Here is a 144,179-nt window from a genome sequence, read left to right as displayed (position 1 = left end):
AAGTTAAGACAACCACATTTTTAAGAGTAGGCAAAAGTCCTGAAAAAGTATTTCATAGAAGATAGTATCCAAAAGCCAATAAATATATGAGAAATTAACTCATTAGGGAAAGTAAAGCCTTGAAGCAATACCACTACAAATCCAACAAAAATGCTACGAACAACCACAAAACTAACTATTTCTAATGGGGATGCAGAGAAACTAACACTCATACTCTGCTAATGGGTGTGTCAATTGATAAAACTATGGAAAACTATTTGGAAATATCTACTATATCTGACAACTTCAATATCCTATTACACAACAGGTCTATTCCTAGGTACATATATCAAGAGAAACACATATCTATTTTTGTGCACAAAAGATATGCACAAAACATATTTACAACTGGATTATTCATAATAGTCCCAAACTTGGGGGGAAAACTAAACTAAGCAAAACAAAGAACAAAAAAATTACTACTACTACATTCAATAACTGAAAGAAAACTCAAAAATAAGCTATTGAGCAAAAGAAGCCAATTACAAGACAGTACCTGACAATTTCATTCATATAAATTTCAAAAACAACCAAAAACAAAATCAGTAATGGAAATCATTAATCTGGTTATCTTTTAGAGAAATGGTAAATATGCTAAGACAAAGTCTTCTGGATCACTCATGATGGTCTGTTCTTTGGTATGGATGGTACGTGCGTGTGTGTGTGTGTGTGTGTGTGTGTGTGTGTGTGTGTCTGTGTGTGTATTTAAACAGTTGTCCTTGTGTACTTTGGCCAGTTTTTATATATGGCCAGTTTTTATCCTGTGCTGGCATTTAATTTTTAAAAAATTTCTTCCAAAAAAAGAAAAATAAGAAAACACAATGAGGGTTAGACGAAGATACAATAACTCTAACTATGCTTCGGATATTACTTTGTGCAAGGACATTGCAAAAGTTAAAAAAATAAAATCCTAAAATTAAAGACATGATTGAATATGTAATACAATGCTATACATTTTATTGTTATCTTTGCTCATTTCATAAGTGAAACCATTGAACTATCTTTTCTTACGTCAACATGAATGTTCTCCTTTCTGCTCACCCTCACCATCATGAAATTCCCTTCAAATTCATTTCAAACTTCCCAGATACTTAAATTCTTCAGTAAACGCCTCACACTTTTACATTCACTGAAACATAATAAACACCTGCTTGCCTTGTAACTTTTCCTAAAATTCATTTTGGTGACTGGAAGAATTGCTATTCTAGTCCCTATTGGTCCTTCCAGAATATAGTAGTTTTCCATTGCTGATGTACTAACTTATAATATTTTTTTTAGCTTAGAACAACATACATTTATCATCATTTAATTCGAGAGGTCAGCAGTTTCACTGAGGTAGAATCAAGGTGTCAGCAAGATAGTATTCCATCTAAAGGTTGTAGTAGAAAATCTGTTTCCTTACCTTTTCCATCTTCTCAGGCAGCCTGCATTCCTTGGCTCATGGCCACTTCCTTCATCCTCAAGGCAACAGTGCATTTTCACATCTTACTCTAACTCTGACACTCCTAGCTTCTTCTTAAAAGAACCCTTCTGACTTCACTAGGCCCACTTGCATGACTCAGAATAATCTTCCCATCTCAAGATCCTTAACATGTGTAAAGTTCTTTTGCCAATTGACATATTCATTTCTTTGCCATCTCTGGCTTGACCTAATGCAAAAATATCTTAACTAGATTTCCTGTCTCTAGTATTGTCCTCCTCACTCTCAAATCTATTATTTATTATATTGCAAATACTTCATGATAGTCTCTATTTTTTTTTAAAAAACAAACACTTTGTGTTACTCTCTAACTCAACCTAGTTCAATGATTAATTGTTTACTAGAAAATAAAGTATTTTTCAAGGGTTACATGGATCTCTAAGCTGCTGATTCAAGCTACCTTTCATTCTCGCAGACAATCTGTTTAAATTGTTATCTCTTAGCTCCAAGTCTCCCTTTCTACACTACACATTTGATTCTAGGACTAAGATCTTGCAACACCATGAAATCTACTGAAGATAACTATTCTTTTTGTGAAACACTACCCTGTCTTGTTTTTAAGCCCTGACAGGGACTGAATACCTGACACATAACACCAAGTGACAAAGGGATATCAGTAGCCTATCATGAAGTGTGTGTTTTTTTTTATTTTTTTTACATTTATTTATTTTTGAGAAACAGAGTGAGACAAAGCATGAGCGGGGGAGGGGCAGAGAGGGAAGGAGACACAGAATCTGAAGCAGGCTCCAGGCTCTGAGCAAGCGGTCAGCACAGAGCCTGATGCGGGGCTTGAACCCACAAACTGTGAGATCATGACCTGAGCCGAAGTCAGACGCTCAACCGACTGAGCCACCCAGGTGCCCCATGAAGTGTGTCTTATCTGACTCAGTAAGCCAAAAAGTTGGGCATTAATGACAACAGTCTATCAAGTACAAATAAGATTCCAGAAACTGGGCTTCAACAGATCCGGAAGCACAAGAAAGTTACACCAACAGGGTACTGAGACTCCTGCCATATTTACTCCTAGAGTTATATCCTCTCCTCTCCCTTAATCCACACCTACAACCTGAAAGTATACAATCACCACTGGCTGATTAAAAATAAAAAATTTTTCTTGTTTAACATTTGTTTTCATCCTATACTAGTACCAACCAGAACTAGATACCTGCAACACCACAATCTCAATCAAGAACTTCCCTAAAACACAAGAGTGAAGGGAAATATTACTAATAGGCAGAACCTGGAAAAGTATACTTTAAGTTATCTACTTTATAATAAGAAGTGCCTAGAAATATGGATCTTCACAAATTAATTGGTGCTTGCTAATAGTTTGGCCTTATTATCAGGAAATGGAAAGAATTAGATGGAAGACCTAAAGATTAGAAGACAAGTAAGTATAAATTTTTAGAAAAGGACAAAGGATGTTACAGTGTTTGCTTTCATCTGAAATCTTATCCATGTGTAAGCAGGTGGATAAAATATATATTCTGCAGACATCAGTAAGCCTCTTTCCCAGTCATTCTGGTGCCTCTTTAATGAACACAAATATGCTATGGTCATGGTAACAGAGATTGAGTCTATATATGGGCTCAACAAAAGTCAACTTTCCTCACCAAGTCTGAACTGGCTGCCATCACTGCTGAGCAACTTATCTGCCAACAGCAAAGACAAATGCTGTCCTGACATACAAATCTCTAGAGGGACCAGCCAGTTCCTGGTGGCAGATCTATTATACTGAATCCCTTTCAATATGGAGATATCAACTAATTTGCATCACTAAAATAAACATGTAGTACTTTCCATGAACATGCCTTTCATGTCCACAACTCTTCCCTCAGTATCAAAATCCATGAAATTAGGGAATGACTTACTTATGTTTTATTATTCTACCCAAAGTTTCTTTTGCCAAGAAATTCATTTCATATCAAAAGAAGTGTTAGAATTGGCTTCTGACTATGGAATTCACTAGTCTTACTATATCACTTAGAAGGTGCTGGCATGAGAGAATGGCAGAATAGCGTAATAGGCTGCTGAAGAGTCAATTACAGCACCAGTTGAGAGAGAAGAAGCTGAAAAGTATGTGTTTCTGTCTTTCAGGATGAAGTCTATACTCTGAATAATCATGTTATATGCTGCAGTTTAGCCCAAGCTCAAATAAATGAGTCCAAGAATCAAAGGCTAGTAGCAGAATTTGTTCCTGTCACTATTACACATAATAATCTACTCATACAGGTTTGGCTTTCTTTCCTCACAATTTTGGCGACTACTAATTTGAAGGTCTTTGTCTCCATGGCAGGTGACAATGGCTGTGTAACCTGACCAGATAAGGAAACTAGACCAATTAAAGTGCTAGTTAGGTGACACTTAACCAAGAGATTGGTGGCTGAAGAAGGAAGCTACCTCAATTAATCACAGCCTCTTAACCTGTTATACAAACAGGGGCTAATTCAGTTTTGTACATTTTCTTCCTTTTGTATTTTGTGTATACACATAAAAATACATATATTATCACACACAGTTTAGTTTATATTAACTATTCTTATTTATATTAACTATTCTCCTGTCCTTTACTCTTATCATTTTATGTAAGAATTCCTGGTGGGTAGTTGGCTTTTTAACTTAATCTCCTAAATTATAGAATATTCTGTAGTCATTATGACTGAATGAGAGGAGTAATTTGCATTGCTCACAGATGGATACTGGGACTGGTGCCCAAAGATCACACTGTGTCTGCTGGGATTTTGTTTCTCACACTTTTGTAGAAACAGTAAAGTGTCTTCCTTGGTACAAAAGATTATTACATGTTGTTGCATGGAAACATAAATATATTGGTATGGCATGAAAGTCTGAATACTGACTGACCAAGGAAGTCGACCAGAATGGTAATTATTTTAGTCCATTCCAAATTGTGCCTCCCTAGTTGGGATGCTAAAACTGGAGACATAAAAATATCCTTTTAGCTTTCTCACTGACTTCTTGTCAGTCTCTATAAAAAGGCACTAAGAATTTAAAACAGAAAACAGGGAGAACCAATGTCCTGCTTTTCTCCTTCCAGCTTCTTTAGTTCACCAAAACTAACTTACCATGCACTCTCAAAGGTATCAGCACCAGCTGAGCAGCAATTTCCCCTCAGAGATCAGAGCCCCGACTTCACAGGTACCCTCTTCTAAGTTTCTCTATCCTTATAACATTGATTCCATTTGTTGCTTTAGTCCAACAGTTAGTACCTGTTTTTAATGTCATTATCTCATTTTATCTTGAATTTGTTTTTCTAGCCCTCTAACACCTGTATCTAATTCCCTATATTACATCCCCGCTGTTGAAAGCTCTATGGGAATTTCTGTATTATTAATTCAGATTGATTGATAAGCCATTGCTCGCAACCAGCACCATATTCTATAACTGTTCTGACATCTTGAAACTCCTTGAATATTCTAAATTCTCTCATAAATTGATGATTTTGCACAGCTATACCCCCACCTGGAATGCCTTACACTGACAAATTTTGTTCACGATTCAGATGGAGAATCACTCCAACTCCAAAACAATCCTTTCTTTCCTTGCTCAATGCACAATCCATCCTATGGAATGTTTCTTCTTACCAAAGCTATAATCTTATATATCATTCTTTTAACATACACCAAAATTCGCCAAACAGGTTTGGTGATGAATCTTTCTCATTAAAATATAAGAGATTTGAAGGCAGAAATCCTATCTGATTTTTAATGTTCATCATCGAACACAGTGCATGCCATATAAGAGAACATAAATGAACGATTTAAGACATTCAGTCCTTCTTTCTCTCCCATTCTAAATTGCAGGCAATGTATTTAATGCTTACAAATTGCTGTACTTGTTTACTGTAAAGATTATGACAAGAGTTATTTTTAACACCGTTTATTACATTTTTATTGAAGTATAATTAACACAGCGTTATTTCTAGTTTCAGCTGTTCAATGTTATAATTCAACAATTCTATACATTACCTAGTGCTCATCATGATAAATATACTCTTGATCGCCTTCACCTATTTCACTCACACCCACCCCCACCCACCTCCCCTCTGGCAACCACCAGTTTGCTCTCTGTATTTAAGAGTCTGTTTTTGTTTCCATATTAATTATACTTCAATTAATACAAATAATAAAAAAAAAAGGAAAGGAAAAGTCCAGGTAGCATTGTAAAGACAGATTAAATTATTTCCCAATCCCTCTTTCTTTGCCTAAGTATGCAAATATGAAAAGAAAAATAGTGACATTTAATTTTTCTAACATATTTTCTCAATTCAATAAAATATAGTTTAATAAACAAATACAAAAAAAAAAGAGTGAAGATGGAATCTTACCCACAGAAATGAATGAGGACCAAAGCCAGCAACAGAAGACATCCAAATAAAGGCCTGAACCTCAACCATGGTGGGAGGTTCGGAACCAAGAGGACTTACCACCATGATCTGAAGCCACCAAGGAGACGACAGAGTCCAATGAATTCTTGTAGGTATCTCACTTGATTCTGAGGCAACGCCAGAGATGGAGGTATGACACTTTGGATCCTGCTGACTGTGCCAAGTAACGTCTATAAGAAGAGGCTGTAAAACAAAGCATTTTGGGGGGTATCTTAGAGGTTGCAATTTTGTACACTTATCAAGACAAGCACTGAATACAGAATTGTTAAATCATTATATTCTACACTTGAAACTAATGTAACATTGTGAGTTAATTATACTTCAATAAAAATAGAAAAAATGTAACAGTTTATTACAAAATGTCCTAAGTTCTGCTCATCTCTTAGTTTTGAAAGGTCTTTTTTCCCAATTATATATACAACTCAGCCACAGTGGAAATATTTTAAGTACTCAATATGCACATCTGATTAATGGCTGCCACTTTAGACAGATTAAACATGGAACATTCAATCATGGCAGAAAATTCTATTTGTCAGAGCTGTCCTACAGCACATCCTCAGAATTTTTCACCACACATTACACCTGAATTTATACATATTTAACACAAATAGCCTAAAGACATAATTACCCTCTTTTTAAAATATCAGAAATCTATTTATAAACTGATATATACGATGTTGAAAGTTGAAAGACATATACATTTTGTACTTTGTGCATCCTTAATAAGAACTGTGACAATTTGAACGACAGATATTAAAAGGTTTCACCAGAATCTGAATGTTAGCTGAATGGTACTAGCAATACAGTAAACTTGACCTCAAACTTCATAGAACAACCAAGGCTTTCTATTCATTGGTCAAATAATGTTTGATTGAATTAATTTCACTTCTTATGAATTTCTTTAGGCAGTGTGCAGAATGGTATTTCTCCAAAGTTCCCACCAAGTAACTTCTGACTAAGGAGAATGATCTATAACCCTGGAGGTCTGATGGAATAAACTGAAGTGATCCTTTTATTTATGCCAATTGCTGACATACCCTAAGAAATGTTTCTTTTTAATCCATGCTATTGCTTTTAGTATAAAAGCATTATTTCTAAAAAACTCATTCAGAAAAATAACTCCCCAAGAGCATTTGCCACACATGTAGTTTTCCATACCCCTTGGACTATCACTAACTCTAAGAAAATACATACCACAATCTGAGAAACATTAATGTGGACACTGGAGAAATATAAAATAGTAAACTTACTTTCTCCAAACAGAATAAAAACATGAACATATTAAGTTGAATGATAATGCAACCTTTAATCACTGGGGGTAAAATTAGCTTTAGAACCTGTGTTTCCTTCATCTAAGAGCATTTTTATTTACACAATAGGATAATGCTTAAAAGCTTTTCAAAATATGTAAAGTCTGTTGCTATTCTTTCTTATTTACTAAGTCAGGAAAAACTTGCATTTAATTACACTTTGTTGATTGTGTTACCACATATCTTGCAAATAATGTTACCTTCCATATTGTACCTATACCATAGTAGCATGTTTTATTCATTCATAGTCAAAGTGCAGTATATAAGTGCAATATTGTATAAGTACTATGAATATATTTAAATATTGAAATTAATGTTTGAGATTTTCAACCATAAAATAAAATTTAAATAATTTCAAAACATATTAAATGAGTTTAAAATGAAATCTAGATGAGGATGTTAATAAGAGCTTAAAGTATTCTAATTATCTGTTGAGAGTATTCGTATAGTAACTTTTACATTCCTGTAAATGTATTTCAGAGTCTGGCTCAAGTTCAAAATTTACTTGCTTAAAAATTTGATTTGGTCAGTGTCACAGATTAACAAATTATGAAATGCTAACTCATTCTAAAAAATCTTCATGTGGGACTACTGTTTAAAACAGAAGACAATTTATCAATGTCTAATGAGAATATAAAGGTTTACAGGAATGCATACACACATCTTCTGGTTAATACATTCTGCCAAAATGAAAGATACATAGATATAAAATTATGCTTAGAATATAGCTTGGCATGGATGGCATCAGAAACAAGAAAATTGACAACAGTTGGAAGTTTAAATTGCAATGCACTGTTTACTTTGAAGTGTTTATTTATCCTTTCATTTAATGGAATTAAAGGCCTTAAATGTGTGAGTCACTGGGTAAGGTACAGAAATTCACTAAGTTACTGCAACAAACTCCAGTCTTATACTCTAGTAATGTGTCAAAATTATGGAAATCTGTATTAATTCTAACCTGTTACCAAGGGAAGAAAAATGTACAGCACTGTGTGGGAGTACATTATAGTTAAGTCTACAAAAGTAAATCAGGAAACACTAGTCGAGCAGGTGGCAATATGTTATTACCTATGGAAAAGTCCTATTACTGAAACCACACAGGTTTAGGTGCAGGCCTGAATGCAGCATTTTCATCTGAATCGTGCTTAGATGGGCACCAATTCACCTCTTCTGTATTACTTTTTTCTTCTGTACCTCTATGCTGACTGATCCTTCTTTTGGTTGATTATGTCTTTATATTTGTTAACGTATTCAATAAAGTATTAGTCAAGTTTTATCGTCTTAAAGCCGTTGTTGTGTGATATTGTATACCTATTTGTAGATATAATACGAGCCAATTTCATGACTTAACAGGTAATTATGTCAATTTTCAAAAACTCAAAAGGGGAATTTTACTTTGAAACTGAAATATCATCTATTTACATCCTTTTCTAACTTGAAAAAAAATTTATAATTGAGACCTAAGAGTATTGAAAACTATAAGAAACGCAACATATCTTAAATAGGGTGTCTGGTTTCAATAACTTATTTTGTATGAAAAGACATAAAATAACCAAAACAGTATGGTACTATATGATAAATCTAAATGAATAATCATTTAGATAAAACGAATCATGTTTTAGTGATGTATCTTAAAACACAGTTTTAATGTTTTAAGGGTAAAGGTTAAATTTTGAGATTAAAAACTTGGAATGAAATATTCATTGAGGAATGAGTATTTTATTATTTTGAGTAATTTGTCTTATAAAGCATTGTATTTACTAGCTAGATATCTTCAAAAATATTTATTGTAATCTTATAGAAATGAATTATTTTGCAAAAAAACCCACAATTATATAGTATTACTTTATTATTATTAAAAATGGAATTGTAATGTTAATACAAACAATAATATTTTCTATTTAAATTTGTCTCAAGATTTTCAAATAAGATTCAAAGTAGAATTCCTGATATAAAAATATTTCAAATAATTAAAATGAGACATTTTAAAACATTCAAAATGACTATGCACCAAATTATATCCAAATAGACTAATTCATCACAGCTTATACATTCTCAACATATTACAAAATATTTTTCTCTGTTATTCTGAAATATTTTAGGATAAAAAGTCCTGATTAAGAAGTAAATAGTTTTTCTCTAAAATCAAGAACATGAAGATGAAGAATTGTCAAAAATACTTGGTATGTAACTTTGTGGAAAATAAATTGATTATTCATTAGGCAATAGACCTCCATTTACAAGAACAAAAGTTATTATTTTTATTATTTTTAAACAAGGATGCTTGACATTTCTATCATTAATTTTTAATCCATTAAAATAAATAATTTATGATATTTTATAAAATTCTCAAAATAAATAACAATTAAAAATACCATCACTTGTGGATATACATTATATTCTCATTATTTTTATAATCTAAATAAGTTCAGCATTTTTTTAACCAGGGTTTCAATTACTTTTCATAAAGGTGAAATCATAACATAAATAGGAACATTTATACAGTAAAGTTTTCTCCCAGGTGAATGATCCAAGAGCTAAGGTAAGGAGAAAGCTATATGCCTTTTATATCCTTATTTTAGAAGTGACACCATTGTTTCTACCACATTCTATTTATTGGAAATAAGTCACAAAGTACAGCCCACCCACAAGTCACCTTTTGAAAGAGAGAAGTATCAAAAAATGTGTGGACATGTTTTAAAACCACAATCAATCAACTCTCTGGTCATAAATTATTTACATCCGCCCACATACAAAATACAGGTACATTTATCCCCTTCCTAGCTATACCTCATTCCCATTACAGCATCTGCTCTAAGTCAGAATCTTGTCATGTAAGTCATATATATGCACGGAAGAAGTTCTTCAGCTATAATTCCTTGAGTATAGCTTCTTGATTATAGTTTTCTTAAACTATGAAACTAAAGACATAAGTGATCTTCTCCACCTACATGCAGCATATAACAACAAGATACACTTAGGACAACTGCAATAGACATTTCTATTCAAAAAGAATATTTGGAAGAGCAAAGGACTTCACAGCAATTTTGAAATTCGGCCTAGTACACATTAAAAGTTTGTTGGTTAGAACTTGGGGACTGGAATAATTTTTCATGGCTCATTGCTCTGACCTCTCCATCACCATTCTTTTTTAATGAAAGGTAGCATGTGTTTGCAGGTAAGTAGATCTCTCAACCTGTTCTATGCTTATCGAAATTTGGTGTTCCAAAGTTCTCAATCCATTTTGTATTTTCTCTCTTTTATGATCTACTCTGGTGGTGTTTCTATAAATATAATATCCTTATTAATTAACTAATTAATTAATAAGACTGTGTGGTCTTTCAGTAAATTTTACTGAAATTCATTCCAGTAGATAAAAGCTTCCCATAAATAACTTTCAGACAGTACTTACCTTCAGCTTCTACTGAAGGAAAGTGCACATAAGCTTATTAGAATCTCTATTATTTGGTTAACAAAATGACTGAGGAGCATCCTTGAAATCTAGAGTGTCTTTTGTCTGACTGCATGCCCTCTGAGGCACCACGATTGATCTTTCTGGGGTCGTCTTACCAAATGATTTTATAGTAACAACCGCAGTTTCATATACAGAGCAAGTTTTCTAAAAGTGTCCTGGATTTGATCATTCCTTGAAAGTAATTTCTTTCTTTTCCCTCCAGTTTTTTTGAGGTATAATTGAATAATGTGATTTGATATTTGTATATATTGTGAAATGATTACCACAGTCAGGTTAATTAAAATATTCATCACTTCACATCGCTACTGTTTGTATGTCTGTATGTTGTAAGAACACTCAGGATCTACTCTAATTTTAGCATTAGTTGCTATCTGAAGAGGCTAAGATTTTCAAAATCATAAGTTTAGGCTCATGTTTTGTTAATAATCTTTTTATTGCCTCACCCTTCCCTTCTGGAATCTTCATGCAAATATCAAGACAGGCGACACCTTCTTCTTGAAAGTGAAAGGAAAGAAAGGAAAGGAAAGGAAAGGAAAGGAAAGGAAAGGAAAGGAAAGGAAAGGAAAGGAAAGGAAAGGATTTCCTTCTTGAAAGGAAATCTCCTTAGCTATATCACGAAGTTCATGAAAAACTTTCCTACTGCCTATATTACCACAGGCAGCAGAGTTGCTACACTCTGGGCCACGACAGACATAACATATCCTTCCTTCCAGTTTCCGGAAGGTTTTTCTCACTTCTCTTTAAGCCCTCACTCGTAGCCTCTTCAAAAGCCATCATCATGCCTTTACAAATATTTATTTGAACAACCTTTAAGCTCTTAATAACACTTTCCTCAAAGTTCTTCCAGATTATTCCCAGTATCTAGTTCCACGGACACTCAAATTCCCATTCATATAAATACAATTTCCCTCTCTCTAAGGTAACACTTCTGGTACCTAAATCGATCTTAGTTATCTACTGCTACTAATACATTAGCCTAAAACCTAGTGCCTTAAAATAACATTAATATTTATTATCTCACAGTTTCCATATTTCAGGAATCTGGGGACATTTTAGCTGAGCTTAGCTGAGTAATTACAGCTCAGAGTCTTCTAAAGATTCCAATTAAATGGTCAGTTAAGGCTATAGTCATCTGAAGGCTTCACAGAAACTGGAGGATCCAATTCCAACTTGAATGTTGGCAGAAGACCTCCTCCATTCCTTTACCATGTGGATCTCTTTATAAGGGTTGCTGGCGTGTCTTCACATTATAACAAGTGCCTCTCTACAAAGCTAGGTTCTAAGAGGAAGGAGCAACATATAAGACATAATGAATTTAATGACCTAGCCTCAGAAATCATTTACCATCACATCTGCTAGTTCCATTGGTCACAAAAACCAAACCCTATATATAATGTAGGAGAGTAGTACACAAGGGCATGAATACCAAGAGGTGGTAACTATCGGGGACCATCTTGGAAGCTGGCTACCATATCTGGCAATTAAATGGAAAACTGAAGAGGGCAAATAGCACAATATATGTTAAATATAGACTGTTTCTTAAGATATTTGTTTTTTAAAAAGTTGAATAATATATTCAGGAACCATTGCATATTCACAGATAGTCAGAATCCAAAACCTATTTAAACGGCGCTGTATGTCACTTCCATATTCAAATTCTTTGTTTCCCATTCATACAAATACAATTTCTTATGGGCATTATACTATGTGTACTCAGAGTTCATTGATACTATGCTCACACTATGTATGAGTGTAGATGAACCAACAGCCTATAAACCAACAGCCTATCTGGAAGTTACTCTGAATTTAAAAGATAATTATATTCACTTTATTGTAAATAATATGGAATAGTGACTGTCTTATTTTTCCCAGGATGAAGGAAATAATTAAGCAGTTAAAATGCTAATTTGATTCATACTACTAGTGATAGTGTGATTTCAATAAGGGGTTGTGATTTATATTTGTAAAGGGGGTCTCAACTATGTTGTTAACATTACTAATATTGATTTTAAAACAACAGGACACATATGGAAGACACAGGAATAGATTTTATATTTGTCTATAATCACAGAAGATTACATCTCATTTGCTGTAAACATCTTGAAAAATACAGAGAAGAAAATGTCAAGACTCTTTGTGTGCAAATTTCTTTTTCTTAATCTCATTTTAAACAAAACAAAATAAGTCCTGGCTGATAAAAGAATCTTCATCATTACATTTGACCACTCTGTTTACCAAGATACACACACACACACACACACACACACACACACACACACACAAGCAATGCCAGAAAAAAAGACATACAATTCTTATTTTTAAAAAAAAGCAATAAAAATAATCTGTCCTTTTTTTCATAATCATGAAATTCTATGTGGTTTTCCTTGAATAGAGATGATATCTTTTATTTTCACATGGAATTGGCTAATTCTTAAACTGGTCTATAGGATTCCAAATATCAATTGAAGACTGAGTGACTGAAACATACATTTAAAAATATTTTGATTCTTAGTTTCTCCTGTTAGAAAATTTTGAATATAGTAGATTTAGATGTAAAGATAATGACTATTTGGGGGGTTTTTGTTGTTTTTTTTTTGTTTTTTTGCCTTTAAGAATGCCAATCTCCAACTCAGAGACAATTATAATTACCTAACCATCTTCACATCATACAATATGGTTTTTAAAAATATCCTACTCTTCTATATATAACCAAGTTGTCATGTTCAAGAGATCACAAAAAATGATTCAAAAATAGCTTTTAAGTATTTTGACATACACAAAATCAAATTTAAACACAAGAAAATATAGATTATTAGATGTATGTGACAGTGTCTTTGGCAGAACACTTGTTAAAATGTGTAGTTTAAACTGTCTTATAATAAATGGTCAATTTAACAATTTCCAGGTGTAGTTTATTAGGTATTTCAGTGGTCTGTTCTCCTGAGAGGTTGATTTTGTTTTTGGTAGATATGTCAGAAAAAGAATTAGACAAAATAAATACTGATAAATGGAGAATTGCCTAAACATAAAGAAATCTTTGTTGCAGGAAATCATATAGGAAAATTGATCAGAAAAACCAATAAAGCTCTACACATAAATTTTAATAAATAGATGCCACATTCAGAATGTTTTAGTTGAATGGCAATATACTATTCTTGAGTTATTTATTAAGGATCATTTTCTTGATTCTCCTACAATTTGAAGTTTCTAATCACTTTAGGAGTCTTCAAATAATACTGCCAAAGGAAGAATCGTTGGAACATTTCATTGTTGTTATTGACTTTTTATTCTGAAATAATTATAGATTCAAAGGAAGATTCAAAAGAAAAAAAAATTTGTCTGGTCTCATGCTACTCTCCACTCAGTATACCAAAATAGTAACAATCTACATAACTGTAATATCATATTGAAGACATGAAATTATTACTGGTACCATCCACTGAGCTTATTCAGATTTTATTAGTTCTACGTGCATGTGTGTGCATTTAAAAGAGGCTATTTCCCGGCACCTGGGTGGCCCAGTCGGTTAAGCGGCCAACTTTGGCTCAGATCATGATCTCGCGGTCCGTGAGTTCAAGCCCCACGTTGGGCTCTGTGCTGACAGCTCAGAGCCTGGAGCCTGTTTCAGATTCTGTGTCTCCCTCTCTCTCTGACCCTCCCCGCCGTTCATGCTCTGTCTCTCTCTGTCTCAAAATAAATAAATGTTAAAAAAAATTAAAAAAAATAAAAGAGTCTATTTCCATTCAGAGTTGATTACAATTACCAAGTATCATCTGCCATATTATTCAACTATATTTTTAAAAATATATATCCTGGGGAGCCTGGATGGTTCAGTCAGTTGAATGCCTGACTCTTGATTTTGGCTCAGGTCATGATCTCATGGTTCATGGGTTCAAGCCCCACATCAGCCTCTGCACTGACAGCATGGAGCCTTCTTGGGATTCTCTGTCTCCTTCTCTCTCTGCTGACTTCCACTCATTCTCTCAAAAATAAATAAAATTAAAAAAATAAAAATATAAATATGTATCCTATCTTACATGAAACCAAGTTGCCATGTTCAAGACATCAAAATCATAAACTAATTCAAAAATAATTTTTAAATGTTTTGTGTGTGCATAGTTCTATGCAATTGATAGAAAGTATAGTAATCACATAAATAAATGCAGAGAGAGTTGACATCTTTATTATGTTGAATCTTCCAATGCATGAACATTGTAGTTTATCCTTTTACTTAGGTTTTCTTTTATTGTTTTCATCATCATTTTGTAATTTTCAACATATAGATTCATACATTTTTAAGTGTATAGTTATATATTTCATTTTATTAGAAGTGAATATAATGATATTGTGTTTGTTTACATATGCTTATTATTAATAGATAAAAATGTGATTATTCTCATGTTTTCATATCAAATCTTTAAACTTGCTGGACTTACCAGTTCATAGGTTTTTGTTTTTGTTTGTTTTTAATTCGTCGAGATTTTTCTATGTCAACATCATATAGTCTACATACAGGGACAGCTTTGTTTCTTCCTTTCTGATCTGTATGCCTTTATTTCTTTAACTTCACTTACTGCACTGTCTAAAGCTCCCTGTACTATGTTCAACAACGGTGGCGAGAATGAATATCCTTTTCTTGTTCTTGGTCTTAGGGGTGAAACATTCAGTATTTTACTTTTTATGTAATGTTAGCAGCAGGGTTTTTTGTGAATCAAGTTGTGAATCAAGGGTTTTTTTCTTACCAAGTTGAAATGATTCTATTCTCTCCCTAATTCACTGAGAGTTTTTATTACATATGAATGTTGGATTTAGTCAAATATCTGTTTCTATAACGTAAAAAAAACCCACACATCTTCGTTTTTGTTGTTGTTGTTCTTGTCGTTGTTAGTATTGATAATGGTAGATCAGACTTTTATTTTTAATTTTTTTAACATTTATTCATTTTTGAGAGACTGACTGAGTGTGAGCAGGGGAGGGGCAGAGAGAGAGGGGGACACAGAATTTGAAGCAGGCTCCAGGCTCTGAGCTGTCAGTACAAAGCCCGACAGGGGGCTCAAACCCACAAATCCTGAGATCTGACCTGAACCAAATTGGATGCTCAACTGACTGAGCCACCCAGGGACCCCACACTGGTTTTAAAATGATGAGCACCTCTTGCATATCTGATAAATTCCACTTGGTTTGGGGTGTACACTTATTTTTATACATTACTGAGAGATTGGTCTGTGATTTTATTATTATTTTCTTCCTATTTGTCTGATTTGAGTAGCAGCTTAATTCTGGTCTCATAAAATGAGTTTAGAAGTGTATCTCCTCTTTTATTTTCTAGAAGAGATTATATAAAATTGTTGTTCACTCTAAGTGGTGGGTATAAATCTCCAGTGAAATCTCTGGACAAGGAGAATTCTTTGGGGGGAGATTAAATATGAATTAAATTCATTTAATTTTTATAAGGATATTCATAATATCTATTTCAACTCAGTTGATTTTTGATAGTTTGTAGTTTTAATTTGTAATTATCTTCATCCAACTTGTCCAATTTGTAAATGTCAACTTGTTCATATTATTTCCTTTTTTGTGTGTGTAATTGTAAGATAAGGACCAATGCCCTTATTTCAATCTTGTTATTGCTGATTGGTTTTTTTGTCTCTTATTTTTATCTATACTGCTAGACTTTTGTCAATCACATTGATTTGGTTTTTGAAGAACCATATTTTGTTTTGTTGATTTTCTGTATCCTTTTACTTTCAATTTCTTGATTTCTGCTCTTACATTTACTATTTCCATTCTTCTGCTTGTTTTGGTTTCTTTTCTCATACTTTTCTGTTTCCTGGAGTGTGGTGTGGAACTTAGGTTAATGAATTAAAACTTATCATTTCTAATGTGAGCTTTTAGTGATATACATTTCCCTTTTGGTATCACTTTCACTGCATCCCAAATGCTTTTATATGTGTGTTCATTTTCATTACTTCTATATTATTATTTTGTTTCCTGTGAGACCTCCTCCTCAACCCTTAAATTATCTAAAAATGTGTTAATTTCCATGTATTTAGAAGTTTTTCCCATTTTCTTTCTGTTATTTCTTTCTGGTTTAATTCTAATACAATCAGAGAACACACACTGTATAATTTCACTTCTTTTCAATTTGTTAAGGCATGTTTTATGGTCCAGGATATTGACTATCTTGGTAAATGTTCCTTGGGCACTTGATAAACAATGTGCAGTGTTCTATATATGTCAATTAGAATGTGTTAGTTGTTTGTGCTTGTCAGATCTATGTTCTTGTGCTTATCAGCTTCTGTGTTCATGTTGATTTTCTTTCTAAGCAGTTATTATTAGTTCCTGAGTGGGGGCATTAAAGTTCTCAACTCTAACTGTGAGTTCATCTATTTCTCCTTTCAGCTCTCTCAAATTTTGTTTCATGCATTTTAAGGCTCTGATTTTTGGTGCATACACATTTATAACTGTATGTCTTCTGATGGAATGGTACTTTTATCAATATATAATGTTCTTCTCTGTCTTTAGTAGTTTTCTTTTTCTTCTCTCTAAAATCTACTCTATCAAGTATATGGTCACTTCTGCTTTGTTTTTATCTTTTTCTTTCTTTCTTTCTTTCTTTCTTTCTTTCTTTCTTTCTTTCTTTCACTTCTGAGAGAGAGAGCATGAGTGAGCTAGGGGCAGAGAGGGAGAGAGAGAAAATCCCATGAGGAGCAAAAGAGAGAAGGAGAGAGGGAGAGAGTGTGGAGCCCAAAGCGGGGTTCGAGCTCACCTTAAGCAGGGCTTGTGCTCACCCAAAGCAGGGTTCAAACTCAGGAACCATGAGATCATAACCTAAACTGAAGTTGAAAGCTTACCCGACTGAGCCACCCAGGCACCCCTGCTTTGTTTTTCTTAATTAGGATTTGGTATATCTTTTCTGTCATTTTACTTTTAAACTTATCTATGTGTTTTTTTGAAATGAGCTTCTTAAAAGCATATAGTTGTCTCATGTTTTGTACCCATTCTACCAATCTCTGTCATTTAATTGTTATATTTAAGCTATTTACATTAAAGTAATTATTGAAAGGTTAGGACTTATTTTTTCCATTTTCCTTCTGTTTGTTCCTTCTTTTTCTTGTTCCTCTTTCTCTTTACTTGTATTCCTATGTATACTTGGACATTTTTAGAATAACATTTTGTTTTATATATAGTGGTTTTTAGAATATTGCTTTGTAAAGTTTTCTTAGTTTTTGTTATAAGTATTACTATATATATAGTTAACTTAGCACAGTACATGGCATTCACTATTTCAAGTGAAGTGTGGTACTTGTATTCCTATGTATACTTGGACATTTTTAGAATAACATTTTGTTTTATATATAGTCGTTTTTAGAATATTGCTTCGTAAAGTTTTCTTAGTTTTTGTTATAAGTATTACTATATATATAGTTAACTTAGCACAGTATATGGCATTCACTATTTCAAGTGAAGTGTGGAAATCACATGTCCATGAAGTCCCTTTATCATTCCCAATTATCATTTCTAATTGTTTAGGAATTCCCTCCAAATACGTTGAACATCATATCAGATGTTATTATAATTTTTCCTCAGTCATCTAATATGATTTTATATCATACCCTATTTATGAATATGTGTATATACAGGTGCTAACAAACACATATTTCCTGTTCTGTCACTTGCAAAGGCCTAGAAGAAATACATTCAAGTGGCAGCAGACACGTTTGGCACATAGATCTTGGTTTCTAGTGCCATTCTTCAATAAAAGGATCCAGGACTTCTTGAACATATGGGGTATTCTGGAGCCAGGGCATCTATAAGACGAGCATGGAGCATTTTACAGTTCTAGAAAGTAAAAGAGTACTAATACACACACACACTGGTGGGGGTACGTCATAGGGACACAGGAGCTAACTGAAAGGTAAACAGCAATTTATTATAACCTAATATGTAACAAACACACACATCTATATTGATATAAATAAATAACTGAATAAATGAATAAGTGGGATAAACAATCACCCTTGCAGAAGGATTCCAAATAATTTATGTAATTATTCCAATTCAAACTGAAACTCTTACAAATTTAATAGCCAAGAGAAGGCTAGGGAAACCGAAGAAATAAATGTAACATTGTTTCTGGATTGTATTCTGGATCAGAAAACTGACATCATGATAAAAGTAGGAAATCTAAATAAACTTTGGACTTTAGATAATAATAATGTATCAAGATTGACATTACTTGTTATAAATGTACCATACTAATATAAGATGTTAACAACAGTGGAAATTAGGTGTCTTTGTACTATCTTCATGATTTTTCTGTAACCTAAAACTCTTCCAAAAGTAAGGCCTATCTAAAAATAAAATAATAACAAAATCACAGCTCATAATATTCTTGTACTGTGTTCCACTTTAAAAAAAAAAAGAAATGGTTTTCTGGTTCTTCACATAAATTCTATTCTGTCCATATCAAAATCCATGATATTATACTTTAAATATCTGAACTTGTTTGTTCATTATTAGATTATGCATATAAAATCAGCATAAAATTTTACCTGACTATAATTACTTACAAATTTCTCACTCTTACTGCATTATTAATATGTAGCATTAGTTCTCTCTATTCTTATCCTCAGTTCTGACAACACTGTGAAATAAAGCTTTTCAATTACTATTTTGTGTCAATGGTTCACAAAAGAAAGGATTCCACCATCCATAGCAACTGCTCTGAAATAAATGTCAGGCATTCTTCCCACCCACTTTCAAGGTGATCACTGAATGAGGAGGGCGTATTTGTTCTCATTTTATTTTTCACTCAAATTCCACGTCTCTTGGAGGAAAGTGATTTTGATCATGTGGCTGAATGAGCAGAGAATGGAATTTATAAGAATCTTGGGGAAGTAGCTGAAATATAAAAGATGGTATACTAGTGCTTTACAGCAAAACTCATAGGAGCTTAAATTTTCTAATTACAAATGTCCTCTCATAAAGAAGAACTTAAAATTAAAAAAAAAAACTTCTAGAGTTAGAAGGAAATGTTATTGATAACAATGACATCACTGATTTTCTTAATTTAACCCCCAAAATATTAATGATGATAATACATAATTTCCAATACCACTGTAAAGATTTCATGAAAAATTTACATGAGAATATTTAGTACACTGTGACATACTATTGTAACAGGTGCTAAGTAGGACTTTTGCTCTTCCCCATAATTTGTTGGTAGGACCTACAGCTGAGAAGAAAAAAGAAAGAACACTCTGAGGTCTCCTCAACTCAGCCAAACGCAGAGCACACTGAATAGATTTCAGTGAAAGATGGAAAATAATACACAAACATATTTACAGTGCCATTTTACCATTCACCAAAGTAAGCTAAGGCTTAGATAAAATAAAAAAAGTAGGAATCAATGGGATTGGGGGGGGGTTGTGAAAAACATGGTGTTAAGAAAAGAGCTTTTTCTCTCTCTGCAATGTGGGAAGAAGTGAAAGTTGTCCCTTGAAAAACTGAGCATTCTAAATGTCACATATAAAGATCTACAGTTTGTATACATAGAGGATGATAAAACCTTGCTCCACCATTAGAATTGTATTGAGCTCTCGAACCTCTAAGCCAAGGTTTTTTAACCTTCACACTACTGATATTGTTAACTAGATAATTTTTGTTATAGGGGGGTTCTTCTGTTCACTGCACAGACTTACTTTTTCTGTGCAAGTGGCTGGGGTTGGAAAATCAAGACACAGAATGGATGTCTCATAGCAACACCATCACCAGGAGATAATATCTCTGTTATTTATGGATTTCAAAAAAAAATGTGCTATAAAAACACATAGTGTAAGCTGACTTGCTCTTAATCAGACCCTTTTGTCCAAAGTATTTCTGCCTAGACTGTCTAAAGAAATGTTGAAGTGAAAACTTGAAAGCACAGAAAGAACAATGTGATTTGTGATCCCACGTTACAATAGTCATCCTTTCTTGTGTGTTTGAATGAATGTGCTTCTTGCCAAAACTTTGGTTTGTCATACCGAAGATGTGTAAATACAACTAAATAGAGGCTGTTGAAACACAAAATCACACTGAGAGTTTCCACGCTAGAACGAGTACTTTGGGCTTTTTCCAGAATTGAGTGGAGAATGTACTCAATAAAAATAAAAAGGTAATAGCTAAAAGAATTAAGTGATTTATGTTTGTGGACATTATTAAATTATATGTAACCTGTGATTTCCATGTAACAACTCATAGGTCTAGGAAGACACACTTAATATAATATTAGGCTTTGTGAACTATGAATAAAATGCTTCCACATTCATTGCTCCTAAAAACAGGTTTTCACAATATTGAATATTTCATAGAATTTTTTATACTGCAAAGGTCTTTTCCATTATGATAACCTCCAGAACAACAGATGAACCCACTACCTTTTGGTAAAAAATAGCAATGTTAATTAAGGTTTTCTTCTATATCCACTAAAGTTTTTCAGTCTGATAACAAAAGACCAATCTTTCATTTTATAAATAAAACTAAATAGACTATTGACAGAATGAAGTCCAACCATAAAGCAAAGTTCTGTCAAAATGCATAACCATTTTATTGGGCCAAGAAGCTATTTCATGAAGAATTTAGAGTTTTAACCACTTTATGTCAAATAGTGTCAGTTACTGCATTCTGGGCTAGACAAGGAATAACTTTAGTCTGAATATTTTGAATGTACTATTAATATCCAAATCTTATCATTTAACCAATTGTTTATTTCAGATTTAGTAGCAAAAGTAAAATGTGAAATTATGAAATTACTTATCCAGTTGAAAACATATCCCAATTTCTACTTGGAACAAATAAATAAGAACGCTCTTACACCCAATTAATTCTCATTAACATTCAATCTTTGTCAATAAACTATTTAAATAATTGATTAAAGTGATTCATCTTATAAATTTAGGACTTATAAAATTATCTTCTTAGATACTACCGCTTAACATTCATTATGAGGATTTCTTTTCATAGTGTTGAATTAGGCTTTAAAGGATTTTCTGTTCTGAAAATTAAATGAGATATCCTGTGTTATTGTTCAATACACTTTCTGGTTCCACTGATTTCTAGTAGGTTTCTAAAATCTAATTTAATTCCTTTACCTTCAGTCCTATGATAAATAAATCATTGCAGACATAGCTTAATGTTAGTATCTTAAAATGTCTTCATGATTATGGAACCGTTATTAAAAGTATAAATATATTTTTAAGTTAAGATTTTGGATTACATTAATATTATGGCTTTCTTTCACTATGCTACAACAAAAGTTGACAGCATTTAAGGGATAAAAATATAATCCACTCTCCATACAATTTGACACGTTATCATCTAAAATGTCTGGCAGAAAATTAAAAGAATTATAAGCTATGAGAAAAGGCCAGAAAATACAATCTAAAATCAAGGGAAGAAAGATGCCAAGATAAGCCAAATGCTGAGGTCAGCAGATAAGGACTTTATAACAGTTATTAGAAATACAGTCAAGAAGTTCAAATAAAATATGAAACAATATTAAAGATTAAATTCTTAGGAGACATATAGATACTATAACAACAACAACAACAACCAAATGTAAACCCTAGAATTGAAAACTATAGCATACAAATTTAAAAAAATCATTCTATGTCCTTAAAAGCAGGTTAAACACTAGGTGGGGAAAACCAGTGAATTTGAAGACAGGTAAATAGAAATTATCAATCTGAAGAACAGAGAGACAAATGGGGTGGAGCAGGCCTTCTGTGACTTAAGATGATATAAACTACTCTAAGCAGAGTCTCAAAAAGAGAGAAGAGAGAGAAAGGAGCACTATATATTTTTGAAGAGATGACAAAGGAAAACTACTCACATTCAGTGAAAAATCTACAGATCCAAGAAGTGCAGCAACACCAGGAAGATAAACCCATGCTTCCTCCCTCTCTCTCTGTCTCTATCTGTCTGTCTCTCTCTCTTTCTCATGTATGTCAAATTCAAATACATAAAAATCAAAAATAAAGATAAAATATATTAAAGCAGTGAGAGAAGAATAAAAATGACAAATTATACAGACAGGAAAACAAAAATGATAGGCTGCCTTCTTTTTACAAACAATGAATGCCAAAAGATAAAGAACACAGAATTTAGTATTCTGAGAGACATTCATCAAAAAAATATTGATGAAATAAAGACATTTTCAAATATTTAAAAGGTAAGAGATTTTACACTCTTAGTTTTCCAGTAGATGTTATATATAATTGACATGCAATAAAACGTACATAATTTAATATGTACATTTTGATGAGTTTCAACATGTACTATCAAGAGAATCACTTTCAAGAGAATCAGCATTTCCACACTCCCCAAAACTTCCTTGTGCCCCATGGTAATCCATTCATCCTCATTCCTTCTTCTCTACACTTCCCCTGGTGTCCCCAGAAAAATCATTGGTTAGCTTAATGCCACTATTATTTATAGATTAGTTTTCATTTTTCAGAATTTTATGTAAATGGAATCTCACAGTAAATACACCTTTTATCTAGATTTTATCAGAATAATTATTTTGAGATCACTGTCTTGCATATATCAATATTTCACTGTTTTTATTCATGAGAACATATTCAATTGTATAGAAATACCACTATTTATTCATTCACCTGATGATAGATATTTGATTAATCTCAGTTTGAGAATGTTACAAGTATTTGTGTACAATATTTGTGAACATTTGTGTATAAACCCTAAATACATACTAGGTGGGAAAAGGCTAAGTCATACGGTAAGTGTATGTTTAAATTCTTAACAATTGCCAATCTGTTTTCCAAAGTGGTTATAGAATTGTGCATTCCAGTTAACAACAGTATAGAGACCTTCTGTTGTTCCATATCCTTTCTGACACTATGTGTGGTCAAATTTTTAATTATAAACATTCCAACTTATGTATAGTGGTATTTTATTTTGGTTTTAATTAGCATTTTCTTAATAATTATGTTGAATATCTTTTCATATGCTAATTTGCTATCCAAACTTCTTTGGAAAAGTATCTGTTTCAATGAGTTGCTCACTTTTTTATTAGGCTATTTATTATTGAGTTATAAAAGTTCCCTATATATTCTAGTTACTATTCCTTTATCAGAAAAGTGATTTTCAAATACTTTTCCCAGTGTGTGTCCTCCTTTGCTATAGTACATTTGTACAAAATTGTAAACAAACTATATACTTCTCATCTTGAGTCATAACAGTCATATTCTACAGGAAGCTCTTCGTGCTGAATGCAAAATCAATGTTGTCTCAATTTTGAACCCAGTCTGTTTAACAGGTCTTATCATCACAGTGTTTAATTTGAGGGAAAAGAATTTCTTCAATTAATAGTTAAACATAATTTTGCTTCTTTGGATGATAAGACAAGCTATTCATCATAAATCTATAGTACATCTATTTTTTTGAAAAATAGTTATCAAGATATAGCTTTCTTTTCTCCCCTTCAAATTTTTTTTTAACGTGTACTTATTATTGAGAAACAGAGCATGAGGATGGGAGGGGCAGACAGAGGAGGAGACACAGAATCCGAAGCAGCCTCCAGGCTCCGAGCTGTTAGCACAGAGCCTGATGCTGGGCTCAAACTCACAAACCTGAGATCATGACCTGAGCTGAGGTTGGACACTTAACAGACTGAGCCACCCAGGTACCCCTCCCCTTCAAATTCTAATAGCTATATTAGTTTAAGCTCTAAAGAGCCTCTGTATAATTTGAACAAAATCAAATGAAATTTACCCACAGTATTACTCTTCACTTTACTTAATGTAAATGGCCTTGAATTTATACACCAATATTGGGATCCAGACAGGAAAATAAATTTTGCTTCTATTCTGAGGAGTTCCTTAATTTATAAAACCACTACAGATGATTAATATTTCATGTCTAAAGAGAAGAATGTTTTTTTAATTTTTTCAATGTTTATTTTTGAGGGGGGGGCACAAATGGGAGAGAAGCGGAGAGAGGGAGACACATGATGTGAAGCAGGCTCCAGGCTCTGAGCTGTCAGCACAGAGCCCAACGCAAGCCTTGAACCCAAGAACCATGAGATCATGACCTGAGCCAAAATTAGACACTTAACTGACTGAGCCACCCAGGCACCCCAAGAGTAGAAGAATTTTTAAAGAACACTTGAGGAGAGTATATACTTAAATATTAGTATTTAAAAATTTTCAACATTTACAAGAGGAGGGAATACTACACGTTTGCATAAAACCATATGCAGTTATTTTAGAACTCAGTGGCTGACTTCTACATACTATTTATCACATATCTTATTTCGTGTTGTAAAGTGTAGACTATAACACTACAAATAGTCTTTCCTTAATGTGATTAATACAATCAACTTTAGAACATTAAAATATTCAGGACACTTTTTTCCTCAACATTGCTGGAAGTATTTGCAAAGAATAAAGCAAAATAAATTCTATCATGAAAAGTCTAAGAAATACAAGTTATTCTCCAAAACATGTGAGGGAAAAATGAATTAATCTTTTAACCCACTACGAATAAAAGAGTACACATGATCAAACAATGTGATTTTATTTCAATATGATTTAGTTTCTGGTTTTCTGTATGTTCTAATACCATCAAAAACACCATATTTCTTTTTATTAAAATAAATATAATTTATATGATTTACAGGCTTTATAAACTTTATTAGTGTAAAAATCATGAATATGTAGTGATTTTATGAATGTAGTGATACCTAGTGGGTTGAAAGCTTCCCTACTTAGACTCCTCAAAAAAATAGTTGCTGAAACTTTATCAGCACTGATGAATCTTTAACAGTTTACATACATATATGTTGAGTAGTTCCATAAGGATAAGAATGACAGAATGTTTTTTAAATTCTCTAAAAAATGCTAAGTAATTACTTTTAAACAATGGAGAAGTCAAAATTCTACTACTTCTTTAATCTTCTAGACTGACAACTTGTAAGTCAATCATTTAAAAATATACAATGATTTGAGAGGCACCTGGGTGGCTCAGTTGGCTAAGCGCCTGCCTTCAGCTCAGGTCATGATCTCACAGTCTGTGAGTTCAAGCCCTGCATTGGGCTCTGTGCTGGCAGCTCAGAGTCTGGAGCCTGTTTGAGATATGTGTCTCTCTTTCTCTCTGCCTCTCCCCTGCTCATGTTCTGTCTCTCTCTCTCTCTCTCACTCTCGAAAATAAACATTAAAAAAAAATTTAATAAATAAATAAAAATATACAATGATTTGAGAGGTAGTGAGGTGAAAGTGTTTTGCTGAGAATGTAATTAATCATATAAAAAAGAACAACATTGAATGAAAAGAGGAAAATCCTTCCTGTTGAAAAGATCAAGAAGACTTTCACAGAAACAATTTTTGAGCCCTACCCTCCTTCTTGTATTAAAAGCCAAAAATAACTAATAAAAAATAAACTTTTGCTCAGAAGACTTTTTTTTTTTAAATCAATTCTTTAAAGGAAGAACAGTCAATGGACAGAAAAGCCATTTAGGGCAAAATGTTTCTCAATGGGACTTGAATACGGTAAAATGCTCTAGACACAGAATCAGAAAAGACAAAGGAGGAACATGGCTATTGTATTTAGAAGTTAAGAGAGCAGGAAGAGGAGTAAAGTAGAGTTGGAGACAGGAAAAAATGGATGGCTCCCACAACGTGCTCCTGAAATTATAAAAGTTAACACTGTTCCAAACTCTTAAACGGAATTTACTTTTTATGGAAACGAGTACCAGTGTTGGACTCTAAATATAGGTTCTTTTAGTAAAATGGGGATTGTATCCAATAAAAAACGGAACTGAAGTAAAATAAACTCTATGTGACATGAATTACTCTAGGAAAACATGAGGAGGATACTCAATGTCCCAGGCTTTGGGACTTTCTTACGAGCCTGTGTCAGATATTTCAAAGCTAAGGACAGGATGAAGCAAGTCAATCTTTTCTTTGTGATCTACTTCTATTTCCCATTTTATCAGGCCTTTTGCCTCCTACCTCATTAGTTACTCTCTTACTTAGACATGAAGCCTGTTAACGTAAATATAGTAGGCCCACAATGGAGTCACTCAAGTTGAACAAACCAAAACAACTAACTTACTATGCTGGACCACAGCAGAAAAGGAAGGCATAGATCAACTGAATCGGTGCTTGCTTGCTCAGCACAAGTTCCTAGGCCCTGCTCAACAACTTCCATTTGTTCCATATGAGGAAAGTAACCTTGGAATAACTAGTCCACTTTTGCCTACTATGACTCCTGTTCCTGCTGTAACAAGCCTATACGTGGTCACTCAGTTTAAAAACATACAAATGGAAAATTTCCTTAAACTCACATTTGGATTTCCTCCTTTATTTTGCTGGGAAATTTCCTCACATACAGGCCACACTAACAAATTTAATTATTTCCTCTGACTTAATTCACAGCAATGTTTTCCAAGTTCAATGCTATGGATTGCTATGTAAAGTGATGAATAAAGTGATGAATAAATAAAATAAATGTGATGCTTTCTTTTTAGTGTTTTTCTAATTATCTTAATTAATCTCTTTAATATTTGATAACACTAAACATTTCCTTTTTAAACAATCTATCTTGATTTCTGAAACATTACTTAACTTCTATTACACTTCTTTTTATCTTTGCTCATTCAAAATGTAATTTGCTGTCACTATTTCTTCCTCTGTGATCTTAAACATAGATGTTAATCATGGTCCTCATTTCTTTTTTTTTTTTTTTTACCCTCTTCCTCAGTTCTCCATTCACTAATATAGCTCCATATCTTGAAAATGATAATAAAAATAATACTAGTTAAACACTAAAAACCTAATCCTATGATAAGAATTTATTGTGTATTTTAAATTTAATCTTCACTGTAACTTTGTGAGGTAGACTTTAATGTGCAGGTGAGGAAACTGAGACTGGGACAAATTAATAATATCCCAATAACATGCAGCTACTAGGCTGCAAAATTAAGATTCACAATCAGGTTTCTCTGACCTCAGAATCAGAGTGTAAACTGGAGCTTCTCTTTCTAACAAGCTTGATGTCTTGGTCAAGTTAATAACTTGATCTTAACCTAGCCAGGTCATAAAACACACTAAGAAAAGTATATCTGAGGCTCTTACCTCTTTTTTGATAAATAGAATCACATTTCATTTCCTATTAGAAGAAAGTGAGGAAGTGAAAAGTAATAAAGAGAAAGGAAAAAAACATGGGATGTGCCAGAAATGTATAACTGGAAGGGGAAAGGAAAAGTGGGGAGCCATGAGTGATACAGAGAAAGGAAGAAATATTCACCAATTTAAATGTTTAACAATCTAACAATATTCACAATTCTGTGAGTATGTTTTAATTATCTATGTTCTTACTGATGAGGACATTAATTACTCAGCCAAGCATATTTTAAACTGAACTTATTAATTCCACTGCCAAAGATGTCCAGTTAATGGCAACCTCATTCAACCAAGTACTCAAAATACAAAATTAGAATTGTATCTGATTCACTGTTTATCTTATTGCCCATGCTCAATGTTGTGAAAATAAAGATGACAGATTCAATGGAGATTATATTGTTTACTATTATTTCTCACTCTAAAAGAAAAAAAAAAGCGGGTGGAAAGACACAGTAAGCGTTGATCCAACTCCACAGTCATCTTAGGACCTAGAAGTTAAAAATGTTCTCTGTGTGGAAATAATAAGAATCAGCTTTCCAACTTAAAAAAGCCAAAGATATCTCTCAAGAAGTACTTTTTTTCTGTGTTCAAGAATCTCTCTCAGGGTGTCTGGGTGGCTCAGTCAGTTAAATGTCTGACTTCAGCTCAGGTCTTGATCTCACTTGTGACTTCAAGCCCCGCATCAGGTTCTCTGCTGTCATCAAAGAGCCCACTTCAGATCCTCTGTCTCCCTCTCTTTCTGCCTCTCTCTCTCTCTCTCAAAAATAAGAATTAAAAAAAATAATAATAATTTCTCTTAACACAAGAAACCATGGGAAAACACATGAACATATAGAGCTATTGGTGCGGGATCTGTGGGTTTTCTAAACTAGAAAGACTGAGTAAAGTTTATACCTATTCATCTTTTTGAGTTGCACATTTAGTATGATTGCTAATATATGTATGATTCCTAATGTAGTTGACAATTAAAAAAGAAAAAAGGTTGTAAGACACATTCTGGGATGATAGATGAAGATTGGCTCTGAAAGAAAGGATAAGTACTCCCTACCTCCACAATGAGAGGGGATCTTGGCAGGGAGGTAAACTGGTGGAGAATGAATGTTTTCACGGGCAGGAATAAGCTATAAGAATAGAAAATTATATTTGACTTCTCCTAAATAGTATTAGTCCAGAAGTTTTTAAATTTTTTTTTCAACGTTTTATTTATTTTTAGGACAGAGAGAGACAGAGCATGAATGGGGGAGGGGCAGAGAGAGAGACACACACAGAATCGGAAACAGGCTCCAGGCTCTGAGCCATCAGCCCAGAGCCCGACGCGGGGCTTGAACTCACGGACCGCGAGATCGTGACCTGGCTGAAGTCGGACGCTTAACCGACTGCGCCACCCAGGCGCCCCAGTCCAGAAGTTTTTAAAGACCCACAGGGGTGCCTAGGTGGCTAAGTTGGTTGAACACCTGACTTGATTTCTGCTCAGGTCATGATCACAGGGTCATAGATCGGATAGGTTTCACACTAAGTCTGGAGCCTGCTAAAAATTCTCTCTCTCCCCTCTCTGCCCCTCCCCTGCTCACATACTCTCTCTCTCAAAACAACAGCAAAAACAATAAAACATACCACAAACACTGAAGTTATTTGCTCAATGTTTCCAAGTATTTCAAGACTGCAAAATTAGCTATTCAGTCTATCCATACTATCTGTCACAGGGCAATTCCTTTTCACTCTAGGTTGGAATTTCTATAATGCTGCTGAGACTCGTATTTCTTAAGATTTGAAATATATCTTGTAAATCTTAATTCCTATTAATAACTATAGCATATTTTAACAACTACTTTTAAAAGGTCTGTGAATCATGTTTAGCTCTATTTATAAACTTGAATAACTTAAAAATTGCTTTTATAAAGTCAATATCATTTTTATGAACTTTAATTTCTTACCTAAAAAACAAAACTATACATAATATTAAATAATTCCTATAAATCTAACAAATTAAATAATAAATAAAATAATCCCAAATTAGATACAAATTTAAAGCAAGGGAAATATTCAGTTGAAACTTAAATTGGAGAGGGGCACCTGGGTGGCTCAGTCGGTAAAGCGTCAGACTTCAGCTCAGGTCATGATCTCATGGTTCATCATGAGTTTGAGTCCCGCATTGGACTCTGTGCTGACATCTCAGAGCCTGGAGCCTGCTTCAGATTCTGTCTCCCTCTCTCTCTGACCCTCCCCTACTCATGCTCTGTCTCTCTCTGTCTCTGTCAAAAATAAAAACATTTAAAAATTTTTTTTTAAAAACACTTAAATTGGAGTTATAAGATGATAAATCTCATAGTCAAAATTATGCATTAAAATATTTGAAATGTCAAATACGTACAGTCTCTTGGCAAAAAGTATATATTCTAGTTCTCACAGAACATATCTCTGCACTTAAATTTTATCACCATTTATTTTTTCACAAAGAATTTGGCTGCTACATGAATATCAATAACTATTGGATTTTATATTTAAAATTTTTAAATATGAAATTTTCTTCTAATAAAAAAGAGCAACAATAGAATCTTAAATGTACATTTATAATTTCATATGCCCCTTAAATTTGATGGAATCTTTAATTTTCTTATAACCTTGGAGTTATCCAACTCACAGGTATTTTAAACAGTATTCAAGATTTGCATATAGCATGTGGTTTTCTTATTTTAAGTGATGATACATGGGCTGTTCAATTGACACTAACCCTGAGAGAAAAAATATTTACTTTATCTATTTAACATTAATTTCTGCATTTTACATAACATAATAAATGGTTAACAAGTATGGGCAAGATTTAAAGAGTAATAATATTTAAAGAGTAATAAACTATATTCCATTTCCCATTAAGATTTTTTTATCATCTCTGAAATATATCAGTATAGATTCCTGGCTTTTAGTAGATTAAATTTGCTTTTATGAACTACAATCATTGTTCTTTTCTTGGATTAAATTACCATAAATTTGGACAATGTGTGCTTTTATGGTTTAGTTGTTAATATTTTGGCATGGTCTCCTTAATTTGTGAACTCTTGGTTTCTGGCATATGTTTCTAGATCATCTTACATAATTTCTATCCCAGACATGGACTAACTATTCCTTCAAGAAACCTTGCTCCTTTTGTGGAAAATTATATAGAATTGCTGTGAGAATTAATTAAGTTAAAATATAAAAATATTTTTAACAATTATACAATATTACTATTAATAAATGGTTTCCCTACATGTGGTAGTCTCTTCCAAACCAATCCCTATTCTCCTCTGGGGAGAAAAATAAATGATAAATACTTATTTCACTACTACTAGATTTAATTCTGTATATCTCTCTTCCAGTTTCTGCTGGTAAAACTGAACTCCTACAGAGATGAATTTTGCTTCTATAAAACTAACAGATGAAATTTTGGAGATCAAATGTGTAACTCTTTATAATTGCCAACCAGTATACAAAAAGAGATGAACGAGCTCAATATTCCTTCTTACCTGCATCTGTAGAAGGAAATATCATAGTGCATTATTAACTAATTTAGATAATCTGAGTTGATAAAGTGTGAAATTGAGAGCTTTTAGAAGAATAACAATTTTTTCACTTCAATACAGAGTATAAATGTTCATAAATGTTCCCCATTAATATAAAAATTTCTCTGAAAGTATAATTTGAATAAGGGGGTCTCATAGGCTCCAAAGATTTTGAAATTATTTCTATACCATGATAAAATAACTTCAAAAATAAACATAAAGGTCTAGGTTGTATCTAACCTGATAATCATCAGTTGCCACAGTAATAATTTTGTAGTTGATATTTCTGTATCCTTAATTTGTATAAATCCTTAGAAAATCACCTGTTAAAATAATAGATGGTGACATTGTCCTATTTTCCATACCATGATGGAAAAATGAAGATGATGACTGTGCTAGAATTATTATGTAACAAAATAATTTGACAAGTTTTTGTTTATATTTCAGTTATTAGGTATCTTTCTAAAACATAGAATCAGTGTGTTTATGCTAAGCCTCTGTTTATATCTATGAAGACTTGCCGTCACCTGTCTAAACATCTGAGAATGACATTCAAGCTGTTTTAATATCTGGTACCAATCTACATTTTTTTTTTATTTTGAGAGAGAGAGAGAGAGAGAGAGAGAGAGAACATGTGCATGCACGAGACAGTGACAGAGAGGAAGAGAGAGTACCAAGCAGGCTCTGTGCTGTGAGTTTGGAGCCCAACCTGGTGCTGGAACTGGCAAACCATGAGATCATGACCTAAGCTGAAATTAAAAGGTGGATGCTCAACAGGCTGAGCCACCCAGGTGCCCCCCTAATCTACATTTTTAATCTATCTGTTTCTATTGGGATTTCTAACTATCCACCTTCTTTCTTTTTCCAAAACTATGTTTTGGAAACATCACACCACACAGAACTCACGCATCAGAGTTTTGCCACATCCTAAGCATCAGTGTGAAACGTCTTTGAGGCACTCTGCTCATTTACACTACATCTACCATCTATCTTGTTCACACTCCCAAGATACAACACAAGGAACAGCTGAATGCATCAATTCTAGTCAACTGTTACTGTGTACTTTTGTTTATTATTAAGAGAGATTAAGGGGAGAGAGAGATTTTTTTTCCTATACATAGGATCTTGGTCTAATTACTGGAAAAGGAGTTGTAAGTTTTCTTCACCTCTCTTATTTATGCTAAAAGACTAAAGATAGTCTGATTAGCACCCAAGAGATTAAAAAAAAATTCTTCAACAAAATCCACAAGATGCCTGAAATACTTAAAAATCAAAGCCAAAAGTCTTTCAAAATTTGTTATTTCTTCAAAAATCTACTAGAGGTTCCATGGAACCCCAAGAAAGAAGATGTTCAGGGAAGTGGCTGTTTTCCTCCTGCTTTGTCTCTATCTAAAGCATTTCCTTGTTGTGATGGATAAAAAGACTATTGTAATTGAACTTTATTTTATTTTAGGTCTTATTTTCTTTTTCATCTCTGGAGGGCTTTAGACATCTTTCAAAATCTTTATTCAATGCATGTCCTTAATAACTATCAGAGACAGTCACACTTCTCTGCCTGCCTTTTCTCATGCTTTAAAAGAAAGAATCTTATTTATCTTTCATAAGTAAATTAAAACATCTTTTAATAAAAGTTCTCCCCTAACAAAACCCTCAGATTCCTTATCACTATATTCCAGCACTTTGGTATCAGTTAGAATTACTTTTTTACCACATATATCAAAACAAAATAAAACAAGAGAATAGTTTGAAAATTTATTTTGCACTCATAGAAAACCGCACTGAGAATTAGGCAGACTTGCTGGAATGATGTCTGTATGATCAATATGACTGCGGACTCCTCCATTTTAGCACCTGAAATCATAGTTTAAAATGGCTCATTCTTGCTAAATTTCTTTTACTTTGTTTTTCATATTTTAATCAAACAGTTTAAACTTTTTAATGTTTATTTATTATTGAGAGACAGAAAGAGACAAAACATGAGCATGGGAGGGGCAGAGAGAGGGGGAGACAGAATCTGAGCCCCAACGCAGGGCTCAACTCACAAACTGTGAGATCATGACCTGAGCTGAAGTCGGACAGTTAACCGACTGAGCCACCCAGGTGGCCCTAACTGAATGGTTTAAAGAATACATGAGAAGAAGATACTGATTGAGAAACAACATGAGCAGAGGCTGGGGCTTGAGGAGAAAATTCCAACACATTTAGGTAGTGCAGTGGTGACCAAAGAGTTTGTAGAGTTCCTAGAGAGGATAAAGGGAGGAACAGAGGAGGAAATGAGGGTAGAAAAAAAGAATGTACAAATCGGTTTGCCATACAAAAGAGTTTGGGCTTTCTTTGGAGTTACAAAATAAACTTAGTATGACTGAATACATTTTCTCAAAGTGAGTATGCCGATAATATAAAGCTAGAAAATTCAGCACTAAAAGATGGATAGATTTACAGATTAAGAAATTCATCTTGAAAAGAGGGGATGGAGCTTCAGTTAGGTCAGAGGGAGTGGAAATGAGCAAACTTACATCAGGTCTTATATTTAAAGTCTCATTGCAGAAGGCATATTCTCTTCCCAATAAGCAGTTTATGTTCTGACTGCCACAAGGGGAGTACTATTTTGTTTCTTTAATGAGGAGATTAAATATTTAGATTTAGTGGGAGAATCAAGGAGATGTCTTTGGCTGTTTCAAATGTAGTTTCTGTGGTCTTAACAAGGAAATTCTAAGGAAATAACAGTTTCAAAGGCAGAAAATGAACTATGATATAAGCTAAGCAATTATACTGATGAGTTCCGACTTGACCTCTATCAAATACAAAACATGTAACCACATGAATCAAAGGTTGAATTGAAATTGAGCCAACAAAATTGTTCAAAGACATATAAGAAATTTATCTGTAAATATTTCATTTTTCATCTTGCTTCACTCACCATTTTATATGCTCTTTTATGTTCATGTTCTCCTTTAAATACTTCTAATGTTACTATGGGGCATTAGTCAGTATAAATAGCAGAAAACTACATTTTCCTTCCCTCTTATCTACTGAGCAAGGGAACCCGGGGAATTCAGAAAGGTAGATGAATTTAATCAACTGAAACAATGCATAATGTGTGACTCTGAACATCTATGCTTATTTTTAAAATTGTTATTCAAGGAGAATGTGTGTGTGTGTGTGTGTGTGTATACACACACACACACACACACACACACACACACACATATACATACACTATGTGAGAGAATACATTTTCCTTCCATTCTTTTATGACAAACCTCATAATTTCAGTTTGAAAATCATTTCACAGGTTTTTACATACATACATGTATATATATGTATATATATACATACATATATGTATGTGTGATACATAAATATATATATATTTATATTTATATATAAAAATATTTATATTTCAGACTGAAATTCTCAGGGACATCTTTTCCAATATGCCCCTTACATGTAACTCTAAGGACTTTAGAAGTAGGATTTGTATCTGAATCATCTTCTTCTTCTAACTCTACTTCAAATACCTACCATTGTCCTTTTATTATAGTAGGCACTTGGGGAATTACATTAGGGCTTTGCAGACATCTGTCATGCCTGAGATTCTAAGATTGCTTTAAAAAAAGAGTACTGAGTTAGAAATAGCTTTATAAAAATTCTAGGATTAGCTCCTTCACTGAGATTCTAACTGCCAGGTATTTGGGGTATCCATTCTCCCTGAGTTTAAAATGAATTTAAGTTTCAGTTCTATCTGAAGCCAAGTAAAAAAAAAAAGAATTATTCTAAGCCTTACCAAGTATTCACTAGAAGACACAGAATTCTACAAAGATTGTATAATACACTAGTAAGTTTCTTCAACAGTTCTCTCCACATATCTGGAGAGAAAAGTAACCCTCGCCACCTTTTCTAGGGAAAGAGGTTTGTCAACAAAGAAAAGGCAAGTAATTTTCAAAGATAAGTGTTTTAGTAAGAAAATAATACATACGTAACTATATATATGTAGGTAAAATAAGTTACTTACAGAGTTATGTGCATAAATGTATAATTCTTCAATACATTTATTTACTCCAACCAAGGAAATTTTACATATGATCATAAGACTGAAGTCACTAATGATTCTGATGATTCTGTGACTATCATGGTCAATCATTTTTGAGTTTTCATACTGACAGGTACAAAGTAACAACTTGGAAGTAACAACTGTATGCATTTCTGTGGTTTTATTTACTTCATGATCTAAAAGCAAACAAAAACACGATCATGCCTAGATTTAAATATATGTGAAATTATGTGAAATAACCACATAAACAGGTCTGTAGACTATTAGTTGAAGACGGCAGAATGACTGCATGCATTTCTCTCTTTCCTTTCAAAAAGCCACTAACCTGACAGTAGGAAAGAATAAAAGAAAGTATTGCTTATACATATAATAAAAACATTTTAAAAAACAGATGTCGGATTTCAGTAAATTTTGGAAAAGGGAATATTTGGCAGAATCTGTTTTAAGTTATGAAAGAAATTATAAACTTAATGTTTGGAGTGAGCGAGATGAAAACAAAGGGAGACAATATTACCTACCATACTCTGAAGGTCTGACAATTGGGACTTTCACATACCATGCAAGCAGTGGTCAGGAAAAGGGTTAAAGGTCAGGAAATGTGTGAAAGTTCTGTGTTGAAACAGGATCACTAATTACCCTCTCTCTTCCAAAACAGTTGATGAACTATCACAAACAGAGTTCACGTGTCTTACACACAAAATGCTGGCAGTGAGCTATTCCAATATAAGACGCCAGAGTACTGAAACTAAATAGCTAAAAAGAAATAATTTTTAAAAACTGCTGACCCTTGAGAGCATCTCACTGGAAAAGCTGGCTTGTCTCTGAATCATCCTACAACAGAACCATTCACCTAATAAAACTTTGGTCATGGCAATATCAATTCTAATCTATTTAATGCCATATTTTTAAGTATACATGCTCCGCCAGATATCATGAGATATTTCAGAAAAAACCTCTGTCATAAAAAGGAGAGTCAAAGCAGACAAGGAAATTTAAAACCACAGGAAACATGAAGGAAATATAAAAATTTAGCGAGTAGAAAATATCTTTTTAAAAGCCAAATCCATGGTTTATATGCTTAGAAAGATTAAAAACAAGAGGCATTTTGTCCACAAAACAAGATTATAAAATAATAGAACAAGAAAGAACTTCCAGATTTAAAAATATGATAGGATGCCTAAAATTTTAAAAGTTTAAAAAGTAATTTAAAAAAAACAGCAGGGAGATAAAATTAAGAAACAAAATTAGTATAAAAAGATATGGAGTTTCATTACAGGAGCTGCAAAAAGAAAGAGGACAGAAAACAGAAAGAAACAAGCTATGAGGGGAATATTACAAAAACATGTCCAAGACTTAAAATCCAAATGTAATTAATGAATAGGCAAACTTAACTGCCAGTTAAATGAGTGGATATAGATCACATCAGTGAGAAAACTCAAATTGTAACACACTTTGAAAAAGAACCAAAAACACGCAAACACACACAAACAGTAAACAGGATGGCATCAAGAAGCTCAAGACTGTATAATATCCTGGAAGACACTGGAAATAAACCTTCAGAATTCTCAGGGAATATAACTTCATCCTACAATTCTATTCACAGCTAAATTAGGAAGGTCTTAAAAAGTGATTTTGTTAGTCAGCAAAATGAAAGAATTAATGAAAAAGAGAAGATCTAAAATTTAGGAGACAGAATTCACAAGAGTCGGGGAGTGAAGGAAATACCAAAACGAAGACTTGTGACAGGTGGAGAGAGCTCTCAATCCATATTGCAGCAGGAAGTCAGAGAAGTGTGTGAGAAAGACTATTAAAAAATAGTAATTTCAAATGACAGATTATTGATGTTTCAGATTAAAAAGTATTGGTATTTGGAAAAATTTTGACAGAAGTTTTGGATTCTAAAAAGATTAAAGTAAGCAAATGAGGGAAAAGTGAAATAATGCTTAATTCAAGGAAAAAAGGTTTTATAACTTAAAAATTATAGTATACTAACACTGCTATTCAAAATATGCTTCCCTGATCTGGCTGCCAGTCCTCAATCTGTGTATTATCAAGTAGCAAAGAGTAAGTAGCTTCAGCCAAATTTGTTTGAGCAAATCAACTGCATCAAAGAGCACACTGTTTTTTTCCACAGGTGTTCTTTTTTCATACAAGATTTTCTCCAGGAAAGCAGTGCATTGATTTTCTTTCCTACATGCATTCCTTATTCTGTTGTATCCCCAGCAGTTTGAGTATCATTGCGTTAGTACAGGTCACTGACTATGAATTTAAACAAGAGTTCTGACAAAAATGTTGTAAGAATTGGAGGAAAAAATAAAAATGGCTGATGGTGAAAGAGAGATGTATTTTTCAATTATATGGCAGAAAATTAACATTTATCTAAAATGTATGAGTCAGGGGCACCTTGGTGGCTCACTTGGAGTCGAGCGTCTGACTTGATTTCAACTCAGGTCATGATCTCACCAGGGGCATTGAGCTCTGCGCTGACAGTGCAGGGCCTGCTTGGGATTCTCTGTCTCTGTCTCTCTATCCCCCCCCCCAAAGTTAATAAGTAAACATAAAAAAATAAAATGTATGAGCCAAAAATAATACTATAAGAAGGTTTTAAGATATATTGATGGAAACTTTCAAAAGTGAAAAATGTTAGCATTTTCTTGGCAAACAGTAGGAAAGGTAGATATGAGTTAGATAGAAGTGATTCCTACTTTTCATTATAAGCAATTTGGAACTAGGATATCTTCAACCATATACATTTATTACTCTGATAAAATTTAAATTAATTTTAAATAAGAGTTTATATGAATTGTAGGCTTCATTAAGAGTTTATCATCAAATAATTTCATACATCTTGAGAACTTATTTATACCTTTTAAGAAGTAAAACAGCTGAACCATGTGTAATAACTTTGACAAAATAATAAAACAAGATAAAACATTAGATGAGTCAGACATAAAATCAGAACTGATAAAAACAATGAAGAAAGAAGGAATACTGCAGAAAAGAGGAAGAACAAAAATTGTTAACAGTAGGAAAGATATAAAGAATTAGGAAAGTTATCCTAAATAATCACTAGCCTGTAATAGAAACAGAGAAATATAATACAGGAAATATGTCTTACAATTCTGAATAGTACAGAAAGATATTGGGGAACAGAGTTAAACACATTATATGACACTATGTTGTCAATAACTATTAAGAACTTCTAAAGATAGCATACCTTTAACAATATAAAGCTTCTTAGAATGTTATCACTACTAACACCATGGAGCAAATACACAACTTACTATTTTTAGGAAGCTGGGCCTAATAGGAAAGTGAAGTAAAAAGACACAGTAAATATGTGACTTGATTTTAAAACCCCTATGGAGAATGACTCTTTTCCTAAGAGCTCTGCGTCTTCTAGAGAGCCAACCTGAAATAGCAATTTCAGTCTCCTGCTGAACGCTGACTAGATTAATTAAGGTAAGTAGAGCTGAGTGCTGTAATTGAATTACAGTCTTTTCTAAGAGCAGTTGTTGCCTTATTCTCTGTATTTTATTGACTCTTTTATGAGTTCTACTGCTAAATCAATTCTAATCACTGCTTCGACTGGAAAAATTCCACTTTCCACTGCCAGATCAATTATAGTCACGCAATCAATAGCTGGTACTTCAGCTTTTTTGATGAAAACAATGTTAAAAAACAAAGAAGAAGAAAAGAAACTCTACAGAAACAAAAAGTGAAAATAATTATATTTTTGTATTAAAAGAAAAGCAAAGCTAATTGTACACATAAATATTCACATTGAATATAAAGATCAATGATAAAAATTATTTGCATTGAAATGATATATTTAAAGTAATTATCTAACCTATTGTGATTTGCTCAGGAAACTATTTGACAGTTTATAAAAACCTTCTGTGACAGTTATATTTATCAGATTGAAATTAATGACAATACCTGGATTTTACATCAAGCCTGGAACCTGTTGGCTCCTCTTATATTTATTTCATTATTTATTTTCTTTGTTGTCTCTCCAAGAATTTTCTCTTTTGAAGGCCACACCACCTCTTCTTTTTTTGTTAGGAAGTAACCTCTAGGGTACATTCCCATTATTCTAAGCAGTTTCAAAACTTAATTGATCTCATTTTTCTTACATTTATTATCCTAAGTGACTACAGTACCATTTAAAGTCACTAATAGTGTATATGTCTTAAATGTCGTTAATCTCCTCAAATATGACATTTATTTATATGACATAATTATAATCCAGAACACTTGAGGGCATTTAATTTCCAACACATCAAATTTTATACTTTATTTTACCTTTTGTGACTCTAAATACATTACTGCTGTGTTTTCCTCTCCCTGTGATTATGGAGAATTTCTTATTAAGAATTGTGTTCAGGGGCACCTGAGTGGCTCAGTCAGTAAAATTCTAACTTTTGGCTTGGGCTCAGAACATAATCTTGTGGTTTTGTGAGTTCAAGACCCACATCGGGCTCCATGCTAACAGTGAAGAGCCTGCTTGGGATTCTCTCTCTCTCCCTCTCTCTCTGCCCCTCCCCTAGCTGTCTCTGTCTCTCTCAAAACAAATGAATAAACTTAAACAACAACAACAAAAAGATTTGTGTTCAGTCTCACAGTGGATTTCAAGCCATCTCCACTTCCCTAAGTAGCTTGATTCTGGCATAGTCAGAAACAAGTGGAGTTTCTTCCTTGATCTACATTATTTTGATGAACCTCAGGTAGCACATTTTAAGTTCTGACATGATAAAGATGGCACATGCATGAATAATATTAAAAGGACATCTCACAAGCAAATGTGTTCCCAAGGTGCCTGACACTAGTTAGAATAAAGTATAAACATTTCTGCAGCATACAAGGAATTCTTAAGAGGGTGGCAGGTGTCAGCACCAAATACTGTCTATGTTCTCTGGACTGCTGAGGTGAATTGGTAAAATCCTGTGAATTATCTTGTGTTAGGCTTTCATTAGAATGCAACAAGGAAGTCTCTCACCATTTAGGGTTGTTGGTGAGATTATGATGTATAGTACCAAAGTGTTTTCCTCTAGTATTTGCTTCATACAATCAATTTAGCTATCAGTTTGTGGGTGGTAATTATAGGTGATGGATGAAGACATGGGATCTTGGAAAGCACCCAACAGTTTCTCTTTATGCCATTTTGTCATCATATATTCTATATTCTCCCACTTAATAACAATGTAAAATTCTAATTCAATGTTTTCTTTTGTTGTTTGTTTGTTTTTAATGTATGAGTAAACTTGCACCAAATAAGAGAAGTCCTCATGACAGTGTGGTAAGCAGAGTAATGACCTCCAAAAATGTTCATGTCCTAATCCCTGGAATTTGTGAATATGCTATCTTATATGGTAAAAGGGGTTTTGTAGATATGTTTAAGGTAATGGACCTAGAGATGGGGAGTTTACCCTGGATTATCCAGGTGGAACCAATCTGAGTACTTAAAAGCAGAAAACCTTTCTCAGCTATGGTTAGAAGAATACATGAAAATAAAAAATCAGAGACATGAAATGTTCCTGTCCTAGAAGATGAAGAAAGAGGGTCACAACCCAAGGAAATGGATGCCTCTTCAGAGCCTGCAGAAAAGAACGTGTTCCTAATATTAACCCACTGCAGCCTGGGTCAGATTTGTGACCACTATAATAGTGCAAAATAATAAATTTATATTGTGTAACAACGCCACAAAGTTTGTAGTAATTTATTACAGCAGTGATAAAAAAAGATAATATCCAGTTATGAAGTGAATCCAGGGAAGAGTATCTGCAGAATACTTTGAGGGTACCTATAATATATAGTAGATTGAATTTTTGTTTTTGATGGTCATGTAAAAAGGATAAGACAAGTATTTGCATCCCTGCAAAGAGGAGTAATCTAAATTAGTCAATCCATCAAACTTCAGACAAAAACAGAAATTTTGTCTAGGTAAGCCTTGGCTATGATTTGAAATAAAATGACATCCTTCCTTGGGTATTAGGGTCCAAAGCCCACTCACTGACTGGATGGAAAAACTAAATTTACACAACTTACAAAAATATTTTTTAAATTAAAACTTCAGTCCAAATCTAAGATGCTTTAGATATCAGTATTATCAGTTAAAAGATATACAACAAGTAGTATGTACATACTTAAAGAGGTAAAGAGGAAATTAAAAAAAAAGATAAGTAGGAGAAGATTGTTAAAATTACCAGATACAATTTAGAAATACAACTTCTGGGATAGAGGAAGATGGAGGCATAGGAAGACACTGGGCTCACCTTGTCCTGCTGGTCGCTTGGATTCCACCCACATCTGCCTAAATAACCCAGAAAACTGCCAGAAGGCTAACAGAATGCACTCTCCAGAGGGAAGCATAGACAACAGGCCCATGGAAGAGGACAGGAAGGGAAGAGAGGCAGTGCATGCTAAAGGGACTGGCGGGAAGGAGAGTTGTTAAGCCCCAGAAGGACACAAATCATTGGGGGTATGAAGGTGCTGGCGAGTGCCATTTCCCTCTCCCATATACCCAGTCAAAATTCCAAAAGGAACCAGTTTCCATCACCGAACTTGCTTGCACCACGCAAACACCCAACGCTGTGCTTCTATGGATCCATCCCTCCAACGGGCCTGCCTCCCTCCTGGTGCTGCAGGTCCCCTCCCACAGGGGACCACTGATGGCAAAGCTAGCTAAGCCTGTCCCTCCCACCCCTATACACCTTGTGGATCCACCCTGGCTAAGACGCCCTTGGCTAGATCCCATGAAAGCAGCACCACAAGCCTGGCAGTGTACAAGCATCCCAGACAGGGGGCACACCACTCCACAGCAAGTCCTGCCCCGGGGAGAGGGAAAGATAAGGTACACACCAGTCTGGCTGTGGCCCCAGTGGTGGACTGGGGGCAGACATCGGATCTGACTGCAGCCCCCCCACCAACACAAGTGTCACAACACAAGGGAATTCCCGAGCAGTTTGGAGCTACCGCAGGGACTACCCAAAATGACGAAACTGAAGAATTCTCCTCAAAAGAAACTCCAGAAAGTAGCAACAGCTAATGAATTGATCAAAACCGATTTAAGCAAATAATCAAACAAGAATTTAGAATACTAGTCAAAAAATTAATTGCTGGGCTTGAAAAAAATATAGAGGACAGCAGAGAATCTATTGCTACAGAGATCAAGGGACTAAGAAATAGTTATGAGGAATTAAAAAATGCTATAAATGAGGTGCAAAATAAAATGAAGGTGGCCATAGCATGGATTGAAGAGGCAGAGGAGAGAATAGGTGAATTAGAAGATAAAATTATGTAAAAAGAGGAAGCTGAGAAAAAGAGAGATAAAAAAATCCAGGAGTATGAGGGGGAGAATTAGAGAACTAAGTGAAACAATCAAATGGAACAATATCTGTATCATAGGAATTCCAGAAGAAGAGAGAGAGAAAGGAGCTGAAGGTGTACTTGAACAAATTATAGCTGAGAATTTCCCTGATCTGGGGAAGGAAACAGGCATTGAAAACCAAGAGGCACAGAGAACTCCCTTCAGACATAACTTGAATCCATCTTCTGCAAGACATATCATAGTGAAACCGGCAAAATACAAGGTAAAGAGAATTCTGAAAGCAGCTAGGGATAAACAGCCCTAACTTACAAAGGTAGACACATAAGGGTAGTAGCAGACCTATCTACTGAAACTTGGCTGGCCAGAAAGGAATGGCATGAAATCTTCAATATGATAAAGAGAAAAAAATATCCAGCCAAGAATCCTTTATCCAGCAAGTCTGTCATTCAGAAGGAGAGATAAAGTTTTCCAAAAAAACAAAAACTGAAGGAATTCATTACCACTAAAGCAGCCCTACAAGAGATCCTATGAGGGACTCTGTGAGTGAAATGTTGCAAGGACCACAAAGTACCATAGACATCACTACAAGCATGAAACCTACAGACATCACAAGGACTCTAAACCCATATCTTTCAATAATAACACTGAATGTAAATGGACTAGATGCTCCAACGAAAAGACATAGGGTATCAGAATGGATAAAAAAATGAGACACATCTATGTGCTGTCTACAAGAGACTCATTTTAGACCCTAGGACACCATCAGATTGAAAGTGAGGGGATGGAGAACTATCTATCATGCTACTGGAAGTCCAAAGAAAGCTGGAGTGGCCATACTTATATTAGACAAACTAGACTTTAAATTAAAGGCTGTAACAAGAGATGAAGAAGGGCATTATATAATAATTACAGGGTCTATCCATCAGGAAGAGCTACAATTATAAATGTCTATGCGCCGAATATGGGAGCCCCCAAATATGTAAAACAATTCATCACAACATAAGCAACCTTATTGATAACAATGTGGTAATTGCAGGGGACTTTAATACCCCACTTACAACAATGGATAGATCATCTAGACACGGGATCAATAAAGAAACAAGGGCCCTGAATGATACATTGGATCAGATGGACTTGACAGATATATTTAGAACTCTGCATCCTAAAGTAACAGAATATACTTTCTTCTCGAGAGCACATGGAACATTCTCCAAGATAGATCACATACTGGGTCATAAAACAGGCCTTAATAAGTATACAAGAAGTGAAATCATACCATGCACATTTTCAGAACACAATACTATGAAACTTAAATCAACCACAGGAAAAAGTCTGGAAAACCTCCAAAAGCATGGAGGTTAAAGAAGACCCTACTAAACAATGAATGGGTCAACCAGGCAATTAGAGAATAAAGCAAAAAATATATGGAAATAATGAAGATGAAAATACAACAATCCAAATGCTTTGGGATGCAGTGAAGGCAGTCCTGAGAGGAAAATACATTGCAATCCAGGCCTATCTCAAGAAACAAGAAAAATCCCAAAAGCAAAATCTAACAGCACACCTAAAGGAAATAGAAGCAGAACAGCAAAGACACCCCAAACTCAGCAGAAGAAGAAAAATAATAAAGATCAGAGCAGCAATAAACAATATAGAATCTACAAAAACTGTAGGGCAGATCAATGAAACCAAGAGTTGGTTTTTTGAAAAAATAAACAAAATGGATAAACCTCTAGCCAGGCTTTCCAAAAAGAAAAGGGACTGACACAAATAGATAAAATCATGAATAAAAATGGAATTGTTACAAACAATCCCTCAGAAATACAAGCAATTATCAGGGAATATTATGAAAAATTATATGCCAACAAACTGGACAACCTGGAAGAAACGGAAAAATTCTTAAGCACCCACACACTTCCAAAACTCAAACAGGAAGAAATGGAAAACCTGAAAAGCCCAAATCCAGTGAAGACACTGAATCAGTTATCAAAAATCTCCCAACAAATAAGAGTCCAGGACCACATTGCTTCCCTGGGAAATTCTACCAGACAATTAAAGTAGAGATAATAACTATTTTCTCAAGCTGTTCCAAAAAACAGAAATGGAAGGAAACTTCCAGACTCATTCTATGAAGCCAGCATTACTTTGATTCCCAAACCAAACAAAGACCCAGCAAAAAAAGAGAACTACAGGCCAATATCCCTGATGAACATAGATGCAAAAATTCTCAACAAGATACAGCAAATTGAATTCAACAGCATATAAAAAGAATCATTTACCATGATCAAGTGGGATTCATTCCTGGGATTCATGGCTGGTTCAACATTTGCAAATCAATCAATGTGATACATCACATTAGTAAAAGAAAAGATAAGAACCATATGATCCTGTCAATCGATGCAGAAAAAGCATCTGACAAAATTCAGCATCCTTTCTTAATAAAAACCCTTAAGGAAGTCAGGATAGAAGGAACATACTTAAAGATCATAAAAGCCATTTATGAAATGCCCACAGCTAATATCACCCTCAATGGGGAAAAACTGAAAGCTTTCCCCCTGAGATCAGGAACACGATAGGGATATCCACTCTCACCACTGTTGTTTAACAAAGTATTGGAAGTTCTAGCATCAGCAATCAGACAACAAAAGGAAATCAAAGGCATCAAAACTGGCAAAGCTTTTCCAGTCAAGCTTTCACTTTTTGCAGATGACATGATATTATACATGGAAAACCCGACAGACTCCACCAAAAGTCTAATAGAACTGATACATGAATTCAGCAAAGTCACAAGATACAGAATTAATGTACAGAAATCAGTTGCATTCTTATACACTAATAATGAAGCAACAGAAAGACAAATAAAGAAACTGATTCCATTCATAACTGCACCAAGAATCATAAAATACCTAGGAATAAACTTATCCAAAGATGTAAAAGATCTGTATGCTGAAAACTATAGAAAGCTTATGAAGGAAATTGAAGAAGATACAAAGAAATGGAAAAACATTCCGTGCTCATGGTTGGAAAAATACTGTCAATATTCTTTGTCAGGAAAATGTCAATAGTACCCAAAGTAATCTACACATTCATTACAATCCCAATCAAAATTGCACCACCATTTTTCTTGAAGCTAGAACAAGCAATCCTAAAATTTGTATGGAACCACAAAAGACCCTGAATAGCCAAAGTAATGTTGAAGAAGAAGACCAAAGTGGGAGACATAACAATCCCAGACTTTAGTCTCTATTACAAACCTGTAATCATCAAGACAGCATGGTATTGGCACAAAAACAGACGCACAGACCAGTGGAATAGAATAGAGAACCCAGAATCGGACCCACAAAAGTATGGCCAACAAATCTTTGACAAAACAGGAAAGAATATCCAATGGAAAAAAGACAGTCTCTTTAACAAATGGTGCTGGGAGAACTGGACAGCAATATGCAGAAGAATGAAATTAGACTACTTTTTTACACCATTCACAAAATAAACTCAAAATGGATGAAGGACCTGAATGTGAGATAGGAAACCATCAAAACCCTAGAGGAGAAAGCAGGAAAAGACCTCTCTGACCTCAGCCACAGCAATTTCTTACTTGACACATCCCCAAAGGCAAGGGAATTAAAAGCAAAAATGAACTATTGGGACTTCATGAAGATAAAAATCTTCTGCACTGCAAAGGAAACAATCAACAAAACAAAAAGGCAACAGATGGAACAGGAAAAGATATTTGCAAATGACATATTGGACAAAGGGCTAGTATCCAAAATCTATAAAGAACTCACCAAACTCCACACCCAAAAAACAAACAATCCAGTGAAGAAATGGGCAGAAGACATGAATAGACACTTTTCTAAGGAAGACATTCAGATGGCCAACAGGCACATGAGAAGATGCTCAATGTCACTTCTCATCAGGGAAATACAAATCAAAATCACACTGCGATATCACCTCAGGCCAGTCAGAGTGGCTAAAATGAACAAATCAGGAGACTATAGATGCTGGCGAGGATGTGGAGAAACGGGAACCCTCTTGCAATGCGGGTGGGATTGCATACTGGTGCCGCCGCTCTGGAAAATAGGGTGGAGGTTCCTCAAAATATTAAAAATAGATCTACCCTATGACCCAGCAATAGCATTGCTAGGAATTTAGTCAAGAGATACAGGAGTGCTGAGGCATAGGGGCACTTGTATCCCAATGTTTATAGCAGCACTTTCAACAACAGCCAAATTATGGAAAAAGCCTAAATGTCCATCAACTGATGAATGGATAAAGAAGTTGTGGTTTATATATACAATAGAATACTACGTGGCAATGAGAAAGAATGAAATATGGCCTTTTCTAGCAACATGGATGGAAATGGAGAGTGTTATGTTAAGTGAAATAAGTCATACAGAGAAAGACAGATAACCATATGTTTTCACTCTTATGTGGATCCTGAGAAACTTAACAAAAGACCATGGGGGAGAGGAAGGGGAAAAAAAAGAGGTTAGAGAGGGAGGGAGGCAAACCATGAGAGACTCTTAAAAACTGAGAATAAACTGAGGGTTGATGGGGGGTGGAAGGGAGCGGAAAGTTGGTGATGGGTATTGAGGAGGGCACCTGTTAGGATAAGCACTGGTGTTGTGTGGAAACCAATTTGATAATAAATTTCATGTTAAAAAAAAATAAATAAATAAAAATAAATAAATACAGAATTACCTGAAAAAAAATACAACTTCTAAAGAGGAAATACAGAGGCGCCTGAGTGGCTCAGTCATTTAAGTCTAACTTTGGCTCAGGTCATGATCTCATGGTTCGTGGATTCAAGCCCGGCTCTGTGCTGACAGCTCAGAGCCTGGAGCCTGCTTGGATTCTGTGTCTGCCTCTCCTTCTGCCCTCCCCCACTCACTTGCTCACTCTCTAGCTTTCAAAAACAAGATAAAAACATTAAAAAATCAAGAAAGAAATATAACATCTGAATTTAGACCTAAATGAAGACAAAATTAATTACTAAAAGATGGAAGCAAAACGTTACACCAAATGCAACTGAGACAAAGAGTTTTTGAAAGAGAAGTCCAACAACTTCTAATTACATGTTCAAGACAAAGGTAAAAAAATATTAGGAGCAGAAACAATATTTGAGAAGATAGTAATTGAGGATGTTTTCCAAAATAAACAAAAGACTTATTTTTTCAGAATCAAGAAGCACAGAGATGTCCAGTAAGAAGAAATAAAACATCTTTACCTAGATGCACTATAATAAAAACACAGACTACTTAAGATATTGAGGCAATATTAATAAGACATAGTAAGAATAACAGGAGATATAATAGCAGATATAAATAATAACCTCTCAATACTACATATGTCCAAAAAACCAAAATAAAAAGATAACATTTATAATTGAATGCCAGTGAAAATATGACACATCAAACTTTGTAGGATGCATCAACATCTGTACTTGGTGAAAAAATATACAGCATTAAATTATTATATTAAAATATAAAGATGTTAAATATTAATGACTGAAGAAACCAATAAAATAGAAAGCAAATAAAAGGGCAAATAAAAGGAAATAAAAGGAAAAATTAAATTAATATAACAGGGTAATACACAATAAAGGGATCATCCAGAACTTGGTTCTTTGAAAAGATTAGTAAACTTAACATAACTCTGGGAAGAGACCAAGAACAATAGAGATAAGTCCCCCCTCAAAATTTTATATTTAGAAAAAAGTGGGACTTTGCCATCATACAGAAAACAACTTTTTAAATAAGACAATTTAGTGGACTAATTTTCTTTCTCTAAAATTTTAGAAGATATATAGACATTGCCTAAAGAGAATAAAAACTGTAGTAGATACAATAACAACTATTTGATTTTACTGACTGAGATTTTGTTTTCAATTTAAAATACTAAACATTACAAAATGGGATTGTAATATAACAACTGTATGAACCTCAGCTTTTTAAACTATCTTTCTGCCCTCGCCTTCCATAGATCACTGGTGTATCACATTTAGAGTAACACTCCCAATTTCATGGATTTAAGACTCATCCACTATTTTAGTAAAGAATCCAGTCTTATTCTCACTCTCCTCCACATTACTCTCCTGAGGAAATTCCAGGTGACCAGAGAAGGAGAGGGAAATCTAGAATATATTTAATCCTCTGCCACTGCTCTAGTCCTGTTCTTGCTGTTCCTTATCTTTGTGGACCACTGGCCCCAGCTTCTGCACCTAGTCATTTACTCACTATACACTGTGCTTATACAAGTCTTTTTTGAATTATTGAGCCCTTTCCTTTCTGTTTAACAGCCCTTTCAGTGGGCTCCTCTCTACCAGTATTGTTGCTCCCACCTATTATTTTCTTTATTCTGCACTCCCTCTCTTCTGTATGTGCCATTGACCTTCCACAGATGGGCTAAACCAGGAAATGGCAAGAAACAGCCTCTAAAATATATGTGGAATAAATTTGCTCTCCTTCCATTGAGGCTTGCTGTTGAGTGTGGCCCACACTCCAAACCTTCTCACTTACAGAAAATCTCTCTCAGAAGTTCTGTTGCCTTTTAAGTCTAGCCTACATCTCAAATTTCTTGTCCATCCAACAGGTCTGTACACATCTTGAAAACAATTTTGTACTTCACTAAATTACAGTGTTCACCTCAAGAAAATCAATGGATGTGAATATCTAAAGGTCCCAGAAGAACCAACAATGAAGAATCTCCCTAAAATGTTTATGACAATAGGTTAATTATGTCTACAACACATAACACATTTCTGCCCTTGTTATAACACTGTACTACAATAGCAATTATTTGCCTTAACCAAAATATGCAGACTTAATATGAAAACTTGATTCCATTCTGACTTCTGTGACTTTCTCTTATACTCATTATATTTTAGACTCTCTGCTGGAGGTAGAAATGTGTTATCTTTTGCATTTGCTTCAGAGAGAGAAAATGCTGACAATGGAATATGAATATAATTTGAAGATTCACCAAAATGTCATTTACTTGAATAATATTGATTCCCTCAGACTTGCTACAGAGGTGGAAATTCATTTTTAATAACTCTTTTTGGTAATTTTTTAAAGTCATAGTACAAAAGTCACATTATATTTGTTGGGCTTTTACTATTTATAAAGCACTTTTGTAGACCTTTACGTCCTAGAATTTCTATAAGAATCCTCTAAAGTCAACAGGACAGAGAAAATAGTTTTGCACAAGATCACTCAAAAAACAGAATTCAGAGCATTTGCAATATGTAAACATTTAGAGTAATTCTCTTACTTCCATTCTACTTAACACTCAGCCCACAACTAAATCCTGTTGCCATTTCTTTAAAAACATCTTATAATCATTTTTCCTCTTCATATATATCAAATCTCTATTTAATATAATATTCAACTCATACCTAGAGTAATGACCAGCTAGCTGTCTTCTCCCTTCCTTCCCCAACACCAATTCCAATTGTACACCATGGCTAGATTCAATCTGCCTGTGATACTGAGATTATCATAGGACTTCCTTAATCAAATTCCTCAAACGTCTGTTACTGCCTAAACTCTACACTTCATAGCCTGCCTTTCTCCTTCTCCTTCCTTAAAATCCTCAGAAGCACTAATTGTTTCACCCTGGAGGGTCAGGGAAGCATACTGTAAACTACCGACTTCAGAATCAGAGACATAAGGAAAATCCCCCTTTTGACTCCTCTAGCTTTTAGTCACTAGCATGTTTGTATCCTGGATTAACTCAATTGCAAAATGAAGACAATTGTACTTAGCCATAGTTTTGTTTTAAATATTTGAGGTAATATTTAAACATGTTATACGTACGAATAAGTGGTTTTAATTATTATTCATTATCAAAACTTATTTTCTACTATTCCTTGACAGTAAATTACTTCATCTTAATACACCTTAAGAATCACAAGGAAGTATTTTTTCTTGCCGCATATATCACCCTTATTTGCCTACTTGTATTATGTTATGTCCAACAAAATCTCAGAACAGATGGAGGCAAAGTGTAAAATAAAAAAAAATTAAAAATCTCGGGTGAAACAGCTTTAAGAACTCTATAATTTAACAATTTTTATCACAATAAAATAAAATAATGAAACCAAAAGTTTATTTATATATATATATATATTTTTAAAGTAAACTAACAAAGGTAAACATCTATAATGTCTACATTGAATAGAAGTTATTCATACTAATGCCAACAAACATGCTTAAAAGGATTTCATTAAATGACAGAAAAGGTAAATGAAGAGAAAACTAGCTTTGGTTGTAGTCAAGTACGATGAGATTTGGTTGTAAAATCAACCAACCGTGGGAACACAGTAATGTTTGCTATAATAAATTTAAAAGTTATCAGTGAATAACATGATGATTTCCAGTATATTCAAATATTAGTTTGCTACATCAATCTGCCCAGCACTATTTTTTTTTAGTTTCTTAGAATGGTAATGAGATATTTCTTCTAGCCTCCATTAAACTTTTATAAGCTCAATGATCCCAGATAATGTATATCTTCATTGGTTTACCAATTGCTTATTTTTATATTCTATCAGTAAGCATATTTTGCATTTACTAGCAATGGCTCTAAATATTTCAGTAGCTCACAGTCCATTAAATACAATTAGTATAAAATGTCTGCAAGATGACAAAATGAGAAATTAAGTTATTAGCAAATCAATCAAAGAATATTGCAAGGATAGCAGAAGTGGATAATAATAGTTCCATGGTGGAGGAGCCTGTAAATGCAAGTATATTTGATTGTTTTAACAACTGAAGATGGGGAAGACTAGAATTACAGGTCTATTCTTTGATAATGAGTCACATATTAGATGGCATTTTGCAGCAGTAAGATAACATAGTTGTATCCTCACAAGAAATGGTGGATTTTCATTACGTTAGAAAAAGGTTACATGAAATAATGTGGTGAACGTGACTCTAAACTATATTAAGTCTAATATCTAACTAGAATATCAGCAGATTTTCTATCACCCTTGTAAAGCTTGAGCAAAATTAGAGGATTCCAATTTTCTTGAACCCCTACTCCTGCATTCTCTATTCCCTAACTCTGCTGTAATGTTTTATTTTCCCATAGGACATACTTTACTATCTATCTCTCCTGCTAGAGTGTAAGTTCCACAAGGGCAAGGCCTTTTTATTTTGTTCGCTGATATACCATAAGCACCCAAAACAGTGCCTGAAACCTGATAAGATCTCAATATATATTTGAGGAATATATAGGAATACTCTGTAAACTTGGTAACTCTATAATAATAAGACTTGTCATCGTAATTTGTGCAACCATCTCTTCTTAGACAACAATTTATAATTCTCTCTTCTCCTCTCACCCAGCAATTGAATTCCCTATCAATTTGCAAAAACATGGGCTCCATCTATTCACAATAAATACACACAAGAACAAATTAGAAATCTTACTTTAAAAAAAAGGCCTAATATTCACTGTTGTACAAAACTCTAAGTCATATTAACTAAATAATTAAAGTATATACAATGAAATATACTATACTGTATTTTATACTACATTCCTTAAAGTGATTTTTACTTATGAAAAAGTGAATTTCCTCTTACCAGAGGGTTGGTAATAGTTCAATAAGATAAAGAATTAGTACCTTGTACTCAGTTTGAAGCAGATCTAATGAAATGAATACTATGAATCCAGAAAACTATGTCCTTTTGAGTTACTTATAGATTCTTTGTCAAATAACATTGCTATTATAACTAGGATTTCTCATTCCTTCTAAACTAATTGTAAGGCTAAGTTTTTTGTTTTTTCCTTTATATATATATATATATAATTCCAGTATAGTTAACATTATTTATTTTATATATAATAGTGTTGTATTCATTTCAGGTATACAACAAGTGATTAAAAAATTATATACATTACTCAGTGCTCATCATGACAAATGTACTCTTAATCTTCTTACCTATTTCACTCATTCCCCCACCAACCTCCCCTCTGGTAACCATCAGTTTGTTCTCTACAGTTAAGAATCTATTTCTTGGTTTGCCTCTCTCTCTCTTTCCTTTGCTCATTTGTTTCCTCACTTCCATGTATTAGTGAAATCATACGGTCTTTGTTTTCACTGACTTATTTCTCATAGCATAATACTCTCTAGTTCTGTCCCAGTTGTTGCAAAATGGCAGGATTTCATTCTTTTTTATGGTTGAATAATATTCTATTGTGTGTATATACACCACCTCTTCTTTACCCATTCATCTATCAATGGATACTTGCCTGCTTCCATATTTTGGTTATTATAAATAATGCTAGAATAAACATCAGCATGCATTTATCCCTCTGAATTAATGTTTTTGTATTTTGGGTAAATACACAGTAGTGCAACTGCTGGATCATAGGGTAGTTCAATTTTCAACTTTTAGAAGAACCTCCATACCATTTTCTACAGTGGCTGCACCAGTTTGCACTCCCACCAACAGTGTATGGGTTCTTATTTCTCCATGTCCCGCACCAACATGCCGTTTCTTGTTTTGTTTTGTTTTTTTATTTTACCCATTCTGTTAGGTATGAGATGATATCTCTTTGTAGTTTTATTTGCATTTCTCTGGTGATGAGTGATGTTGAGCATCATTTCATTGTGTCTGTTGGCCTTCTGCATTTCTTCTTTGGAGAAATACCTGCTTATGTATTCTGCCCATTTTTAAATTCAATTATTTGTTTTTTGGATGTTGAGTTGTAGAAGTCGTTTATATGGCGTTAATACTAGTACTTTATCAGAGATGTCATTTGCAAATATCTTCCCCCATTTTGTAGACTGTCTTTACTTTTTCTTCTATCCTGTTTTTGTTCTCAAATTCTCTGCATTTGTAATGCAATTCTCTGTCTGTACAAGTATCCTTTTCTTCTTCCTCTTCTTAAACACATTTACCCGCAATGACCTAGATCAAGTCATTTTGTGTGGTCTTTTCAAGGTTTGTCTGTCTGTAGTTCTAGGATTAAACAGTCTTTCTGTCAAAGGCATACATACTTTCATTAGGTTAATATGTTTGAGGCAATAAAAGGGATGATTTCCAGAAACTCAAATCTCTTCTTAGTAGGCTTTAAAGCATCCTAGCACATTATTTGTAACAACTCATTGTTTATAATCCTTTTGGGTACTCTATATAGATACTATACGTCTTCTTTAAAATAGAGTGTACTTAATGTATTTCCTTTTTATCAACTTTCTATTCTACCAATTAAATTTTACATTGAAAATGCAATCTTTTCCCTCCCTTTATTCACTTTAATATGAAGAGTTCATAAAAATCCCAGTGGTCTTATAAAGTAGATAATTTGTATCAACATTCTTGTAGAGAGTTGAATTCACTGGGAAATGCTTTCTCTTTGAATGACCTTTACAGATGTGGATATGTCCATAAGTATCTATACATATTACATAGGGACACATTTTATTATTATTATTTATTTGTTTTTATTTATTTATCATTATTTATTATTATGTTTTTATACTTCCAAATGATTGGATGCAAAATTTTGTTTGACCCACTCCATCTTTTCTAAATCACATGGAATTGTTAATCATCTCGTGAGTTTACTGAAAACAATGGTATCAATTCCAACTTCCTTTTACTTAATCAAGAGATTTACTAATATTATCTGGAATGATAGAGATTACCAAAGAATGGTATGTGTTTTAGTAGTGCACTTTTGGAGGCTCTGTCAAACTGTTTGGGATCTAGCAGATATTTCCCTTTTCCTGTCATTTCTACATAGTTATCCAAAGCTAGGCACTTCTCATCTCCTGGGATAATGCCAGTGACAAACAAACAAACAAATAAAAAAGCCTCCATTATGATGAGAAGTTTGCTCAGTAGTTCCCTGTGGACCTGAGTGACTTATAAGCAGTGATCAAAGTATTACCCAAATATCTCAGTGAATAATATATCTTTCTATTTTCTTCTCTTTTTGCCAAGACAATTCCCCTGTTTCTTTAGACTTACAGCTTAGCTGTTTATTCAGTTTCAAAATCCAATTTAAGAGTATAACAGCAAATATTCTCCTAGGCAATCAAAATGATAGAGATTATTTGTGTATGTTCATATGTCTAGGTTTTTGTAGGTGCACACATTAATAAATATCACTACATATTCTATCACAATTAAGACAAACATGAATCATAGGCTGCATCAGTATTTTATATCTACTAAGAGAAAAAAAATGCTAGGGGTGCCTGGGTGGCTCAGTTGGTTAAGTGTCCAACTTCAGCTCAGGTCATGATCTCATGGTTCGTGAGTTCGAGGCCTGTGTCAGGCTCTGCACTGACAGTGAAGAGCCAGCTTGGATTCTCTCTCTCTCTCTCTCTCTCTCTGCCCCTCCCACACTTGTGTATGCTCTCTCTCTCTCTCTCTCTCTCTCTCTCTCAAAATAAATAAACTTTAAAAGAAGAGAGAGAAAAAATGCTGTCAGTAATAGTTGTCAGATGTCACTGATTGTAAGATGCAGATTGTAACTGCTTTCAGAAATGTTAAAATATGAAAAAAAATTAATCTTTGATTAGACAATTCAAAGGAAAGAATGTTACTCCTTTCTCTTATGAATAGAAAGTACATACTTAGGAGACACACAGACAATTATGATTCACCTAAATGATGCTCAGATGGCAATTAGATATCATATTGATGTGGAAATGTTGGGGCTCAGAGCTGATGGCCAAGAAAGAAATTCTGAGATTTCTTTGGTGCAAAAAGGTGGTTTCATTAAAGCACGGGGACAGGACCCATGAGCAGAAAGAGAAGCACTGAGGTTGTGATGGTGACTAATTATATACTTTCAAGTTGGGAGGGGCATAGGGACAGCACAAGCCTTCAAGGAATTTTGCAAACAAGGCTTCCAGAACCCTGAGGAGCTAGCTTTTGTTAGGAAAAAGTCATTTATTACTTTTAGTAAACTCTCAGTCATGAGACCCTTCCGATGTATATCAGTGGGCCATATGTTTGAAGGATGATTGCTAACATATATTTGGGGAAGGAGGGTAGAGACAAAGGAAGTTTCCAAAGGAATTTCTATTTGTTTCAAGCAGACTCACAGGATCCTAGAGGTCAGAATAATGTTAAGCTAAGATTGCCTTTTGCCATTAGGAAAATGTCAACATGGAGGCAGCTGAGCTCCCAGAGGAAGGTCACTCTGTCTGTTTCAAGGACTTGTCAGTGGGCTGTAAATAGCATGGATATTTAATTTTTTTAAATTTTTCCTTTGTTTCTCACATCAATATAATGTATCATATATTTGAAACTTCTTGAATATTAACCCTACCTTAAGCTCTTCTATAGCACAACATTTTTCATTCAAAAGGATACCCTAAGGTATCCAGCATTCCATCCCAGTTTGACCAGGTCTTCTCCAGTCTTAGCAGTGGAAGTCCTCTGCTTCGGTGTAGTAGTCTTTTCTGCTTGCTATAACAAAATACTACAGATTTCATGGCTTCATTTTGTTTCACAGTTCTGGAGCGGGAAAAGTCCAAAATCAAGGTTTTGGAAGGTCTAGTTTCTGATGGGTGTCTCTTCCTGATTTGCAGAGGACTGCTTTCTCACTGCATCCTCACATCAACTTTCCTCTGGATGAGAGCAGAAAGAGATCTTTTTTTTCAGATTAGGGCCCCAACTTTATTACCGAATTCAACCTTAATTACCTCCTAAGGGCCCTATCTCCAAGTATAGTCACATTGGGAGTTAGGGTTTTAGCATATGAATTTTGAGGGAAAACAATTCACAGCACCAGGAAACTCCTCAACCCTGGGCAAACTGAGATGGTTTGGTCACGAATTTATACATTGTTAAACAAGATTCAAAAGAAAATCTGTTGATTTTAAGTCTTGTATAAAATCATCAAAAATTAATACCATCTTAACCATAGATAAAACAGTTCTGCACAACGTATATTTTTTCTTTGATGAATTGACGTGTAAATTATTTAAATACACAAAGGATATTTTACGTGTAAGGTAGGAGATATAAGACCTCAGATTAAATAATCACTGACCACAGAGTAGACAATTCTACCAGGATATGTGAACCATTCTTTCTCTCCTCAATTCTCTCCTTGTTCTTCAGAGTATATTTGATAGACTCCATGGCCAGCAGAGTTCCAGAGTTCCAGTTGGGTTTACTTTCATTATAGAGAGACTTTGCACAAGTTATGCAAGACAGAAGAGAATAAAATGTCATTATTTCCCCAGAAGCTTATGGTCAATAATGTACAGTGATCTGCTGGAAAACAAACACATCTTTGTTGCACACAGCTGAAATCATTAGGAGTTTCCTGGGATTCCTGCTTTCTGACCTCCTACACACTAGGATATCTCATACCACTTTATAGCCTTCTATATATCCTAATAATACATATCCTTCTATATATCCTATATATCCTATATAACCTATATATCCTTCTATATATCCTATTATCATATATATCTTCCTCATTGCATTTAATATAATATATTCACTTTTAGTCTCTTAAACCTTATATATTTTATTTTCTCGTAAGAAATAATTAACTAATTAAAAATCTTGACAGAAACCACACACACAAAAATAAAAACGATAGGTCTTTTCCATTTACTTCATTTGCCCGAAGAGATGAGATCTTAGAAAATGAGGCCTACTTATTTATATGTGATATGCACTTAAATCTCTTTTAAATCAATTTATTCCCACTTTAAAGAATCAAAATATCTAAACTCTCACATGAGTTAGGAAGATCAGTCCTCTAAAGAAGGTAGGCAATCTTCAAAAGTATCTTTTTTCTGTTTGTTTATATAAGAAATGCTACCTTCATTTCAAAAATAATTTTTTTAATGTTTATTTTTGAAAGAGAGAGAGCAAGCAGGGTAGGGGCAGAGAGAGAGAGGGAGACAGAGGATTCGAAGCAGACTGATAGCAGAGAGCCCTATACGGGGCTCGAACTCACAACTGTGAGATTATGACCTGAGCCAAAGTCAGACATTTAACTGACTAAGTCACCCAGGTACCCTTCAAAATGAAATTTTAAGTATTTCACTTATAACCTCATTATCCTCCTATGTCTACTCCCAAAAGAAAGACTTTCTGCCCCAGAATGAAGATTTAAAAATAAAAATAATAAAAACATTAGTCAAGATAAACTGCTTGAATTGGGAAGCTCTTTTTTGGATTTTGTCTTGTCAGAGTCAAATCAATTCAGCCACCAAAGCAGGGCCACTATTTACTGTTGAATTTGTTTATTTATCATTAGTCACTCTGGCATTGTGTAGACATGTTTGCATGCTCATGTGCCTAATTTAATTCAAATAACTTCCTAGATTCCATAGCTCATAATCTTGTTGAAAGACTCTCTTCTCTGGGAATGCAAATTGGTGCAGCCCCTCTGGAAAACAGTATGGAGTTTCCTCAAAAAACTAAAAATAGAACTACCCGATGACCCAGCAATTGCACTACTAGGCATTTATCCAAGGCATACAGGTGTGCTGTTTCAAAGGGACACATGCACCCCCATGTTTATAGCAGCACTATCAACAATAGCCAAAGTCTGGAAAGAGCTCAAATATCCATTGATGGATGAATGGATAAAGATGTGGTATATGTGTGTGTGTGTGTGTGTGTGTATACACACACACACACACACACACACACACACACACACACACACACACATATACATACAATGGAGTATTACTCAGCAATCAAAAAGAATGAAATCTTGCCATTTGCAACTACATGGATGGAACTAGAGGGTATTACGCTAAATGAAATTAGTCAGTCAGAGAAAGACAAATATCATATGACTTCACTCATATGAGGACTTTAAGAGACAAACAGATAAACATAAGGGAAGGGAAACAAAAATAATATAAAAACAGGGAGAGGGACAAAACAGAAGAGACTCATAAATATGGAGAACTGAGGGTTACCGCAGGGGTTGTGGGAGGGGGGGATGGGCTAAATGGCTAAGGGGCACTAAGGAATCTACTCCTGAAATCATTGTTTCACTATACGCTAATTTGGATATAAATTTTAAAAAAATAAAAAATAAAATTAAAAAAAAGAAAGACTCTCTTCTATGGTTATCAATATAGATTATGCCACTAACTTTGTAATATAAGTAAATATATATCTTAATTTTCTTGTGATATTTTCAAATGCTACAACAAAGGTAAGATTAATATTCAAGATATAATTATGATTTAATACCACATGCATATCTGCCTAGTAATTCTCCATAAGTTATTGTTTGCTTTGAAAAATGCAAGTCAAAAATAACAACCAGGAAAACTAATCATGCTTTTGAAATGGAGCCAAAGAGAAGCCTAGGCAATTTTATCCTACACCATTGGATATTTTGGCAAGGTCTTCAGAAACATTTCTGTGTGTGTACAATTACAGTTTAATATCATGTTGTTGGCTTTCAGTTACTGTCGCTAAACATGGGAATCAAAGACATTTAGGCCAATAGAGTTTCTTCTCTATATGTCATTTATGTTGTACTCTGAAATTTATTATGTGACATTTTAATACATCACCTTCTTAATCTCATTTGTATAGACTAATATAATCAGGTTATTTGAAGAAGTCAGAATATTAATTTGAGCGCATCCAATATCAGGTATTTAAAAGCTGAGGCAAGACTTAATGTGGGCTGCACTTGTGTAAAATCACATATTCTCAGGTATGCCATCCTATCCAAATTTAAGTATGTTATTTCACTGCTTGCTGGGGAAAATACATGTCCTTAGGGGACTAATAGAAACTCACAGGGTACAGCATAAAAGTTAGTTAAACAGGGAAACAGTCTTCTCCCTGTATATAAATTATCTATATATTTCAAGAAATTGTAAATACCTGTTCTTTTGTGTAAATGTAGAGAAATAGACAGATGTATACATTAGATGCAAATACAGAAAAATATGAATAGTTTTCATATGGTGTATTATTTAAATCCTTTATGTTCACCATCATCTCTGAGAAATAGGTTGTTGTCATCATTTAAAAGACAGACCAGTTGACTGTAATGAAACATAAACATTTTGTAAAGCAATTAGGACTCTTGACAATAACTGATTGGTATGCCCTCATTGAAAGGCTACACACACACCTTGTCCAGAAACCAAAGCCAATCAGTTGGAATAGCCTGTTTTCCCACAGAAACTATAAGATTCTAAGAGTTACTTCCTTTTTTTTTCTTTTTAATTTTTTGAGGGAAGTGCATGGGAGATACAGGGAGGGAAAATGTTAGATCCCTTACTATGTTTTCGCACACTTTTTCTCATTCATTCTTTAGGTCAGACCACTTGAAGAGACCACTTAACTCTTACTTAGTTTGAATATTAGAATAGCCAACACTACTATTCCATTTCTAGAAGCAAAACAAAGTCTTTACAACAGTATTAACAACAAAAATAATCGCTAGCATGTATTATATACCTGCTAAAAAGCCAATCTTATTAACGCATTTGCATGCATTATTTACTCTCTCACAAATCCTGCCATATAAGTGCTATTTGTAGAAGCTGCTTTTAGGCAAACAGGCTTGAGCTATGGAATCTAGAAAAGGACCAAAGTAACCACCTCACTGAATACAGACAGGCCCATCAGGTGACCCACTTCATATATCCATAGGCCCTAATTGACCAAAGGGCTACTTAACAACTAGGCACAGGTACCAAAAAAGGGAAGATTCCATACATTGCCATACCTCCTCACCCTCTCCCTCTAAAAACAGTCCTACACACTGCCTCATAGCAGACAGCCTCTCCTTTGCTGGGCTGCCCACCACTCCCTTGCTATGTATTCAGTTAACTTCTATCTCCTTTGTTCTGTCTCAGGTGAATTCTATCACTGCCCAAGACACCAGCTTTCACCTAATCGTCACCCCACATTTGGGGCCCCCCATCTGATTGGGACACCACATTTAGACACCTCACTATTATTATTTCCATTTTACAGGTAAAGAAACTAGGTAATAGAAAGACTGTTAGAGAAAGAAAGCAGAAGTGCTATTCATACAACGTCCAACATCAGAAGCTGAGCTCTAAGACTCTATATTAAGCAATGTCTCGAGAGTTTATTCATTATCGCTGTGATTTAACTCTCTTAAATCATTGTGTTTTTTCTTGTTATCCCTGAGAAAGCAGAAGTCAGGTACCATCAAGTAAAATAATACTTTTGATCAGTTTTAAAATCCTAGTAACTCCACAGCAAGGGAATAATTTTCAAAGCAGACTTTGTAGAGAGGGGGATTTCCAAATTCCAAATCTTCTATTTGACCAAGATATGCTTGACTAAACTTTAGACAGGCTTATTCCTGGTGATAGGCCCCTGATGTCTCTTTATACAGCATTTACTTTAGAAAACTAGCAACTGTACATTCTTTTTCTACTCCTTTGTGATGTAAATCTTATACAGCCTCTGAATGCCTTTCTCAAGAACTTGGAAGCTATCCCTTTGAAATGGAACCATCAAAAAAAGTAAGGCTCCAAGTCTCCTAGTCTCTGTGGATGGGCAGGAGTATAACTTCAATAAGCCACAATTAGAAAACACAGATGGCCTAATCACATTGACCAACCTCCCCATGAACATCCTCTAATACTTCACTATTAGCTCACCCCAGGGTTTCAAAATTCTTTCACCTTTTGTTTCAACTTAATTGAGTTCAATCTCTTTCTTCTATTATAATAGTCTTGAAGGAATTCTTCCTTGATGTTTTTAACAAGTGTCCAGTATATATTTTTTTTCCTTTACATAACAAGGTCTAGGTCAGAAGACTCCTACTATTTTCTCTTCCATGTGGAGAAACAGTGCAGAGAATCTAGATGAGGCTGGTGAGGGAAGAATCGAATCACACAGGTCCTTGTCAACTTCATGTTAAAAGTGCTAGCTTGTATTCTAAGAACAATAGGCATCCACTGAAGGTTTTTAAGTTTTGAGTACAGGATGAAGGGGGAAAGGATTTGACTCTGACACAATATAATGTGCGTGCTAAAAAATATAAATTTAGATAATATATGTGTAGAGACTGCTTTTAAGCAACAGGCTTGAGCAATGGAAACTTAAGCAAGGCAGAAGATCCCACAGCGACCACCAAGATGAATGAAAACAGGCTCATTAAATGACCCACTTCAAAATAGCCATAGGCTCTAACTGATCAGTTACAACCAGGCACAGTTACTAAGATTACCAAAAGAGAAAAATTCCATACATCCCCATGCTCCCTCATCCCACCCTGTAACTGTGGCCCCTCAGCACTGTCTTGTCCCAGACAGTCATTCCTGACTGTCCTGTCCACCACTCCCTCGCATTGTATTCAATAAACTTCTACCTCTTTCTCTCTGCCTCAGGTGAATTCTTTCACCCACCCAAGCTGCTGGCCCCCATCCAATGAAAGTGCCTCACATTTTTCCCTGTTGCCCTTCCAGCAAGGGCAGGCAGTATCGTGGGTTCCCCCTGGGGCTTCAGATTCTCATCAAGAAGTAACTTTGGCTAGAGGTCATCAGTTCCCCAAGTAGTACCAGAGTTGGTCCACCAAGAGCAAGTCCCGAGAAACCCCTGGAGAATCTGGGGAGAGTCCCAGGCCAACAGAGGTCCTCCTGTGTGCCATCAAATGTGGGGCTCAAGCCTTTTGCCTAAAAGTAGCATCTACAAGGTGGTATAAGATGGGGCCCAGAGTTAAGTGAGTTCATAGGCTATTAGATTAGCCAATTGGAGAAGACAGTAGATTGATATAGGTAAGAATTAAAAATATATAGTATATACTTAAGAGGTAACACTCAGGAGTCAGTGATGAGATTAAATAAAGTATGAAGGAGAATAGATGAAAAATTATTTTGAAACGCAGTCTTTGTGCTTGGAACATACTCATTTAGTATTCCAATCCTGCATATTTTATATAAGTGTGGATGATTGATAAGTCATAGCCAATATTCCAAAACATTGCATATAAATAAATAAAGCAAAATTGATTTTTGAAAAATGGTAGCCATTTAGCTGATATTTAAGATTCATGTCAAAATTCGATTTTTTTAAATTTCTTAAAGGTATAGATAGAATTTAATTAAATAGAATTATGATTCCAATTTATCATGAATAATTTTTTTATATACATTTATTTATTTTTGAGAGACAGAGAGAGACAGAGCACAAGTGAGGGGAGGGGCAGAGAGAGAAGGAGACACAGAATCCGAAGCAGGCTCCAGGCTCTGAGCTGACAGCACAGGGCCCGACATGGGGCTCGAACCCACAAAAGGTGAGATCATGACCTGAGCCGAAGTCATACGCTTAACCAACTCAGCCACCTAGGCGCCCCTATCATAAACAATTTTTTAAAGTTTCTATAAGAAATCTGAAAGTTGATTTTAATATTCCAAAAAGCCTTACAAAATATGACTCTGCCACCATTGTCACAACTGCCATTTCCCCACAGATATGCGTATTGATTTCTTTAATATTCAGAGGCATGAGTTACCATGAATAATAAATTGAAATGGATATTATTTGTTGTCTGATGAATGGAGTATATGTTACCTAAAACAGAAGAAAAATACTAAGACCAAAACATCAATGCACATTATTATTTATACTATAAAATAATAAAAATTTGAATATGCTTAATAAACTTTATTTTTTAATTTTTTTTAATTTATTTTTGAGAGAGACAGAGCATGAGCGGGTGTAGGGACAGAGAGGGCGACACAGAATCTGAAGCAGGCTTCAGGCTCTGAGCTGTCAGCACAGAGCCCAGTGCAGGACTCGAATTCATGAACCCGCAAGATCATGACCTGAGCCAAAGTCGGATGATTAACTGACTGAGCCACCCAGGTACCCCTGAATATGCTTAATAAACTTTAAATATGAAGGCTGTGACTCCCCTCTGCTTTATTTATTTCATTAAATTTTATTGTAGGTAACCTTTCACAATTTCAAAAAAAGGATCTAAAATGTAAAAATATAATTGTGAGAAATTAAGAAAGTCTGTTATTATTTCTAATAGAGGAAGGTTAAATACTCTTCAAAAGTCATTTAGTGATCCTTTTGGTTTGAAATAACTTGATCATTGTTCCACAAATGGTCCATGTACACATATAACAGGGAAGTTGGGGTGCCTGGGTGGCTCAGTTGGTTGAGCCTCCGACTTCAGCTCAGATCATGATCTCACAGTCCATGAGTTCGAGCCCCGCATCGGGCTCTGTGTTGACAACTCAGAGCCTGGAGCCTGCTTCAGATTCTGTGTCTCCCTCTCTCTCTTCCCCTCCCCTGCTAATGCTCTGTCTCTCTCTGTCTCAAAAATAAATAAAAACATTAAAAAAAATTAACAAATAACAGAGAAGCTATCCTTCTCAAAGTAATATGAAGAAACTGCATTTATAACTGTACATAACTCAGCAAATTTTAAAATTGAATAAAATCAGTATTTCAAACATTTATACAATATAGTTTCACTCACACCCACCCTTAGTTTTTGATCTCTGAATAGGTTTCAATCTGCAAAATACTTCTGAATGTTTTCCATTTAAACTTAGTTTCAAAAATTCTAAAGCACACTTACAATCCTTCCTCCCTACATACATTATCACTGTTCATCAAACCACCTTGCTTCTAGTAGTCAGGCCCCCAAAGTATTGATTCTCTTGACTCTCTGCTCTTTAATATTTTATGAATCCCAAGGTTCTGTTTATTTTTCTTTTTTACAATATTGTTCACCTCCATTTTTCCTTTCTGTCCCCTAAGGCAGCATATTAAATAAAACAGGTCTAGGTTCAAATTACTAAATGAGTATCTGATATATATATATATATATATATATATATATATAATATTTATATTTATATTTATATTTATATTATATATATCTATTATATATATTTATAATATTTATATTATATAATATATATATATCTTATATTAGTCACAAAGTACAAAGATTAAGACCTATTACTTCTTTCAGGGAACCCATGTTCTAGATTTCAACATGGAGGGTTTGTAATCTGGCCAACTGGTATGCAGATTGATTTGCCACTTGTTAGGTCTTTCCTTTCAAAATAATTTGGATTTCTGTAGAAAAAGTGCATAAGCATTTCTACCCTGCAGGATTAAGAAAACAAAAAGGAGAGAAAGACAGAAGACAGAATGTGTGCAGTGCTAAGGGGGACATAAAACAAGAGACAACAGGAGGAAACAAACAAGGAGAAGGACAAAAAGAAAAAATAAAGAGTCAGAGCTACTCCCTGGCTCTGGAAGTTCCTTGAAGTAAACCCAACAGAAAAATATAATGGCTTTAGAAAGAACAATTAAGGCCACCTGGGTGGCTCAGTCGGTTAAGCATCTGACTTTGGCTCAGCTCATGATCTCCCAGTTCCTGAGTTCAAGTCCCACATCAGGCTCTCTGCTGTCAGCAAAAAGCCTGCTTTGGATCCTCTGTCTCCCTCTCTCTCTGCCCCTCCCTCTCTCTCTCTCAAATAAATAAACTTTAGAAACAACAATCAATTCAACAAGGAAGTTAAGTGAACCATTATAAGAAATTCCAAATAACACAACCCCAAAAACATGACAAAAGAGACTGCTAGACAACTAGACATCTGGTCACATCTTTTTAAATAAACTCTTTTGTCAGTTCCCCATGAAAGGAGGAAATATAGGTTTTTTTGTTTGTTTGTTTGTTTGTTTGTTTAATGTTTACTCATTTTTGAGAATCCAAACCAGGCTCCAGTCTCTGAGCTGTCAGCACAGAGCCCAACACAGGGCTCAACCCACAGAGCATGAGATCATGACGTGAGCAGAAGTTAGTCGCTTAAGTGACTAAGTCACACAGGCACTCCAGGAAATAATAGGTTTAATAAAAATTAAAAAGGCTAAGATATTTGAGATTTCAGAGGTGTGGTAAATTATGAGATACGAACAATATGAATATTTAATTCAAAAGGTTAATCGCTGATTTTATCATAACCAAATAATGTATACACTGAATTATGTTTAAATCATTATTTTAATTAAATTTTAAGATTGGTATCTAATGTTGATTTCTGTCCAGTCTTACTACTGATTGGGTGGAGGAAAGATAAATTTAAAGTCATGTAGCTTTAAGCGTTGGTAGCTCTCTATGAAATTATAAAGTTAATAAAGTTTGGACATATTAATATCTACCTCATCCATATATTTCCATATAAATTCTTAAATGTTTTTAAATTTCATGATCATTGCCTTACCTTTATCCTGTAGATCCAACTATACTGGAATAAATCTCTTTTTAAAGTGTAAGGAGGTAAAAGATCCTAATGAAAAATTGGATGCCATTGGTATATGGGATACTTTTCTCTCCTAAATTTTATTGTATTTTCTTACACAGTAACGAGCATATGCTTCATATGTACTTCTTGTCAGATTCACAGTGGTTGAGAGTATGGTCTATCTGCAGTCTCTCCTCTAGTATATGACAGGGGTGGAAGATAATGGTCCCACTGTGACAGAATCCTTCTCCTGCACTCTTATTTCATTTTTATAACTTTTACTTTTTCTACCACCTCATCCTTTCATAGAAGTACTAACGAGCTGTTGTAAACTTTAATTACTTAAAATATTACAAAATACACTTTCCATAATTCCCTAAAAATCTCTCTTGATAAGGATTCGTTTAAATAAAAACTAAAATTGGGCACCTGAGTGGCTCAGTGGGTAGAGCACCCAACTTTGGCTCAGGTCATGATCTCTCAGTTCGTGGGTTTGAGCCCCATATTGGGCTCTGTGCTGACAGCCTGGAGCCTGCTTTGGTTTCTGTGTCTCCCTTTCTCTCTTTGCCCCTCCCCCACTTACACTCTGTTTCTCTCTCAAAAATAAACAAACATTTAAAAAAATTTTTAAATAAAAAAATAAAAACTAAAATAAAACTGAAATGAACCCCTCACAAAAATTTTATTCATTGTGATTTTCAGCTTGATACCTAAAATAGAGTTTTAGTGTTTTTTAAAAATAAGAAATTTTAAAACTATAATTTATGCATGCTCTTCAATATAAAATCCTTATTCAGCAGGATCTGTCTTGCATGGTATGATCTTTTCAGCCTATAACTGTGTAATAAGAGAAGGTAATTTAATTCCCTTGAGGCCCCTTTCATAAGCTAAAATATATGTTTCTGCATTTAGAACTTCTTTCTTGCAGGTATTCTATAACCCTAAATATATGCTTCACACAGTAGCCACATCTGTTCCACCACAGGTGATGTGGGCAAAGCTTCCACAGAATTGCTCAAACATTCAATAAAGCAGTTAGGCAGATGTCTTTGAGTTTCTTTGGTACACAGTTTTGTTAGATTTCATGCTGATTATGCAACAGACAACTGCTAAAAGTGTGCAATGGTGAAATATTATTGACTATATTTTGAGGAGCTGAATTTAAATGTCAAATCCTAATTGTACAGCTGCTTACACAATGCACCTTAAAAGAGAATAAAAGTTGAAAGATTGACTCTGGTGAGATGTGTGAAGAAAAGCAAGTAATCGTATAAGACTCTTATATAGCACCTACATATTATTAGGTGTGTCAATCCTTGTATAATGTGGCTTCACATTTAACCAATGTTATCATTAAAGAATGGTATGATTTGGGGCGCCTGGGTGGCGCAGTCGGTTAAGCGTCCGACTTCAGCCAGGTCACGATCTCGCGGTCCGTGAGTTCGAGCCCCGCGTCGGGCTCTGGGCTGATGGCTCAGAGCCTGGAGCCTGTTTCCGATTCTGTGTCTCCCTCTCTCTCTGCCCCTCCCCCGTTCATGCTCTGTCTCTCTCTGTCCCAAAAATAAATAAACGTTGAAAAAAAAAAAACTTTAAAGAATGGTATGATTTGATAGCTAATGTTGGGTCTATTTTTACCTGCTAAGATAAATGTGAGATAAAGAATGTAATTACAGTATCTACCTCCACTCCTCAAGCTATTTTGATAATAGTTAATACGACCAGTATTTCCCTGTAGAGACTATGTTAATCTAAGTAAAGAAGTAAACTGAGGCCAGCTCAAAAAGATGAATTTATTTGGGAATAGCAGAGGAATTGTAATTCAAGACAAGCAAACTGTAGCAAGTTACAGAGGAGTCTGTTGAGCGTTTGGGATAGGTCAGATCTATGGGCAGGGAACGTAAACAGGATAGGGTTCAGTTAGAGTCAGTTAAAATAAAAAGCCAAATGGACACCAGCCTTGAAAATTTCCTGAGTGGACAGAATCAGTCCAGGCACACAAACAAAGTTCAATTTAGCCCAATTCATGGAACCGGTGTAAACCCAGATCATCTCCCATTCATAACTCTGGCAAAACTTCCCAAGGTTGATACCTCTGTTCAACCTCCCATCATCCAAGAAAATTCCAACACTATCAGTTTCCCATGGGAAATCAGTCTCACTCCTTAAGTTTTGTCTTCCTGGGGCACATGCATGAGATTCTCCAGTTTCTATCCTCTATTTCTATTTTATATTGGAATTGTTTTACAACTGTAAATGCTTGGGTAATCTCAGAGTAATGTGAGCAGTGTTATATTCTTCTTGTTTAAGTTATTCCATATTTAACTGGATGGATGAATGGTTTGGCATTGATACCATGTTTTTTTAGTAATACTGGACATATTAATATGAGGTTTGAGAGGTTTAAAACTGTCTGTGTTGTATTTTTAAAGGTAAGAGAAAATAGCCTTAACGATTCAGACTTTTGAAGTGATTGCCTTTTATACCCTTTTCCCTGCCTTTTTTCCCCTCTGAGGTGTGTTTCGCTAAATTTAGAACAATGATAGAAAAATTCTTCCACCTTATTTTTCATCTTGTATGCTAATACTGTGGATTGAAAACATTCTCTTACAAAATTACAGAGCTGACCTACTATCGATTTCTTTCTGATTTGCTGGTGCTAATAATATCAAGTCAAGAGTTCTATTTTTTACTCATTCAAAATTCAAAAGTTACTTTCTCCTTGAACATTCAATACTTAAAAAAAGCTAAAACAAAACCTTAAGAGAGAGACAATTATTAATACGTTCACTAATTAACAAATGTATCAAGTGCATATGCTTTGCTACTCTGGGAACTAAATTACTACTCTAGGAACTAAGACTATGATAGAAAAAATCCACTTTTTCCATGGAACTTACATTTTAGTGAGAGATGACAGATAATAAATATAGAGAGACATATACAAAGTATTTATCTGTATGTTATATGTATATATTATTAATTATATTTAAATAAGTAGAATTATATATTATAAATAACATGGTAGGTGATAGTGAATGCAATGTAGAAAAATATAGAAGAGAACAGAAGGAATGTCAGAATTTGGGAGTTGAAATAAAATAATTTTACTTTGGAGTGAAAAACTTCCATAATAAAAATAATCTTCAATAAGAGAATAATACCTCTAAGGGTGCCTGAGTGGCTCATTTGGTTAAGTGTCCAGCTCTTGATTTCAGCTCAGGTCATGGTCTCACTCACAGCACAGAGCCTGCATGGGATTCTCTCTTTCCCTCTCTCTCTGCTTCTTCCCTCAACTCGTGCTCTCTCTCAAAATGAATAAATAAACCTTCAAAAAAAGAGAGAATAATGCCTCTAGTCAGTTTTGCTGTGAATGTGTGTATATGAATATGAATATCTATATGAATATATAAAGGTAATTCCACCAAGTTTTATACAATATAAATATGTCAACAACATAGCTCTTCTATTTCTAGGGAAAATGTCTAAAAGGCAATTTTTAAAAGTACAAATAGTAACTGAGGTTAGAACTTGCCTTCGAAGCAATCTGGAAATTTGAGAGCCAGAGTTATGAGAAGAAATACATGAAGCTGACTAACAATAACTTTAGATAGCTGAAAAGTGAATTCAGAATCTCTGAACTAGGTGAAATTAGGTCCAACATGAAAACAAATAAAGAATCAAGTAAATGTAAGGGATTGGGTCTATGAACAAACCCAGGAAAGACATGAAACAGGCAAGAGCTCCAGAGTGAAGGTTTCTTTTATGTCACATCCAATTCAAGGTCTGGCTACTGGCTCGTAAGGGACAATGCTGGTTGGAACACCAAATATGGAGGATTATCAAGGCTTCTATGTAATAGCTATAAAGTATTCCAAAGCAGCACCCCAGGCTCACCTTGGATCTGAGCAAGGGGCAACAAATAGACATGTTCCTTGATCTACCACATTGGCCCAATCTAGGCAATTACCCTCCTATGGTTTTTTGCTCATTTATACCATATTCGTTTGAAATGTATTTGTTAACATTGCAAAATTACATGTTTGAAAGAAAGATTTAAAAGTCAAAAGAATATGCAATCAATCAAGTATAATTTCCAGATACCTGAAATATTGTATACTCAGAAATTTACAGAAACAGCTTTTCTAAATATTCATACAATGAAAAATGTATCGCAGCCTTAGCTTTTATCTAGTGATAGGTTATATTCTGGAATAAATTCATAAGAGGATCTAAAATTTCATTTTTATAATAAACTAAATTGATATCAATTTTATTAATATTTTTATACTTTCTCATAAAATGAGTAAAATTTTAGTGTTTGTTATAACACTTGAGACTCCAAGTTCAAAGTCTAAGATAATGTATTCTTAAATCAAATGAATGTATTTTCCTTTTTAAGTGAAAAAGCAGGTTACAAAGAGTATGAGAGTACAACCATATTTTAGTATACCCATATAACACACATTTACATGCTCATGCACATACTACAAAGATGTAGAAATTTATGTATTAATAGACTATCAGTTATTTCCCTTAGTGAATAAATTATGAACATTTTAATATAATATTATTCCTTTCTGTAACAAATATTTTTATACAAGAAAATAAATAATTTAAACGAGGAAGAAAAGGAAATGGGGGGATCCACTCTATAACAAAGGTATAAGGTATTATCACTTTTTTCTTTTAAGTTTGCATTTAAATTCCAGTTAGTTAACATATAGTGTAATACAGGTTTCAGACGTAAAATTTAATGATTCAATGTTACATACAACAGCCAGAGCACATCAGAGCAAGTGCCCTCCTCAACCCATCACCCACTTAACCCATCCCCCTGCCTGCCTCCCCCAGTAACCCTCAGTTTGTTCTCTATAGTTAAGAGTCTGTTTTCTGATTTCTCTCTCTCTCTCATTTCATACGCTCATTTTTTTTCTTAAATTCCACATATGAGTAAAATCATATAGCATTTGGTGAAGAGACAGTCTCTTTTCCACTGAATATTCTTTCCTGCTTTGTCGAAGATTAGTGTGGATCCGTTTCCGGAATTTGTATTCTGTCCTATTGATCAATGTGTCTGGTTTTGTGCCAGTACCACACAGTTTTGATCACCACAGCTTTGTGATATAAATTGAAGTCCAGAAATGTAATGCCTCCATGTTTGCTTTCTTTTTCAAGACTGCTTTGGCTATTCAGGGTCTTTTGTCGTTCCACACAAATTTTGGATTTGTTTGTTCTAGCTCTGAAAAATGCTGATGTTACTTTGATAGGGATTGCATTAAATTAATATATTGCTTTGGGTAGGACAGACATTTTATAATACTTGTTCTTGCAATCCATGAGTGTGTAATGCTTTTCCATTTCTTTATATTGTCTTTAATTTCTTTCATAAGTGTTCTACAGTTTTCAGAGTACACATCTTTCACCTCTTTGGTTAGATTTGCTCCTAGGTATCTCATGGTTTGGGTGCAAATGTAATGCAATTGATTCCTTGATTTCTCTTTTTGCTGCTTCATTATTAGTATATAGAAATGCAATAGATGGGGTGCCTGGGTGTCTCAGTTAAGTGTCTGACTTTCAGCTCAGTCATGATCTCACAGTTCATGTGACTGAGCCCCACATCGGGCTCAGTGTTGCTTGAGGTTCTCTCCTCCTTTCTCTTTCTCTCTTTCAAAATAAATAAATAGAATTTTAAAAAGAAGAAATGCAACACATTTCTGTACATTGATTTTGTATCCTGTGACTTTACTGAATTCATGTATTAGTTCTAGCAATTTTTTAGTGGAGTCTTTCAGGTTTTCTACATAGAGTATCATGTTGTTTGCAAACAGCAAAAGTTTGACTTCTCCCTTACTGATTTGGATACTTTATTTCTTTGTTGTCTGGCTGCTGAGGCTAGGGCTATGTTAAATAGCAGTGGTAAAAGTAGACATCCTTGTCTTGTTCCTGACTGGAGAGCAAAAGCTTTCAGCTTTTCCCCATTGAGGATGATATTAGCTTGTTGCTTTTTTGTTTGTTTGTTTTTTTCATATATGGCCTTTATTATGTTGAGGTTTGGTCCTTCTAACCTTTTGTTGAGGGTTTTTTGTTTTTGTTTTTAATCATGAATGGATGTTGTACTTTGACAAATTCTTTTTCTACATTTATTGAGAGGACTATATAATTCTTACCCTTTTATTAATGTGGTGTATCATGTTGACTGATTTGTGAATATGGAAGCACCCTTGAAACCCAGGAATAAATCTCACTTGATCGTGGGGATTCTTTTAAATTTTTTTTTTTTTCAACGTTTTTATTTTTGGGACAGAGAGAGACAGAGCATGAACGGGGGAGGGGCAGAGAGAGAGGGAGACACAGAATCGGAAACAGGCTCCAGGCTCCGAGCCGTCAGCCCAGAGCCTGACGCGGGGCTCGAACTCCCGGACCGCGAGATCGTGACCTGGCTGAAGTCGGATGCTTAACCGACTGCGCCACCCAGGCGCCCCGTGGGGATTCTTTTAATGTACTGTTGGATTTGTTTTGCTAGTATTTTGCTGAGAATTTTTGCATCCATGTTCATCAGAGATATTGGCCTATAGATCTCTTTTTTAGTAGAGTCTTTGTCTGTTTTTGGTATCAGGGTAATGCTGGCTTCATAAAATGAGCTTGTAAGTTTTTCTTCCATTCCTATTTTTTGGAATAGTTTGAGAAGAATAGATACTAACTCTTCTTCAAAAGTTTGGTAGAATTCCCCTGTGAAGCTATCTGGCCCTGGACTCTTGTTTGCTCAGAGATTTTTGATTACTGATTCAATTTCTTTGTTGGTGATCAGTCTGTTTGAGTTTTCTATTTCTTCTTGTTTCAGTTTTGATCATTTATATGTTTCTAGGAATTTATCCATTTCTTCCAGATTGTCCACTTGGTTAGCATGCAATTTTTCATAATGTGAGACAGGAAACCATCAAAACCCTAGAGGAGAAAACAGGAAAAGACCTCTCTGACCTCAGCCGTAGCAATTTCTTACTTGACACATCCCCAAAGGCAAGGGAATTAAAAGCAAAAATGAACTATTGGGACTTCATGAAGATAAAAAGCTTCTGCACAGCAAAGGAAACAATCAACAAAACTAAAAGGCAAACGACGGATTGGGAAAAGATATTTACAAATGACATATCGGACAAAGGGCTAGTATCCAAAATCTATAAAGAGCTCACCAAACTCCACACCTGAAAAACAAATAATCCAGGGAAGAAATGGGCAGAAAACATGAACAGACACTTGTCTAAAGAAGACATCAGGATGGCCAACAGGCACATGAAAAGATGCTCAACGTTGCTCCTCATCAGGGAAATACAAATCAAAACCACCCTCAGATATCACCTCATGCCAGTCAGAGTGGCCAAAATGAACCAATCAGGAGACTATAGATGCTGGAGAGGATGTGGAAAAACAGGAACCCTCTTGCACTGTTGGTGGGAATGCAAACTGGTGCAGCCGCTCTGGAAAACAGTGTGGAGGTTCCTCAAAAAATTAAAAATAGACCTACCCTATGACCCAGCAGTAGCACGGCTAGGAATTTACCCAAGGGATACAGGAGCATTGATGCAGAGGGGCACTTGTACCCCAATGTTTATAGCAGCACTGTCAACAATAGCCAAATTATGGAAAGAGCCTAAATGTCCATCAACTGATGAATGGATAAAGAAATTGTGGTTTATATACACAATGGAGTACTACATGGCAATGAGAAAGAACGAAATATGGCCCTTTGTAGCAACGTGGATGGAACTGGAGAGTGTGATGCTAAGTGAAATAAGCCATACAGAGAAAGACAGATACCATATGGTTTCACTCTTATGTGGATCCTGAGAAACTTAACAGGAACCCATGGGGGAGGGGAAGGAAAAAAAAAAAAAGAGAGAGAGAGAGGTTAGATTAGGAGAGAGCCAAAGCATAAGAGACTCTTAAAAACTGAGAACAAACTGAGGGCTGATGGGGGGTTGGGGGGGTGGGTGATGGGTACTGAAGAGGGCATCTTTTGGGATGAGCACTGGGTGTTATATGGAAACCAATTTGACAATAAATTTCATATATTTAAAAAAATAATAATTGTCTGCATTTCTGTCATGTTGGTTGTGATCTCTCCTCTCTCATTCGTGATTTTATTTATTTGGATCCTTTCTCTTTTCTTTTCTATATGTCTGGCTCTAGGAGCTTACCAATTTTATTTTATTTTTTTTTCAAAGAAACAGCTCCTGGTTGCATTGATCTGCTCTGTTGTTGTTGTAGTTTCTATATCATTTATTCTACTGTAGTCTTTATTATTCTGCTTCTTCTGCTGGCTTTACTCTTCATTTGTTGTTCTTTTTCTACGTCCTTTAGGTGTAAGGTTAGGTTGTTTATTTGAGACTTTTCTTGCTTCTTGATATAAACCTGTATTGCTATACATTTCCCACTTACGACCATTTTGCTGCATCCCAAAGGTTTTGGACCATGATATTTTCCTTTTCATTTGTTTCCATGTATTTTTTTTAAAATCTCTTCTTTAGTGTCCTGGTTGACCTATTCATTATTTAGTGGGATGTTCTTTAACTTCCAAGCATATAAGATCTTCCCAAATTTTTCTTGTGGTGGACTTCAAATTTCCTACTGTGCTGTGATCGAAAAGATGTATGGTATGATCTCATTCTCCTTGTACATCAGGCCTCATTTGTGACTCATTATGTAATCTATTCTGGAGAATGTCCCATATGCATGTGAAAAGAATGTGTATTCTGCTGGGATAACATGTTCTGAATATATCTGTTAAGTCCATCTGGTCCAGTGTGTCATTCTAAGCCATTGTTTCCGTGTTGATTTTCTGCTTCGATGATCTGTCCATTGCTTTAAGTATGGTGTTAAAGTCCCCTACTGTTTTTGCATTATTATCTATGACTTCTTTTATGTTTGTTATTATTTTACATATTTGGGTATTCCTAGGTTGGGGGCATAAATATCTATAATTGTAGATGTTCTTGTTGGATTGTCCACTTTATTATGATATAGTGCCCTTCTCTATCTCTTGTTACAGTCTTTGGCTTGCAGTTTAGTTTGCCTGATATAAGTATAACTATTCTGGCTTCCTTTTGATGTCCATTTCATGATAAATGTTTGTCCATCCCCTCACTTTCTTTTTTTTTTATTTTTTTTTTAATTTTTTTTTAATGTTTATTTATTTTTGAGACAGAGGGAGACAGAGCGCAAGTGGGGGAGGGGCAGAGAGAGAGGGAGACACAGAATCGGAAACAGGCTCCAGGCTCCGAGCCATCAGCCCAGAGCCTGACGCGGGGCTCGAACTCACGGACCGTGAGATCGTGACCTGGCTGAAGTCGGACGCTTAACCGACTGTGCCACCCAGGCGCCCCCATCCCCTCACTTTCAATCTGCAGTTGTCTAGGTCTAAAATTAGTTTCTTGTTGGAAGCATATACATGAGTCTTGTTTTTTTGTTTGTTTGTGTGTGTGTTTTTCCTCCATTCTGACACCCTATGTTTTTTGATTGAAGCATTTAGTCCATTTACATCCAGGGTAATTATTGATAGATATGTATTTAATGCTGCTTTATTACTTGCTTTATTGTTATTTCTGGATATTTTTTCTGTTCCTTTCTGGTCTTTGTCACTTTTGGTCTTTCCTTCCCAGATAGTCCCCTTTAATATTTCTTGCAGGGCTGGTTTAGTGGTCATTAACTCCTTTCATTTATGTTTGTCTGGGAAACTATTGTATCTTCTATTCTGAATAATAGCTTTGCTGGTTAGAGTATTCTTGGCCACAGATTCTTCCCATTCAGCACATTGAATATATCATGCTACTCCCATCTGGCTTGCCAAGTTTCTGTGGAGAGATCTGCTGCTAGCCTTATGGGTCTTCCCTTGTAAGTTAGGGACTTCTTTTGTCTTGTTGCTTTTAGAATTTTTTTCTTTATCACTACATTTTGCAAAGTTAACTACAACATGTTTTGATGGTGGTTGGCATACTTTTGCTGATTTTAACAGGAGTTCTCTGTACCTCCTGGATTAGGATGTCTGCTTTCTTCTCCAGATAGGGAAGTTTTCAACTATTTTCCTCAAATAAACCTTTTGCCTGCTTTTCTCTTTCTACTTCTGGGATTCCTATGATATGAATGTTATTAAATTTTGATAGAGTTAGTGAATTCCCTAAATCTACTCTCATGATCTTTCTTCTCTCTTTTGTTCAGCTTCATTATTTTCCAAATTCTTTCTTCTATATCACTTATTCATTCCTCTGCTCCTTTCAGCCTTGTGGTCACTACATACAGTTTTGAAATCTGTTATTGCATTTTTCATTTCTGTGTGATTGGGTTTTAGGTCTTTTATCTCTGATGTAAGGATTTCCCTAATGTCTTCAATGCTTTTCTCAAGCCCTGATAATACCCTAATGATTGTTGCTTTAAATTCAGCAACAAGCATATATTATTTATATCTGTTTCAATTAGATCTCTGACTGTGTTCTTTCTTTGGGGATGAATTCCTCCATGTTGGCATTTTGTCTAGGTCTCTGTCATCTTCTGTGTGTTATAAAATCATGTTATGTTTCCTGCTCCCAAGGGTAATGGCTTTATGAAGAAGAGGTCATATAACGTCAATGGCCTGGCACTTCAGGAAGTGTGTCTGGTGTATGCTGCATGCACTCTCCTGCAGTGTTTTGGCAGCTCTATCCCTCAGGTGTGTCATCTGCAGAGTTTCTCCTTGTCTACAGTGGGCAGTAATTGTACCTTGACCAGAGTGTGGCAAGTTTTAACTAGGCTGGCTCTGGTCTGCTTGTTAAATGAAACTTGATGTTACTGCCACTAGAACTGAAACTCTGCAGAACCCTATGGTCAGTAGACCTGGTATATGCATTTCTGAGAAAGCTGTTTTCACACTGTCTCTGGGTTTCTTCCCTGCCTGGAATAGTGCAGTGCATTTTGGGCTCCATCCTAGACAAGCCTGCTGACTCTTAAAACTCCAAACTTTAGGGTCCTGGTGTGGTAGGGACCTGCACTGGTCTTCTGGGACAGGGTCTTGCTGTGTTGTGACTGATGCAGGTTTGATCCAGAAGGGTGGTCGTGCCAGAGTGCAGGGCCTTGGGATTTGGAGCAAAGCAGGCTATAGCCAGTGTCCTGATTAGCCACTCTCAGTAGATGTCTCTGTGCCTATGCTGAAGAAAATGGGAAAGTGAAATGTCTCCCACCAGTTCTTTTGTCCCTGGAGAGGCAATGCCACCTCTCACAGATTTTCTCTAAGAAATACGAACAATCTCTCCCCATGCCCTTTAGGTGATCTTCAGATCACACAGTCTGCTCCAGGGTTTTCTGCCTGCCTTCTCTCCAAGAGTCAGGCAGCACTCTCAGGTCTCTATCCCAACTAAGCCTGAAGACCTCTAAAATTCCAATTTTTGAGCCCTGCAGGTTGCAAAAACTCAAAAAAACAAAAACAAAAACAAAAAACAGCTCCTCTCATCTTCCCAGCCAAGATCTTTGGGGAAGTGTTCTCCTTGTGCTTATCCGTGTTCACTCCACTCTGTCTTGCCTGAGTTCTCCACAGCCAGGGCTCTCTCACCTCCACCTGGGATCCATTTCTTCCCCAAACCAGATCTCCGTACTTCCTACCTTCCTTGATGTGGCCTCTTCTCTCTCTCTAGTTGTGCAGCTTATTCTCTCAGTCCTCAGGGAGATTTTTTGGGGTATTCAGAATGATTTGATAGTTATCTATTTGTGTTCAAGGGATGAGGCAAGCCTATAGTCCTCCTACTATGCCACCATCTTAGCTCCTCCTCTAAGGTGTTGCCATTTTAAAATTACCATTAGACATGCTTTTATGTTTCCTTGTTAAGTGGCCTATATGACACAATGGATGCACTGTCCTAGAGTTGTCTTTGTACCCTGATGGCACTAATATGCTGTCATTGCTCCCATTACAGAAAAAAAAATCATTTATTTTCTCCACACCAACTAATTTCCAATTCTCTCACCATGTATCACATTAATTTCTTTCCAAAAGTCTAACAGAATGTTTATTTTCATGTTGTCCTTAATAGTGGCAGGAAGCCCATAATAATGCTTTTGTTCCCAACAACCTATAAAATTCATCAGATATTTAAGTATTCTTCATTGCTAAAAAAAATAAATAAATAACCCCCTAACCCCTGATGGATAATAGCACATAAAATGGCTAACTTTCATTCTGGATATGCCACTTCCTTTCTGAAATTTTGCCACACCACAGCAGAGACATTACACTAAACAATTCCTCCTTTGAACTTTCATCGTGCCATACTTATATATTCTTGCTAAACAACAACAACAACAACAACAACAACAACAACAACAACAAAACTTGATAAGTTATTGTTAGAGCAACAATTTGAGTTTTTAAAATAGATTGTTCAGAAAATTTAATTTAATGGGACGTGGGTGGCTCAGTCAGGTAAGCATCTGACTTTGGCTAAGGTCATGATCTCACAGTTCATGGGTTTGAACACCACATCAAGCTCTGTGCTGACAGCTCAGAGCCTGGAGCCTGCTTTAGATTTTGTGTATGTGTGTGTGTGTGTGTGTGTGTGTGTGTGTGTGTGTGTCTGCCCCTCCCCCACTTGGGCTCTGTCTCTGTCTCTCAAAATAAATAAATGTTAAAAAAAATTTAATTTACTAAAAGCAGCTTTTGCTACAATGGAATCCTAACATAGTATGCTTCATATAACTTAAAAGTAGCCCAAATAAACTTGAAGTTTGTCATAATTTTGCTTCCAAAGACTAGTGACTTTAATATTAGTGAACAATGTAAATCCTTCTAATATTCAGTAAATTGGCTTTGCAGGAAAATGTTGATTTTCACATTAACAAAATAAAATTCAGGTAAAAGAAAAAAAAAGTTTTACACTATCTGAAATGGCTCTGAATACAAATCTTCATTAGGAAACTACAAAGGGAATCCTAAAGGGGATCAAACTTCCGCTTGTATCAGAGAGACACAATTTATCACAATAGAAGACAAGTTTCCAAGAGTGCTTCAAGTGAATGACAGTTTCATATTGTTGCATTCTTAACAAATTAAATCACTCCAAATAACTCAACTGTTGTGTAAACATGATATATTTTATCACTTCTGTGTACAAAGCAGAACTGAAGCAGTCAGCATGAAATTAAGGTCAGAGTTGGATCTGAAACCAGCACATAGTAATAACTGAATAGCATATATATAGGATTCTTTCTACTTTTTAGGACAAAAAAATTTCATTCTCATAGGCTTTACTTTTTATTCTCTTGGAAGGCTTAAATCTTTGATATATATGCAAAATGATATAAGATATAAATCAATTTTACTATAGCATTATTTCAAATAAGTCCTCTCAAAGTTAGGTGAACATGTAACTCTTAAGTTTGCACCAACCGTATAGAAAATCAGTTCTTACAGTACAATGCGATTCACTCAATTAGATGGTGAAATATGATTTATATATTGTCAGTTAGGCGAGCAGAAATTTGTGGAACTCTGGCCCCAGAATGAAAATATTTTCACAAATCAGTTTTTTTCTATACATCTATTTAGGAAAAAAATGTAAAGTTCAAAATATTACTCAAAACATGCAAAGATTATACCTTTGCACAAAATTATTCTATACATTTTATTTTTGTCATATTGTATCTACCTCTACTCTATATGACAACAGGATTTAAAAAAAACATTTAATTTAAAATAATATTTTCATTAAAAATACATGGAATAATTATTTTCTTTATCTGAAAATGTCCAAGAAAACTTTTCTCATTTTCATTATGTTGAAATTATAATTCTGTTTACATATTCAAAAGTCAAACCTATTTATAGCCTATTATCTATATTCAAATAAAAACTTACCCATTGAATAGGGGTAAAATATGCAGATGAGTAATGGAATACAAAAATTTATTCATGTATTAATATAACAAAGAAAATATAACAAGAAACAAATTAAAATAACAAGAAAAATATAATTGATGTCACTTTCATGATTTTTTTTATCTTACTCATTTCTCTTTACAAAGAATTTTAAGTATTACAAAATTTTATAACATATTTCATAAGCTCTATCAAAATATTTCAAGTATATTTCAAATATATCTATATTACAGAGAAATTGAAATTGCCTTGAATCTATGTCAAAAATATCTATACTACTCTAATATATACATTACTCACAGAGAAAGTAGAACAGCCTTCAATTTATCTCAAAATTATTTATTTATAATTGGAAAATAACCATTATAATACCTCCACTGTATCATATTAAAACACTAGTTTGTCACCTAACTTTTGGTTTTCCTAAAGCAACAAAATGACTTCCTGGGGACGGGGGGGGGGGGGGGTTGTCTTAACTCATATACTGAAAGCAATATTAAATCAAAAACTGATTAATAAAAGGATGCATTTTAACTTATAACTAATCCAGTGAATTTTCATTGTGACTATTTGTGACTTGAGAATAAGGCTAATCCAGAATATATAATATTTTGGCAGTCAGACTGACTGCAGATGGGCCAAACGTGGCCTGAAAACACAATAACTGGCAGTACCACAATCTTGCGCTTTTAACACATACTGCCCTCTCAATGTAGTTATATACTTTTCTTTACACAGTTGGCCTTACAGCATAGGAATGTGTGATATTTGCACCAGAGTCTGGGGCTAAACACTGATGAAGACATATGTAGGCCCTCAAGGATTCATAATCTTGTATATGTGATGCAAATAATAGCTGGTAAATAAGAAGAGTGATGATTATGGTGCATTGAGTAACTAACCTAACCACAGAGGATATGGAACGTCTTCACTCCAGGTGAGTGACATCCAGGGTAAACATATAACAGGACTTGGTCTCATCCATGGGGAACAGGGGAAAAAAATTCTAAGCAGAGTGAAAAAATGTAAAAGCCTTGAAGAAACACATGGCCAGTTTGGAGAAATGCATACAATTCAGTGTGATGTAAAGAGAAAAGGCTCAGAGAACAAATAAATTAAGGGAATTTATTCAGTCTACAAGGAGTTTTGACTTTAGCTTGAGCAATCGGTGATGGTATAGTCAGGAATGAGGATAATGTGTATTGAAGCAGTTTAGTAGGAGTCCATGCTTTAGCAAGATCATCTTGACAACAGGAGAAGAATATAGTCCAAGACAAGACAAGGAGAGAGAGAAATTAGCCAGTTCTTAAGTATTACAGGCAGGAAATAATGAATGGGACCCTAATAAAGATGATGACAAGCTAAAAAATTGGAAAGATTCAGGAACTATAAAGTAGATATGCTCAACAACACTTGGTGATTAACTTTATATGCCATGGCAAGAGAGAGGCAGAAATTCAGGAATAGATTCAAATTCTGGTTTGGAATATTCATAATGCCATTCATTCAAAGACAAGTAAGTAAAGGAGAAGGCTAAGATGTTTAAGTGTCTGATTTGTACTTTGAAGTTATGTACCTGCGGAAAAACAAAGTCAAACTGCCACTAGGCAACTGCATTTCCATTTTTGAAGCTCTTTTTTTCTAGGGTTTAGAAGGGAGACCAGGGCTAGAGATACCCATTTGGGAGTATATGATATATAGGTGTTAAGTGAAACTACTTGAATGGGTGGGTAGAATAACAAAATATGAGACACTACCATAAATAAGCAGAGGAAAAGCATTTCATATAAAAAGATGAAAAATAATAGAGATGTAGGAGTAAAACTACATGCATGTGGGTATAAGATAGGACTCTACTCATTTGGAATCAGTACTTTTCTCCAACAATATGGATCTTCTCCATTAACTCCTCCTGACAAAGGCAGTATTAGTTTGGCTCCTAATTCTGATATTTGAATTACTCTCTGGCTCATAGTCCAGTCTTTAGATTTTCTGAAAACAACAACAACAAATATAAACACTTGTCACTTCAACAAGGAACGACTGATTACACCTTTAACTATGGATGCAGAAAAACCCAGATAGAGACCATTAACTACAAGTTAATCTGATTGGTGTCCTATTAGCTCTTTAAATATCTCTCAACTCATTCATCCTATTTTAGATCTTCAACCTCCAGAGTGTAACTGGCAAAGGATGTCAAAATTGATTATATGGATCTAGTCTCCAACCCTTCAGATGCCACCCAATAAAGTTATACGTCTCAATTACATCATTATTGAAAGATAGGATTGCTATTCCAAAATGCCTTTAAGACTTGTATTAGTCTCCCAGGGCTACAGACTTGTTACAAATTACCACAAACTTGGTGCCTTAAAACAACAGGAATCTATTCTCTCATAGTACTCAAGGAAAGAAGTACAAAATCAAAGTGTTAGTACTTTGATTTCCAAAGACTCTAGTGGAAAAGCATTTCCTGCCTCTTGCACCTTCTGGCAGATGCAGCCATTCCCTTTGGCTTATGGTTGTATAATTCTACCTCTGCCTCAGTCTTCACATGACCTTTTCTTCTGCTGCCGCGTCTCTCCTCTGTGTCTTTTATAAGGATTTTTGCTAGTGGATTTAGGACCTATCCAGGATCGTGTAAAATGATGCCATCTGGAGATCCTTAACTTAATCATATTTGCAAAGACTCTTCCTCCAGATAAGATCAGAGCCACAGGTTACAGAGATTAGGGTGTGGAAAGATCTTTTTGGAGGCCACCATTCTACCCATTACAACACCTATATATTAGGTCAAATCTCTCTGATGGTGTGAACTCTTTTTTCAATAACTGGTAAATGGAGAGAAGACAAATTTTAGAGTGTAAAGGGATCTTGAGATGCCACACTTTGAGAATGGCGACACTAGCCATGAGCTGGATAACTGATTTTTCAGCCCTTTTTTTCTTTTTCAGTATATTTATTGTAAGTCATAAATGTCAAACTAATTATTGCTTTCACTGCAGCTATTATCTTTTGATATGTAGCAGGTTTTATATCATTCAATTAAAAATATTTTCCTTTTCAATTATGACTTCTTTCACCTATGGGTTATTACATAATATTTTTAATATCCAAAAATATGCACATTTTGAGTTCCCTTTTGGATTAGATTTCTTGTTTAATTCCATGTGGTCAAAAATAAACAAAATAGATTGCACTCTTTTGAAATGTGTTGAGACTTGGTCATAGTCAATCATTCGGTCACTTATTCTAAACTTTATTCTTGGGGGAAAACAGTATACTTTAAATACACACACACACACACACACACACACACAAACACACACACATTCCTTGAATATATAAAGCCTTTAAACATTAACTTCCATCTACCCATTTATTTCCTCCAGTAATACCTTTACCCAAAATTTATCTGTATTTTGGGTCTTTTTGTTTAATTTTTAACCTCACCTTAGGTTATTATAACTTTTTAATATAAATCATCTTTAATCATATTATCTATTTACCAATTAAAAAAATTTTTTAATGTTTATTTTTGAGAGAGAGAGAGAGAGAGAGGGAGAGAGTGAGTGTGTGCGCATGCAAGTGGGGGAGGGGCAAAGGGAAAGAGGGAGACACAGAATCCAAAGCAGGCTCCAGGCTCTGGGCTGTCAGCACAGAGCCTGACACGGGTCTCGAACCCTCAAATCGGGAGATCTGAGCCAAAGTCAGACCCTTAGGTGACTGAGTCACCTGGGTACTCCTCTATTACCATTTTTTTGTTCATCATGCTACTTTTACTTTTGGACATTCCCTCTAGGAATTACTTTTCCATTCCTGAAAAAAACAATTGCTTTAGAATTTCCTTCAGAAAAATCTTTAGGTGGTAAACTCAGACACTGTGTGTTTGATAAGGCCATTACTTTAATTTCAGTTTGAAATATTTTTCTCCTGAGTATATAATTCCAGATTAGTACTTGCTTTCTTTCAGATTAAAGTTGTTGTTTCACTGTTTACTGACTTCCATTATTGCTAATGAGGAGTGTGCCAACCTATGTTGCTTTTCCTCTATTAATATTTACCTTTTAAAAAATGTATGTAACTTTTTCATAATTTGTCTTGATGTATATTTCATCCTTATATGTTATGTCTGGAATTTGTCAGACTCCCTTAATGTATGGGTTGTTATCTTTCCTCTTAGCTTTTAACTCTTCAAATATTGATTGTATACCAGTCTCTCATTTCTCTCATTTAATCTCTTCTGGAATTCCTATCAAATATATGTTAGATTATCTGATTCTTTTTTTTTTTTATATGAAGTTTATGGACAAATTGGTTTCCATACAACACCCAGTGCTCATCCCAAAAGGTGCCCTCCTCAATACCCATCACCCACCCGCCCCTCCCTCCCACCCCCCATCAACCCTCAGTTTGTTCTCAGTTTTTAACAGTCTCTTATGCTTTGGCTCTCTCCCACTCTAACGTCCTTTTTTTTTTTTTTTTTTTTTCTTCCCCTCCCCCATGGGTTCCTGTTAAGTTTCTCAGGATCCACATAAGAGTGAAACCATATGGTATCTGTCTTTCTCTGTATGGCTTATTTCACTTAGCATCACACTCTCCAGTTCCATCCACGTTGCTACAAAAGGCCATATTTCATTTTTTCTCATTGCCACGTAGTATTCCATTGTGTATATAAACCACAATTTCTTTATCCATTCATCAGTTGATGGACATTTAGGCTCTTTCCATAATTTGGCTATTGTTGCGAGTGCTGCTATGAACATTGGGGTACAAGTGCCCCTATGCATCAGTACTCCTGTATCCCTTGGGTAGATTCCTAGCAGTGCTATTGCTGGGTCATAGGGTAGGTCTATTTTTAATTTAAGATCTCTGGCTCTTCAATCATGTCTCCTATAGATTTTCATGATTTCCTTTCCTGCTTATGGCTGATTTCATCTGATCTATCAATCAAATCACAAATTCTTAATTCTATTCTCAGAATCTGCTAGTACATATCCAACAGATTTTAAAGTTCAGTTATATTTTTATTAAAGTTCTATTTGCTCCTTATTTACACTAGCCGTATCATTTTTATAGTTTCCTGTTTCCTAGAGATATTTTCAATAATACATTATAAAACAACTTACATATAGCTGGTTTAAACTCTATTTTTGACAGTTCTAACATTGGAAGTCTTAAGAAGGTATGTTCTGTAGTATTTATTGGTTTTGTTAATATTTAAACATTATTGTGTGTTTGGTAATCTTTGATTGCTGGACCTTATACTTGTAAAGTTATTTGTAGCAAGACCCTGAAACCATGGATGAATGTGCTCTCCTCTGAAGAGGATTTGCATTTACCTAAGGACTAGGGACTTAGTAATGCTTGTCTAAAAAACAAGTTCAGGTTTTGAGAGTCTTTGGCCCCTGTATTCTATGTGCACCCAGGGAAAGTATAAATCCTAGGGAGGGGATGCATCTGTGGTCATTACCTCCCAGAGAAGGTACATGTTTGTTTTATTTTTCCCTTTCTTTCCTCCTGTGTCAATATTGTCAGATCTGACCAGCATTTTTGCATGTTTGTTTTTATAACTTTATTGAGATACAATTCATATAGCAATAATGTGAGGAAAGGGAATTTAAATCTTTTGCATGTGAATATGCATGTATCTCTGCATTATTTGTTCAAAAGGCTGTCCTTTTGCAAGTAAATTATTTTAGCAGCCTTGCTGCATATCAATTGACCATAAATGCATGGGTTTATTTCTGGGCTCTCAATTTTATTCCCCTAATCAATAGGACTGATATCAAACCTGATATCAGTCACACATTGTTATGACTATTGTAGTTTGTAATAAGTTTTGGAATCAGGAAATTTTCCTGATTTCCAACTTTATCTCTTCCCAAGATTGTTTTGGTTACCCTGCATGCCTTGCCTTCCATTATGAATCTCACATCAGCTTGTCAATTTCTACAAAAAAGCAGCTGGGATCTTTGTAGATCTTGTGTTGTCTGTACATCAAATTGAAGAGCATTTCCATTTTAGCCAAATGGTGACAATCAATAAATAAGCATGGGATGTCTTTGCATTAATTTAAGTTGTTGCAAGGCTGTTGGGTTTTCTTTTTTTTTTCTTTTTTTTTTTGTTTATTTATATTTTGAGAGAGACAGACAGACAGAGCTTGAGTGGGGGAGGGGCAGAGAGAGACAGAAACAGAATTTTGAAGCAGGTTCCAGGCACTGAGCTGTCAACAAAGAGCCTGACATGGGGCTTGAACCCACAAACCATGAGTCAAAATTGGACACTTAACTGACTGAGCTATCCAGAGCCCCAAAGTTGTTGGTTTTCAAGGCTACTGCAGGCTTTGGAAGATGTAAGGGAGGAGTGCAAGCTAATAGGCCATGAATCTTGCTATTCTTACCAAAACTCAGTAATTGTTCTTGAGGAGACACTTCTTGGAAATTTTGCAAGCTTTTGGTTAATTTCAGAATCCTGGAAGAGTTGATTTTGAAAATTATTGTCATTGTTTTTATGGCTTTTACTGAGAAGTGAATTTTTGAAGGCCCTTACTTTGCTATTCCAGAATTGTTTCTTTTATTTTTAATGTCATTTTGGCAAGGAGAGAATTGTAGTCCAGATATAATGGCCCCTTACCTAACGTCATTGTCCCATCTAATCTACCTCATTGAAATGAGATCTCTGATAAAACTTTCTATCCCAAGGGGCTGTCGTCACAATCTCTGCTGTATAGACATATGCCTATGTAATACAACAAATAACTATAATGCTCAAAAACTGTCTTATATGCAAAAATTGTCCTTTGAGTTTTTCATTGTGTTACATTATCAGATCTTCAATAATATGAAGACTATATTTCAAAAATGTATTTTATGCAGCATTGTTTATTATCAGTGAATGGAATAATCCCTGCAGACAGATGAGATCTCCTCGGGTGAAGATATATGGAGAGAATTTTAGAGAGAAAATAGTATCGGGGCAGGGGGGCAAGTAAGTTTGAAAAAATATATTTTTTTTCTTTTCTGACTGTGTATAAACAAAGAAGTGAAAATGCCTTTAGTGCAAATGAATAAGGACAGTGGTTGCAAAAATGTGACAGTGACAGAGGAAAGAGCAAGCTCAGTGATGGCTTAGGGACTGATGACCACATATACTCTTTATTCCCTCAGTCAGTTAACCATTATCATTAGGTGCACTATAATTTGTAAATGATTACAAAGCATGAAAAACATTAAAAAACACACAACTCATTGTGTCAATATATGATCCTTAAAATAATTAATGATCATTTAAATCAACATTGTCAAAAGTCGTTCTACTAATTTCAAAAGGGACTCATTATGGAAAAAAAAAAAAAGAAAAAACTTAGGAAACACATTATTTTCTTTCTCTACGATTTCACAATTACAATACCCTATAAATAAAGGCTTCCTAAATTTATTTATACTATTCTAATTGAATAGTATTTACTTTAGGAAAATATGGTTTGGTTATTATATACTAGATCATTCTGCTTCTCTAGGTTTTAAATAATATGTTTAATTTTTGATGAATTTTAACATTAGAACACCAACACATTTTATTTTGTTTTTTAGATTTTATGTGACTGTTTACGAATTGAAATTTTATTGAAGAAGACACCTGGAAAGCTGTGTCATCTGAACTAAGGTCATTGAATCCTTGTGCACAGATGTTATTTGCAATGGTGCTGTGGTTTTCATCTTGAAAAGGTATTATGAGAGTAAGAATTCTACAGAAAGTATACAAAGTCAAGTTCACAGAAAGTTTAATGCTTATAATAGACTCACTCAAGAGACTAATGTACATACTATGTATTTATCTGTCAGTAATATTTTATGGCCATGTGTTTCTCTAAGATAAATAAAGCCCATTGGTATGAATTATCACTCTCTCCAGAGTCTGAAAGTTTGGAAAGACATTGAACCATAAGAAGCAGCATTTTTTTTCTCTTTTCATACAACAAAAAAAAATTTTAATTGTATGTAATAAGCTTGACAACTCAACTCTCCACTCGGAGAAATGCTTATCTGGTTTGACCAAGTTAATATGAATTTGGAAGTTATGATAATTAGTTCTATGCTTTAATAAAATATTTAACTATTTTTTAAAAATTGCAAACTTTCAGATAATTTTAACATTTTTTTGCTTTGCTAATCATATCATTTTGATATTTAAAAGCAATTCAGGAAAATAGTCATGTCCAGTATCAATGTGAAAATTATTCCAAAGTTTTTTCTGTGGAGGTTATTTTCTCCTACATACTTTGATAACTGAATCCAACTGATATATATATATATTTTTTTTTGCATTTTATTTCACCATACTTACCTTTTACTATGACCAGAACAACTGAAAATGCCAACACTTTAAAACACAAAACCACATATAAGGTATTTTGCCTGAATATTTGCCTTTATTAAAAGTAAAGACTATGTATTTATCTAATTAGAAAATATTTCTCATATTAAAAAGATCTAAAGAAATAAGTGTCAAGAGTTTCACATTCAAGAATTGCCATGAGAAATAATTTACTTCAATTTATTTTTGAATAAAGGCTTTATGGAACAAATATCCACCTCAGAGCTAGGTCTTGATATTTCAGAGTGTATTATTTTCAACATCTCTTGAAAGCAAATTTCATCCACCCTTTAGATGAAAAATTTTAGACATTTTGGATAATAAATGGCCATTAATTTAAATGAAATTTCTGAGTCACCTGAGGACAATTGTCCCAAAAGCATTAAACTGAATAACTTTATGATATTAAACATCCTTATTTGATAAGCTGATATTCAGTCTACGGCCATACCATCCTGAATGCACTCGATCTCATCTCAATAAGCTGATATTCAGATACCACTAATTGTATCTTCTATATGTGCCTCTGTACAGAGAAACAACTTTTTGACCTCTGAATCTTTCTGATGATAATATATACCTGAGATTTCAGTGACTGTTCTTGCTCCAATCAAATTCAGATTTATCTTAATCTCCCTACTATTCTCTCTTATTTTTCTCTAAATCAAAGATAATGTACAAATTATATTTCATTGAACTATTTAATATTAATCTTTGGCAATTCTCAAATTCAGATGCAAAAAATAAAATATACAGTATTTTTCATTGATAAATTTTTGATAAAGCAAGAATATATCTGGATGTATTATTTTTAAGGCAAAAAGCCTATTAACAAATTGTTTCAAAGAATGTCCTTCAATTTATTTCCTCTATGTCCTTCAATGCCCTACATATCTGTATAATATTTAGTGTATAAGTAATAGGAATTATATTTCTTATGAAACCTGACTGTTTTGTTGTAAAATCTCTTAGCTATATCTGAGAGAATTAACACTGAGAAGCCACTGAAAAACAACTTGTTTTCTGAGAATATTGTTTTTATACTGAGATTCCAACATTGGCCTTTTCTTATTTTTAGTATCACATTGTGACCTTCTCCTCTCCCTTTTATGAATATAAGTTGCAATTTAGGTTAACTCAATTCAATCTCATGGTTTAAATTGCCTTCTATATACTGATATAACAAGTCCTATTTCTATGACTTCCTTTACTGTCTCTTACTGACCCCTAAGTTCAATAATTACTCCTCAAACTTGCCTTATTTGATGATTCCGGTAAGAGAAACATAATGCTAAAAATCTGAGAATTATTTTAAAGCAATTCTCTCTTCTTTATTACTCAAATATTAAAGTTTATGTCCTATAATTTTTCATTCTGAGTGCTTCTCTGAGTTATCCAATCCTTTTGGTCCCGCTTCTATAATCCAGTTCAGAACTTCATTATTGTTTGCTTTGACATTTATAAAAGCTACCAAATAATTTACCCATTTCCAGTTCCTTTCTGTCTACAGTAATCTATTGAAGACACTAATATTTTTAAAATATGGATCTGATTAACATTTTCTCTTGATAATTATAAAATAAATTATCTTTATTTATAAAATAAATGTCATTGATATTCAGGCCCCAAAGCTAATGTTCCATACTGATATTTCCGAATCAGTCCTTTTCTAATAAATCTCCAGCAAGTTCAAACACTTACTATATTTTGGTCTCATGTTTTCATGTAGTTGATTATATTTTGTTTTCTACACAAAATATATTTCTATCTAAAAATATAACCCTACCCAACATCTCAGGTCATGCATTATCTTTGTAAAGCCCTCTCTTTTTTTTTCTTCCTTTTTTCTTGTTCTTGTTGTTCATGGAATTAATTGCCTTTCCCTGTACTTTCATAGTATTTTGTGTATCGCTTGGCTACAGCACTCATCGCATATTAGAGTGAGTAAATTTTGTTTTTAATTTGCAGTACCAGGATTTATATATTACTCATATTCATAGTATCACCCAGAACAATGTTTATTTAAAAATACACATTGACTGGGGCACCTGGGTGGCTCATTCGGTTAAGCATCTGACTTCAGCTCAGGTGATGATTTCATGGTTCGTGGGTTCAAGCCCTGAGTCAGGCTCTGTGCTGATAGCCCAGCAGCCTAGAGCCTGCTTTGGATTCTCTGTCTCCCTCTCTCTCTGCCCCTTCCCTGACTCGTGCTCTGTCTCTCTCTCTCAAAAATATATAAACATTAAAAACAATTTTTTAAACACACACTTAGTTTTTTTTTATTATTTTTTTAATCTCATGAGGGGTCTTGACCTCAAAGGTAGATATTGTTTTACTTCCATTTAAATGCATTCCAAATGACAAAAGAAGCAAATGTTGCTTATAGTGAAGAAATATATTGTTCATTTAGTTAAAATCATAGCTACCACCTACATAACTTAGCCCCCCTTAAAGTTTCTGAGTACATCTGAATAATTAGTAAGTGATTTGTTAATATGTACAAATAGCTATATGCTCACAATAGCATTATTGAGTGAAAACAAACTGCAAAAAAGCAAGAAAAAGGGGGCAAGAGTCCCAGTCTTTGGATAAAAATTCAGGGAAATTATGCCTCTGGTTAGCACTCTAGACACAGGAAATATTTTAGTGTGCTTCCTTTTCTCTAAGGTCTCTTGTTCTTCATTCACTTCAGGAAACCTTGGCCTTGGCCTTCTGGCTAATGCATCTTAACTAAGCTTAAAGAAGGTACTATGATTTTTATCAGTAAAGCTATCTCATTTCTTCCTCTTTTTAACAAACCTATGAACACAAATCAAAGAGTCAAAAACATGAATTTTAGACTAAACACAAGAAACAACAGATGTTGGTGAGGACATGGACAAAGGGAAACTCTCTTATACCATTGGTGGGAATGCAAACAGGTGCAGCCACTCTGGAAAAGAATATGGAGGTTCCTCAAAAAGTTAAAAATAGTTACCCTACCATCTTGCAATTGCACTACTAGGTATTTACCCAAAGAATACAAAAATATTTATTCAAAGGGATACATGCACCCCAATGTTTATAACAGCATTATCTACAATAGCCAAATTATGGAAACAACCCAAGTGTCTGTCCATCAACAGATGAATGGATAAACAAGAGGTGGTATATATATACAATGGAATCTTACTCAGCCATAAAAGAGAATGAAATTTTGTCATTTGCAACAACATGGATGGAGCTAGAGAGTATTATGCTAAGCAAAATCAGTCAGTCAGAGAAAGACCAAAACCATATGATTTTATTCATATGTGGATTTAAGAAATAAAACAAGCCAAGGTTAAAAAACAACAGAGAGAGACAACCCAAGAAACAGACTGTTAACTATAGAGAACAAACTGAGTTACCGGAGGGGAGGTGGGTGGGGGGATGGGTGAGATAGGTGATGGGGATTAAGGAGGGCACTTGTGATAACACCAGCTGTTGTATGGAAACACTAAATCACTACAATGTACACCTGAAACTAATATTACACTGTGTTAGTCAACTACCTGGAACTTAAATAAAAACTTAAAAAACATGAATTCTTAAAGCATGAAGTAGATAAGAAAAGGGAATAGAACAAGGGTCTCCTCGTTCCAACTTTTTAATATTTACAAAATGTCTTCTTAAGCTTGGAAGATACTAAATGTATACGAAAATAATGTAGGATTTTTAATGTGCAAAGTTACATATGAATATATACCAATATCATTGACAACTATAATAGATTTGAAGCAGTCCTGTCACTTCAAAACTTAAGTGTAGGTTCTTAAATATTTTAGAATTACTGGAGAAATTTCAATTTCCAAATTTCAATTGGATAGATCATTTCCAATAAACTCATAATTATCTGAGGAATGTGAACTGCAATTTACAATGACTGGAAAATGTTTTAGCTCTTTTTCTTAAACTATCAAAAGCTTTAAATTATTTTTATTTTTCTTTGAGTATATCATTTTTAAATGTTTCCACTTCATATTACATTAATGAGAGTCCAAGGCTTAAGGAACTTCAGCTATCCACAGTGTTTCATTACTATTTATCTCTGGCAGGAGAATACATGCATATCTAACACAGTGTTTATGAGTTCCAAATATATGATGCCAGAAGTTGACGGAATGAAGGCAAATTCTCAAAGATTTTCCTGTCTTCAAAATGTGATCTTAAAAACCACTGACCGCTTCTTAATGCATTGTCATATTGCTTTCTTTTTGTAACATTTTCTAATTTCTAAATTTGAAAGTAAGCATGTTTTCTATAGCAAGTTAAAAGAAAGAGATAACAGAAGAAGTTAATAGTATGTCTTTACCTAACTTCCCTAAATCTAGTCTCTTAAAAAAATAACTATAACAGTTTAGTGTATATATATACCTAGACCTATGTCTTATAATCATATAAAATATATACATATTATCTACTTATCTATCCACCTATCTACCCATCAAGATAGCTCTTCATTAATGTTTAATGAAGCACAACACACATACATATGATGTTAATAAATATACAACTCGACTAATTATCACAAGCAAATACACATATGACCATCACCCAAACAATAAAACACTGAGCCCCCAGAAGCTGCCTCCTATTCTTATTAATCACCATCTCTAGCCACATTCCAAGGTTACTTGCTATGCTGATTTCTAAGACTATATTTTATATATTTTTTTAACGTTTATTTATTTTTGAGACAGAGAGAGACAGAGCATGAACAGGGGAGGGTCAGAGAGAGAGGGAGACACAGAATCCAAAACAGGCTCCAGGCTCTGAGCTGTCAGCACAGAGCCTGACGCGGGGCTCGAACTCAAGAGCTGTGAGATCATGACCTGAGCCGAAGTCGAACGCTTAACCGACTTGAGCCACCCAGGCGCCCCTATTTTATTTTTTAATGTTTTACTTATTCTTGAGAGAGAGAGAGAGAGACAGCATGAGCGAGGGAGGGGCACAGTGAGAGAGGGACACAGAATCCAAAGCAGGCTCCAGGCTCTGAACTGTCCGCACAGAGCCTGACACAGGGCTCGAACTCACGACCAAAACATCATGACCTGAGCTGAAGTCGGATACTCAATAGACTGAGCCACCCAGGTGCCCCTCTAAGACTATATTTTAACTTGCTCTGATTTTTTGGAAACTTACATTGCAATATTTATTAAGTATGCATATTTTTGTGTCTTCAATATGTTGATGACATATAATTGCTACACAGAGTGATATTTTATCAATTTTGATTGTTCTTTGTTATTCCACTGTATGATATTCCACAATTTATTCATTATCCTAATATTGTTGGACATTTGGAACGTTTCTGGTTTAGGACTTATGGGTTGAACTGTGTTACCCGCCCCCCCCACCCCCAGTTCACATGGTGAAGTCCTAACCCCCAGTATATCAGAAAATGACCTCATTGAAGACAAGGTCTTTGCAGAAGTAATCAGGTTAAAATACAGCCATTAAGGTGATTCCTAATCCAATATAAATGGTGTCTAATAAAAAAAAATGGAAATTTGAAGACACACACACACATAGAATGTAAAGATTGAGGCAGCAATCTGGGTGATACCTGTACAAGCTAAAACTTGCCAAAGATTGCCAGAAAACCACAATAAACTAGATAAGAGACATAAAAAAAGATTATTTCTTATAGCCCTCAGAAGGATGCAATACTGCCAATTCCTTGATATTGGACTTTAACTTTCAGAACTGAGACAATAATTTCTGCCGTTTAAACCATCCAGTTTGTGGTACTTGTTATGACAACCCTAGTAAACTAATACTGGATTATTATGAATAATGCGGCCATGAACATTGTTGTGTAAGTCCTCCTGTCCATATAAACATGAATTTATATTGGGTATATAGATATGAGTGCAGTTGTTGTGTCATAGAGAATTTACATGCTCAACATCAACAGATAATGCCACTTATCAAAGTGTCTATGAAAATTTACTACCAGGAGTATGAAAAGATTCCCATTTCTTTATATTTTCAATGTGACAAGGAGCTGTAGTATATTTAATTTTATCCATTTTGATGGATGTTTTATGGTATATCATAATGATTATAATGAACATTACCATTTAATCTCATTACTGAGATTAAACTCTTTTCATATGTTTATTAGACACTTTTTGATATGAAATTTATTGTCAAATTGGTTTCCATACAACTGTTTATTAGCCATTTAATACATTATTTTGTGAAGCACCTTTTTATATCTATTGCCCACCTTTCCTTTCAATTTTTCTTTCTTATTATATTGTATAGATCCTTTAAATATTCAAGAAAAAGGATTGCCTGTTCTATAGCTTATAAATAACTTCTCTGTCTCTTTCATTTTCATTCACTTAATCGTTTTTTTAATAAACAAGTTTTAAATTTTAATGTAGTCCAGTTACTTCAAGAAAACAAAGAAAACGAAATTTGTCAGACCCCCATATCCTTAAAATATTCTCCTTTTGTAACTTCTAGAATATTATTTTATGCTTTGCATCTAGTTGTGTGTGTGTGTGTGTGTGTGTGTGTGTGCATGTGATAAACAGTGGTCAGTTTTCTTCAGTTTGCGTATGGATATCTAATTGGCCCAGCATAGTTTATAATACAGAATCAATCTTTGGTAATATACTTGTTTTAAATCAATTTCCACATATGCATAGCTCTATTCCTGGATTGTCTCATTAGTTCCAATCTTCTATGTGCGTATTCTTGTATTAGAAAAAGCTACCTTGGGGTGCCTGGGTGGCTCAGTTGGTTAAGCATTAGACTTTGGCTCAGGTCATAAACTCATGGTTCATGAGTTAGAGCCCTGCATCAGGCTCTGCACTGACAGCTGGAAGTCTGGAGCCTGCTTCAGACTGTGGCTCCCTCTCTCTCGCCCTTCCCCCATCTGTGTTCTCTCCCTCTACCTCTCCCTCTTCCCCTCCCCCCCCCAAAAAATAAATAAAAATTAAAAAAATTTTTTAAGTTACATTAATTACTCTACCTTTATAATAAATCTTTATAATAAAGCTTGATTACTCAAGTCCTCAAAATGTTTCCATCTTCTTCAAAAGTGCCATAGCTATTTTTTTCTTGCCTTTTTTGCATCTCCAGAAAATTTCAGAAACATCTTGGTGATTTAGAAATACACACATATGACACATACACGCACACACAAAGCATATGCAAACATGCATCCTATTGTGGATTTTGTTTGCTAACAAAATAAATCACTTTGGTAAGAATGGATAGCTTTACAATGTTGAATTTCCCAATCCATTAACAAGTAACTTCCCACATTTCATTTAGTTAAGTTTTTTAATTTTTTTAATGAAATAATTGATAGTTTCTGTGTAGAGGTACTGTATATATTTTCTTTGACTTCTTAGTTTTCTTTGGGTTTGTGTTGCAACTGGCAACTTTATTTTTTACTTCATTATTAAAATTTTCACACACAAACATAAAATATTTTTAATTTAACCTGAATCCAGAAAACATGCTAAAGATCACTTAATCTTAAAATTTTAACTGCAGAGTCATTTGACAGTTTTATATAAAAGTCATTTCATCTGCTAATTGTGAGAGTTTTTTCTTTGAAAATTTTAATTTTTAAAATTTGTTTTTCTGGACTCACATTGGTTATAATGTGCAGTGTAATGAACAGTAGTGTTGATAGTGAATATACTCATCTTTGAATATTTCTCTTTAAGCAAGATATTTTCTATTGACATTTTACAGATATCCTTAATCAGATAAAGAATTTTCTCTCTAACTCCCATGTAGTTAGTGGCTTAAACCATGATCAGATGTTAAATTTATTAAATGTTTTCTGCATTCTATTGCCATGGTTATTTGGAATATTTAATCTTTATCTCAATTTTGTTACATTGCTTAGATGCATTTTTTTTTATTTTGAAGCAAACTTCTTTTCCTGTAAAAATCTAATTTGGTTGTGATATACTACCTATGTGTGTGCATGTGTGTGTGGTTATACATTGTACACACTGCCAGATTTGATCTGACATTATTTTATTCAGAATCTTTGCATTTATATTCAGAACCAAAACTGGCATTTAACTTTTACCCCCATTTTTTATATCTCTTCCAGGTTTTGTTATATTGGCCTTCTAAAATTTAACAAATTAGGCAGTGTTTTCTTATGTCATATTCTCTAGAAGTTTCAGTGTTGACATTATTTATTCCTTAAATATTTTAAATGGGTCACTGATGACATTTGGGCCTAAAATTTCCTTGTTGGGAAGGTTTTTAATAATGTATTCAATTTGGGGGCACCTGGCTGGCTCAGTCATAGAGCATGCAATTCTCAATCTCAGGGTTGTGAGTTCAAATCCCACATTGGACATGGAGCCTAGATAAAAACAAAACAAAAAAATTATTTTAAATAATAATGTATTCAATTCCTGTAATATCTCAAATGTCCTTGATCTTCTTTGTTCAGATTTTGTTTTTCATTCTAACAGCATTTATCTGGAAATGCCCATTTCATCTAAATTTTCAAATGTACTAATATAAATTTACTTATCAATTTACAGTCATTTTAATTTCAGCAGATATTCCCTTTTTGTCCTACTGATGCTTTTTTTTCCTCCTTTTTCTTTTATCAATTTTCTTTTTTCAGGTAAGTTTATGACTTTTTAAAGAAATAACTTTTTAACTCTTTTTTGGTATTGTATTATTTTCTTTATATTATTAATGTCTGCTCTTGATTCTATAATTTCTTCTTTCATTACATTGAATTTGCTTATCTTTTTTTTTTTTTAATTTTTTTTTTCAACGTTTATTTATTTTTGGGACAGAGAGAGACAGAGCATGAACGGGGGAGGGGCAGAGAGAGAGGGAGACACAGAATCGGAAACAGGCTCCAGGCTCTGAGCCATCAGCCCAGAGCCTGACGCGGGGCTCGAACTCACGGACCGCGAGATCGTGACCTGGCTGAAGTCGGACGCTTAACCGACTGCGCCACCCAGGCGCCCCTGCTTATCTTTTTTTGAGAACAATGTTAATTCATTTTAACTTTTTCTTTTCCTTTTTCTCTAATGCATGCATTAAAGGCTTCAAATTTTCTTCAAAGCACAGCCTAGATTCATCATGTAAGTTTTGATACATTGTATTTTATTGTATTGGTCTTCTCAAGGCCTAAAATGTCCTATTGTACTCCTTTTTCCATAATCCTCACCCTCAGGCATCTGTGGGTCTCACATACACCAAAAGTGTGCCTACCACTGCCCTCTGTGGCTTCTAGCCTGAAGTCCAAACAAGCCTGCCATTTCTGTGTCAACTCCAAGTCAGGCAAGACATTTACTAGTTCCTTAGGCAGCCTACAGACAAGCCAGAACGTTCCAAAATATTTCTGCTCTGGTTTTTCCATGCCAAGGGAAGGAACTAGGAATTGGACTACTTCCTTCCAACCACACCAACCACACAAGGAAGGGGATTGGGTAAGAGCAAGTGAAAACATCACAAAATGTCCTATAATTCTGAATGTGATTTTTATTTGAATAGGCATCACTTTGGTTGCTACAGATTTTTTTACTACTTTCCAAAGGTCCTATAAAGTTATTCTTGTCAGTCTCCAGTTATTTATTTGATATTTCAAATAATGAGGACCTGGAGCTTCATATTATACCATCTTGTAGATGCCTACTTTTGATCCCTCTAAGCTTCTTCCCATTCCCATCTTTAGGAAAAATGCTGATTTTTTTCTACTCTGACAGTATGTTAATAGTAGACCCACTCATGTTCTTTATTTTTATATAACATTATAATCTGACAACAATTTATTGTAATGGGTATTTGAATCTACAATGATTACATGATTTAGATTATTGAAAGGACTCACAGAAGACTGTAATAAATGTAGAGTATATCGCATAACAGGAAAGAAAAAAAAATGCAAGCAAACCTAAGGGCCTATGCAAATCTAGATGTGGTTTCCTTGGACCTTTCTTAGTCTTACAGAATGAATTTCACCTCAGGATTATGAACGACAGAAATTTTCATTTCAGAAGAACTCAGGGAAAACTTTTCATAGGAGTCCTTTATGCTCCACAGGCCACCTAGTCAAATAATGCTGTGTAACCATTTAAACCAAGTATAAACTTTCATCTACTCATCCCTAAGTAATGCAAACAAGCTAGTCCTGCTTGTCAGCAGGAGAATTTTTAATTTCAATAGCATTATATAAACTACTATCTAGTTCAATCTCTCCGCAAACCATGGCCAGGAGCCAGTTCACACTTTCAGATAATTTTGGAATAAGCATAGTACTCAGTCTTCCATATGACTCGAAAAAAAAGCAGGCTAATTAATTACTCTGTCTCATTCCCAGAAATTTGAATTGCAAATAACAGGTTAATACACATAAAACTGGGATCGTGTTACAGCCATAGAATCTGAAAAAGAGAAACACATTTTATAGAAAGAAAAAAATGACATGAGGGAAGTACACATGGGAAATGAAAAGAGAGATTCTTTCACTGTAATCTTATTAGATCTCAGGCACATTCTGGGAACAGGGATTTCAACCGTCATAATCATCTGCTTCTCATACTCTTCCTGATCAAAGAAATACTGAACAATTGGGGTGGCTGGGTGGCTCAGTTGGTTAAGCCCCCAACTTGATTTCGGCTCAGGTCATGATCTCATAGTTCAAGAGTTTGACCCTGATGTCAGGTTCTGTGCTGAAAGCACGAAGCCTGGCTGAGATTCTCTCTCTCCCCCTTTCCCTCTCCCTCGCTAGAGTGCTCTCTCTCTCTCAAAATAAACAAATATTAAAAAAAAAAAGAAATACTAAACAATAATGACCAAGACAGTAACTAGGATAGCCTAGGACTTTGTTGCAGTTTATCTGTTGTTTCATTTTTTATTGATGATATCCCATTTCTTCAAGCTGATGTGACTCAGATCATAAACATTTAGCTGGAAAAATCTGAAGAAACTGTTACAAATTGTGTATATTTGAAATTGATTATGATTGTTTAATTTGACATATACAGGTTAAAATTTGACTACTGCATTACTTTAATGATTTTTAACTTAACTTTTAGAGTAGGATAAGTTTATGGGAATATAAAATAAATTTATAGGAATTACATGAGTGCTCCATGGCTTGTTGAATCCAAGAGGACAGACATAGCCTACTCAACTGGTAGAAGCATCAGGCTTCTCTCATGCTTTAATATTTTTTACTTCCTAATAGTTTTATCATCAAGTAAAGTAATACTATTTTAGAATTGTCCAATAGTTATCAATTAAGGGCTTATAGAAATCCATAAGAAAGTTGATGGGCTTTACTATTATTCTAAACACTAAAAGAAGTAATAAAGCTAAGTAAATTTTGAATTACTGTATTTCAACTCAGGAAATAAAATAACCAAATTGAAATAGTGTACCAAGAATGCATCTGACTTCTCAGAAAAAGAGCTCTATTTAACTACCATGAATCAAATTATTCAAATGAATCATTATCTTCTCAAAAGACATTGATAGTCCTGATTTTTTCCCCATTAATTATTATACTAAGAACATTTTTTCTTGGAGAGATACTTGATGTCATCTCTTTGTAATAAAACCTTTCATTCCATTTAATAATACATTGATAAACATCTAAAATAATTAATAAATGTTAGCAAAATATTCCAAAGAAGACACTCATTAGGAACAGAATTTAATTTATATAAAAGGAACACATTAAATGACTTATTCTTTACCATATAACTTGAAGTATTCATTAGAATCGATTTTCTTACCTTTAGTGTTTGTTCCACTTCATAGACACAATCTTTTTGAAAATTACCATTTTGAGTACTTCTTCATAATCTGTATTTTATTAAATGTTAATGTAATTGAAAAAGGAAATGAACCAAAACAAATTGTTCATAGAAAATGAGACACATTTGAAGTTTTGTGGACACATTTCACTGAATTTTAAAGAAAGATGAAAACATGCAACTTTTCATATTGTCACAAAATCAGAAGATAGGATATGTATATCTTCCATTGATGAAGGTTTTATTATACACTGGCATTCCTTCTTAGAAATTATATAATTACAGAAGGAAGTAAATTAATCAAAAAGTTGTTTCTCTTTCACAAAGATTGTCTCAGGCAAGGTTTGAGGGAGAGTAAACATATATTGTATTATTCAAAGAATCATGACAATTATTTTAAATATGTATGTGTCACTTAAGACTAGAAGAGATATAACCAAAAACTTATCCAACTTGAAATCAGATCAGTATTTAAATAAGTAGAAATGAATACCCCATAAATACCCCAGTTTATAATATTCTCCTGTTTTCACACATTGACACCAAACCTAACTAGAACTAGAATGTGTAGCACTATATCTCTAGAAAGTGAACTCTTACTTTAGATTTACTATATAATGCTGGGACACATGTTATTGTGAGTTTTCAAATATATGGAATGTAAATAAAATATTTTTAAGCATTAAAGGGAGAGACATAAAAAATTTAAGCAAAAGTATGAAAACTAAATTATCATTAATAAGTCTCCTAAATGGATACTCCTACCCACATGTTCAATAAAAAAAGATAGTTATAAATATACATTTCCATTAAATTCAAATCCCTAGAAGTCAATAAAGCTTATACCTAACTGTTTTGCTCACACTGAAACTCAGAACCTCTACCTTAACAAAATATCTACATACAATACATAAATAAATTTTTTATTCTAAAAATTTATGAAAAATACATTGGAAAAATTACATTATTTAGTGTAACCATGCCATCAGTTCTCCTTCCAAAAACTAATAATGCATAATTATTATGCCTGTGAGCATAGGTCTGGACAAGTCAGGACTTTGATCTCTCTGTCCTGCATTACTTCAATTCAACATTTATTTATTACTGTGTAACCTACCTACCACTGCCAAACTTAATGGCTTAAAACATTAACAGGCATTTATTTTCCTCAAAAATCTGTAATTTGTACAAGGTTTGGTATGGACAGTTTAACTTTGTTCCATATGACATCAGCTGAGGCAAACTGACTGGGGACTCTCAGTTTTTAAGATGGCATACTTCCATTGCTGGCAAGCTGATTCCAGAAGTTGGCTGGGATTTCAGCTGGGGTCTCCATCATGGGCCATGGTTCCTCTAACTTACTATTTCTAAGAGCAAGGGAACCAGACTGTGACAATAAGAAACACATATTTGTTCTCTAAACCCAATGCCTGGTCAGAGCTCCTAAAATCACTGTAATTTCCTAAATGATAAGGATGGTAGGAATATCTTTTGTTATAGTATTTGATTTTTATCTGCAGCTCCTAAAACAGTTTCAGAGCAATAAAGGTGAAAGGAGAATCTTTTGTTAATCATAGCAAGCCCCTTTCACCCACACCTAAATTTATGTTAATAAGGTAACTGCTAGAAAGCCCTAAGAATGGGAAGCTGATTGCCAGAAAAACCAAACACATAATTAAAGGGCTGGATTTTTTATCCCTACCCACCCCCAACCTCCAGGAGGGAAGAGGGTATGGAGGTTAAGTGAATCACCAGTGGTCAATGATTTGACCAATCATTCTTATGTAATGAGGCCTCATTAAAAACCCTAACCAAAGGGTTTCAGAGAGCCTCCTCACTGGTGAACACATGGAGGTGCTGGGGAGGTGATGTTCCAGAGAGATAGGGAAACTCTATACCTTTTTCCCAATTTTGCCTTATCCATTTCTTCCATCTGGTTGACTAGTAGCATTTTATGATAAGCTGATAATCTAGTAAGTACAATGGTTTCCTAAGTTCTGCGAGCTGCTCTAGCAAACAACTGAAACTGAGAAATCGGATCTTAGGAAACCCCCATTTGTACGTTATAAGTCAGAAACACGGGTTGCACCCTGAATTTGTGACTGCATCTGAACTGGTGGTGGTAGGTGGGTGCCTCCTGTGGGACTGAGCTCTTAAGCTGTGGGATCTGATGCTATCTCCAGGTTGACAGTGTCAGAGTTGACTTACACTGTAGGATACCCACCAGGTGTGGCAGAATTACTTGATGTGGGGAAAGTCTCCCATTGTACATTTGAGGATCACATGTGCCAGAAATGAAGTATTCTGTGAGTTGAGTATTAAGAGTAGAAGAGACACAGAGGGGTTTTGCCAAAACAACAGAAAAATTCATAAATGAATAAATGATGAAAGTTATTTACAAATTTCATCTGATGCTTCAAATAATTGATCTATTTAGATAATTTCAGGAATTATTTTATCTTTACACTGGGATCAAAACTTTACAAGTTAATTTTCTAAAAGATATGATAATAGACTTACTGATAATTATTATGAATTCAATTAAAAAGCTCAATAGAAAAAACTGGGGGGAGTGATGTCACCAAGATGGCGACATGTCATTCCTAACTTCATACCCTCTCACAAGAAGTAATATCTATTCAAAAACAAGACCACATTGAGAGAATCCTAGAACACAGAAGTGAGACTGAAGTAACCCCCTGCACCACAGAGACCAAGACAGACTTCATTAGAAGGGGAAGAAATGTGGCTATACCTCAATCATATTATGCCCCATGCCCTTGCCCACGACAGTGCAGCAACCCATGAAGAAGTCTTCTGGTTTCTCCAGTGGGAAAAGGAAACTCAAAGAGGACAACCAGCCTCCCCCAGCACTGGGAGTCTCTCTGTGGGAGGCCCTACTTTGACCTCACACCACAGGGATTACAGGGGAATATTTGGGGCCCAGACACTGGGAATCTGACTGTCATGAATAAGTAGAAAGGCACACAGACCTTGGCAAACTGAGTTCGCTCATGGCTCATATGCAGAACAAAGTTGGTGGTGTACTCTGACTAGGAAATTCAATGGGGTGCAGTTCCACCTGATTTAGGTCCTCAAATGAGTTTTGCCAGCCCTTGAACCCAGATTGCCCATGCCCAGGCAAGAGGCTGAGTCACAGCTCAACCCACTGTGGAGAGTACCTTCCAGCTCCATCTGACAAGAAGGGCTGGTGATAACCTAGAAGCTGTGCAGCCCAAGAGTACTTGAACCAAGAGAAGGGCAGACAAAGCCAATAGCTTGAGAAGCAAGGCTGGTGGTCCTGTTTGGCCAGAAATTGGGATGCATGCTGGCTTGAGTTAAGTAACAAAAGAGCTTTATTAGTTTTAGAGCTACATCTCCCACTTCACCTGGACAAAAAAATCTAATTTGTAGTCCTGCTCATCACCAAATATAGCCTTTAGACTGTCCGACCAGGGAACCTAACCAGAACACACAGGAAGTAGTGTGTCCATCCCATAGTCCTACGTACAGTGGCCCTTGAATAGAGAGCACAGCTCATGTCTTCCCTGTCTGCAGAGCAAAACCAGTAGCCTCACCTGACCAGGAAATTCAATGCATACTCGGGCCTGATTCAGGACCCCCAAAAATGAGCTATACAGGCATAAGACTCTAGCCTGATATCTACTGCATACAGTACCCAGTCCTAACCATTTAGCAACCCTTACCAGAGACTGCAGGCAACAATGGAGTCCATGCTACAGTTTCACTTGCATAGGGAACCAAGCCAAATGTTTTCAAATTGCGGCACATCCACCCCCACCCCCATCCTCAGAGCTTGAACAGTTGACTTACTCAAAAGCAGACCATAATAGCAGGCCCTACCTGTGCAAAGACATTTCCCACCAGGTACTTGCAGAAATCCAAACAGAGATGACTGATGAAGAACTGTACTAAAGCAAACCTTGAAAGAGGAGCCCCATTACTCAAATGTTCACAAACCAATGTAAGGAATCAAGGATCATGAAAAATCAGGTAGATATGATACCAACAAAGGAAACTAATCAAGCTCCAATTACTGACCCTAAAGAAATGGAGATCTATGAATTGGCAAACAAAGAATTCAAAATAATACTCTTAGGGAAGTTTAGTGAACTGTAAGAACACACAGATAACTAAACAAAATTTGGAAAATAATGCATGAAAAAAAAAAGAAGTTTGACAACCATTAAAAACAAACAGAACCATGAGTTGAAAAATAAAATAACTAAACTGAAGAAGTAAATAGAGTTTCAAAAGTAGATTCATCATAGGGAAGAATCAGAACCATGGAAAAAAGAACACTAAAAATTACCATCAGAAGAGCAAAACAGAAAAAAGAAGAAAGAAAAAGAGTAAAGAAAGCCTACAGGATTTGTGGGACATAAGAGAAAAAAAATCACATTGTGGGAATTCTAGAAGGAGAAGAATGAAGGAGAAAAGAACAAAATGTATATTTAAAGCAATAATGGCTGAAAACATCCCAAAATTTGAGAGAAAATGGACATCCAAATCCACAAGGCCTAAGGACCTAAAATAGGTTAAACCAAATAGGGCTACATGGAAACACATTATAATTAAATTATCAAAAGTCAAAAACAAAGAAAGAATTTTAAGAGCAGCAAAAGGAAAGTGAGAAGCTACATACCAAAAAACCCCCATAAGATTTTTGGCAGATTTCTCAACACAAACTTTTCAGTACAGGAGAGAATGGGAAGACATATTCAAAATGTTGATGAAAACTGTCAATCAAAAATTCTATATGTAGCAAACCTGTCCTTTAGAAATAAAGAAGGGAGAAGGACTTTCCCAAACAAAGCTGAGAAAGTTTGTTAGCAGTAGACTGCCTTACAAGAAGTGGTAAAGAGACATCTTTGAATGGAGGTAAAAGAATGCCGATCAACATGATTAAAACACAAAAAAGGTAGCAGACATAAATATCACTGGTAATGGTAAATATACAATCATAGTTAGAATATGAAATATAGTAATAGTGGTGCTTAACCCAAAACTCTAGTTTAAAAGTTAAAAGCAAGTCAACATGGCAAAAATAACCATAAACACAATAATCTGTTATTAGCTCACAATATAAAAATATGTAAATTGACAGCAATGACTGAAAATGTGGGGGAAGCAGAAGTAAAAGAGTGAAGAATATAAATTCTATTGAAGTTAAATTGTTGTAAGTTTACAACAGAGTGTTAAAAGCTTAAGATACTTAATGTAAGCATCATAGTAGGAAGTCTTGTAGTATTTACACAAAAGAACACAATAAAGACGTCAAAATATACTCATGCCAAAAGACATCAAAACACACACAAAAAAGACAGCAAGATAGGAAACAAAGAACAACAGATTTACAAAATAACCAAAAACAATGAACAAAATGGCAATAAGTTCTTACCTATTAGTAATTACTTTAAAGATAAACAGAATAAATTCTATAATCAAAAGACATAAAACAGTTGAATGGATAAACACACACACACGCACACACACAATATCCAACAATATTTGCCTAGAAGAAACTCACTCACTAGCTTTAAAGACACAAATAGATTGAGAGTGAAGGAATGGAAAAAGATATTTCAAGCAAATGGTAATCTAAATAAATAAACAAACAAACAGATAAAGCTTTACTTATATGAGACAAAATAAACTTTAAAGTAAAAATGACAAAAAACAGACAAAAAAGCTCATCATACATAACAAATGGACCAATCCATCAAGAAGATACAGTAATTATAAATAATTATGTACCCAATACTGTGGCACCTAAGTATATAAAGCAAAAAGGAACAGAGATAAAAGGAGAAATAAACAGCAATATAATACTAGTTAGGGACGTTAATACCCCACTGTCAACAATGGATAGGTCATCCAGACAGAGAATCAATAAGGAAACAGTAGACTTGAATAACACTATAAACCAAATGGACGTAACAGACATATACAGAACATTCTATTCAACAACAGCAGATTACATAATCTTCTCAAGCACGTAGACTGTAGGTTAAGCCACAAAACAAGTCTTACCACATTCAAGAAGATTGAAAGTATTATCTCTGCCCATAACAGCATGAAACTAGAAATCAAAAACAAAAGGTAAATTGGAAAATTACAAACACGTGGAAATTAAAGAACACTCTCCTGAGCAACCAACAGATAAAAAAAAAAAAATTAAAGGGAAAATAAAAAAGTTTCTTGAGCCACATGAAAATGGAAACACAACATACCAGAGCTTAAGGGTTTCAGAAAAAGTTCTTCTAAGTAGGAATTCACAGCAATATATGTCTACACTGAAAAGCAAGAAAGATCTCAAATAAACAACTTAACTCTATACCTTAAGGAAGTGAAAAAAAGAAGAAAAAAAGAAAAAAGAAAGAGTGAACTGAGCCCAAGGTTAGCAGAAGAAAGGAAATAATGAAGATTAGAGCAGAAGTAAATAATATAGACAACAGAAAAGCAATAGAAAAAAATTAACCAAACTAAGAATTAGTTCTTTGAAAAGGTCAACAAAATTTACAGTCCTTTAGCTCTACTAACCAAGGAACAAACAGGACCAAAATCAACAAAATTATAAATGAAAAAGGAGACATTATACCTGACACCACAGAAATTCAAATAAGAGGCTACTATGAACAACTATATGCCAACAAACTGGGAAACCTGGAAGAAAATGGAAAAATTCTTAGAAGCATACAACAAGCCTGAATCAGAAAAAAAAAAAACAAAAAAAAAAACTGAAAATCTTCATAGACCAATGGTTAGTAAGGAGATTGAATAAGTAATCAAAAATCTTCCGAACAAAGCCTAGGACCACTGGTGAATTTTAGCAAACACTTAAAAAAGAATTAACATCAGTCCTTCTCAAAATGTTCCCAAAAATGAAAGAGAAGGAAAAACTCCCAAACTCATTTTATAAGGCAAGCATTATCCTGATAACAAAACCAGATAAAACCACTAGCCAATATCCTTGGTGAATACAGATAGAAAAATTCTCAACAAAATACTAGCAAATTGAATTCAGCAGCACATTAAAAGGATCATTCACCATGATCAAATGGTATTTATCTTTGAGATGTAAGGGTGGTTCAAATTACACAAATCAGTGTGATACATTAATTTGAGTTGAATAAAATGAATATAATAAAATTTAAAAATCATATAATCATCTTATTAGGTACAGAAAAAGCATTCAACAAAATCCAACATCCATTCATGATAAAAATTGTTAAAAGCTAGATGGGCAAAGAATACATGCAACATAACAAAGCTCATATGCAACAAGCCTACAGCTAACATCATACTCAATGGTAAAAGATCATGAACAAGACAAGGGTGCCCACTCTCACCACTCCTATTCAACACAGTACTAGAATTCCTAGCTAGAACAATCAGTCAAGAAAAGAAATAAAAGGTATCAGAATTGGAAAGGAAGAAGTAAAACTGTCTCGGTTTATAGATGATATGATTTGATATATAGAAAATCCTGAAGACTCAAAAGATTGTTATAATTAATGAATTCAGTAAAGTTGCAGAATACTAAATTAACATACAAAATTCAGTAGGATTTCTATACCCTAACAAATTTTCTAAAAACGAAGAGAGAAAGGAAGAGAAAGAAACTGATCTCATTTATGACATCAAAAACAATAAAATGCTTACAAATAAATTTATCAAGAAGATGAAAGATCTCTCTTCAAAGAACTATAAGATATTGATAAAAGAATTCAAAGAAGACAAAACAAATGGAAAGGAATCCTGTGTTCATAGCTTAAAAGAAGTAATATTGTTAAAATGTCAATATTACCAAAAGTCATATATAAATTCAGTGCAAACCTATCAAGATTACAATGGCATTTTTTAAAGAAATTGAAAAAAAAGTCCTAAAACTTATATAGAAACACAAAATATCATGAAGAGCCAGAGAAACCCTAAGAACAAAGCAGAAGGCAACACACTTCCTGATTTCAAGTTATCATAAAAAGCTATAAAAATTTGAAGGTGGGAAGATGGCGGCGTAGGAGGACGCTGGGCTCACCGCGCGTCCTGCAGATCACTTAGATTCCACCTACACCTGCCTAAATAACCCAGAAAACCGCCAGAGGATTAGCAGAACGGAGTCACCAGACCCAAGTGCAGACGAGAGGCCCACGGAAGAGGGTAGGAAGGGCGGCGAGGCGGTGCGCGCTCCACGGACTGGCGGGAGGGAGCTGGGGCGGAGGGGCGGCTCGCCAGCCAAGCAGAGCCCCCGAGTCCAGCTTGCAAAAGCGGAGGGGCCTGACGGACTGTGTTCCGACAGCAAGCGCGACTTAGCGTCTGGGAGGTCATAAGTTAACAGCTCTGCTCGGAAAGCGGGAAGGCTGGAGGACAAAGGGAGGGTGAGCTGCGGAGCCCCCGGACGACAGAGCTCAGTTTGGCGGGGAACAAAGGCGCTCGCCAGCGCCATCTCCCCCGCCCATCCCCCAGCCAAAATCCCAAAGGGAACCGGTTCCGGCCAGGGAAATTGCTCGCTCCGCGCAAACACCCAACTCTGTGCTTCTGTGGAGCCAAACCTCCGGCAGCGGATCTGACTCCCTCCCACTGCCACAGGGCCCCTCCTGAAGTGGATCACCTAAGGAGAAGCGAGCTAAGCCTGCCCCCCCTGCCACCGTGCACGTTGCCTTCCCACCCCAGCTAATACGCCAGATCCCCAGCATCACAAGCCTGGCAGTGTGCAAGTAGCCCAGACGGGCCACGCCACCCCACAGTGAATCCCACCCCTAGGAGAGGGGAAGAGAAGGCACACACCAGTCTGACTGTGGCCCCAGCGGTGGGCTGGGGGCAGACATCAGGACTGACTGCGGCCCCGCCCACCAACTCCAGTTATACACCACAGCACAGGGGAAGTGCCCTGCAGGTCCTCACCACACCAGGGACTATCCAAAATGACCAAGCGGAAGAATTCCCCTCAGAAGAATCTCCAGGAAATAACAACAGCTAATGAGCTGATCAAAAAGGATTTAAATAATATAACAGAAAGTGAATTTAGAATAATAGTCATAAAATTAATCGCTGGGCTGGAAAACAGTATACAGGACAGCAGAGAATCTCTTGCTACAGAGATTAAGGGATTAAGGAACAGTCAAGAGGAGCTGAAAAACGCTTTAAATGAAATGCGAAACAAAATGCAAACCACCACGGCTCGGATGGAAGAGGCAGAGGAGAGAATAGGTGAACTAGAAGATAAAGTTATGGAAAAAGAGGAAGCTGAGAGAAAGAGAGATAAAAAAAATCCAGGAGTATGAGGGGAAAATTAGAGAACTAAGTGATACACTAAAAAGAAATAATATACGCATAATTGGTATCCCAGAGGAGGAAGAGAGAGGGAAAGGTGCTGAAGGAGTACTTGAAGAAATAAGAGCTGAGAACTTCCCTGAACTGGGGAAGGAAAAAGGCATTGAAATCCAAGAGGCACAGAGAACTCCCTTCAGACGTAACTTGAATCGATCTTCTGCACACCATATCATAGTGAAACTGGCAAAATACAAGGATAAAGAGAAAATTCTGAAAGCAGCAAGGGATAAACGTGCCCTCACATATAAAGGGAGACCTATAAGACTCGTGACTGATCTCTCTTTTGAAACTTGGCAGGCCAGAAAGAATTGGCACGAGATTTTCAGGGTGCTAGACAGCAAAAATATGCAGCCGAGAATCCTTTATCCAGCAAGTCTGTCATTTAGAATAGAAGGAGAGATAAAGGTCTTCCCAAACAAACAAAAACTGAAGGAATTTGTCACCACTAAACCAGCCCTACAAGAGATCCTAAGGGGGACCCTGTGAGACAAAGTACCAGAGACATCACTACAAGCATAAAACATACAGACATCACAATGACTCTAAACCTGTATCTTTCTATAATAACACTGAATGTAAATGGATTAAATGCGCCAACCAAAAGACATAGGGTATCAGAATGGATAAAAAAATAAGACCCATCTATTTGCTGTCTACAAGAGACTCATTTTAGACCTGAGGACACCTTCAGATTCAGAGTGAGGGGATGGAGAACTATCTGTCATGCTACTGGAAGTCGAAAGAAAGCTGGAGTAGCCATACTTATATCAGACAAACTAGACTTTAAATTAAAGGCTGTAACAAGAGATGAAGAAGGACATTATATAATAGTTACAGGGTCTATCCATCAGGAAGAGCTAACAATTATAAATGTCTATGCGCCGAATACCAGAGCCCCCAAATATATAAAACAATTACTCATAAACAGAAGCAACCTTATTGATAAGAATGTGGTAATTGCTGGGGACTTTAACACCCCACTTACAGAAATGGATAGATCATCTAGACACACGGTCAATAAAGAAACAAGGGCCCTGAATGAGACACTGGATCAGATGGACTTGACAGATATATTTAGAACTCTGCATCCCAAAGCAACAGAATATACTTTCTTCTCGAGTGCACATGGAACATTCTCCAAGATAGATCATATACTGGGTCACAAAACAGCCCTTCATAAGTTTACAAGAATTGAAATCATACCATGCATACTTTCAGACCACAATGCTATGAAGCTTGAAATCAACCACAGGAAAAAGTCTGGAAAACCTCCAAAAGCATGGAGGTTAAAGAACACCCTACTAACGAATGAGTGGGTCAACCAGGCAATTAGAGAAGAGATCAAAAAATATATGGAAACAAACGAAAATGAAAATACAACAATCCAAACGCTTTGGGACGCAGCGAAGGCAGTCCTGAGAGGAAAATACATTGCAATCCAGGCCTATCTCAAGAAACAAGAAAAATCCCAAATACAAAATCTAACAGCACACCTAAAGGAAATAGAAGCAGAACAGCAAAGACACCCCAAGCCCAGCAGAAGAAGAGAAATAATAAAGATCAGAGCAGAAATAAACAATATAGAATCTAAAAAAACTGTAGAGCAGATCAACGAAACCAAGAGTTGGTTTTTTGAAAAAATAAACAAAATTGACAAACCTCTAGCCAGGCTTCTCAAAAAGAAAAGGGAGATGACTCAAATAGATAAAATCATGAATGAAAATGGAATTATTACAACCAATCCCTCAGAGATACAAACAATTATCAGGGAATACTATGAAAAATTATATGCCAACAAATTGGACAACCTGGAAGAAATGGACAAATTCCTGAACACCCACACTCTTCCAAAACTCAATCAGGAGGAAATAGAAAGCTTGAACAGACCCATAACCAGCGAAGAAATTGAATCGGTTATCAAAACTCTCCCAACAAATAAGAGTCCAGGACCAGATGGCTTCCCAGGGGAGTTCTACCAGACATTTAAAGCAGAGATAATACCTATCCTTCTCAAGCTATTCCAAGAAATAGAAAGGGAAGGAAAACTTCCAGACTCATTCTATGAAGCCAGTATTACTTTGATTCCTAAACCAGACAGAGACCCAGTAGAAAAAGAGAACTACAGGCCAATATCCCTGATGAATATGGATGCCAAAATTCTCAATAAGATACTAGCAAATCGAATTCAACAGCATATAAAAAGAATTATTCACCATGATCAAGTGGGATTCATTCCTGGGATGCAGGGCTGGTTCAACATTCGCAAATCAATCAACGTGATCCATCACATTAACAAAAAAAAAGAGAAGAACCATATGATCCTGTCAATCGATGCAGAAAAGACCTTTGACAAAATCCAGCACCCTTTCTTAATAAAAACCCTTGAGAAAGTCGGGATAGAAGGAACATACTTAAAGATCATAAAAGCCATTTATGAAAAGCCCACAGCTAACATCATCCTCAACGGGGAAAAACTGAGAGCTTTTCCCCTGAGATCAGGAACACGACAGGGATGCCCACTCTCACCGCTGTTGTTTAACATAGTGCTGGAAGTTCTAGCATCAGCAATCAGACAACAAAAGGAAATCAAAGGCATCAAAATTGGCAAAGATGAAGTCAAGCTTTCGCTTTTTGCAGATGACATGATATTATACATGGAAAATCCGATAGACTCCACCCAAAGTCTGCTAGAACTGATACATGAATTCAGCAAAGGTGCAGGATACAAAATCAATGTACAGAAATCAGTTGCATTCTTATACACTAACAATGAAGCAACAGAAAGACAAATAAACTGATCCCATTCACAATTGCACCAAGAAGCATAAAATACCTAGGAATAAATCTAACCAAAGATGTAAAGGATCTGTATGCTGAAAACTATAGAAAGCTTATGAAGGTAATTGAAGAAGATTTAAAGAAATGGAAAGACATTCCCTGCTCATGGATTGGAAAAATAAATATTGCCAAAATGTCAATACTACCCAAAGCTATCTACACATTCAATGCAATCCCAATCAAAATTGCACCAGCATTCTTCTCGAAATTAGAACAAGCAATCCTAAAATTCATATGGAACCACAAAAGGCCCCGAATAGCCAAAGGAATTTTGAAGAAGAAGACCAAAGCAGGAGGCATCACAATCCCAGACTTTAGCCTCTACTACAAAGCTGTCATCATCAAGACAGCATGGTATTGGCACAAAAACAGACACACAGACCAATGGAATAGAATAGAAACCCCACAACTAGACCCACAAACGTATGGCCAACTCATCTTTGACAAAGCAGGAAAGAACATCCAATGGAAAAAAGACAGCCTCTTTAACAAATGGTGCTGGGAGAACTGGACAGCAACATGCAGAAGGTTGAAACTAGACCACTTTCTCACACCATTTACAAAAATAAACTCAAAATGGATAAAGGACCTGAATGTGAGACAGGAAACCATCAAAACCTTAGAGGAGAAAGCAGGAAAAGACCTCTCTGACCTCAGCCGTAGCAATCTCTTACTCGACACATCCCCAAAGGCAAGGGAATTAAAAGCAAAAGTGAATTACTGGGACCTCATGAAGATAAAAAGCTTCTGCACAGCAAAGGAAACAACCAACAAAACTAAAAGGCAACCAACGGAATGGGAAAAGATATTTGCAAATGACATATCGGACAAAGGGCTAGTATCCAAAATCTATAAAGAGCTCACCAAACTCCACACCCGAAAAACAAATAACCCAGTGAAGAAATGGGCAGAAAACATGAATAGACACTTCTCTAAAGAAGACATCCAGATGGCCAACAGGCACATGAAAAGATGTTCAGCGTCGCTCCTTATCAGGGAAATACAAATCAAAACCACACTCAGGTATCACCTCACGCCAGTCAGAGTGGCCAAAATGAACAAATCAGGAGACTATAGATGCTGGAGAGGATGTGGAGAAACGGGAACCCTCTTGCACTGTTGGTGGGAATGCAAATTGGTGCAGCCGCTCTGGAAAGCAGTGTGGAGGTTCCTCAGAAAATTAAAAATAGACCTACCCTATGACCCAGCAATAGCACTGCTAGGAATTTACCCAAGGGATACAGGAGTACTGATGCATAGGGGCACTTGTACCCCAATGTTCATAGCAGCACTGTCAACAATAGCCAAATTATGGAAAGAGCCTAAATGTCCATCAACTGATGAATGGATAAAGAAATTGTGGTATATATACACAATGGAATACTATGTGGCAATGAGAAAAAATGAAATATGGCCTTTTGTAGCAACGTGGATGGAACTGGAGAGTGTGATGTTAAGTGAAATAAGCCATACAGAGAAAGACAGATACCATATGGTTTCACTCTTATGTGGATCCTGAGAAACTTAACAGGAACCCATGGGGGAAGGGGAAGGAAAAAAAAAAAAAAAAAGAGCTTAGAGTGGGAGAGAGCCAAAGCATAAGAGACTGTTAAAAACTGAGAACAAACTGAGGGTTGATGGGGGGTGGGAGGGAGGGGAGGGTGGGTGATGGTATTGAGGAGGGCACCTTTTGGGATGAGCACTGGGTGTTGTATGGAAACCAATTTGTCAATAAATTTCATATAAAAAAAAAGCTATAAAAATTTAAAGTATGGTACTGATATAAAAACAAATAGACTAATGAAACAGAACTGAGAACCCAGAAATAAACCCACATGCACTAAACTTATATTTGATAAGGAACAAAGAATACTCATGTAGAAGAGATAGTATGTTCAATAAATAGTGCTGTAAAATTGGATATTCACATGTAAAAGAAAGAAATTAGACCGTTATCATATACCATTCAAAAATTAACTCAAAACAGATTAAAAACTTAACATGTAGGACCTGAAACCATTAAACTCTTAGAAGAAAGCATAGAAACAAAGCTCCTTTACATGGATCTTTACAATGATTTCTTTTGCAAGCACACCTAAAGCACAAGCAACAAAATTAAAAAGTGGGACTACATGAAACTTAAAATCTGCATGGCAAAAGAATCCATTGATAAAGTGAAAAGACAAAAAAAAAATAAAATAAAAAGTGAAAAGACAACCTATGGAATGGGAACATTTGCCAACCATATATCTGATAAGGGGTTAATATCCAAAATATATAAAGAACTCACACAACTCAACGGCAAAAATACGAATAACACAATTAAAAATTGAGCAAACGATGTGAATAGACATTTTCTCCAAAGAAGATATCCCAATAGCCAATGGGTACATGAAAAGATGCTTAACATCAGTAGTCATTAGTGAAATGTAAATTAAAACCACAATGAGGTATCATCTCATGTCTGTTAGAATGGCCATCAACAAACTGTCAAAATATGACAAAAAAGTCAACATGGGGAATGTGGATGGCTCAGTCATTTAAGCCTCAGACTCTTGATTTCCACTCAATTCATGATCTCAAGTTTATGAGTTTAAGTTCCACATCAGGCTCTTCACTGACAGCATGAAGCCTGCTTGGGATTCTGTGTCTCCTTCACTCTCTCCCCCTCCTCCCTGCATTCTCTCCTGCTCTCTCTCCCTCAAAAATATATAAATATGTATGTATGTATGTGTATATATATATATATATATATATATATATATATATATATATATATATATATTTTAAGTCAATAACAAATGTGTGGGGGATAAGCTTAGGAATCCCCTGAGGATAACACCAATGGGTTCACAAGGCATAAAGAAATACAAAGTCATAAAATGCTCACACCCACGTTTGGGTAAATCAGATTGGCACCCTGAGAATAGGGGGGGTACAAAGACACCTGAAGAATAGGGAGGTACAAAGGTGCCAGGAATAGGAAGGTGCAAAGGCACCCCGAAATAGAGGGGGGGTGCAGACCCCCAGAATAGAGAGGGAGAGGCAAAGGCCTGAAATAGAAACAGCACAAAGGTGCCCAATACATAGGTATGTGAAATTAACAAGATTAGATTTCACTCAGGGTGAAAGCACCCCAATTTAGTACTATGGCAGAATAGTTGCTTTCACAGGAGAATAGGGCCAGGTTAAATTGGTGAGTTGGACTATGGAGCGATGCACTGCAGGCAAAGCACCCCAGAGCAGAGATGGTTAACAAAAAAAAAGGTGTCTTGTCAACCCTGAGGTTATTCCCCCTATCTGTCTCATCCCCTAGACTAGCTAAGATAAACAGAGGTACTGCCTCATGTCTGCTATAAACAACCCTCCTCCCAACTGACCAGCGCTCAGACTTTGTTTTGTATTAACCCAAACCCCTAACCACAAATATCCTCAAGACCCCCTTTTGCTCACATCTACAAATTAATGTTCACAGATTCATTGTCTCTTTGTGCACATCCATCACCATGTTTGTAAGCCTTCTGATCCTAATAAAAACAGGGCAAGAACTCTTACTCGGGGCTCTTATCTTTTCCCAGACATTAGCCATCTCTCGCTTTAATCCTGAGTCCACTCTTTTGCTGGCCAAAAGAGAACTTTGGACTTAGAGTCTATAACACAAATGCTGGTGAGAATGTGGAGAAAAGGAAACCTTTGTGCACTGTGGGTAGGACTGTAAATCAGTTCAGCCATCATGGAAAACAATATGGAGGTTCCTCCAAAAATTAAAAATAGAACTACCATATAATTCAGCAATTCTGCTTGTGGGAATATATTCAAAGAAAACAAAAACACCAACTTGAAAAGATATTTGCACCCTCAGGTTCATTGCAGCATTATTATCAATAGCCACTTTGAGTAAATAACCCAAATATCCATTGATAGATGGATAGATAAAGTTGTGGTATATATATGCAATGGGATGTTACTAGTCATAAAAAAATAAGAAAATCCTACCATTTGAAAGAACATGAAGGGATCTTGAAGGCAATATGCTAACTGAAATAAATCAGACAGAGAAAGACAAACACTATATGGTTCTACTCATATGTGGAATCAAAAAGAAAAAAAACACCAAACTCAGAAACAGATCAGATTTGTGTTTACCAGAAGTGGGAGGTTGGATGAGAGAGGAATTAGAGGAAAGTGGTCAAGAGATACAAACTTCTAGGTACAAGATAAATAAGTACTAGGAATGTAATATACAATGTGATGAATATGGTTAACACTGCTGTGCAATAAAGAGATTAGTTGTTAAGAGAGTAGAGATCCTAAGCTCTCATAACAAGGGGGAAATTTCTTTTCTTTTTATGGTACGTATATAAGACAATGAATATTAACTAAACCTATTGTGTTAATCATTTCACATTATGTGTAAATCAAACCATTATGCTGTATGCCTTAAACTTATACAGTGATGCATGTCAATTACTTCCCAGTAAGACTGGAAAAAGATACTAAAATAAAATAGTCAAATAGCCTTTAAAGTCTATAGATGATAGATGATAGATAGATAGATAGATAATAGATAGGTCTATCTATATATTCTTATAACAATCATCATAGAGTTTCTATTTAATCTTTCAACTTCTCCTTTCAATGTTCTCCATTTGGAATCTTATTTTCTGCACATATCAAATTACTGATATGTCCTGAATGCACCATTTTATTTTCCTAAGTACTTTTGCAGAGATGCCACATGTACCTAAAACACCTTCTACTTTCCTCTTCTACTCACATTCACCCAGCTCATCCTTGACTCCTGTGCCTAACTACAAAAGAATAATGAATAAATTCTTCTCTACTCTATTTTCCAATTCACTTTTGCAATTTATTTTGGTTATCAGTGCTCACCTACACTCAGATTATCCATGGAAATACCTGACACAAATTATTTTTAAGACCACATAAATATGGCATAGAAAATGGGAGTATAGGAACATATTTATGTAATCAAATAATTCAAAATAAATAGTTCAGATTTGAAAGTGGGTATTTTGCTTACTTTATTCAATTTGCTAGCCTGAGCCATCATTTTGCTCAAGGATTAGAAGCCATTAGCATTTCTCCAAGTCTCATTAAAAATAAATTAATCTTTGCAAAGCACATTTTAACATTTATTTCAAACTAAACCTGAAAACTGTAATTAGCAGAAATGCAGGGACAAGAGACTCATTTTCAATATGTATCTCTTATAGAAAATTTTACTTAACAAAACAAAAATAAACATAAAAGCAAGCAAACAAAATAAAATAATCTGTTATCATTGGTATGCCCTTGACTCAAACAACCACTGAGGAAGTTTCATGATGTTGGACGTTTACTAAAATACTATAGCTTGGGGCACCTGGGTGGCGCAGTCGGTTAAGCGTCCGACTTCAGCCAGGTCACGATCTCGCGGTCCGTGAGTTCGAGCCCCGCGTCGGGCTATGGGCTGATGGCTCAGAGCCTGGAGCCTGTTTCCGATTCTGTGTCTCCCTCTCTCTCTGCCCCTCCCCCGTTCATGCTCTGTCTCTCTCTGTCCCAAAAATAAATAAACGTTAAAAAAATTAAAAAAAAATAAAATAAAATAAAATACTATAGCTTTCCCATAATACACACTCTATCTATATAATCAATTTTTCTCTTAAAAATAGAAATAATTATCATAATATAACATACACTTGAAACTAAATTTTAATACTTAAAAAATGCTGAAGAGGAAAAAATACCTTTTTAAGTAAGGTATTAAGAAACCCACTCTGCTTAAGAAGAAATTATTTATAAGATTATAGATTAATTTTTACTTAGGATAAGCTTGATTGTGACCAAGGCCATGTGTTAAACCACCATAAAGAATTTTCACTATGGGCTTTGCTGCAAATGTTGGCTTCCAATCAAATGCCATCCTCTCATCTGGGTCTCCTCAAACCACCCGCTTCCCTGGAAGAGGCTAATTCTTCTTAGCCTGTTCTACTTTCCCCATAGAAATTCAGTTTCTAATATCTTACAAAAGTTATTTATTTTTAATATTTATTTTTATGTTTCCTTGTTAGTATATAAGCTTCAGGAAGGAAGGGCTTTTGTCTATTGTATGCTCTAATGTAGCTAAGAACCAAGAGTACCTGCCATTTAATAGCTGTTCTAAATAAAACCAGGGCAAGTGAATCATATTAAAAAATAAAATAGCAAAAGGGATTTTTTCTCTTGGTTGAAACACAATAAAACAAGCAAACAGAATCGTATTGGTCCCGAATTATGTCAGAATCTAAACTTCTCTGTCATTAGAACATGCCATCACCACCCATTATTCTATACCATCTCAACACAGCCACAGAAACAATTGTGTCTAATATGCCCTGGTTTCTGCACTTGAGAACACCGTGGATATTTACTATCTCAGATAACTAGGTCGTTTCATTTTTATTTATTTTTTATTTTGAATTATAAAAATCCAATAGTAAAACATTATAGGTTTAATATGTGTGACTTCTTGAAAGATCTTCAAATTAAATGAAATTTTTATCCAGAAAATCTCAAAATATTTTATCTTCTTTTTTTCTCATTGAAGGTATTTTTGATTTGTTAGCTTTAAAACTGTAGTGAAGCAAGAAACTCAAAATTATTGAAGAACAGGACTTATTATTTGTTCCTTTTGGTATAATAGACAGAAAAATGAATCTTAAAAAAAAAGAAAAATGCATAATTACTAAGTTATCAATGCTTTTTTCATTCTAATAATTATAAACCTGAAAAAACATCAGTACTTGATAGATGGAATAACCCTGTTATTTATACAACAAGATTCACTTGACACTGAACAAAAACAGTGCTGTTGATGCCTATGCTTAATCTATAATAAATATGCCACTCATGTTTTGCTATTGCAAAAAAGCAAAATATGCTTGTGTTGTTGGTTGGTACATTTTTTTCTGTGAATTTTCTAAACATTTTATAATCTTATTATTAACTGACTCTGAATACATTACTTTCAATCAAGACATTAACCCTTTCATCATAAGCCAAGGTGAGATTTATACAAATGAGATAAATATTTCCAAGTATTACTTCATGAAAATATCATGAAAAATATATCTGGGCATTAGTATAGCTCATAATGTCACAAGTGGTGATAAAAAAAGTTCATCATTAACTTGACAAACATGTTTCTCCCATATGGAATAATTTAAATAAGAAACATTTGGAACACCTGGGTGGCTCAGTCAGTTAAGCATCCAACCTTGATTTCAGCTCAGGTCATGATCTCACAGTTCATGAGATGGAGTCCCACGTCAGCCTCTGCACTTGGGATTCTCTCTTTCCCCTCCTCTCTGCCCCTACCCTGCTTATGCTATAAATAAATAAATAAATAAATAAATAAATAAATAAATAAATAAATAAATAAATAAATAATGAATGAATGAATAATAAATAAATAAATAAATAAATAAATTTAAAATAAGCTACTTTTGCTGCTATATTCTACTGTTAATAAAATGGTGACAGGGATAGAGGTAACCCATTGGCTTAGCACATAGACTTCCACTCAGCAATGCAGACCTGGCTACAGCTACTGCTGAGTGCCCAATATACCAGCAGAGACTAATACTGAGTCCCCAGTATGGCGCCCTTCCCCAGGGCTGATCGTGTAGCTACCTGGTGGCAAGTTAATTACACTCTATAGCTTCTATCATGGAAGTAGTTTTTTTCTTACTGGGACAGACACTTACTCTACATGCAGATTTGATTTCTCTGTACACAAAGCATCTGCCAAAACTACCATCTGTGTACTTACAGAATGTCTTATCTGTTGTCATAGTATTCCACACAGTATTGCTTCTGATCAAGCAGCTCATTTCACAACAAAATAAGTGCAGCAGTGGGCCCATGCTCCTGGAATTCATTGGTCCTAATCTTATTCCCCACCACTGTGAAGCAGCTAGTTTGACAGAATGGCAAAATGGCCCTTTGAAGACTTAGTTACCAAGTCAGTTTATAACAATATCTTGCAGAGTTAGAGCAAGATTCTCCAGGAGGCTGTAAATGCTATGAATCAACATCCAATATATGGTGCTCTTCCTCCCATTGCCAGGATTCACAGATCAAGAATTAAGGGATAGAAATGGAAGTGGCACCCTCTCACTACATTGCAAATGACCCACTAGCAAAACTGTTGCTTCCCATTACCATGACTTTATGCACTGCTGGCCTAGAGGTCTTAGTTCCAAAGGGAGGAATGCTTCCACCAGGAAACACAACAATGATTTCATGAACAGGAAGTTAAGACTACCACCCAGCCATTTTGGGCACCTCATGCCTCTGAATCAATAGGCATAGAAAGGAGTTACAGTTATGGCTGAGTTGATTGATCCTGACCCCCCAGAGGAAATTCGATTTCTACTCCACAGTGGAGGTAAGGAAAACTATGTCTGGAATACAGGAGATCACTTAGGACATCTTAGTACCATCACTTGTAACTGAAGTCAACAGAAAACTATTACAACCCAATTCACGCAGGACTACTAAGGTCCCAGATATAACACATACACACGCGCACACACACACACACACACACACACACACCACAGACACATACACACACACCCTATTGGTTCCGTTTGTCAGAGAATCTTGACCAGCACACAGGGGTATCTCTATTGTATGGATGAAGAAAGAGGTAGATGAGAATAAGTTGACTGATCTGTTTCCAATTACCTGTTCAGCCTCATCTCCAGACTAATTACCCCCAAATAACTTCTCACCCCAAAATGCCACATTTTTCCATATCTGTGCAATTTTACCTATTCTGACTATCATTAATTGGAATGTTATTCTATCAATACTCCGAAAACCTAATTCTTGTCCTTTAATGTTCAGATCAAGCAGCACCTCCTAGCATCATTCCTTGACATCTTCTCCTCTAGCTGAATCTGAATCATTTTCCATTACAGATGTGTGAGAACTGTGCCCTGTCCACTATCAAAATGAATTCTAATTACTTGTTTTATTGCTAGGTCTCATTTAGTGAGTTGTGATCTCATTTAAATTAATAAAATATTTTATTTCCTTAGTATTTTCAGTGCATATGCCATTGTACTATATTAGTACTCATTCTTACGAATGTTGAATGAAAATAAGCTTAGAAAATGTTACATTCATTATATAGCTTTCTATCCTAATTATACTGATGATAACATGATACCCCTACATTCTTGCTTTTAATGAGCTTGGCCTTCTAGCTATCTGTGTGTTGTTTTTTTCCCCCCATTATCAGTTAAGTATCACTAGGTTTTACTCCAGGATAAGAAAGCATCTATTTTTTAAGTTATTTTGTCTCCAAACCCTGCCATTATGGCTGAAATTGAATCAAACAATTCATATTTTTCAGAGTCAAGCAGGCAAAGAATCCAAAGTAACTAGTGAATAGATAAATGTCAACAGTGTTTAATCACATTTCTAATGTAGGCAGAGATAAAATTGTCTAAATTATCTGAATCGAATCCCAGGTACCAATAAGATGGCTCTGTTCCAGTACAGGCTTGGATTTTACAAAACTGTTAAAAAGCATTGTTTAATAAATATTCTCTGTTAATTGGCCACCTGGCCAGGTCAGTTTGCTCTGTTGTAAAAATCATCCTGTTCCCATATGGCCTTCCTATTGTGAAAGCATTAAACTTCCTTGAACATTTGTTTCATGTACTCATCATGTTAATAATGGAAGCCTGCCAGAGTAAGTGATGGTAATGGTGGAAAATCCAGCATTATTTTAAGGAAATAAAGTCATATAGAATATAAATCCCTATCTTTCCACTTACAACAAAAGAGAATCAAACATAGATAAAAGTAGTTAATTTAATTTTAAATCAAATTATATAATGATGATAATGCAAGTAGTTAAAATTGTAGAGTGTTTGGGGCGGGGGGGCTTTCAGACATAGGTAAAAAAAGTTCCAAATATGTTTTCCTTAATTAGCTCTCAGCTCCCTACCTGAAGCCCCACCCAACTAACATCTAAAACTACACTTTCTTGTGATGTGATATCCTACTAAATAATTTGTGAAGTGAATCTCTCTGTGGAATGTGTTTTTCCTGAGGTTCTTTCTACTGTGAAAAGAATTAACTTATAGATTCATTAGCCTTAAAATATAACAAACCTATAAAAAAAAAACCTGAGAATTTAATTATCTTATAGTGTAGCATATAAAGAGTATTTAGAAAACTACATTAGCACTAGATTCTATAAACTGGACAAAAATGGAACTCACTTTTTCAACTTTAATAAAAGTTGGTGTTAATAGAAATATTGTGGCTATTTATAATTAGCACACATTTCAAATTTCAGATTATTTCATAGTCTTTCTGAGATGTAATTTAGCATAGAAATTTCCATAGAGCATAGGACAGAAAATTTGACTCCCAGCTTTGTTACTCTTTGTTTGAAAGAGGCTGAATTAGATCTCACTATTCATGACTCCATAACATTTGACTTTCCACTATTAGGTATAATCATATCATTGTCTGATACTTTTATGTAGTTGTTTTAGTGGGAAAATATAAAGCTCTACACATTTGAGCTAAAAATCCTAGAATGCAACCAACTTGAGGGTAGCTGAGGTTGTTCGCCACTTCAGTAGTACCTAGGAAAATCTCTGGGTATAGTAGGCACTCAAAAATCTTAGGTACACAAAATCTAAAGTTTTACTATACTATCTGGTCATTACAGGTTTTTGTTCAGAGAAAACTGAACTTGGTTAGAAAGGTAAGGAACAAAAGTCAAAGAGTCTATCTTCAACCAGATTTTCCCTAAAAAGTGTAAAAATAAAAATAAGCATGTTCTAGTCCATTGTTATATAAATATACCAGCTATGCTTTGAAAAATATTATCCTAGTACTTTTGGTGGCAAATTAATACATGACAGTCCTACTAAGCTTCATAAATCAAATCAGCAGTTAGGTACAGTTTACCAAAATTTTCACTAAAGGATATCTACAATTCAAGTAAACTGTACTTTCTGTCTACAGCTTACAGAGCAGTAGGGATCGTCTTTTCAATTTCAATCACTTACTGGAATCCTCTAGATGAGATAAAGAAACTAGATTACCCTTTTCTCCCTCCTCTCCTTCACAACCAGACCTCTAAGTTATAAATAATTATGACCAGTGACATGTATTAAGAAATTACATCCATAACTGGACACATGTATTTTCTACCCTCCTTCACTCATTTTGCCCATTCGTCCACCCCAATTATGTTATGAATAGGCCACAGGAATAAAAAGTACAGAATAGGGAATACAGTCAATGGCACTGTAATAGCATTGTATGGTGACAGATGGTTGGCACACTTGTGGTGAGCATGGCATAAGGTATAAAGTTGTTGAATCACTATGTTGTACACCCGAAACTAATGTAACATTGTGTCAACTATACTCAAATAAGCACCTGCCCATCCACAGAAGAATGGATAAAGAAGATGTCACACACACACATACACACACCCACACAATGAATATTACTCAGTCATAAAAAAAAATAATGAAGTCTTGCCATTTGCAACATGGATGGATCTAAAGGGTATGATTCTAAGTGAAATAAGTCAGTCAGAGAAATCCAAATACCATATGGTTTCACTTACATGTTGAATTTAAGAAACAAATGAACAAAGAAAAAAGAGACAAAAAACAAACAAAAAAGCAGACTCTTAAATATAGAGAACACTCTAATGGTTGCCAGAGAGTCGGTGGGGGTAGGGCAGGGAGAATGGGTGAAATAGGTGAAGGAGATTAAGAGCACACTTATGATGAGTTCTGAGTAGCGTATATAATTGCTGAATTATTATATTGTATAACTGAAACTAACATTGTATGTTAATTATTCTTGAATTTTAAAAAAAAGTACATCCATGGAGCACCTGAGTGGCTCAGTCGGTTAAGCGTCCAAATTCAGCTCAGGTCATGATCTCACGGTTCTTGAGTTTGAGCCTCATGTAGGGCTCTGTGCTGATAGCCCAGAGCCTGGAGCTTGCTTCAGATTCCATGTCTCCCTCTCTCTCTGCCCCTCCCCTGCTTGCACTCTGTCTCTCTCTCTCCCTCTCTCTCTCTCATAAATAAATAATAAACATTAAAATTTAAAAAAATACATCCAAATTAGCCATTATACTGAGGTTATCAATATGCCCTTATTTTAGCAATGACACAGATTTTCTTAATATTATCAAATTACAAAAATTACCTGTTGTCATTACACTAATAAAAAGTATGAAATGAGTATCCAGAAATTACTTGTACATTGTTACTGACTTGGTTAAATTTGCCTGTCACTTGCCTCTTTGGCCTCTAACAATTGCCCTGAAGCACAATGAACTCTCACAAATTTTTTTAAGAAGTGTTCTGTCTTGTCTCAGTGTTTTTTATATATGTTCTATCTGTAAAGATCAATATACTAATTCCTACCCAAATTGTGATTGTTCTTTTAGATTGGGCTCAGGCATTGCATTTCCTAGGAACCAGATCCTATTTCAATTCTTATCTCAACCTGCATGAAGAATCCTTTTTACATGCTTCCTTGTCATCCAGTGTGTTTCCCTTATCAGAGATCTGTCATAGAAGGTTTTGCAGGGCTCTTTTAACTTGGTCCCTTCTCCCACAATAAGCTTCTTGAAGGCAAGAAACAACATTGAATAACAAACACATTGCATTGATCATAATAAACGTAGTCTAAACTCAGTCTATGAATAAGGATCCAGTTTCTGTACTATTATTACTACCTAAAATTGGATTTTGGAAACTTTTTGTGATAGCGTTATACTAATGCCCTAAAAATTAACATAGTATCATCATTGGTTAAAGAGAACTTCTCATTATGTGATACTGGAGTTCTCAACATAGCTTGTTATAACAGGACTCACATATGAAATTTAAGTGATTACTGTCTATTATTTTTTCAATATTAAAAGCAGGTAAGTGCCAACATAACTATAGCTTTCACAGATTACTAATATTCCAAATATTTCAAATCCTAACTCATTGTTTTAGATGTTAAGAGCCATCATGTTCCTGTAAGAGATTTACCTAAGACCTAAGAATTACAGGTTAAGTCTGATGCAACTATGTGATAAGTGTTCTTAATCTCATTCTCATGACTAAAGAACCTGAAATTATTTTTTAAAGCTCCTTGTAAGGAAAAGTGGGAATAAAATAGACTTAGTATTTTAAAAATTTTAAAAATTCATTTCTATTTCACCAAACAGCAGTGTTTCTTTCACCTAGCCAAAACTGTGATCATAATCTTCTTATAACTTTAAACATAGGTCACTGAAAGATCAATAAACATAGATAATCCATAGACAAAACCATGGGAACAGCTGAATTTAAATAATCCAAAAATAAATATATTTATTCTTACAAATAAATATTTTTTCAGAATTCCATGGGCAAATATGCAAATATAATTTTGCTAAGACTGTAGTCTAAATTATATATTCTTTCAAAGTCTACCTAACTCCCATACCTTGCAAAGGGAATCATGCCTGAGCTACCCACAGTTATACGAAATATTTTTAAATGTTTGAATTTTTAAAAATATTTTTACAAATAAATACACTCCAATTGCTTTGGACTAATATTTTCACCTTAGAATATTTTTAGATTGACAGTAAAGTTGAGGAGAGTACGGAGTTCCCATATACTCCCTACCCAGTTTGTCAGTTGCTAATATCTTACATTAGTATGGTATATTTGTCACAACTAGAGGATCAATATTGATACATTATTATTAAGTAAAATTCCACAATTTATTCATATTTCCTAATTTTTACTAATGTCTACTTTTTGTTAAAATATCTCATCGAGAATATTATGTTACTTTTATTTGTCAAAACTCCTTAAACTCCTCTTGACTACGATAATTTCCCAGGCTATTCTTTTTTTTTTTGATGACCTTGAGAGTTTTAAGGAGTACTGGTGAAACATTTTATAGACTGTCCCTCAACTGAGTTTTGCTGGTTGTTTTTTTTTCTCATGATTAGATTAGTTACATTTTTAAGGGAGGAAGACCACAGAGGTAAGGTGCTATTTTCAACATATCATATCAAGGGAACATTCTACCAACACGATTTATCATTGTTCCTGTTGACCTTCAACACCCAGCTAGGGCAGTGTTTAATAGGTTTTTCCACTATAAAGTTCATCTTTTCATCCCCTTTGCCATACTGTACTCTTTGGAAGGAAGTCACTAAGCACAGCCCAATTATGTTCCACCTATTTGTGGAATATGTAGAATTATGTTCTACCTATTTGTGGATGGAGTCTCTACATAAAATAATTGCAATTAAACTGCACAAAGATATTAATCTGTTCCCTTCAATTATTTTTATTCAATCATTTATATCAGTATGGACTCATGGATATTTGTGTTATATTTTGAATTACAATCTAATACAGCTTAGTTTTGGGAGGAGGAATTACGAGGAAAATGACTCTAGTTTGTTAAGTTTTTTAAATTGCTCATTAGCTTTAGCCAAGGATTCTTTTTTAATTTTATTGATTGACTGATTGATTTATATTAAGTTAATTAGCATACAGTTTAGTCTTGGTTTCAGGAATAGAACCCAGTGATTCACGTCTTACATAGGACTTCCAATGCTCATCCCTAAAACTGCCCTCTTTAGTGGCCATTACCCATTCAACCCATCTCACCACCCACCTATCCTCCACAACCCTGTTTGTTCTTTGTTATTGACTTCCTCTCTGTTTTTATCTTATTTTTCTTTCCCTTCCCCTATGTTCATCTGTTTTGTTTCTTAAATTCCACATGAGTGAAATTATATGATATTTGTATTTCTGACTGACTTATTTTTCTTAGCATAATATACTCTAGCTCCATCTACTTTGTTGCAAATGGCAAGGTTTAATTCTTTTTTGGTTGTTGAGTAGTATGTATATATATATATATATATATATATATATGTGTGTGTGTGTGTGTGTGTGTGTGTGTGTGTGTGTACACACACACACACACACACACACACGACTATTGATCCATTCATCAGTCTATGGACATTTAGGCTCTTTCCATACTTTGGCTATTGTTGATTGTGTTGCTTTAAACATTGGGGTGTATGTCCCCTTTCAAAACAGCACACCTGTATTTCCTGCATATATACCTAGTAGTGCAGTTGGTGCGTCGTAGGGTAATTCTATGTTTAATTATTTGAGGAACCTCTATACTGTTTTCCAGAATGGCTGCACCAGTGTGCATTCACACAAATAGTGCAAAAGTGTTCCCTTTTATCTGCATCCTCACCAATATCTGTTGTTCCTAAGTTGTTACTTTTAGCGATTCTGACAGTTATGAAGTGATATCTCATTTTGGTTTTGATTTGTATCTCTTTGATGATGAGTGATGTTGAGTATCTTTTCATGTGTCTCCTAGCCATTTGGATGTCTTCTTTGGAAAAGTGTCTATTCATGTCTTCGGCCCATGTCTTCACCGTATTATTTGTTTTGGGGGGGGTGTGAGTTTGATAAGTTCTTTATAGATTTTGGATACTAACGCTTTATCCCATATGTCATTTGAAAACATCTTCTCCCATTCCATTGGTTGCCTTTTAGTTTTGTTGACTGTTTACTTCACCACGCAGAAGCTTTTTATCTTGATGAGGTCCCCTAGTTCATTTCTGGTTTTATTTCCCTTGCTTCTGGAGACATGTGGGGTAAGAAATTACTGTCACTGAAGTCAAAGACGTTGCTGCTTATTTTCTCCTCTAGGATTTTGATGGTTTCCTGTATCACATTTAGGTCTCTTATCAATTTTGAATTTATTTTTGTGTATGGTGTAAGAAACTGATCCATTTTCATTCTTCTACATGTTGCTGTCCAGTTTTCCCAACACTATCTGCTGAAAAGACTGTCTTTTTTTTTCATGGGATATTTTTTCCTGTTTTGTCAAAGATTAGTTGGTCATCCACCTGTGGGTTCATTTCTGGTTTCTCTACTCTGTTCCATTGATCTATGTGTCTGTTTTTGTGCCAGTACCATAGTGATCACAGCTTCGTAATACAGCTTGAAGTCCAGAATTGTGATGTTTACATCTTTGTTTTTGTTTTTGTTTTGTTTTGTTTTTGTTTTTCAACATTACTTTGGTTATTGTGGGTCTTTTCTGGTTCTATACAAATTTTAGAATTGTTTGTTATAGCTCTGTAAAGAATGCTGGTGTTATTTTGATAGGGGTTGCATTGAATGTGTAGATTGCTTTGGGTAGTGTAGACATTTTAACAATATTTGTTCTTCTAATTCATGAGCATGGAATGTTTTTCCATTTCTTTGTGTCTTCTTCAATTTCTTTCATATGTCTTCTGTAGTTTCCAGCATACAGATTTTTTTACCTCTTTGGTTAGGTTTATTCCTTGGTGTTACAGTTTTGGTACAATTACAAATGAGATCAATTCCTTGATTTCTCTTCCTACTACTTCATTACTGGTGTATAGAGATGCAACCAACTTCTGTACATTGATTTTATATCCTGTAACTTTGTTGAATTCATGTATCAGTTCTAGCAGTTTTTGGTGGTCTTTCAGGTTTTCCATGTAGAGTATCATGTCTTCTGCAAAGAGTAAAAGTTTGATTTCTTCCTTGCCAATTTGTATGCCTTTTATCTCTTTTTTTGTTCTCTGATTGCTGAGGCTAGGGCTTCTAGTACTATGTTGAACAACACTAGTGAAGAAACAATGGCTTTGAACGATACACTGGACAAGATGGACTTAACAGATATATTCAGAACATTGTATCCCAAAGCAGCAAACTACACATTCTTCTCAGGTGCACATGGAACATTCTCCAGAAAAGATCATACACTGGATCACAGATCAGCCCTCAACAGACACAAAAAGATCGAGATCGTACTATGCATGTTTTCAGATCATGCTATGAAACTTGAAATCACCCACAAGAAAAAATTTGGAAAGCCCTCAAATATTTTGAGGTTAAAGAATATCCTACTAAAGAATGAATGTATTAACCAGAAAATTAAATAAGGAATAAAAACATACATGGAAGCAAATGAAAATGAAAACACAACAGTCCAAACTCTTTGGGATGCAGCAAAGGCAGACCTAAAAGTTAAGTACATTGCAGTTCAGGCCTACCTCAAAAAGCAAAAAAGGTCCCAAATACACAACCTAACCTTAAACCTAAAGGTGCTAGAAAAGGAGCAGCAAATAAAGCCTAAAGCCAGCGAAATAATGTAAATTTTAAAGATTGGAGCAGAAATAAACAATGTAGAAACAACAGCAGCAAAACAGTAGAACAGATCAATGAAACTTAAAAGCTGGCTTTTTGAAAGAATAAACAAAACTGATAAACACCTCGCCAGAGGTCTAAAAAGAGAGAGAGAGAGAGAGAGAGAGAGAACCCAAATAGATAAAATCATGAATGAAAGAGGAGAGATCACAACCACCACCACAGAAATACAAACAATTATAAGAGAATATATATGCCAACAAATGAGGCAATCTGGAAGAAATGGACAAATTCCTGGAAACTCACACACTACCAAACTGAAACAGAAATAAATAGAAAACTTGAACAGGATCATAACCAACAAAGAAACTGAATCTGTTATCAAAAATCTCCCAAGAAACAAGAGTCTTGGTCCAGATGGCTTCCCAGAGGAATTCTACCAGGCATTTAAAGAAGTGTTAATACCTATTCTTCTCAAACTGTTCCAAAAACTAGAAATGGAAGGAAAGCTTCCAAACTCATTTTATGAAGCCAGCATTACCTTGATTCCAAAACCAGACAAAGATCCCACTAAAAGGGAGAATTACAGACCAATATCCCTGATGAACTTGGATGTAAAAATTCTCAGCCAGATACTAGCAAATTGAATTCAACAGTACATTAAAATAATTATTCACCAAGATCAAGTGGGATTTATACCTGGGCTGCAAGCCTTGTTCAATATTCACAAATCATTCAATGTGATACGCCACATTAATAAAAGAAAGGATAAGAACCATATGATCCTCTCAATAGATGCAGAAAAAGTATTTGACAAAATACAGCATCTTTCTTATTAAAAACTCTCAAGAAAGTAATGATAGAAGGACATTCCTCAATATCATAAAGGTCATATATAAAAGACCCACAGCTGATATCATCCTCACTGGGGAAAAACTGATCCCCCTATGGTCAGGAACACAACAGATTTGTCCATTCTCACCACTGTTGTTGTTGTTTTTTAAGTGCTTATTTATTTTGAGAGACAGAGAGAGAGAGAGAGAACAAGTGGGGAGTGGGGAAGAGAGAGAGGAGAGAGAGAATCCCAAGCAAACTCTGCACTGTCAACACAGAGCCCAACATGGGGCTTAATCCCATGAACCATGAGATCATGACCTGAGCTGAAATAAAGGGTTGGACACTTAACCGACTGAGTGAACCACCCAGATGCCCCTAACCAAGGATTCTTTTTAATGAAGCAATTTTTGAATGAGAATTTTGTTTGGAGGACCCTATATACTAATAAATAATGCTGTCCCCTAGGCCTGACAAATCTTATTCCCTTTCTTTCCTAAGGAACCTCTCATATAAACAATTTTGCTCAAATTAAACATCTCTCACAAATCATTCTTGTTGATATTATAAAATTTATAGAGACAGAAAAAATAATTAGGATTGTAAGGAGGGTATACAAGAATATAAGAAACAGGAGACTATTCCTGGAGGAGCATAGGATTTATAATAGGAGTATTGCTCTAAAGCAATACTTGTGTACTTTACATCTTGGTTTCCCAATCTCACTGCTGGCCACCTCTGAACACAGACCTGATAGTTTGCATCCCTATAACAGATGGAAAACTAGACGGGACATTCTCACTGGTCTCACAGGACAAAAATTGAAGGTGGAAGGATAAACTCATGCAGTTTTACTTGTGACCCACAGTAAACTGTGTCCAAACAGATGCATGTTTCATGAGAATCGCAAATTCACTAGTCTTCTAAACTCGCTAGCTCCAACAATAGGCTTATAAGGACTATGCCTAATTTTGACTTGAGATTCAACCTGTGATTCTCCTTCTTATCACAGATAACACTGTTAGGCAGCACAATACAAAAACAAGCTAAAAAGAACAAAAAAGGATGAAAAAAAAATTACCCATTTCTACCAAGGATGCTATACAAACTGAAACTAATAAAACCTGAGTACCAAATTGAGAATAAATAGCTGAGGAAGTCAATGCAAAGAGAGTAAAGTTCAGACCTGGTGCTGATTTAATACATCGGCAGGGTCTCCACAAGCCATGAGCAAAAAAGACATAAGCGGCCTCTGAATATCATACCTGATGGAAGATTGGAAACCACAGCAATGGGCAGTGCAGACTATCACCAAAGAAGCTCCAGGAAAACTGTGGAAATAAACAAAGACAACCCAAATGAGAATAAACAGAGGCAATTTATTCAGAGTTTGCTGTTATCAAGAGAGTCAGCCACCATAACTCTGATTTGACAGAAACTCAAAGGCAGGAAGAAGAATGGGAAAGCTTGAGAGACGTTTGGGTGGGGTGGGGGTAAGAAACAGAGAAAGAGAGAGAGAGAGGCGGGAGGAGAGAAAAAGGCTTCTAGTATGCTCTGATTATAGGCTGCTCATATAGGGGGTGCTGAGAGTGGGCTAATTAGAAGCGAGGTATCTTATATGATTGATTTTGGAAGTATCTGGCTCTATCTTGTTATTTCTGTGTTGGAAACAGGGGCAAACTTGGTAATCACTGTAAGTCCTGTCCATTCTGGACTAATTGCTACAGAGGTTGTGGTTTTGGCTTCCTTGGCTGGTTGCTACAGTGGTTGTAGATCATATATTTTCATATATAATCTGACCACTGTCCATTTAAGTATACAATCTTTCAAAAATTTTGTCCAGGTAAACTTTTATCAAATTTAGTCATATTGCAGAATCATTTAGAGGGAATCATTTAACTGAAGTAGATTAGTATCTTCACACTACTAAGCATCCCCATATTAAATCAGTAAAGGTTCTCCAGAGAAACAGAACTAGTGGAATATTTTTTTAAAAATATACACACACACATATACACACACATATATGACACATACATCACACATGCATGATTTCAACAAATGTGTTTATGCACAAGGATTGGCTTACAAAACCCACAAGGCACGCCAGTATCCTTGAACTCTTAGACAAGAAGTTCATACTGCAGACTCGAGGTTTTCATCAGGAAAACCTCAGTTTTGCTTTTAAGGCTTTTCAACTGATTAGATGAAGCCCATCCATATTTCCAAGTCTCCTTTACTTAAAGTCAACTGATTGTTGACTTTTGTAGATGTTCACCACATCTACAAAATACCTTCCCAGCAACACCTATGTTAGTATTTGATTAAGTGGGTACTATAAACTATCAAATTTGACACAAACTAAAATCATAATCCACAACCAGAAATATTCTTCCCAGTCAATTCTCTCCTTAAAATGACCACTTTAAGTACAATTTTAGAATTTTTTTATATTTAATTTTTATGAAATTTTTATTTACTTTCTTTAGAAAATACGATAGTGCTCTTTATAAATTATATATTGTGACTGGTTATTATGGTTATACCACATAACATTTTTAATGTAATTACAGTGAACCAGCTAACTTATTGGAGAAACAATTTTTCATAAAAACTTTTATCTGGATATGAAAATGCAGCTACATCATTTGTTGTATTCTAACATTTTTTATTATACAAAGAGGCATTAAAATTTAAATTTTGAGAGGTACATTTAAATATTGATAGTCTTATAAAAAACAATACATGAGAAATTTTTAAATTTTTTTTGTTTTTAAAATTTTTACATTCTGAGAGTCTTTTTCTTTTTGATTGCTTTTCATTGAATTTTCATATGGTAGTGAGATGCAGAATAAAGAAACTAATGGTGTTCCAGAAAAACTATATCAAAATTCAGAATAGGAATCATTCTGGAGAACCTTACCAACCTATAAGATTTTGAAAGCTTTCTGAATTACTAAAGAATAAATACAAAATTTTAATTAGCATTGAGTGGTAAATATATTGTCCTTTGATTGCCATAATCATACACGGTAAATATTATTCAGAAAATGCCATCTCTAATATTATTTTACTAAAGTTATGATAAATAATTTTTCAATTTTAGATCCTTTGTTCTCATTTACAATCAACCCACATTAAAAAGGCACACATTGGGACACCTGGATGGCTCAGTCAGTTGAGCATCCGACTTCAGCTCAGGTCATGATCTCACGGTTCATGAGTTCAGGCCCCACGTCGGGCTCTGTGCTGACAGCTCGGAGCCTGAAGCCTGCTTTGGATTCTGTGTCTCCCTCTCTCTCTGCCCCTCCCCTGCTCATGCTCTGTCTCTCACTCTCAAAAATAAATAAACATTAAGAAATTTTTTTTTAAAGGCACACATGAGGGTACCTGGGTGGCTCAGTCGTTTATGAGTCCAACTTCAGCTCAGATCATGATCTTGCAGTTTGTGGGTTTGAGCCCTGCACCAGGCTCTATGCTGACAGCTCAGAGCCTGGAGCCTGCTTCGGATTCGGGGTCTCCCTCTCTCTCCTCCTTCCCCTACTCACACACTGTCTCTTTTTCTCTCAAAAATAAATAAACGTTTAAAAATTGTTTTCAATAAAATAAATAAAAAGGCACAGGTGAAAGTGATCCATCTCAATAACAATAGGGTATGCTAAAAAATAGGGTATGCAAATATGGACATATTTTTTAATAACCACTTTCCAAATGCTGAACTTCCTTTCTTAAACATTTGATTTTTCCCTCCTTTCAAACATTTTTTTTCCTTTGCCTCTGATACCTTTCCTCTGTCTGTTATTTGTATCCCTCAAGTCTTTGCTCATATTCCCAAAGGTTTATAACTGTAGAGTGACAAATAACCTGCATCTTTGCAGACACAGGTTTGTATATCTATAGGGAGCCCCCACCTGCTGACTGAAAAAAACAAAATCATTAGATTCTATTTTTTTAAATTAAGTTGCTATGCCTCCTGCTGCTATAATCTGTTATAGAATATAGGTAGGTCCTGCTGCCATAGCATAATTAAGTAGCAGACTCTAACAGCAAGACCTCTGACAATATCAATTTAAAATGCTTTTAAATAAACAGATCTCATATCAAAGATGCATAGCACTTTTCATAAAAGAACAATCAAGACACATGTTCGTTGTGTATCTGCAGTACTAGCGGCTCAATCAAGGGAGAGGGAAAGATGGCATGAACTCTAAGTGGCCTCTCTGACAAAAGGAACCATGCAGTCACCTGGGTCAGCATGTTTTCTTGTTCTACTCAGAAGAGATACAACAAAACAGAAAAACAAAAGCAAATGTCAAAATAAAATCAGAGAGGAAATTTTCTACCATTACAATTCACGAGTTTCACACTAGGCAAAACAGGTGTACTACTAAAAATTTAAGAGAATAAAGAAGGTGCTGCATTTCTAACGTTTTTCAAAAACTGTATACAGAAATTGAATATTTTAGGTGTTTCTTCATTGGTAACACTAAAACCTCCACTTATATTTTGCCTTGGTTCTCTATAAATAATTAACTTTATAGGAGAATACATCCATTGCTTAGACCACATGTGTGGGTTTGAATAACTGAAATTATCCTCTAAGAGACTTCCATGCAGAATATACATTCCTAAAGCCTCTCTGCCAACTTTATATCTGCTTGCTACTCTTGGGATTTGCACCAATACATTCTGATTCTCTTATAGATTTCACATCAGTACACTGTGCTAAATATCCTTTACCATACGTTAATAAGATAATAGAAGAAAAATATGATTTCATATACACAGTAGCATAGTGTCATGTTTACATAAATATTATCCAGTGAATGCTGCTTTATAATATTATCAGTTTAAATATTAAAGAAGCCAGTGGCATATATATTATAAACTAAATTTCTAGGCACACTTTTCAATATTTAACAGTAACTAAAAGAATTATATTATAGCAGAAACAGAATTTATTTATTTGACCCAACTCTTAGTTTTTAACGGGTTCCAAGTTCACTCCAAGCAATCTATAAATGTTCTTAGAGTTGGGTTTTTCTCTCTTACTTTTTAGTGCCCCGTGGATAGCCAATGTCCTTCTGAGTATTTAGAAAACTTTTGGGTTAATATGATCTATTCACATCAGTATAGAAGTCAGATATATAATGTAATGGTATGTATCTATTAAGGTCAGGAAAATAGGAAAACCAAAACTACACTCCTTTTTTGGCAGTGAGTTTTATGTAAGGAAATGCTTAAACAGACACTGAAGGACTAACTATGGTAGCTCACACCTCTAGTGTAGAGAGAATAAAGGGAAGACGTTGGACTTATTAGAACCTACAGCTTATAGGATTCTCTTATCTCTGAAAAGGAGGTTCTACCTGCCAATGTTGATATGTCTGGGGGAGCACCCAGATGTTGGTTTGGGGAATATGGAAAAATCAAACTTGGGAACTGGAGCCTACTGCCTGTTCTGACTACAGAGACAACGTTACTGGGAATGGAAGGGGCAAGTTCCTTCTTCCTCCACCTGCCTTTGTGCCTCCCTCTAGTGCCCTCTGGTGGCAGAGCTTAAGAGGGATGCAGCAGGTGAAGGAGAAAGGGGGTTTGCAGAATCACAGCCCCAGTGTTACAAAGCAGAATATAGAAGGATGAGTTAAAGCTAATATATAACAGCTTAGTTAGAACACTCTGATAGAAATCCCAGTTTCTACGAAAAGTTCCAATGTATTCAATTTAGTGTCCATTTTACTCTTAAACATGTAGTGATGTGGATGACAAATTATATGGGCACTCTAGAGATAAAGCTGTTCATCTGATTTAAATTAAATGAAGCTCCATGGTAAATAGGTTCCAAAGACAGCCACCTTCATTTCTCCTCTCCTGTTTGTAGCATGCTGCTTCCCACATGGAGACCTAGAGTCTACATCCCCTTACTTTAAATATGGGACGATCTTAGAAATTTGCTTGATAACAATATGGTAATAGCAACATTCTGGAAGTTCGGAGGTTAGGTCATAGAAAGCTTTGCAGTATCTACCTGGATGTCAAAATGCTTGCTTTTGAGACGCGTCCTCTCAGAACACAGCCACACCATGCTGTGAGACTCCCAAGCCACAAAAAGACCCCATGTGGAAGAGCTACAGTGGACAGCACAACTAAGTCCCAGCTTACAACCGGCATCAAGTACCATGTACTCTTTCATGCATCCAGCAATGTTAAGCCTTCAGATAACAGCCCTAGCTGATACCCAATTACCATCACGTGAGAATCATAAATGAGACTTTCTCAACTGGACCACAATATAAATATCAAGGATAATAAATTGTAGGTTGTTTTTTTTTTTAAGTTTATTTACTTAGAGCACCGTGAGTGGGGGAAGAGCAGAAAGAGGAAGACGAGCAGGCTTTGCGGAGGCCAACATGGGGCTCCAACTCTGGAACCGTGAGATCATGACCTGAGCCGAAAGCAAGGGATGGACACTTAACCAACTGAGCCACCCAGGCACCCCATAAATTGTAGTTTCCGGTGACCAGGTTTTCGGGTATTTGGTTACGCAGCATGCATAATTAGGACAGCCTACCTATTTAGTTTTCTAAGAACTTTTATTAGCAAATTTCAGCCCACCAAATAAATGTCTCTATCCTCATCCAGCTAATGTTAGGATTATCAATAACCTGGGTTTATCAAAAACCTTGATTTTCCTCACCACAGTGTACTATATTTTCCATTTAGCTCTCCAAGTAGATTATAAACATTTGAAAGGAAGGGATCATGTCCTATTTTACTTCTGGATCTCTCACTTGATAACTGATTACTAACTAGTTGTAATATCATATTAGTCAGTTACAGCTGCATAATCACTAGACTCAATCTCACATTCATGACTCAGCAGGTTGATTGTAATTCAGCTAATCAGGCTGGGATTAACTACATAGCTCTGCATCAGGATACATTTTATGTGGACTTGTATTCAAGCTGTGGGTTAAGTTTAGATCTACTCGATTTGTTTTTCTTCTGAGCTAAAGCTGAAGGGCAACAGCTGCTGACATCATTCTCTTCTGGTATTTTTACTGTATTCATTATTTGTAAATTTGTACTTTTATTAGTATTTATTATTAGGAATAAGTATTTTTTTAATGTTTATTTATTTTTGAGAGAGAGACGGAGTGTGAGCAGGGGAGGGGCAGAGAGAGTGACAGAGAGACAGAATCCAAGGCAGGCTCCAGACTCTAAGCTGTCAGCACAGAGTGCGATGTGGCGCTCTAACTCACAAACTGGGAGACCATGACCTGAGCTGAAGTCTGATGCTCAACTGACTGAGCCACCCACGTGCCCCGCAGAACTATGTATTTAAATGAACGCAGGTTAAATTTAAAGGTAAGCCCTTTCTTCTAATTTTGTAAAGACTACAGTAAATTTACTGATACATATCAATGCCTTCAGGATACTCAATTAAAATATTATGAGTTCAGATATTACGGACATCCATAGTTGTCCCAAACGAACACTTAAAAACTCAGAAAACATTAAGTACACACATACAGGTGAATATTATTAAAAAGAATGATCATTGACATCAAATACTTTGTATTTCCTGCTGTAAATCAGGAAATCCTGCTGTAAATCCTGCTGATTCATGTTAGAATGATGCATTATTTTAATTCAAAGTGAACTGTGGAGGCGGGTCTAAGATTTATATGATAATCAATGACAAATACCTATACTTTCAAGGTAAGAATGTGCCCTGAAGCATGAAAATAAATAAGGAAAAAGTATTAATTCTATTTCTGTTTAGTTACATTTGTACACTTAAGTATTTACAGACTATGTTTTATCAAAATATTACTGGATTTTATAGTAAAACTATTACTGAAACACTAGAAAGTCTTTTTTCTGGCAAACTACTATGCAGTTCTGGTCTCCACGTTTTTATTATTTCATTCACATTATGATCTGCAACAGCTGAAAGTAATCTATAGTGGAAAAAAAATAAAAAGTAAGGTTATATGAGTGTGAAGCATTAACTACGAAAGCATATGTAGGAACTTTCCAGTTGCAGTAGAAATGATATATATTGTGATAAAGGTGTGGATTACATACCTGTGTGTGTGTGTATATCAAACTCATTGAATTGTACCCTTAAGGCTACATATGCGGGATGTTTCTGGTTTGAGTCTATTTTGAATAAAGCTATCATGAATATCTTTGAACATTTTTTGAAATATGTGCATACATACCTATTGATTATATACAGACAAGTGAAATTGCTTGGTGTATTAGTCTGATAAGACTGCCCTAACAGGATGTTACAGGCTGGGTAACCTAAAGAACAGAAATTTATTTTTTCACAGTTCTGTGGGTTAGAAGTCTAAGATGAAGGTGTTGGCAGAGTTGGTTTCTGGTAAGGGCTCTCTCTTTGACCTATGGACGTCCACCTTCTTATCATGTCTTAATATGGCCTTTCCTCTGTGTGTGGGCACTCAAGGTATCTCTTCCTCTTCTTACAAAAACACCAGTCCTATTGATTAGGGCCTCACCCTTATGATCTCGGTTAGCCTTAAATACTTCCTAATAGACCCTACTTTCAAATACGGTTGTACTGGGGGTTAGTACTTCAACATATGAATTTGAGGGGAACACATTTCAGTCCATAATGCTGGGGCATGGTATCTGTGTTTTTGCTTTCTGTGTTTTGAGTTTTGTGTTTTTTTTCTTTACTTTTCCAAATATGCATTTTAACAGTTTTATTGAGGTATAATTGACATACAAAAACTGCACATATTTAATGTATACAACTTGATGAAGTCAGACATATGCATACACTCATGAAACCATCACTGCAATTAAAGTATTAGATGTATCTATCAACTCCAAAGGTGTTCTTGTGTCTCTTTGCTCTTGTTGTTGTTTTAAAACCACTTGGGGCACTTGGTGGCTCACTCAGTTAAGCGTCCAACTTCGGCTCAGGTCATGATCCTGCTGTTCATGGGTTTGAGCCCCACGTGGGGCTCTGGGCTGACAGCTCAGAGCCTGGAGCCTACTTCGGATTCTGTCTCTCTCTCTCTCTCTCTCTCTCTCTCTCTCTCTCTCTTCCCTTCCCCCACTTGCACTATGTCTCTCTCTCAAAAATAAAAACATTTAAAAAATTTTTTAAAGAACACTTAACATGAGATCTATCCTCAATAAATGTTTAAGTGAACAATGAAGTATTATTAACTATAGGCATAAAGTTGAACAGATCTCTACAACTTATTCATCTTGCATAACTGAAATTTTATACTAATTAAACTCCCCATTTTCCTCTTTCTCCCACTCCTGGCAACCCCTGTCCAATTTTCTGCCCCAATGAATTTGATTATTTTAGATACCTCACATAAGTGGAATCATTTGTCCTTCTGGCTTATATCACTTAGCATAATATCCTCCAGGTTTATTTATATTGTCACATATAATAACAAATTTCCTCTTTTTCAAGACAAAATAATATTCTGTTGTATGAACATATGAACATCAACATTCCTCTATTGATGGATATTTTGGTTATTTCCATAGCTTGGCTATTGTAAATAGTACTACAATGAACATAGGAGTTCAAAGATCTCTTTGAAATCTTGATTACAATTATTTTGGATATATACCCGAAAGTGGGATTGTTGTCCAACTATGTATTTTTAATATTAGATTTATTGAGATATAATTCATGTACTATAAATTTCATCTTTAAAAGTACCATCTTCTCATAGATTTGTCCCATATCCTTTGAAGCCAGGCCTTTGTTGTTTATTTATTACAGTTGGCCTTGTTTTATAATTATATGTACCTGTCACATCTCCTCTACTCATATCCTATTGAACATAGAACTTTTATTTATTTATTTATTTTTGCTTTTTATTTGAGTATAGTTGACACACAATGTTACATTAGCTTCAGGTATACAACACAGTAATTCAACATCTCCAAGCATTATGTTATGTTCACCACAAGGGTAGCTACCATCTGTCGCCATACAATGCTATTGCAATATCACTGACTATATTCTCTGTGCTGTACCTTTTAAATGAGATATCACTGTATACCAGTCAAATGGATAAAATTAAAAAGACAAGAAATAACAAGCAAAGGCAAGGATATGGAGGAAAAGGAACACTTGTGTGCTGTTGGTTAGAATGTCAACTGGTATAGCCACTATGGAAAACAGGAGGGAAGTTCCTCAAAAAATTAAAAACAGAAAAAATATATGATCCAACAATTTGAAAGAAAATGAAAACACTAGTTCAAAAAGACAGATGCACTACTATGTTCTAATAAGTCCAACGTCTTCCCTTTATTCTCTCTACACTAGAGGTGTGAGCTACCATAGTTAGTCCTTCAGTGTCTGTTTAAGCATTTCCTTACATAAAACTCACTGCCAAAAAAGGAGTGTAGTTTTGGTTTTCCTATTTTCCTGACCTTAATAGATACATACCATTACATTATATATCTGACTTCTATACTGATGTGAATAGATCATATTAATCCAAAAATTTTCTAAATATTCAGAAGGACATTGGCTATCCACGGGGCACTAAAAAGTAAGAGAGAAAAACCCAACTCTAAGAACATTTATAGATTGCTTGGAGTGAACTTGGAACCCGTTAAAAACTAAGAGTTGGGTCAAATAAATAAATTCTGTTTCTGCTATAATATAATTCTTTCAGTTACTGTTAAATATTGAAAAGTGTGCCTAGAAATTTAGTTTATAATATATATGCCACTGGCTTCTTTAATATTTAAACTGATAATATCATAAAGCAGCATTCACTGGATAGTATTTATGTAAACATGACACTATGCTATTGTATATATGAAATCATTTTTATTCTTCTATTTACAATAGCAAAAATATGGAAGCAACCCAAGTATCCAATAGATGAATGGATAAAGAAGATGTGGTGTGTGTCATACACACTTATATATGAATATTACACAGCCATAAGAGATCTTACCACTTGTGACAACATGGATGCACCTAGAGGGTATTATGCTAAATGAAATAAGTCAGACTGAGATGACAAATACCATATGATTTCACTCATATGTGCAATCTAAAATACAAAACAAATGAATAGACAAACAAAAAAGCAGAATGAGACATAAATACAGAGAACAAAATTCTCTGTTACCAGAGCTTACCAGAGGGATGGGGGTTGGGGAAAGGGCAAAATGGGTGAAGGCTAGTGGGCGATATAGGCTTCCAGTTACTGTATGATGTCTATGTTGCTGGTGAAAAGGGGATATTTTGGAATTACTTGGGAGCTTTTTGGATTGTGGTGGGCATAGACTCTTATATCTGCAGGTCATAGTTTTACGGAAATATAATTTCTTCAGGACCTCATTTTGAAGCTTTTTAGTGTCTGAGCTATTTTAGAACTGAAAATAAAAAAGCAACCTGTCACACTACTGCACATACATCACCATATACATTTGATAGCCCTACCATAACAGCTACAACTGTGCCTCAGTGACCTCACCTAAGGATACAACAGAATATGCCCCACTGTCCAAACTCAAACATATGCTACTGTTTCACAGTTTGCCTTGTTTGAAATATAGCCATTCAGAAAACAAGACAGGTCAGAAGATACTGCAATCAGCATTAGCTTAGAATGTGCAGCAGAGGTTCTGAACCTTGGCTCACCTTAACTGCATATCAAATTCACCTGGGGAGTTTTTAAAGTCCCGATCCTCATTCTTAACCCCAGACAAATTAAATCAGAATCAATGCAGGTTGAGAACCACGCATCCACATTTTTTAAATTCCCAGGTGATTCCTATGTTCAGATGAGACTGAGGGGCACTGATATACAGCTTCAAATAACTTCAGTTCACATAAGGATCATTTTATTAAGTCTGATTATTCATTCAACATTATTTTTAGACTCTTGCTATACTACTCCCTTGCATGCGAAGCACAGCTGGTCTCACATTAATGTAAAATTTTTCAAATTAACCTATATTCAAAGGAAAAATGTATCTTATTAATGAATGACTCTTTTAAATAAAATACATTTAGTTAAGTTTCTCACTTTCAGAGACAGAAGTTATACATAAACAAAAAAGAAGATTAGAATAAACCATGTGGTACTAAATTAGAGTCAAGGTCGTAAGAATGAACTAATATTTAGCTTAATAAACTTGATAGATATCAAAACAGTTATACACACATTCTTCATGTAGGTTATTACACCTACATATATTTATAGTCTGTTTGCAGAAAAGGCCTAAAAACAATGACACTCCAGCAAAAAGTACACCCAGTGACCAGAACTTAGTTTCTTAATACCATTCTTTAATAAAAAGAACCAGGTACCTTGGAAAAATTGATGGTTCCAAGGCTGGGAAGGCAAGATACAAGGTGAGTTTTGAAAATCGTATAGTACCCGAAAGTAAGGAAGTACTCAAAATACAAAGGAATGGGGACACAATATAGGGACAAAGGATCTAACTATAAAGAACTCCCAGTGGCCAAAGGTGGAACAATTTCAGCAGCAAAAGAAAGAACACAGTATTAAATTATAACCCAAAGTATAAAATAAATATACATGAGTCCAGACTGACATAAATGACTGAGTAAACAAATGGTAGAGAACAGATGAATCTTTCTTACAAAAGAATCCATTTAATATATGTAGATATTCCCACTTCCAGGGGAAAAGCTTGTAATACACACACACATGCACACGCACACACTTTAGAGAGGGCTTGAGTTAGTAATTTGTTTTCAAAGAACAGAATAGGTAAGAGGGGAAAGGATAACTTTACTCTGGAGAAACTTAGCAAACAATGCCTTAACCAAGTGATAATATCCCCAGTGATGTCTGGTGCATTTCATGTACCCCCTTATATGATGTGATAAGAAGAGCATTTTAACTCTGTGGTATTCTCATAAACCCATAAACTCAGTCTAATCATCAGAAAAACATTACAAAAATCAGACTGGAGGATGTTCCATAGGATACTCAGTCAGTACTTCCTGTCATTCAAGGTCATAAAAAGACAAGGAAAGAGTAAGAAAGTGTCACTGACCAGAGGAGACCTTGAAGGAGACCCGAGAACTAAATGCAATGTGGTACTCTGGATTGGGTCCCAGAACAAAAAGAGAACATTAAGAGCAAAATTGGTGAAACTGAAAACTAAAACCATAGTACTAAGGTCCATTTCTCAGTTTTGAAAAATGTACTGTAAGATGTGAACAATGGGGAAAATTAGACAAGGGGTATATAGGACCTCTCTGTATTATCTTTGCAATTTTTCTGAAAACCAAAAATTATTCCAAAATAAAAGTTCATTAAAAAAAAAACTATGTAGGGGCGCCTGGGTGGCTCAGTTGGTTAAGCGTCCGACTTCAGCTCAGGTCACGAATTCGCGGTCCGTGAGTTCGAGCCCCGCGTCGGGCTCTGGGCTGATGGCTCAGAGCCTGGAGCCTGCTTCCTGTTCTGTGTCTCCCTCTCTCTCTGCCCCTCCCCCATTCATGCTCTGTCTCTGTCTCAAAAATAAATAAACGTTAAAAAAAAAAAAAACTATGTAATTCGAAAGATATTCCTCTCAGAATAAGAACTTGGATAAATACATTTAACTATTACAGGTACCACAGAGATTTCTTCTCTTTCTGCAATTAAAGAGCATATTTCAAAAAGAAGGAAATGTGATAGCCATTAAAACCTAAATTACTATTCCACAATAAGTAAAATTGTATTTTATACTATTCCCAAGGCAGCTACTTAAGGTCATGTACTATGCTTATTC

This window comes from Lynx rufus, unplaced genomic scaffold (assembly GCF_022079265.1).
Source record: "Lynx rufus isolate CCGP_SWC_20201006 ecotype Redwood Valley unplaced genomic scaffold, mLynRuf1.p SCAF_13, whole genome shotgun sequence".
NCBI classification, from domain to species: domain Eukaryota; kingdom Metazoa; phylum Chordata; class Mammalia; order Carnivora; family Felidae; genus Lynx; species Lynx rufus.
This window is presented reverse-complemented; position numbering follows the sequence as displayed.